At 38.2% G+C, this 120,561-nt stretch overlaps 8 protein-coding genes and 4 long non-coding RNA genes across 17 annotated transcripts; 5 read left to right on the top strand and 7 right to left on the bottom strand.

Annotated features, from left to right (window-relative positions):
* Positions 1-9,706: 9,706 nt before the first annotated feature.
* On the bottom strand, positions 9,707-11,967 carry LOC112197600 (glutathione S-transferase T3-like). 2 transcript variants are annotated; one of them, XM_040518102.1, is made up of 3 exons: positions 11,625-11,967; positions 10,496-11,544; positions 9,707-10,353 (listed from the first exon to the last, which is right to left on the bottom strand). In XM_040518102.1, exons 2-3 carry the CDS (start codon positions 10,784-10,786, stop codon positions 9,781-9,783), a joined length of 864 nt encoding a protein of 287 aa, XP_040374036.1. In that variant the 5' UTR covers positions 10,787-11,544; positions 11,625-11,967; the 3' UTR covers positions 9,707-9,780. The 2 variants fall into 2 exon arrangements, with proteins under 2 accessions (XP_040374036.1, XP_024194107.2); XM_024338339.2 differs by having other exon boundaries at positions 10,496-11,967.
* A 588-nt stretch (positions 11,968-12,555) lies between these two features.
* On the bottom strand, positions 12,556-13,539 carry LOC112197602. The gene is made up of 3 exons (XR_002935715.2): positions 13,400-13,539; positions 13,189-13,269; positions 12,556-12,748 (listed from the first exon to the last, which is right to left on the bottom strand). It is a non-coding gene; the product is annotated as an uncharacterized LOC112197602 (long non-coding RNA).
* A 3,655-nt stretch (positions 13,540-17,194) lies between these two features.
* Positions 17,195-36,432, bottom strand: LOC112197599 (putative disease resistance protein RGA4). 5 transcript variants are annotated; one of them, XM_040518428.1, is made up of 13 exons: positions 36,214-36,432; positions 31,886-31,954; positions 28,005-28,148; positions 24,958-27,143; positions 24,725-24,867; positions 22,694-24,594; positions 20,482-22,588; positions 20,307-20,394; positions 20,126-20,187; positions 19,448-19,573; positions 18,580-18,728; positions 18,360-18,421; positions 17,195-17,862 (listed from the first exon to the last, which is right to left on the bottom strand). In XM_040518428.1, the coding sequence occupies exons 6-8, from the start codon at positions 23,858-23,860 to the stop codon at positions 20,381-20,383; spliced, it is 3,288 nt and encodes a 1,095-aa protein (XP_040374362.1). In that variant the 5' UTR covers positions 23,861-24,594; positions 24,725-24,867; positions 24,958-27,143; positions 28,005-28,148; positions 31,886-31,954; positions 36,214-36,432; the 3' UTR covers positions 17,195-17,862; positions 18,360-18,421; positions 18,580-18,728; positions 19,448-19,573; positions 20,126-20,187; positions 20,307-20,380. The 5 variants fall into 5 exon arrangements, with proteins under 5 accessions (XP_040374362.1, XP_024194101.1, XP_040374364.1 ...); XM_024338333.2 differs by lacking the exon at positions 31,886-31,954; XM_040518430.1 differs by lacking the exon at positions 31,886-31,954 and having other exon boundaries at positions 18,360-18,417.
* Positions 36,433-41,718: 5,286 nt separating this feature from the next.
* LOC112197675 (RAN GTPase-activating protein 2) lies at positions 41,719-44,829 on the bottom strand. The gene is made up of 2 exons (XM_024338440.2): positions 44,580-44,829; positions 41,719-43,731 (listed from the first exon to the last, which is right to left on the bottom strand). The coding sequence occupies exons 1-2, from the start codon at positions 44,812-44,814 to the stop codon at positions 42,104-42,106; spliced, it is 1,863 nt and encodes a 620-aa protein (XP_024194208.1). The 5' UTR covers positions 44,815-44,829; the 3' UTR covers positions 41,719-42,103.
* Positions 44,830-46,800: 1,971 nt separating this feature from the next.
* On the bottom strand, positions 46,801-47,522 carry LOC112200983 (40S ribosomal protein S16). The gene has a single exon (XM_024341988.2). It carries the CDS (start codon positions 47,414-47,416, stop codon positions 46,979-46,981), a length of 438 nt encoding a protein of 145 aa, XP_024197756.1. The 5' UTR covers positions 47,417-47,522; the 3' UTR covers positions 46,801-46,978.
* Positions 47,523-56,984: 9,462 nt separating this feature from the next.
* LOC112199937 (2-hydroxyisoflavanone dehydratase) lies at positions 56,985-58,248 on the bottom strand. The gene has a single exon (XM_024340932.2). It carries the CDS (start codon positions 58,054-58,056, stop codon positions 57,073-57,075), a length of 984 nt encoding a protein of 327 aa, XP_024196700.1. The 5' UTR covers positions 58,057-58,248; the 3' UTR covers positions 56,985-57,072.
* Positions 58,249-69,070: 10,822 nt separating this feature from the next.
* LOC112198504 (2-hydroxyisoflavanone dehydratase) lies at positions 69,071-70,586 on the bottom strand. Its single transcript, XM_024339639.2, has one exon. It carries the CDS (start codon positions 70,488-70,490, stop codon positions 69,261-69,263), a length of 1,230 nt encoding a protein of 409 aa, XP_024195407.1. The 5' UTR covers positions 70,491-70,586; the 3' UTR covers positions 69,071-69,260.
* An 11,290-nt stretch (positions 70,587-81,876) lies between these two features.
* LOC112199329 (G-type lectin S-receptor-like serine/threonine-protein kinase At1g61500) lies at positions 81,877-85,725 on the top strand. The gene is made up of 7 exons (XM_024340360.2): positions 81,877-83,251; positions 83,364-83,471; positions 83,679-83,875; positions 83,975-84,185; positions 84,811-85,048; positions 85,114-85,264; positions 85,361-85,725. The coding sequence occupies exons 1-7, from the start codon at positions 81,877-81,879 to the stop codon at positions 85,661-85,663; spliced, it is 2,583 nt and encodes an 860-aa protein (XP_024196128.1). The 3' UTR covers positions 85,664-85,725.
* Positions 85,726-104,739: 19,014 nt separating this feature from the next.
* On the top strand, positions 104,740-105,474 carry LOC121053040. Its single transcript, XR_005810554.1, has 3 exons — positions 104,740-104,790; positions 104,978-105,080; positions 105,425-105,474. It is a non-coding gene; the product is annotated as an uncharacterized LOC121053040 (long non-coding RNA).
* A 174-nt stretch (positions 105,475-105,648) lies between these two features.
* Positions 105,649-107,565, top strand: LOC121052850. The gene has a single exon (XM_040518757.1). It carries the CDS (start codon positions 105,649-105,651, stop codon positions 107,563-107,565), a length of 1,917 nt encoding a protein of 638 aa, XP_040374691.1.
* Positions 107,566-109,104: 1,539 nt separating this feature from the next.
* LOC112200909 lies at positions 109,105-109,970 on the top strand. Its single transcript, XR_005810553.1, has 3 exons — positions 109,105-109,237; positions 109,327-109,580; positions 109,656-109,970. It is a non-coding gene; the product is annotated as an uncharacterized LOC112200909 (long non-coding RNA).
* Positions 109,971-109,980: 10 nt separating this feature from the next.
* On the top strand, positions 109,981-111,955 carry LOC112200908. The gene is made up of 5 exons (XR_005810552.1): positions 109,981-110,030; positions 110,120-110,206; positions 110,331-110,633; positions 110,754-110,891; positions 111,831-111,955. It is a non-coding gene; the product is annotated as an uncharacterized LOC112200908 (long non-coding RNA).
* Positions 111,956-120,561: the final 8,606 nt, after the last annotated feature.

Here is a 120,561-nt window from a genome sequence, read left to right as displayed (position 1 = left end):
GATTTTGGCATCTTTTCTAGTATTGCAGTAGGAACCCGTGCAACTTGTCGAATCGCATGATCTTCCATGTCATGATTGAAGTCTGATGTCCAGCTCTCACACTTGGATACTTCGTTTGCAAGATCATGCACAAGATCATGCATCTTGCATCGGGTGATGATAACACCATAGTCATCCTCATCCTCCGTAACATCTTGAAACAAGGAGTTCTCTAGTAGAGTCCCAAAATACTTATTGCCTATATCCTCCATTTCAATCTCTTGCTCGGTTTGGTGACCATGGGAAGGATGGAGAAAACCTTGAGCCATCCATAGTTGGATCAAGTTATATCTTTCAATTGAGGAACCTCTCTCGAGCATGGAGCAATATGCAAAACATTGTTTCAATGGTGATTCCAAATTGTCAAAACTCAACCCCAGAACCGACATGATCCTGCTATCCTCTTTGTCTGATGATACCTGCCATATTTTACTTTGCAGAATTAACAACCATTCATTGCTACCGTTCTTAGAACGCATCAAGCTTCCCAAAACCTACAGTTATTTGAGATTCAAATTTTAGCATAACTTCATCTATGCATATCAAATAGTTCATCTCACATTAAATAATCAATAAGGTGATCGAAGATACCGTACCTTTGCCGCCAATGGAAGACCAGCACACTTTTTGGTAATGTCCCTTCCGATTCCCTCTAGATCTGAAGGAATCGGAGCATTAGGATCTGCAAATGCTCTATCCTTTATTATGGACCAACATTCATAATCCGATAGAGTCTCTAGATCGCACCTAGGAAGTGTTTCCATGATTGATGCAACCTTGGCACTACGGGTGGTGACAATCACAGAGCTTCCTTTAGCAGAATTTAGTTGCAATAGACAACGCTTCAAATCATCCCAATTATTAGCATCCTCATTCCAAACGTCATCAAGTACAAGAAAATAACTTCTCTCTTTCAACTTCTGCTGGAGGCTTCCAATCAATGCTTCCAGACTTGAAAGATTCGCTCCAGTCACGTCGTCATATGATTCCAGCAACCGTGTCCAATTTCTACTATTCCGTCCAATTTGGACCGTTAAGTTTGACTTTTGAGGGCTAGAATGGTCATTTATAGACAAAAAAAAAAAAAAAGAATTTTTTTCTTCTTTTTTTCGTTTTTATTTTTTTTGCATGTTTTTTTCTTTTTTTTTCTTTCATTTTTTTTCTTTTTCTTCACTTATTATTATTATTATTATTATTATTTATTTTTTTAATAATTTTGTCTTCAACCTATACACCACAAGTTATAATAGGTTTATAAAAACAAAAAAAAACTCTAGGTGGTCAAAAAGCAGCTCGCTGGTCTACGATATTTGTGATATATCTCCGATAAAGCAACGAATTTTAGGATATATCCCCAATAAAGTGAAGAAATATCTATAAAATATGATTAAAAAAATAAATACATATATTTCTTCAGTTTATTGGGGATATATCCTAAAATTCTTCGCTTTATCGGAGATGTTCCACAAATATCGTAGACCAGCGAGCGAAGAATTTTAGGATATATGTAACGTCCCGAACCTAAATTCACCTGTTTACTAGTCATTTGGACGGTAAACGACAATTACTTTCACTTTTTACTCTGTTTCGATACTTTTAGTGGCCCTAAAAGATGACTTTTTGTTCGGGTCAAAATTTGAGAAAATGTTCTTCATGAAAGTTGTAGGGGACGTTAAACCGAGCGCGTGCATGTGTGGTACGTAAAAATCGGACTTCGTATGCGAGAGTTATGGCCAAAAATGTGAAGTTACTGTTCATGGTAATTTTTGGTTAAAAATAGAAAGTTACCCCGGGTAGGTTTCCATTTCCGGAAACCCACCCTTCCTCTTTCTCTCTCCTTCCCCCCGAGCTCTCTCTTCTCCGGTTCGGTGATTTTTCTCCTCCCATCGATTTCCGGCGATTCCGGCCACCAACCGGCGTGCCACCGGTCACCAGAGGAGCGCCTCCTCCCTCCGAGCACCCTAGCAACCTTGGTTTTCCACGATTTGGCCGGAAAACCACGGATCGAAGACAAAACCCCTCCGGCTGCAGTTTGAAGCTTTTGCCGATTTCCGGCGATTCCGGCCACCTCCGGTCCCCATCTCGCCGTCGAAGGTTCGGTTTTCATCACTGATCATTTCCCCTATGGCCTTGTATCACGATTTGTTGTGTAGATGCCGAATCGACGAATTGAATCCTAGGGTTCTTGAGGATTTCTGGGTTTTTGTTCATTAATTGTTTTCGACTGTTTCTAGTTGTTATTTGGAATTGTTGTAGTTATGAAGTTGAATCAGTGTGTTGAGAAGGTGCTACTGTCAAATTTTGGTGGCCATCGGAGATGGTGGCGGCGGCGCCGCCACTGTGGGCGGCGGTAGCGGCGGCTAGGGTAGTTTATAAATTTCAATTTTTAGCTAGTTAAATTCTATAATTATCATAGAGCTTATATGTAAAGTTTGGTGAATTTTGGAGGAGTTTAGAATTGTTTGTGAATTTTCGAAGTTTGGAGTTTTGGTGGTGGAATTATGGGAAATCCGGCCGTCGGATTTCCCTCGTTTTCATTATGGAATATGTAAATTGAGGAATTAGAATTGCGGAAGAGATTTGGGTTGAATTTAAGAAGTAATGGAGATAGGGATTTTCGGATTTCGTTTAAGTTCGTAATTATTTTATCGGATTGCCGTTTACGGAAATATAATTGTGTACAGGGCAATGTCGCGAGCTACGGTTAGATGAAAGAACTCGTTTGCGTGGTTGCCAATAGTACTGTGAGTGGACGTTTGTTTTAAATAAGTGATGCATGCATTTATTTTATTAAAGCATGTTCTATTTTATTAACGTATTTTCCGAGCATATAAAGTTAATTGCGAATTATCTCATGGATTTACTTTTAGATAATGATTCTCATGAAGTATTTAAGTTCTATACCGGTTGTGAGTTTTGGTTATGAAGTTGTTATGCTCGGATTCGAATTTATAAATGATGTTGATTTTCGATGTGATTTTCGAGATTTATACTGTTTATATTATCTTTATAATCGTCGATTTGAGATTTCTGAAAGATTTTCGAAATGGGATTTCGATGGAATAAATTCTTGTTTATTTATTCGATTTTTGGCATTGGGAATGCCTCATTGACAATCTACTTATTTCTTTAGCGTGTGGGACACGCTGTTAATTTATACGACTCTTTGAGTATTTCCGGGTACGGTTGGGAATCGTACCCGTGTTGTCTTTATACGTGGGACATGGGGAAGCTTTATTGATTTATCGGTTTTTAACCACCATACCCAGGGTCGTTATATATATATTATATTACTGGCTAGCCTATTAGTACTCCTCCCTACTTACTATGTGTTTGTAGGTGAGTAGAGGAGAGCATGGGATGCTCTAGAGTGTGGGACACTCCGACCCGAGCCAATAAGGCTCCCTTCTTTTGTATGGTGAAACTTCTTCCCCATATTTTATCGTTGCTTGACTAGCGGGGCTAGTCCGATTTTCACTGTAGCCAGCGGGGCTGGTCGTATTTTCTTGAGAAATGAGACTTCGGTTTTACGATATAGTTTTCGAATGTGGTGACTAGCGAGGCTAGTCGTTTTATCGTTTTGGAATTTTTGGATTTAAAGCTAAATGTATTTTTCTAATTGTTGCATGCATCGGTTATTAAAGAGAATAAATGTGGGAAAGTATGAAATCCTTTTTCCTTTAAATTGTTTATTTTTGTCCACTCACGCTAACGTTTTTCGTCTACTTTCTCCTGGGCCTTTCGGTTTCTAATGCCCAGTTTGCAGGCGTATTAGTGGAGGTCGGGCGTACATGACATTTGAGGCATAGTTGTCACTACTTCCGCAGTGTAGGATCACTTGATCCTTTACTCTTCTGTTATATCCCTGTGTATAGTAGTATTGCTCTGCTTAATCTTTGGGATTAGTATTTTTGAGTTTTGTGTTCTGTGAAAGTGGAGTTGTTGGTAATTGGGAGCAGGGTGGCTCCAGGAGTATAAGGTTGGTTTGCTTGTAGTGTTTTGTGTGTTTTACAGGTTTTGGGTAGTCCATTTTAGAGGTGACTCTGCCGAATTTTTGGTAGAGTTATCCCTAAGGTGGGCCCCACAGGGCCACCTCGGATTTCAGGGTGAAATTCGGGGCGGGTCCTGTCAATATATCCCCAATAAAGTGAAGAAATATCTGTATTTATTTTTTAATTATATTTTACAAATATTTCTTCACTTTATTGGGGATATATCCCATTATTCTTCACTTTATAAACCTATTATATTTTATAGATATATTTTACAAATATATCCTAAAATTTTTCGCTGGCTGGTTACAAATAAACCCTATAATAGGTTTATAAAAACAAAAAAAAAATACTCTAGGTGGTTAAAAAGTCGCTTGTTGGTCTACGATATTTGTGATATATCTCCGATAAAGCGAAAAATTTTAGGATATATTTGTAAAATAAATCTATAAAATATAATAGGTTTAAAATATATCCTATAATAGGTTTAAAATATAGGTTTAAATAATATAAAATAGGTTTAAACCCTATAATAGGTTTAAAATATAAAAAATTTCGCTTTATCAGAGATATATCACAATAAAGTGAAGAATTTTAGGATATATCCCCAATAAAGTGAAGAAATATATGTTTTTATTTTTTTAATCATATTTTATAGATATTTCTTCACTTTATTGGGGATATATCCTAAAATTCTTCACTTTATAAACCTATTATATTTTACAGATATATCCTAAAATTCTTTGTTTTATCGGAGATATATCACAAATATCGTAGACCAGCGAGCGGCTTTTTGACCACCTAGAGTTTTTTTTTTGTTTTTATAAACCTATTATAATTTGTGGTGTATAAGTTGAAGACAAAATAAAAATAATAATAATAATAAGCTAAGAAAAAGAAAAAAAAACAAGAAAATAAAAAAAAATGTAAAAAAAAAAAAACAGAAAAAAATGCAAAAAAAAACAAAAAAAAATTCTTTTTTTTTGGTTTTTATTTTTTTATTTTTTTTGTCTTGAAATGACCATTTTAGCCCTCAAAAGTCAGACTTAACGGTCCAAATTGGACGGAATAGTAGAAATTGGACACAGCTGATGAATTTGGAGAGTACAAGGGTGTTACTGATTAAATTGAAACTTGAGGGACTAACATGATGACGACCCCTAACCTCAGGGGGGTAAACTGAAATTAATCCTTCTTTTTTATTAGATAAGAGATTTATGTAATATGGTTAAGGAATGAATATGTAATTAATAGTTTGTTTGCAAATTATATGAGTGAGGTTATTTCAGAAACTTAAGTGAGATTTAGTGAGTAAATTTAGTATTTGAAAATTTGATAGGAGGTGTAAAAAGCAAGGAGGTCAAGTGAGTAAATTTGGAGGTTCTAATAGAAAAACTCTTCTATTTTTAATCGAACTTCTATTTTTATTAACATATTAATTGATCAAAATATCTAGTAAATAAAATTATTTAAATGAGTATTTTTGTCAAACTACTCTGGAATATAGGTTATGTGTTTTGCACATGTTAGTTTTTAACGGAACATTAACGGAAGTTAGTGATAGGTACCATTTGAAATGAAATCAAAAAGTTTAGGTATTGGTTGTGATCAAAATTGAAGCTCAGGTACCATTGATAAGATAGAGGATAAGTTCAGGTACCATCAATATTTTATATCCAGCAATTTTGGTGATTGCATAAACTAAATTTAGAGGTTACGTGTGTTTGATGGTTAAATAATTTAACTGTAAGTAATTGGAATGTACTATATTGCTTTGAAGTATTAAAATATTAGAGTCGATAACCGTCAGATATGTGGGTCACACAGTAAATAGTGACTAACTTTACGGCTTCCAAATACTCTAAAGCACGGTAGAATTTTCTTGAGTAATCTAGCCGATAGCATACGTAAGAGGGAGAAAGTTGCAAGCAGTAGGGAAAAGATGGTCGAATGCTTTGATTGAGGTGTCATATACTTGGTGTGGTCAAACAGTGACCCCATTACACGTATGTACCAGATTATGCATCTCCTTTCGATTGGTACACGCAAGCCAAATAAGTCAATTCTAAAGTTGGGTCATTTGCACCAATACTGCAGCTGGAACTTCCACTATATATTATCATCGAAACTGAAGATGTCTCAAGTTGATTAAGCTTTGCCCTCCCACTGGGAACTTCTTTAGATTTTCAGTACTGTTCGTACATTCTCAATAACTACGGGTTACAGAGCTTGCCAAAAGACTTGCGGAAGGCTGTGATTTTTGTCTTGAAAATTCGATCAATCAACTAGCCAACAGAAATCAACAACTCATCAATATCAGCCCCATATAACTGTATGCCACGCAAACCTTGAAAATGCTATCTTCTGGGACATTGTCATTCGAGAATAATGAGCAAAATCTCCCAACACTTGTTTCTCGCTTGATTTCAAGAGTTGAAGTAGGAATCCCTGAAACATGTTGAAGCTCAGTTGTATGCCGCCTCAAGCTCTCACGTTTAGACACTTCTGCAGAAAGGAGTATTCTAATACTGATCGATACACTATCAAAATAACCACTGCATGTATCTTCCATCCCTTGATTACTTTTGTCAAGCAATATTTCTGCCAATTAATCCAGGGAGTTGGATCCAGTTAGCCTTGTCTATTAACTTTTATGAATACCGAGTAATATGAAAGACATGGCGATTTCAAATTTTCAGTACTCAACTTCAAAACTGACATTTTGCTATCCTATGCTCCTGGCAATTCCGAGATCTCACTTTTTTACTTTTTCTGACCATTCACTTGCAGTGTTCTAGAAACCATGCATGCTTGACTAAATGGGCTTATCCAAGATGCAGATGGAGTTTGTTCTCAATATAGGGCAAAGGTACCAGCCTTTGAAAGAGCCAAACAAAACAGCAGCCACCTGAGATCGCTTTCGGTGCTCCAATTTCTTGATCTTTGGGACAATCTGAGTAAGAAAGAAGAGGAGTCAGAGTGGACATTAGGGGGAAAAAAAAAATAATAAAAAAATAAAGAAAAAGAAAACCATGTGATTCCCCAAACCGACTAGAACCAACTGATCGATCAAAAATTTTATGCAAACGAACATAGAAGAAAGCAGTAAGTCGACATAAAAGAAATAGGTCGCACATGAAAAACTTATTCAAGGATTTACCTTAGATGAATGAAAGGTATCATTATGTAAAGGTGAATCAATATTGTACCACAAAGTGCTACTTGGAAGCAGATGATTGCAGAGATTGGAAATACAGAGAATAGTTGAAAAACTGAAACTAATAAAAGGTAACTGATGTTACATTCTATTTTGCTAAGTTCAGTTACAAGATGCTTGATACTTGAAAGTTTATGAAACACTTGACTATGAAGAAAGAGAAGAAAAAGAAAAACCCATCAAAAGAGGGAAAATAGCAACTCCAACCATAGGCACCATTTGGGGGTGCTATTCTCATTTTAGCACCCCCTTGTTGCACTATTCATATAGGACTCAATTCTCATCTCCAACCATTAGACCTATATGGGGGTGTTATTTTCACTATTCTTGACTAAAATATAATATAAGTATAATTTTGATGAATATTATATTAAAAATATGTTAATTTAATGAAATAAGGTAAAAAAAATAATTTAACATTTTATCATAATATTTAAAAATTATTCTTATTATTTAATGAATTTAAAAAAAGATTTTTAATTTTTTTTTTGTCGGCATATACGACAAAAGTGTCGGCACATACGAGTAAGAATCTAACTATTTAGATCATAATTTTTAAAAATTATTCTTATTATTTAATGAATTTAAAAAAGGTTTTGAAATTATTTTTTTTTTGTCGGCATATACGACAAAAGTGTCGGCATATACGACAAAGAATCTAACTATTTAGAAGATATTTTGATGTTTTGTGTCGGCATATATGCCAAACATACGAATTTCGATGTGATATCAGCGCCACGTGTCAATCTCTAATTGGTTGTCCTAATTACGGTCGAGTCTTCGTCCGCCACGTGTCATACATTATCTAATCAAAATAAACTCAAACCGTCCATAAATATGGGGTCATTATCATCCTCATCTCTCACAAATTCACAAACACTTCTCATTTCCAAATCATACAAATCTTTCTTTCTTTTCCGTTTTGATTTTGTCAAACCATTTCTGCAATGAATCGTTTGACGAAATGGTTGCAGAAAGATCAAGAAGAGGCCGTCACGAGAAGCCGTCGACGAGCCTTGATGATGTCTGCTGCTGCCTTGTAAATCCAAACTCTGGAAGATGAGGATTCACAATGGGGTGGTTCTTCAGAAGGTCGTACCTATAAGGCCAGGGATCGAGAGTTGATGGATCTTCGACTCAAAGCTCAATACTTCACGGATCCGTGCAGGTATGAACCAAACATATTTCGCAGGCGATATAGAATGCAACCTTGGGTCTTTGACAAGATGATGCGCGATGTGGCCAACTACGACCCATATTTTGTTCAAACAAGAGATGCTTGTGGGAGACTCAGCTTATCCACTGAACAAAAGCTGACATGCGCCATGAGAATGCTCGCGTATGGCATCACAGCTGATTTCTGTGATGATTACCTAGATATTGCGAAGACCACTGCCATTGAGATTTTTGAGCACTTCACAAAGCAATCTGGAATGTGTACCATGAGACTTACCTCCGCTGACCAACACCGGCAGATTTGTGACGGCTGCTTGACAAAGCTGCAGAACGGGGATTCCCGGGGATGATCGGTAGCCTTGATTGTATGCATTGGCAGTGGAAAAATTGTCCCACCGGATGGGCAGGGCAGTATACTGGCTACAAGGGGAAACCCACAATCATCTTAGAAGCGGTGGCCTCCTACGATACTTGGATTTGGCATGCCTTCTTCGGACTTCCAGGTTCCCTGAATGATATTAACGTCCTTGGATGTTCACCTTTATTCAATGACGTATGCACCGGTGAAACCCCTGAAGTGAACTACCGGGTATATAATAGGCATTATCGTCAATGTTATTACCTAGTTGATGGCATATACCCTAAGTGGGGGTCATTTGTACAAGCAATCTGAAACCCGAGGTCGCCGCAGACACAACATTTCACAAGGATGCAGGAAGCATACAGAAAAGACGTGGAGAGAGCATTTGGTATTCTCCAAGCTTGTTGGGCAATCATAAGAGGACCAGCTCGTGGGTGGAGTAAGGAGAACCTTCAATACACCATGATGACGTGCATTATCTTGCACAATATGATTGTTGAAGATGAGCATGATGAAGATGCAGCGCAGCCATTTGATCCGGATGATATCCCAACCAGACCAAGGAAAGCAGAGATATATAAGAGACCAGTAATGGACACCGATGTTGATCGCAATCCGCAACAACTAAATCAATTCTTGCGTCGTTATAGGGAGGTTAGATGTCTAGTGATGAATAAAAACCTCCAAGACGATCTAGTCGATCACCTATGGACCATGAAGTTACAAGCTGATCAGAACCACCAGTGAGCTTTTTTTTTTTTTTTTGGTGCTTTCAATAAGTGGCCATGTTGTCATGATAAGTGGTCATGGCCTACTTTGGTTGTATTGTTGTGTGGTATGCTTTTACTTTGTGTTGTGTGCTTTTAATTTGTGTGGTGTGCTTTATTATGAAAATAAAAGTTCAATGCTTTTTTACGAAGATGATCTACTAAACAAAATAATTTTTATTATCATAAATTAAAACACAAACCATTCAAAGCAACTAACAATATTCATTACATCCAAGATGTCTCGCCAAGTGGATCATAAGTGGTCAAGGCTGTGTTGTCTCCTTCAGGGGGTGTAGGATCTTGAGATTGTTCCGGGATGCTTGAAGTTTCTGCCTCCTTATCAATTATTTGTTGTTGCTTCCTCTCCCAATAACTCCTCTTTCTTGGGGTGAAAATTGATGGATCCACCTGCATCGTGCGAGCATCCTCAGCGCGTTGCTCAATTAGTTGACCTTCCTCAAACTGTCTTTGCCTTTGTTGGTACTCGCGTTCGGTTTGTTTATAACATTTCTGCATTTGAACTCGTAGGCCATCCGCATCCTGCTTATTGCCTTTTTTCTTAGCTAGCTTCTGTGCTTTTTGTCCTTGAGGACGTGCCTTTCTTGATGACGGAAGCTCATCCTCGGTAGTGGTTGTTCCACCGTCATCCAAGTTGACATGATTAGGAACACTAAAGTGGGTGTTTTCCATTGATGGTGTTTTCCCAAACTTTTCCGTATTTTTCAAGTATTGCCAACAATGCTCAAACACAAAATCGCAACCTTCCGAGTCGTAGTACGTTGATTTAACATTCATGAGCTACATATAATATTAAGTAAATAAAATATTAACAAAAATATTTTCTAAGTATAAATCGATGAATAAACTATATATTGGACATTATTGAACTACATGATAAATAAATCAATAATCATTATTGAACATATTTCAATATAATTACCTCGTCCTCCATATTTTCGCCGCTTCTTCGTTGAAAGTGTTCGACCTTGTTAAGAGCTTGGCGCCACTTCATACATGCCGGACTTATTTTCTTCCAACGAGCGTGGCAACTAGAATGTGTTCTATCCATGCAACCGGCCGGTTTGTGAGCATTGTACTCCTCCGCCACACGACTCCACAATAAGTCCGACTTTTGATCTTTTCCAAAGCACCCATCACCCCCAACGGTGATCCAAGCTTGGCAAAGAATAACTTCTTCATTGTGCCTCCAAGAATCCCCTCTTGGAGCCATTTTTTCCAAGACAAAAAAAATAAAAGGAAGATATATTTAAGAACAAGAAGATGTACGTAACAATGAATGGAAAATTGTGAAGGAGATGGAGGATATTTGGTGTGAGGAAATAGAAAAGAATGGGTAGGTATTTATAGAATTTCCTATAATTCACTGTTCCAACGGGTATATTTTTCCCCCAATTTTCTGGTAATTTTTTTTATTTTTTTTAGAACAAAAAGGAAATAATAACTCTTCAATTAATAAGAGCCGTTCATCACTTTTTTCCAAATAATCGGAACCATTGGATCTTGAATAGATCCGTTACAGTAAAAAAAAAAAAAAAAAGAGGTAACATCGGACCATCCAAATTGATCAGGGCAACATCTGGACCGTGCATTTCATGACCGTTGGGGGTTCCAACGGTCACCAGGGGACAGCTGCGCAGGCGAGGGGCCCACGGCTGCAGACGGAAAGCTCCGAATTTTCTCTCTCCAGCGCGCGTTCCGCGCGTCCTGTCTCTTCCTTCTCCCTTTGGCGCGCGTTTCCTTCAATTTCTTCGTTCCGCGCGTTGGTTCGGCATGTGGGCTGAGACAGCAACTGGGCTGGCCCCCATGCACAGTAATAAGTTCTGGTCTTGGAAAAGTCTCATATTTGAGACTACAAATGAGTCCAAGTCCTATATTTATAGGACCAGACCCCCCAAAAACAAAAGGTTGGAGATCCAAAGTCTCAAAATGGCCCAAAAATAGGTTTGGCACCCCAAGGTTGGAGTTTCCCTAAAAGGAATCAAACAGAACATGAGACAACATAACATTCAATGAAACGAATACATGCATAAGATGGAGAACTGAAGCACCTGAACTTAGTTTGCACCAGGTCTAGTTAAGCTGTTCTTCCATTTGAGCAGGATAGAGAGGCCTGGTGAGAAATTACAAATGATGCCAAAACAATTATAAAGCCAGCCCCGGGAAAAATTTTAGTAAGTATGTTAAAATTTGTGGCTTTGATACCACTGTTGGAAGTTGGTGCGGAAGGTTTAGTAGTAGTGGGCTAGGACAATGTGTTTAGGAAAAGATGTTTAGGAGCTAGGTGAGCTAGGACTAGAAGTAGAGGAGGTGCTAAAGAGTTAGAAACAGAGGAGGTGTATGAACATAAAACAGAGGTGTTTTGATAATTGATGATTCATTCATAATTGCACAAAGCTTAGTACATATATATAGGCCAAGTCAACCGACTTGGCTCACTGACTTTCCTCATGTGGTTAATTAATAACCACACATTAGTGAGCAACACTAGAACTCTCTAGACATTTGATTACATGATCATTATGGATTAATCTAGACCAAGTACTTGAACAAGTTCTAGACTAATCTAGATAGTTAGAGAAAGATTTAGAGAACTCCAATGTGGATTAGTTGTTTTAACAAAGTAAATGGCATACGGAGCAGAGTTAGGTAGTTTTTCAGATCACTATAGGAGGATTCACGATTGTCTAAAATATGAAAATGATTTAGAGTCTAAAGTGTTCTGGCAGATATTTTACCTGCAATAATTGCCATTGAACATCTCTCCCTCAACCCAAAATAAGAAAAAAAATGTTCATCCTTATCAATGCCTTCTTTGTTTATACTAGAGGATTAACTTCCCCATCACAAAACTAGTACTTACAAAGGAAAAGAAATAATAGGGCATAAGACATGAGGATAAGTGGATAACCGATTAGTTAATTAACTAGAAGGAAGTGATAAAGGGAACAAGAACAAACACAAATTACACTCTACCTTTGGAAAATAAGAAGTCAGCCACTGTTGTCGGTTGTCCTCAGTGCATGTTTGTTTGCATAGCTGCCAATTTAGGTTGATACTTCTCATTCTCATAGCTGGTTCTTATGGAAAAAATTATTTAGGGAGGCAAGAGTGGACTGGACAACTCCATTAGAGAGAAGTGACTTGCTAAGAGAAAACCCTAAAAAAAAAACACCTGATACAAAGAAAGTATAAAAGGTTACAATGACACACAACTTATGAATATAAATTGAAAAAAAAAAGTAATCAAGAAATCATCATAGCAGGCTTGTATATAAATGCCAAGTTTATTAAGTGTCATAAACGAATGAAGAAAAAAATGTTGGGGAAACTTCTTTATCAAGTCACTGCACCACTGGTTTAAGATAACTCTAGATGCAGCTAAAACAAATCCTATCCTCGTAAAATTGTAGAAAGAAAAGTTACGTAAATTTAAATCAGTAAGGAATTATAATGCAAATGGCAATCGAGGAATTGACTATCAATCAAACAGGGTATTGATATATTTTTATTTTATATTTTTATTGCACTGCAGGTCTTCCTTAAAGCCTGAAGTATATTTCTCCACTATCATGATCACTTTATCTTCAACGAAACACAGCAAATAACCCATACATGGGAGAGGTGATTGAACTACTGTGACTGGATCTTCAACCACTCAGCTTCATCTGATCTTCCCATTAAGTATGATAGAACCTGCTAAGATATAATTTATGATATTAGGTAGGAAAAATTACGATTAGTTAGTGCAATGGAAATCTGGTTAAACTCTAGTGAAAGAAGAAATCTGAGAAGAGAAGAAAAGATGGTGGTTTGAAAAGCTTACCCCGCTTTAGGGATAAATCTCTGGCAATTGGGAATTGATTAACCTCGTAACTTGAATGAAATCAATTGATAATACATTTTCCTCTTGAAATGTGACCAGGCATTCTAGTTTAGTATGGCAAGCCACTACGTAGCTTCACCACACGTACTGAGTTAAGAAAGATGAAAAATGAGACATAATGTAAGTACAAGATTTTGTACATGTTATTTGTTGGCATTCCCATACAAAGCTAGTGAAGTATATCATGACAATTCATCACTGAAGAAGCTGGAAAAGGGCCTAATACTGATCTCAAATACGTTACAGGTAAATGCATCTCATGAGTCAGCATATGCATTGGGATTGCAATCTGTGTTGCAATCCTTGAGTCAGTCCTAGGTTTTAGGAAGTTTGTTTTTGGAAAGTATCTTTCTATTCTTAAATTTTATTATGCAAAGATTTTTTTCACCAGTTAAAATCGTCCCATTGAAGACCTAATTGATTTAGGTCTGTTTATTTTAATTGGCAATCTTTTGTTAAAAAGATCTTTCCTAATAGGAATCAATTAGGGTTAGACGCATTGATTGTACACGATTCTTTCTCCATATAATTATGAAAATATGGTCTAGGTTTAGAGAGCTTTTAATTTGCATATCATATCAATTTGCATGTGATTGATGCATATATTGTGGGTCTAAACTCTCCAATTCAAATAGTGTTTAAGGAAAGGAGTTTAGGAAATCTTATCTGCATTTAGAATTGTTTTGAATACATATCAGATAAAAGATTGTGATTGCATATTGTTTTGAAAAACCTTTCCATGTTTATCTCAATCGGTGTTTAATGTGATTGGATTGAGGGGGAGTCTTTATCTTCTATAAAAGGTTTTGAAACTGCATTATGAGATGGAGAGTTTTCTGATTGAGAATTTTAATTGTGCTGCATAGTCTGCACTAACTGTTTTACAAAACTCTCATTGTTTGTTTGATTGATTGATCATACTGCTTGTTCACTGCATTCATCACTTGCATATGTGATTGAGATCAGTGAGGCTTCAAGGCAAGATTGAATTTGAAGGCGTGTCCAGATTTCTTCATCTATACAGATTGCTTCATAGTTGTTTAGAATAGGTCTTTTACAGTTGTGAGCAAGTTAGCATTGTTGCTAGTCAATGTGGTTGTGTTGAATACCACTACTTGTGATCTGTAACGATTTGATTCATATTGGATTTGATTCTCGTGTTGGCTACGTTAAAAGCCACGCAGTGAAGTTTCCTCAGTGGAGAGGTTTACACTGCGTCAGCAATTCTTGTGTTCTTTTATTTGTGTTGTTGCTTGTTTGAATAACTGTCATTACTCAAACTCTATCAATTTTGTTCCATCCGGTAATTACACATAATAAGATGAAATTTGTAGGAAAATAAATAAATAAAAGAACTTGGTCAAAAAAATTACAGTCATGTTCTGGGATGTGAGAAATCTTGGGCCAGTCTCCTTGGTGCATCTTTCCTTGAGCAGGGGACATCCCTCAATGTAGAGCTTCTTTAATTTGGTGAGGCTTTTCATAGCATTCAGTGTAGGTAGATACTTGAGATTCTCTCAAAGCCAGATATGTAGTCTCAAGAGATGTAAGATTTCCCAAACATTCAGGAAGAGCCTCTAGTCCTATAAACTTTCCTATCCAGAGAGTTTTTTAAAAAGTAGAGTGCTGAATTTGCCGGGGCAGAGACTTTAGCTTAGGCCACCCCACCAACTCTAAGCGTTCAAGTTGTAAATCATGTGGTGGTGGGAGCCTTAGTTTGTCTGCACATGGTTTCCCCGTACATATAATTTTGTATAAATGTGGTTTTCTAATAGATTGCCATGCTTTCCTTATCATTTTTAACAATATGGATGATAGAAGCAAAATTAGAAGGGTGCTACATAAGATCAAAAGCATTTCTTGTTTCAGCCACAATAAAATATCACTGTGCTGCATTGTAGGTTCAATGCAAGGGATGTCTTGCATGTTAGAATGAATAAATTAACTTTGTTTTCTCATGACAGGGCTGTATCCTATCTAAAGACGTGTTTCTTGTTTTGCAGCTCAGGACAGAAGAGATATGTTGAAGGAAATTATGAGCAAGGGTACAAGTTCACTTGGCACAGCTGTGCCGAGCGAGAGAGAAATCAACCGCCTTGCTGCCAGATCAGATGACGAGTTCCGGATGTTTGAGAAAATGGATGCCGAGAGAAGGCAAAGGGAGAATTATAGATCTCGCCTAATGGAAGAGCATGAGGTTCCTGAGTGGGCATATTCAGCACCTGATAAGGTTACAGCTTCCAGCCTTCCAAATGATTTGATTATAGCAATGTCTCGGGAAAGCGGCCAAGAAAGGAGGTACGTTCTTATGCTGATGGCCTTAGTGATTTACAGTTTATGAAAGCTGTAGAAAGTGGAGAAGATGTATCGATGTTTTCCGGTAAAGGAAAGAGGAAAAATCTTTTTCCTTCTAAGAGCAGTGTTGTACCTTTGAATGAAAATGTCCCGGTGGGCAGTGGAAGTGAAGAGACATATGGTTTGACCGCACCTTCAAAGAGACAAGTCTGAAGGACCAAATATAGTGAAACACGATAGTCATGCAGGAGTTTTCAAAATTACTAGAAAGAAGAGATCAAATTCATCCTCCGACAGTAAAGGCCGAAATTCCAACGGAAGATGAATTGGACGAGATTGATTAAATTGACTCGTTAAATTCCTGAGCATCGCTGTAGCTGCTGACATTGTACATGGGTTTAGAGCAGTGAACCAACTTTCAGCTAACATGTCATGGCTTAGTAAACGGGTGTCCTGCCTAATGCCGACTTAAACTCTCTGCATTATGGTTCTTTTGTGTGCTCACTGGTCTGATCTTGGCCCTATCAACTGCAACATGAACTTGGTTCAAAATTATCAAAAGAACCTTTATATCTCATTTATGGTAGATGTACCGATTCATAGGAGATACCCTTTTTTTTTTTTTTTTTTTTCTGGTCTCAGTAGGAAATACTTTGCGAATAGAAAATTCTATTATGTTGATTGATTTGGTTTTGCAGTAGTCGTAGGAGATACTTTCAGTTTTCCAGCGGTGTCCGTGAACAATTACTTGAATGCTTTACCATGTTCTTAGAATCTGAAGTGTTGTATAAGAATTAATCTACTACTGCTAGCCATGGGAAAAAGCTCTCTACCACGAGTTCAAGCAGTTCTTTTACGAAGCTTGTTTGGAAGAAGCTTCGGAGAATAGAATGAGATCGTCAAATCGAATTTGCTGTAAAACCTTCAAATACATGCTAGTTTCATTTAAGGATCTAAAATTTTAATCTCTGTCTAACCTGATTGTTGTTCTACCCTTTTCTTTTACTGCATCCTTACCACCTGCAGCAACTGGTCTTCTAAGAAACCAACATTGCATCTGAGTGAAAGGCTAGAGCAATTCGGATATCAATTTTAAGCATATATTGGCTTCAAAGAACAAACCTTGCAGGTTGTTAGATACAATGTACAAAATTCAAAATGAGTGAGCAAGCAAACTTGATGATAATTAGAACCACATTCAGAAAGATTTCACTTTATCAGTTCTGATTTATTTCACTTGCCCTTATATATGGTTAACAGCAGAAACTGTTAAAAGAAAAGGCAATGTGAAATCAAATAGAGGGAAGATTAGTTATATACTTGTATCCCTTTATGACATGCTCGGAATTTCAGCAATTTGTATTCCTAGCCCAAGATCGTACCCATTTTATTAAGAGAAAAACTAGAATCATAAAGAACACCACAATCAACGAAGAGGCAAGGTTTTAACGTGGTTCACCCAATTTGTCCACGGCAATAGTCCACTAATGTCAAAATAAAATGTTCTTTGTTAAGTAATCTCGTACTTTCTCACAACCATTCTCAACAGAGAACCCCAATTACACCCAAAGCTCACAACCACTTGATCTCTCAATTCTCTCCATGAAACTTATCAACCAACAGACTAACGCTCAAAGAACATAAGAATATTTTAGACTACCACAACTGATGCCATTTTTACCTAGACAAAGATAATTGCTCGAATCTCAGAAATACGGCTTGATACTTAAAAAGTATAAGAAGTGCCGAGAAGCTCAAAGCTCACAATAAGCTCCACAACCATATTAGAGTAACTCATAAACAAGCCTACGGTACCAAATTCTCCAGGTCCTCCAGGACTTGTTTGTAGCCCATTTGTTAAGCTTTCATGGAGACACCAAGAGAGCACAAAAATGTGATATCTGACAGGAGGTTCTTCATATAGCTCGCAGATAATAGAAGGTTTGTTTCCTAGAAACCATGCATGCTTGACTAAATGGCTTATCCAAGATGCAGATGGAGTTTGTTCTCAATATAGGGCAAAGTTACCAGCCTTTGTGAGAGCCAAACAAACAGCAGCCACCTGAGATCAGAATTTGATGCTCCAATTCCCTAATCCTTGGGACAATCTGAGTAAGAGAGGATAGGAGTCAGAGTGGACATTAGAGAAAAAAAAAAAAACCATGTAATTCCCCAAACTGACTGAAACAAATTGATCAAAAATGTATCCAAATGCACATAGAAGAAAACATTAAATCAACATAAAAGAAATAGTTTGCAAAGGAAAAACTTATCCAGAGTTTGACCTCAGATAAATGAATGGTATCATTATGTAAAGGTGAATCATTATTGTACCACAAAGTGCTACTTGGAAGCAGATGATTTTAGAGATTGGAAATACAGAGAATAGTTGAAACTAATAAGAGGTAATTGATGTTACATTCTATTTTGCTAAGTTCAGTATACAAGATGCTTGATACTTAAAAGTTTATGAAACACTAGACAACTAAGAAAGAAGAAAAAGAAAAGTCCATCAAAAGAGGGAAAATAAAAAGAATAAAACATAACATGAGCAGCATAACATTCAATGAAACAAATACACGCATAAGATAGAGAACTGAAGTACCTGAACTTGGTTTGCACCATGTCAAGTGAAGCTGTTCTTCCATTTGAGCAGGATAGAGCTGCCTGGTGAGAAATTACAAATGATACCAAAACAATTATAAAGCCAGAACTGCAGTAAGTAAATAGCCTATAGAGCATAGTACAATGCATTTGAAAACTGGTGAATCAAATTAAAGAGGAACACCAGGAGGGAAGAAGAAGTAGGGGATTGAAAAGCTTACAATGATTTTAGGAACTGGTTAACTTAGAACATCAATGGAAGTAATCATGCACAACTGAAATTTCGAGCACTCAAGGCACATGTTTCCTGTGGAACTTGAACCCCATGAATATCTAGTTTAAGGAGGCCTCTCATAGCTTCAATGCAGACCTGATTTCAAAAAGACGATACGTCAGTGCTGAGGAAAAGAAAGAGAGAAGGATAACAAGTTTACTTCTTTTATTAATTGCTTCAAACAGCTTTTCCACAAAAGACCAATTACACACTTGCTACACTGAATAGTTGTGAAGGAAAGAATCTGTGGATAGTTTACAGTTGTGGAGGTGAAAGGGATCAAGAAAGTTTACAGTTGAATTTAAACAAAGATCTGAGCATCTAGGATATCAAAGTTAACTTTGGCATCCATCCAGATTATTGGAATACAAGTAATCTCACAATTGGGACCCCTCAGCATAACTTCACATAGATGGTGAAAACCAATAATTTCCAGATGCAGTAATATGGTGAGGTTCCTGCTAGATTCAGCGGTAAGTAATTCTTCACATCATTGTTGGAGGGATCACAATTGTCTGACAACCACAAATGAATCGACGAGGGTTTGAAATTGTCTGGCAGGTACCTTACTAACAAGAATTGCCATTGAACATCTCTACCTCAACCCAAAATAAGAACAATAATATTACATCCTTATCGATGTCTTTTTGGTTATACTAGAGGATGAACTTCCCCATCACAAAAACTAGTACTTACAAAGGGAAAGAAATAATGGGACACTAGAAATGATAAAAACCGATAAGTTAAATAACTAGCTGAAGGTGATACAAGGAAAAAGAACATGCACAAATTACTCATTTGAGAAAGATACTTACAATCTACCTTTGGAATGTAAGAAGCCAGCCACTCATGTCAGCTGTCCTCATCTTTTGTTTGCATAGCTTCCACTTTAGGTGGATACATCTCAATTTCTCATCCTTATAGCAGATGCTGATTAATACCTAAGACAAAGAAAGTATAACAGGTTACAATGACTATACAACTTATGAATAAACTGAAGCAAAGTAATTAAGCAATCATCCTAGTAGGGTTGCATCAATAAATTCCAAGTTCATTATGTGTCATAAACATCAGAAGAAAACAATGTTGTGGAAATTTCTTTATCAAGCAGTGCACCACTGGTTTCAGATAACTCTGTATGCAGCTAAAAGAAATCCAATCCATGAAAATTTGTAAAGGAAAGTTCCTTAATATTAAATCATCAGGGAATTAAAATGCAAACGGCAATCGTGGAATTGACTATTAATCAAACAGGGTATAGATATATTTTTATTTCATTGAAAGTCTTCCTTAAAGAATGGAACATGGCATCCAAACCAGCACAACATTTCATGTAAAAGATGTGAAATTCTAAGTTTATAACAGACTAAAATGATTTCTAATAGTATGTCTACCTCCATGAGAAAGCAAATATGATAAAATTAGATTGAAATGATTAAAGTATATTTTTCCAGTATCATTATCTTCAATGAAACACAGCAGACAAGCCGTACATGGGAGAGGTGATCATCAGCTATTCAGCATAATTTGATCTTGCCGTCAGGTACGATAGAGCCTGCCACCATATAATTTATGCCAAAAGGAAAAAGTAGGATTGGTTAATGCATTACTGGTTAAAGTGAAAAAAAAAAAAATGTGAAAAGAGAAGAAAAGACGGTGCTTTGAAAAGCTTACCCTGCTTTAGGTGGAAATTGATTAACCTTGTAACGTGTACAGACATTCTAGTTCAGTAAGGCAGGCATTGCGTATCACCAATTGCCAACTGAGTTAAGAAAGATGAAAAACGAGACATAATAAGAAAGAGATTTGTAGAAAAAAGGAAATAAAGAGAATGTGGTAAAAAAATTACAGTGAAGATCTGGGATGTGAGAAATCTTGGGCCATTCTGGGCCAGTCTCCTTGGTGCATCTTTCTTTGAGCAGGGGACATCCGGAAATGTAGAGGTACTTCAATTTGGTGAGGCTTTTCATAGCATTTTGTGTAGGCAGATACTTGAGATTCTCACAGAACCAGATTCTCAGAGACTCAAGAGATGTAAGATTTCCCAACCACTCAGGAAGAGCCTCTAGTCCCTTAAAATCACTTATCCAGAGTTGTTTTAAACAAGTCAAGTGCTGAATTTGTTGGGGCAGAGACTTGAGCTTAGGCCACCCAAACAAGCTTAAGATTTCAAGTTGTGAATTAGGAGGAAGCTGAAAATGAGGGAAGGTGTCCAGCTCCTCCCAGAACGCACCAATTCGGAGCGTCTTCAAACGAGTGAGGTGGTGAAATCCTACTGTGCGCACATATTTTAATTTCAACGACCGACCAAGAATAGATTCTATAGTACGGCAATGCTCCTCCGGTACAGACAAATACGCATCAACACCTTGAGAAATTTCCTCCTCCTCAAGGATAGATACTGACAAGGATAGTAGACTAGAACAATCAGTTATATACAGATCCTCAAGAGAGGTGCAGAATTGGAGCCCACTCGGTAGGCTTAATAAACTCCAACAACTATCAATCTTCAATTCTCGGAGAGATGTGATGCCCTGTGTGATTGGAATTGATGTTAGATTGTAACAATCCTTTATCTCCAATTCCTGAAGAGAGGTGCAGTAGTTGAGCCCACTTCCTAGGCTTGACAATTTGTCACAACTTTCAATATTCAATTTCCGGAGAGACGGCATGCCCTGTGTGATCCGAATCGACTCTAGGCTGGGACAACCATCTATCATCAACTGTTCGAGGCAAGGAAATACCTTCACGACCTCTCCTCCTTCAGCTGATATCCATGACGGAAATCTAGCACCCATGAAATGGTAAATGTTCAAGTTTTGCAAGTTACCATGAGGTTCCAAGGCATCTAGTACCTCCGTCTGGTTTTCATTAGGTACCTCATTGTCTGTCCATGCAAATGTTAACCGACTTAAGTGACTCTTGTGCACCAAGCCAGCCTTCTTTGCTTCTTCTCCATCCCTTACATGTTCTAGCCCAATAATAATCAAGTGGCCTCTCAATTGGTTCAACCCACCCAACTCCTTAATTGCAGGACCTCTCTCCTCACCCACATTAAAGAAGGGCAATCTTCGGAGATTAGTTAATCGCCCCAAAATCCCAGCCTCAAATTTCATTTCCTCACCAAAGTAAAAATGCCTCAAGTTGATCAAATTTTGAATCACCTTCGGACACTTTTTAAGATTCCAAGGTAATCTCAATGTTTGGAGGTTATAGAGCTTGCCAATAGACTCTGGGAGTGCTTTGATTTTTGCATCAGAAAGATCTAGATATCTCAAGTGCTTCAGCTTGCTAAGTGAATATGGCAACTCCTGATTCTCAGTCTCACAAAAACTTAAGACACGTAAAGCTCTAAATTTTGGAAAAATGGTATTAGAGACCTCCCCGATATTTGAAAAGAATGAGCGCAGTCTTGATATACTTGATTTTGGCATCTTTTCTAGTATTGCAGTAGGAACCCGTGCAACATGTCGAATCTCATGATCTTCCATCTCATGATTGAAGTCTGATGTCCAGCTCTCACACTTGGATACTTCGTTTGCAAGATCATGCACAAGATCATGCATCTTGCATCGGGTGATGATAACACCATAGTCATCTTCATCCTCTGTAGCATCTTGAAACAAGGAGTTCTCTAGTAGAGTCTCAAAATACTTATTGCCTATATCCTCCATTTCAATCTCTTGCTCGGTTTGGTGACCATGAGAAGGATGGAGAAAACCTTGAGCCATCCATAGTTGGATCAAGTTATCTCTTTCAATTGAGGAACCTCTCTCGAGCATGGAGCAATATGCAAAACATTGTTTCAATGGTGATTCCAAATTGTCAAAACTCAACCCCAGAACCGACATGATCCTGCTATCCTCTTTGTCTGATGATACCTGCCATATTTTACTTTGCAGAATTGACAACCATTCATTGCTACCGTTCTTAGAACGCATCAAGCTTCCCAAAACCTACAGTCGTTATTTGAGATTCAAATTTTAGCATAACATCATCTATACATATCAAATAGTTCATCTCACATTAAATAATCAATAAGGTGATCGAAGATACCGTACCTTTGCCGCCAATGGAAGACCAGCACACTTTTTGGCAATGTCCCTTCCGATTCCCTCTAGATCTGAAGGAATCGGAGCATTAGGATCTGCAAATGCTCTATCCTTTATTATGGACCAACATTCATCATCCGATAGAGTCTCTAGATCGCACCTAGGAAGTGTTTCCATGATTGATGCAACCTTGGCACTACGGGTGGTGACAATCACAGAGCTTCCTTTAGCAGAATTTAGTTGCAATAGACAACGCTTCAAATCATCCCAATTATTAGCATCCTCATTCCAAACGTCATCAAGTACAAGAAAATACCTTCTCTCTTTCAACTTCTGCTGGAGGCTTCCAATCAATGCTTCCAGACTTGAAAGATTTGCTCCAGTCATGTCGTCATATGATTCCAGCATTCGATGTAAAATTGAATTGACATCAAAAGTATTAGATACATACACCCATAATGTTGCATCAAAGTACCTTTTCATTTCACCTTCTTTCAGTTGCTTGGTAACTGAGCGAGCCAAAGTAGTTTTACCTAGGCCTCCCAATCCCACAATGGCCATCACCGAAAGAATATTTTCTTGATTGTTGGAGTTGGTCAAGGTTGCAATTATATCTGACACAACCTGATCCCTTCCAACAATGGTTGCATCTTTCAAGGTGAATTCATTCTTGTCAACGAATGAGGTTGTTTCCCGCTTATCTTTACTTGCTGCTGCACCTCCATTTGATCTCCTTGTCATGCCGAGTCCCACACTGGCTGCATGCTTGTAGAGATCATCCAAGGATGTGTTGATGTTGTTAATCTTGCGTGCCATCTTGAGACGAAATAAAACAGGATTGTTGCAAAAGAAGCCGAGTATCTTCTTATCCAGGCTGGTCTCCTTTATAACGATACGCTGAACTTCATATTCTATTTCATCCAGAATATCGTCTGCATTATAAGCTACGCTTATAAGCCTCTTCATCCAATCGGCCCTTGCCCGCAGTTTCCGATCTTCAGGTTCATGAGCAGCATCATGGATTATATTTCCAATCAGAGTTGAGGATTCTTTGAGCTTATTTATCTCTTCGCGGAACCCCCAGACGATATCGAGTCTCAATTGATCAGTAGCGAGTGAAATCACCTTACTCACTACTTCGCCGGCAGCGGATTCAAGGAGAGAGAGTACAAACATCTTTCCGGGGTTTTAAAATCACTCTCAATCTCAAGGGTTGATCACGCAGGCGTAGGGTGTCCCAAGTGTTGTTCTTGTAGAAGATATAGCTGGATTGTTGAGAATAGATGCTGCGTATGGTTGCCTTGGGATCGCTTTGCCTTCACTCCATGCCAGCTATAGCTTTATGAAAGAACAGTACACTATTCTATTGAGGATAGCTCTATAAAAAATTTAAGTGTCGTGTCTCGCTACCTATGTAGAATTGTTCACGTCTGTCTGTATAGAACATATTAGACTTGCAGCACAGGCAAAGAACCAAGTGAACCCACCCTTACAAGACTTGGGTAGCTTAGATACCTATTTCCAATTGTATTCCCAAGTTAACAACTGCTCTTCTTCATTAAGCAATGATCAACTTTTTGGCTAGGTAAGAAAGGGACCAAGTAGCAGTTATTCTTGACTTGGAGAATCAAATATGCTAGAGATGCAGAACACCAAGTTGTAAACTAACTTGACTCCAATCGAGGAATTGACTATCAATCAAACAGGGTATTGATATATTTTTATTTTATATTTTTATTGCACTGCAGGTCCTTCCTTAAAGCCTGAAGTATATTTCTCCACTATCATGATCACTTTATCTTCAATGAAACACAGTAAATAACCCATACATGGGAGAGGTGATTGAACTACTGTGACTGGATCTTCAACCACTCAGCTTCATCTGATCTTCCCATTAAGTATGATAGAACCTGCTAAGATATAATTTATGCCATTAAGTAGGAAAAATTACGATTAGTTAATGCAATGGAAATCTGGTTAAACTCTAGCGAAAGAAGAAATCTGAGAAGAGAAGAAAAGATGGTGGTTTGAAAAGCTTACCCCGCTTTAGGGATAAATCTCTGGCAATTGGGAATTGATTAACCTCGTAACTTGAATGAAATCAATTGATAATACATTTTCCTCTTGAAATGTGACCAGGCATTCTAGTTTAGTATGGCAGGCCATTACGTAGCTTCACCACACTGAGTTAAGAAAGATGAAAAATGAGACATAATAAGAAAGAAATTTGTAGGAAAATAAATAAATAAAAAGAACTTGGTCAAAAAAATTACAGTCATGTTCTGGGATGTGAGAAATCTTGGGCCAGTCTCCTTGGTGCATCTTTCCTTGAGCAGGGGACATCCCTCAATGTAGAGCTTCTTTAATTTGGTGAGACTTTTCATAGTATACAGTGTAGGTAGATACTTGAGATTCTCTCAAAGCCAGATATGTAGTCTCAAGAGATGTAAGATTTCCCAACCATTCAGGAAGAGCCTCTAGTCCTATAAACTTTCCTATCCAGAGAGTTTTAAAAAAAGTAGAGTGCTGAATTTGCTGGGGCAGAGACTTTAGCTTAGGCCACCCCACCAACTCTAAGCGTTCAAGTTGTAAATCATGTGGTGGTGGTGGAAGCTGAAAATCAGGCAAGGCATCCAGCTGCTCCCAGAACCAACCAATTTGCAGCATCTTCAAATGAGTGTACGTGGCGGTGAAATCCTGTGGGCATATATTTGAATTTCCCACAATGACATATCAACAACTGACGGAGATTAGGTGGAATAGATTCGAGACTACGCCAATCCTCCTCCTGTGTAGACAAATACTCAACAACACCTATAGAGACTTGCTTCGGCTGATTCGTTGAGTCTCTGGGTGGTCGCACACATATGATACTGACATGGATACTAGACTAGAGCAACCAGTTATATGCAGATGCCGAAGAGAGGTGCAGAATTGGATCCCACCGGGTAGGCTTAATAATCTCTGACAACGAATAATCCTCAACCTCTGGAGAGATGTGATGCCCTGTGTGATTGGAATTGATGTTAGATTATGACAATAGAGTAGCTGCAATTCCTAAAGAGAGGTGTAGTAGTTGAGCCCACTTCCTAGGCTTGCTAATCCCTCACATCCTTGAATCCTCAAAATGGTCAGCCTGATAAATCGAGAGCAATACAACGAGTTATTTTCAACTTCTCAAGACAATGGAGCGTGTCAGATACATCGAGAGCAATACAAGTCAACTCATCACAATTAACTATCTGCAAATATGTGAGACTCTTGTTATTGTTCAGCATCCCTTCTGGTAGACAAGTTAGTCCCTTTACATGATCTATATAGAGATTGGTGAGACTGGTAAGCTGAGTGCTTATATTTTCTATTGAGAAGTTGTTGTCCATTTCGTCTATCCACAACCTCTTGAGACGTGGAAAACGACTCGGAGCATTTCTCAATTTGGGACAGTACCTGAGTTCCAACTCTTCGAGGCAAGGAAATACCACTACTTCTCCTGATATCCTTGGTGCTTCCATCCATTCAATGAGCTCTTGGCACCCAAGGAAGTAATATGTTTTCAGTGCTGGAAACAAAGTTGTCCTAGTACCATAAAACTCAGCTCCCACACATTTCAGCTTTTTCATCCTCTTAATCTCACGAGATCTTAGAGTAGGTAGATGGCCGAGTGTTGGGACTCCTTCACGACTGCAACAATTGAGTAATCAAATCTGCTTCAAATTTTGGAGACTTGTTATCCATGACGGAAATCTCTCACCCATAAAATTTTCAATCTTCAAGCTTTGCAAGTTACCATGAGGTTCCAAGCCATCTAGTACATCCGTCTGATTTTCATTAGGTAGTAATGAACTATGACTACCTAATGAACCATATCATCAAGTACATCCGCCAAGCCACCGTCTGTCCACTTTAATGTTAGCTCACGTAAGTGATTCTTCTGCACTAAGCGAGCTTTCTTTGCTTCTTCATCCCTTACATGTTCTAGCCCATCAATAATTAAGTGGCCTCTCAATTGGTTCAACCCACCCAACTCCTTAATTGCAGGACCTCACTCCTTACCCACATTAAAGGAAGGCAGTGTTCGGAGATTAGTTAATCGCCCCAAAATCTCAGCCTCAAATTTCATCCCCTCACCAAAATGAAAATGCTTCAAGTTGATCAAATTTTGAATCTCCTTTGAACACTTTTCGAGATCCGGTAATTTCAATGTTTGGAGGTTATAGAGCTTGCCAATAGACTTTCGAGATCCGGTAACACTTTCTGATCCTGAAGAAGGATTCTTTAAGAATCCTCAAGCAAGACTGAATTGTCCCGATGCCGATGCAAGCAGAAAGCCATCTTTCCTTTTCTATGCAACAGAAAGACATTTCTCCGATTATGATAAAAGTGACACAGACCAACTGGTTCACTCTTATAACCAAGGTGAGAGATGAAGATTTGCAATTTCATAACTGAGGATCATTTCCTGCGTATTCACATGGTCCATGCATCATAAGCAACGGGACCATATAGTTCAGTTCATTTACTTGATATATAGATCATCATACTATGCAGGAAGATGCCAGCAAGCTAGTAGACATGAGTATTTAAGTCACTGTTCAATCCCTTTTATTTCTAGGATTCACAATTTCAAAATCATGATCATATGTTATAGCAATTGCAATAAGAATGCAGGATGGTGCCAGCTGATTAGGAGTTTCAGTGGAAATATGTTTAGAATGGGCTACTATCACGCTACACCCTACATAGGAATCATATGTCTCAGAGTCTCACTTAATTATGAAAAAGGTAATTAAAAAAGATTGCAAACCACTACAGCTCTGGTGTCATTTTGTGTCTCATTTAACCATAATGTTTTAGCAACTATATATCATCACCTTCCAACAAAGCAGGCTTCTTTCTTATCCTAATGCAGTCACCTAACACAAACAGTTTCTTTTCTTGCAGAAACACGATACCAACAGACACTTCCAATCTGTACCCATGCATAGTTCATTGACAAATCCATAAACACAATGAATATAATGAATGCTTTACAAACAGGGCCCATCTGTTAAATCGTAATAATTTCAACAGAAACATCAATGATAAATCCAGGGTTCACAAAACTTCAGCCTAAGATAGCAAAACCAAAGCATTGAGAGATAAGACATTAAGTACACTCATGTCCTAACCCATGACTACAGTATTAGTTACCAATAATCTTTAGCCAGTGAAAGACTGAACAGGGCAACATCACAATCCACCTAACTCTGATTCAAAAAATAAAACAATACCTATGACAAATTTAAAAACAAAGCACCAAAAGAGTTTCATGGAAAATAACCTGAACGGAATTAGAAACCTCTATGTTATCAATATCTACTTCCAGTTCCCGAAACCAGACAGAGCCAGGTCCTCGAACAGCTCACAGCCCAACCCACCTTCCCCTACCACCAACACTCACACATTCTTTAACGTCTTCTCTGAGCTGCAAAATTTTCAACAATAAACTTACAAACTAAGCCTGAAACAAAAATCAATAAATATATCAGAAGGTCATGATGATAAGGGACAGGGCAAGAAGGGTTCACTCTGGGACCACAAAAATCACGATATTTATTTTGCTAACCAATTTAATTTCCATGCTTAGATAGAAAGTCCAGAATGATAAGTAATAACTAAATGACTGGTCATTTAGTTTTTAGTATAATTATATATGATATAACTAAATGAATTATGGTCAATAGTCTATAACCATTTTATCAAAAGTAAAATGTAACCAAAGTATCCTAAATTCAAAACCCAGAAATCAACATCAAATCAACACCAATGTCCAAAATTTTGACTTTTGAGTATTCAAGACAACAAGGCTATGAATAACAACCACACTCGACCAAACAAAAACAAAACCAGAGCTACAACCTGGGTTAAAAATGAAGGATAAGCAGGAGGATCAGAACTTGAAAGTGCAACTCACTGAATGTTCTTGAAAAATATTAGGCATGGGACAAGGGTGTGGGTAAGTCAAATCATATAGGATATGATAATAAAATTTACAATAGCATAAGAATGTTCTTGACATTTTTTATACACGAGACAGCAAGATGTCATGATCTACATGGTCATAGGCCTTCTCAAAACAAATTTTGAAAACCAATCCTTCCTAACTCTTTATCTAACTTCCACCACAACCTCATTTGCAATTAAAACCACATCTAAAATCGGCCTCCCTTTATAAATGCCCCCTGAGTTTCCCAACCTTGAATCACCCAACTATTCCACCATTCTTTAAAACAGTTTTTGGAGCAGTTACGCTCCACAAATGCTTTCAAACTTAAAAGCAGTCGGACCCTTTCTTAACTGGTTTGAGTCCAACTAAATAGGATAGTGATCTGTAGTAACCCTTGAGAGCTATTTGCCTGACATGGGGAAATTCTTCCTCCCATTTTACTTGTACAGAATCTACTTTGAATAATCCTAATAGGCGAAATAATCCTAATGTGGCATTAGCAAAGGACCATCAAGTTAAATAACACCAAAACAGAAGTAAAAATAAAAGACCCTGATGGTAGAATGAAAGTTCAAGCCAAAGATGAAAGGCAACCACTTTTTAAATCATTGCTTTTCATATTGATAACATACAGACTGACCACACGACGAACTCTAAGGAAACTATTATAACCATGTGAGCATATGGCAGCTGCAGTGAGCATCAAGATAGATGAGGCCAAAGTAGATAAACTACTAGATGCACTAGGTAGATGGTATATAAGTAATTACATTAAATTTTGGACAAATAAAAACACATCTGGAAGCTGTAGTTCTGATTAGCATCATCCATATCTGTTGTCCTCTTGAGAAGACTGCAAATTACCAACCATCTAAACATACACAGAATAAATTATCTGTGTTAGGCAGGACTTTAGAGTCTTTTTATTTTTTATTTTTTCTTTCTTTTTTTCCCATAACAATGTAGCAACTAACATTGCCTTCCAAAGAAGCATAGTGCTTCTTCATCTTAACACAGTCCCCTCACCCAACAGTTTATTTACTACATCTATATGATAACAAATGAAACTCATTCATTCTCTACTAACAGTTCATTGACCAAATCATATAGTGTACACAATGACTTCATAAACAGGGACCATCTGTTAAAGCTCCTAATAATCTCAACACAAACATGAATGAGTTCAGGATCGTGATGAGAAAGTTGGGTTCAGAGCATTTCAGCCTAAAATAACAAAACCAAATCATTGAGAGATAGGAATCTAGTACACCATTTATGTCCTCAGCAAGGCTTATAGAATTAGTTATATCTATCCAATCTTGATACCGGGTTGGATGAGATACCAAAACAGGAACTCACTTCCCAAGCCAACACTCACTACAGAAAATTCACCACCTAGAGTGTTTTCCAAAGGACACAGGAGTGTAAAGTCACCACTCAATGGAAAATTCCACAGAGATACAGAGTATGAGAGAAAGAACTCACAAAAGCTATTTTCTTATTCATCAACTCTGATATCTCTGGTACAGACAAGGACTCTTAAATAGTACTCTTAGAACAACCCTCCAAGGATAGGTTACTACTCTTCTCAAGGTTATTAATTAAGGACACGGACATAACAATAAGACTTATTGGAAAACGAAAGGATTCCAAAATACACTAGAAGAAATCATAACTCAACTAATTCTCACATAACCCAACCAGTCTGAACTACCACTCTCAAGAAAAACTCTAAATTGAGCTCTCTAAAAAGTTCTAGAATGGCACTTGAGTAATTAATGTGAGCAGTCGGAATTTCTCTGGTAGTGCAGCCATTACATATTCAAACACTCCTGTGTCAGATCTCAAATCTTCAGCCAGTGAAAGACTCTGAACTGGATAATAAAAGTCAAACTTCACCCAACTCTAATTCAAACAATGAAAAACCCATGACATATTTGAAAACAAAGCAGCAAAAAGTTCAAGTAGCATAACATGAAGAGGAATTGGCTATTGAGATTAGAAACCTCGATGTGATCAATTTCTATGACTTCAAGTTCCCAAAAACAACACAGCTCTGTGAGAAGCTCACAACCCAATCCACCTGTGCCTACCACCAACACTCTCACATACATGCGACTCTTTTGTAAGTGACTTTTCTAACAACAACAACAGAAGATAACTCCCTTACCTCCTCATCATCCGATAAGATTTATTTTGCTAATCAATTTAATTTTGAAGCTTAGATAGAATATAATTATACAAGTAAATGATTTTATGGTCAATAGTCACATAAGCATTTCATCAAAAGTAAAATGTAAGCCAAAGTATCCTAAATTCAAAGCCCAGACATCAACCAAAGTCATTTCCATTTACAGACATAATTCCCACCCTCGCCAATGTATTGAACATTCAAGATAACAAGTTTATGAATACACCCACTAGCCAATCCAATCAACAAAACCCTAAACATAGCTAAAAAAAACTGACCCACAAAATAACAGATACAACGAGGGTCAAAACAGAAGCACTCTTAACTTTTGTGCCTGAGCAAAAATAAAGCTGGAGGATCATAACCTAAAACTGCAAATCACTGAATGTTCTTGAAAAATAATGGGGAAGCATCAGATGAGGGTGTGGGTGAGTTAAATTATTTGGGAAATAAGATTTACCATTGAGTAAGAATGTTCTTGACATTTTTTATGTGGGAGACAACAAGACAAAAGTGAAAAAAATTGAAATTTTTCATATCATAACTTGTAAGAATAAGTATCAAGTTTGAAGAACAAACAAAAGAAAAACTCATGACATTCTCGGAAAAGGAACAAACATTCCTACTCAGTTACTCATATCAATTTCATAGGATTCAAAGATGACAAAATCGATAACATGGAAACCAATGCTCTAAACTTCCTAACCCAACAATCATTAGGAGTGACAGGACCCGCCCCGACTTTCACCCTGAAATCCGAGGTGGCCCTGTGGGGCCCACGTTAGGGATAACTCTACCAAAAATTTGGCAGAGTCACCTCTAAAATGGACTACCCAAAAACCTGTAAAACACACTAAACACTTCAAGCAAACCAACCTTATACTCCTGGAGCCACCCTGCTCCCAATTACCAACAACTCCACTTTCACAAAACACAAACTCAAAATACTAATCCCAAGGTTATGCAGAGCAATACTACTATACACAGGGATATAAAAGAAGAGTAAAGGATCAAGCGATCCTACACTGCGGAAGTAGTGACAACTATGCCTCAAATGTCATGTACGCCCGACCTCCACTAATTTGCCTGCAAACTGGGCATTAGAAACCGAAAGGCCCAGGGGAAAGTAGACGAAAAACGTTAGCGTGAGTGGACAAAAATAAACAATTTAAAGGAAAAAGGATTTCATACATTCCCACATTTATTCTCTTTAATAATCGATGCATGCAACAATTAGAAAAAATACATTTAGCTTTAAATCCAAGAATTCCAAAACGATAAATTGACTAGCCTCGCTAGTCACCACATTCGAAAACTATATCATAAAACCGAAGTCTCATTTCTCAAGAAAATACGACCAGCCCCGCTGGCTACAGTGAAAATCGGACTAGCCCCGCTAGTCAAGCAACGATAAAATATGGGGAAGAAGTTTCACCATACAAAAGAAGGGAGCCTTATTGGCTCGGGTCGGAGTGTCCCACACTCTAGAGCATCCCATGCTCTCCTCTACTCGCCTACGAACACATAGTAAGTAGGGAGGAGTACTAATAGGCTAGCCAGTAATATAATATGTATATATAACGACCCTGGGTATGGTGGTTAAAAAACCGATAACTCAATAAAGCTTCCCCATGTCCCACGTATAAAGAAAACACGGGTACGATTCCCAACCGTACTCGGAAATACTCAAAGAGTCGTATAAATTAACAGCGTGTCCCACACGCTAAAGAAATAAGTAGATTGTCAATGAGGCATTCCCAATGCCAAAAAATCGAATAAATAAACAAGAATTTATTCCATCGAAATCCCATTTCGAAAATCTTTCAGAAATCTCAAATCGACGATTATAAAGATAATATAAACAGTATAAATCTCGAAAATCACATCGAAAATCAATTCGTCGAAAATCAACATCATTTATAATTTCGAATCCGAGCATAACATCTTCATAACCAAAACTCACAACCGGTAACAAAACATAAATACTTCATGAGAATCATTATTTAAAAGTAAATCCATGAGATAATTCGCAATTATCTTTATATGCTCGGAAAATACGTTAATAAAATAGAACAAGCTTTAATAAATAAATGCATGCATCACTTATTTAAAACAAACGTCCACTCACAGTACTATTGGGCAACCACGCAGACGAGTTCCTTCATCTAACCGTAGCTCGCGACATTGCCCTGTACACAATTATATTTCCATAAACGGTAATCCGATATAATAATTACGAACTTAAACGAAATCCGAAAATCCCTATCTCCAATACTTCTCAAATTCAACCCAAATCTCTTCCACAATTCTAATTCCTCAATTTACATATTCCAAAAAGAAAACGAGGGAAATCCGACGGCCGGATTTCCCATAATTCCACCACAAAACTCCAAACTTCGAAAATTCACAAACAATTCCAAACTCCTCCAAAATTCACCAAACTTCACATATAAGCTCTATGATAATTATAGAATTTAACTAGCTAAAAATTGAAATTTATAAACTACCCTAGCCGCCGCTACCGCCGCCCACAGTGGCGGCGCCGCCGCCACCATCTCCGATGGCCACCAAAATTTGACAGTAGCACCTTCTCAACACACTGATTCAACTTCTCAACTACAACATTCCCAAATAACAATTAAAAACGGCCGAAATCGATCAATGAACAAAAACCCAGAAATCCTCAAGAACCCTAGAATTTCAATTCGTCGATTCGGCATCTACACAACAAATCGTGATACAAGGCCATAGGGGAAATGAACAGTGATGAAAACCGAACCTTCGACGGCGAGATGGGGACCGGAGGTGACCGGAATCGCCGGAAATCGGCAAAAACTTCAAACTGCAGCCGGGGAGAATTTGGTTTCGATCCGAGCTTTTCCGGCCAAATCGTTGTGAAATACCTCCACAGACGTGACAAGGGGAAGAAACCGAGCTTGGGGGTGGCCGGATCGTGTCCTGGGTCGGCCGGAGGAGGAAGAAACGGGAGGGGGAAGAAATCGGCCGAGAGGGGAGAAAGAGTCGGGGAGAGAGAAAGAGAGAACTTACCCGGTTGGGTAGGTTTCTGAAAATAGAAATCTACCAACAGTAAATTTCCATATATACATATAACTTACCATGAACAGTAATTTCTACATTTTCGCTTATAACTTTCGCATACGAGCTCCGATTTTTACGTACCACATATGCACGCGCTCGGTTTAACGTCCTCTACAACTTCCATGAAGAACATTTTCTCAAATTTTGACCCGAATAAAAAGTCAACTTTTAGGGCCACTAAAAGTATCGAAACAGAATAAAAAGTGAAAGTAATTGTCGTTTACCGTCCAAATGACTAGTAAACAGGTGAATTTAGGTTCGGGACGTTACAATGAGGCAGGAAACTCTAGCACATATCTATGTAAGTACCATGAGGGGATTCGAACTACAGACACATGGGAGCAAACAATGGGCCTGACCATTCCTACTAACCTCTCGTTGGTGAAAGGCTGAAAGCAATGCTGGAAAGTGATTAATAGCCATAGAATGAAAGAAAGCAAAAATCCTCACAAGTTGCATGGAAGAATGGATCACATAACAGGTTGAAACATCACTTCCTTCTCAGATGTCCCCTAGACATGCAACAACAATATGGTATTTCTTTGAGCAAAGCTTATTAACCAAAAACTAACATATACCGTTCTCCAGTACAGAACCTACGCTAAACATAAAGTCCAAAACATGTAAAGAATCATCCAACCTATCGCTTTGTGAAAGACAATGAATCAATCTCCAAAAGGTTCTCTGCCCTGATTTTACCTTGTTGCTTAGCATCACTACGAACCAATTCATTCCCTCTGCAACATCACCTTGAGATGGCTTGATCACACAATCCATTAGTGATACAATTATGGCTGCCGGAACTTGTTTCCTAACATATACTCTTCATATCATTCCACAAACTTTTTGCTTCTTCTACTCTTCCATCTGACCAAGCTTTCAATAAGCGGGCATAAAAGTAAGCTGATGGCTGTAAACCATGAGTCTGAAACTCTCTGAATAAGTTCATACTCTCAGCTATCTTAGCTTTCTAGTCAACAGAAACCTTGGATTAGAGTATCGTATGTTATCACATCACGAACACTATACTTCTCGGGCATTTCTTCAAAGTTCAGACAATTTTATATGCCCTCATCAGTCCTTCCATGAAACCATAGCCCTTAAATCATTCTGTTGTAACTGACTGGTTTTTTCACAACCTTTATCACACATCTCCTTGTTCAAGATCCTGGCCTGTTCAAATCACCACTCTTTCCAAACGCATGAATCATGGTTTTGTTAACAACCTTTATCACACGTCTCCTTGTTCAAGATCCTGGCTTGTTCAAATCACCACTCTTTCCAAACCCATGAATCATGGTATTGTAATTTGTTAGCGTACTCATTTGGATATTATCCCTTTTCAATGATCTCAAACCATAGCTTCCTAGCCCCTCGAAGCCAACCCATCATACAAAAACCATGGATCATGGCTATATACATGACAATATCTGGAGCATAGCCTCTAAACTTAAGATCATTTGAAATTCGGAAACCCTCAAACACCTTCCCTCTCTTGCACAACCAATTGATTACCTCCTGAAATGAGGAACTTCATCAGAGACACAGTTTTTGATTTGGACACTTTCATATATTCTTTCTCCTTACAGTCCCCAGAGATCAATGTATCGAAAGCAGCATTCCAGGGAGTATTCCATCTTCCAAAACCAGCCGACGAAGTCCATACCCTTTTGAAAACCTCATTATCATCACAAAACGCTTAAATCCAATATCCCCAGAGTCTCAACATCAACATCAGCTACAGCACCACATTCTATCCACCCAGCCTAAGACACCCTGACAGAGCCACATAACAAGTAACAGGCACACTCCAGCCCCTTTCGAACCTATAAAACACATCAAGAAAAGCTTTTGCAGCATTGCAGGCCTTAGCCTCCACAAGAGGAAATGGGTTCAGGCTAAACCCCAGATGAAGCGAGAAGAGCACATTGTTTTGGTGCTTCAAAACCTCTCAGAAATTAAGAAAAGGGTACTCAGGGTCTTCTTCAAACCACCTGGGCTTTGTTCTAAGAATCTTACAAATTTGTTGAGCGACTTGTGTAAATTTAGAATCTTTGGTTTCTGTTGTAACGTATCTGAGTGGGGTTTTGGCGGAAGAGTCTTAAGAATGAAGATGAAGCTCTGGCCATGAACTATGGGTCTTTCTAGCTATAATTGCAAGTTGTGTATTGAGAATGGAAATTAAGGTCGATATTATTGAACAAATGGTGAAAAGAAGAAAAGGTTGATTAAAAAGCATGAGATTTTACTTACAGTGGTATGGGCTTTCAACTTTGGCCGTCAACAAGAACGAGTTCGAGCTCTACCTTCTCTACTACTCCGACAGTTGGAGACAACAATAACATTTTTGAGCTATTTTAGTTTAGTTTCAACTTCAACCAGAAGAACAGGCCTCTGCAGTTTTGCCACTACAAAGTGACACCAAATTCAAGTTGAAGAAGATTCTGAGGTTGTATGATTCCCCGCCTCCGCCTCCGCTTCCCATTTTCTCTATATGAACTTTTTTATTTTTCTATTTTGAAATTTTCTATTTTCTATCTTTTTAGATTTTTTTCTTTTCTTTTTTTGACAAAAAATAATATACAAATCACAATTATACAACGATCCAACGGTTGGATCCTCACGGATCACCTACAGGATCATCTTGATCGATTTATACGATGATCCAACGGTCGGATCCTGACAGATCGCCCTTAGGTTCATCCTCTCAAAATTATATGAAGATCCAACGGTTGGATCGTCCCGGATCGCCCTTAGGATCATTCTCACAAAATTATATGACGATCCAACTGTCGGATCCTCACGGATTGCCCTTAGAATCATTCTCTCAAAATTATTCGAAGATCCAACAGTTGGATAGTCTCGGATCGCCCTTAAAATCATTCTCACAAAATTATATGACGATCCAACGGTCGGATCCTCACGGATCGCCTTTTGAATAATCTTTTCATAATTATACTAAGATCAAACGGTCGGATCCTAACAGATTGCCCTTAGGATCATCCTCTCAAAATTATACAAAGATCCAATAGTTGGATCATCCCCGATCGCCTTTAGAATCATCCTCACAAAATTATACGACGATCCAAAGGTCGAATCCTTACGGATCTCCTTTTGAATCGTCTTTTCACAATTATACAAATATCTAGGGCTGGGCGTCCGGACCCGAAAGACCGAGGACCCGACCCGAACCGAGGAAAAAAGCCCGATTCGGTTCGGTTTTAGAATAGAAATTTTCTGTTCGGTCTAAAGCCCGACCCGAATTCATGTAATCGGTTCGGTCTCGGGTTCCATATTTTCAGGGCCCGAAAGCCCGAACCGACCCGAATTCATGTATTTGCTTATTGTTTTAGATATATGACTTCTTACATAAGTTTTCCTTTCTCTTTTCTTTGCAGGATGACTTGTAAAAGGTCCAATGTACAACCTGGAAAGGTTCCCTTGTAGTTTCCATTAGGATAGTTATATTCTAGTGATACTTTACAATTTATATATTACAACACAGTGACACACCTTATATTAGGTTGCCAGAAAAAGACCCATCCAGGGGCCCCGTGGCTGCGGGTGGCCTTTGATTTGTAGCTAAATGAAATCTTTATCTTGATCACATGTAACATATACAATGATGTGGTGTTGGGCATTAGAAAAGGAAAAAAAAATGTTTCGTTTTTGTTTTTCGGTGGAAATAAACGTTTGGGCCCGAAAAAGCCCGAAAACCGAACCGGCCCGAATGGGTTCGGTTTCTGTCGGTTTTCAGTTTACAAAAAGACCGAACCTGCCCGAACCGATAGTTTCGAGTTCGGTCTCGGTCTCACTAATTTTCGGGTCGGGCCTGCCCTACAAATATCCAACTATCAGATCCTCATGAGGAATAAGAAAAATTATAAAAAATGCCCCATTTGAAAGAAAAAAAAAAATGGGGAACCCGCATGGGTAATGGGAAACCCCACCCCCGCGGGGGAAATAAGTGCCCTCACCCCCGCCCCCGCTTGACAAATGAGGGGAAAACCTGCGGGTACCACCCCCCACCCCCGTTTGCCCATTCCTAGACTTGTACAGACAACTTCAATGGGAAGATCTCCTGCCCTTGGACAATTAAAATGCTCTGGGTTGCTCTTCAACTTGAATTTACTACAAGAAAATTTTGCAGTTGATTTCTTCGCAACCCTTGGTCATGTCTAAGTGTTGATCACATGATCCTGATCATGCCTTGTATTTTGACCAATAACTAAAAAATCTAATAAATGGCCAAAATTTTCGTTTTTTTGAAGTGTCATATTTATGTTGGGTACAAATTAAATATCGTGAGATATTACCGATATTTCTGGAAATTTTGCGATATTTCACAAAAGTTAGTAATATGTTCGAGATTTTTGAAAATATTTTGGAAATACTAGCAATGGTACCCGTGCTTTGCCGCGGGATTTGTTGTTTGGTAATAATTTACAATAATGAAAGATTTGATGATACAATATGACATGATATTGTACACTCACTTTTTCCAAATGATATTGCTGAGAACATACTTTGCATTCCATTGAGTAGAAGGCTAACTGAAGATTGTATGTATTGGAAGCCTGAGAAAAAAGGTTTTTTTCAGTGTTAAAACGGCATATTGGATTGCTCGTGACCAAGTACTCAGTTCGACCCTTGCTTCTACCTCACATGGGGACTCTTTCAAGCCTTTATGGAAGCAAATCTGGAAAGCAAAGGTTCCAGGAAAAGTTCAAATCAATGCATGGAGAGCTCGTAACAACTTGTTGCCAACTACTTCCTTACTACGCAAGGGATACAAGGGGGACACCAATTGCCTTCTTTGTCCTGCAAGGTATGAAGATAGCACACATATTTTCTGTAACTGCCCTACTGCACACGCAATTCTGGAAGCACCTCCCTTCAATTTTCGGCAATCCATTGCACATAACATGGATTTCAAGACCTAGATGTTGGACAAGGCCTTAACTCTGCAACAGGCAGTTTTTGATAAGCTTCTCATGGGAATCTGGGGAATATGGAAGAACCGTAATACAATGTTTTGGCAGGGAACATCTCAACCACATACGACGATCATGTTTGCTGCTTTATCATGGCATGATGACTTCTGTAAGGGAGCTTCTATTCATACCTCTAATATTGGTATTTGGACCTCTATCTTTTTTCAAGCTATAGTTGACTTTAGCAATTTATGTTAAATTATCAATAAAGACATAAAAAGGAGAAGAAAAAAAAAGAGTCTTTTTTTATAAAAAAAAAAAACCTCACTCCACCCCTTCCATGATGCCAGTGAGATTTAAACCTGTGACCTCCATGATGTCGGTTATTCTCATAGCTAATTGGCAAAAAAAGAAAAGAAAAAAAGGTCTCTTCTTACTTCTATAAACAATAAGAGATGAGCAAGGCAACTTTAAGGCTACTTTCACTTGTCCAGATTGGGCTGGAGATAAAACTGATAGATGTTCTACATCTGGGTACTTTGCTTTTGTTGGAGGAAACTTTGTCACTTGGCGTAGCAAAAAGCAGAAAGTCGTTGCCAGATCAAGTGCAGAAGCTGAACTTCAAGGTATGGCACATGGAGTCTATGAAATGTTATGGATCCGTAATGTCCTGAAAGACTTGGGTTACAAGCTTAAAAGGCCTATGGATTTGCATTGTGATAATACCGCTGCCATTAAGATTGCACATAATCCAATTCAGTATGATAGAACAAAGCATGTGGAGACTGGCAGTCATTTTATTAAAGAAAATCTTGACAGTAAGGTTATTCGCTTTCCATTTGTAAACTTAGAGGAGCATTTAGCTGATGTTCTCACTAAAGGAGTGTCTAGGAAGATATTCGACAGCTTGATTGACAAGTTGCTCATGATAGACATCTATGCACCAACTTGAGGGGGAGTGTAGAATCACTGTAAATCCGTATGTAATTAGGATTCTTATTTAATTAGGATATCTTGTAATTATAGAAAATCCTGCAATTATGGAAAGATTGTTTTCTATTAGAGTTAGACTACATCTTTGTACTTGTATATATACTCCCATTGTGAGATAAATATAATGATTGAATTAACCTTGAATTGAAATATTCTTGTCTACTGTTACATGTATGCATCTCCTTTCAATTGGTTCAAGGCTTCAAGCAAAGCCAAATCAGACGTCATTTCTGGAGAATAGTCGGTTGCACCAGTACTGCAGCTGGAACTTTCACTACATTTCCTTATCATCAAAACTGAAGATGTCTCAAGTTGAGTTATCTTCACACTTCCATTGTGAACTTCTTTAGATATTTAGTAGTACTGTACATACATTCTCAATATCTGCGGCTTATAGAGCTTCCAAAAAGACTTTGGGAGAGCTGTGATTTATGTCTTGAAATTTCGACCGATCAACTTGCCAATAGAAATAGACAGCTCCTCAATCTCTGTCCCATATAAATGTAAGCCATGCAAAGCTCCCAGTATCTGTTCTCGCCTTCTCGGAAGCTCAAATTTTTCGGAAAGGAGTTTTCTAACACACGATCAGAATAACCACTGCCTGTATCTTCCATCTCTTGATCACTTTTATGAAGCAACCCTTCTCTCGTCTATTTCAATATCTTGTATGAACACCGAGCAATATGAATTATGGAAAACAATGTCCAAAAAAAGGTGATTTCAAAACTGACATTTTATTTCCTCTGCTCCTGGCAATTCCGAAATCTCATTTTTTGTCTATTTCTTTTCTTTGTTACAGCGTTTAACTGTTAAGTGAAGCCCAAAGTTTTACCGATCATGCTAGCCTGAATGCCTGATAGAGTGATAGAGACACTCCATAAAAAGTAAAAGACTGATAAGAGAAGACGGACGGAAAGGCGCAAGCTCAAAAGTGCCATTGCTATAAGGAACCGAAATGTGAGGAAGCCATGAACGCACCGTCTATAGAAGTAACCTCACAAGAACCAGACACTGATGACATCTAAGCAGTCAGTGAAGTATGTATGCTCGGAAGCTAATTAGAATTAATTGCAGCTAATGTTTGAGAGGGCCGAGGATGGTAGAGACTATTCACTTATAGGCTTCAGTTTTTCATATAACACAACCATTATGTGCATTCCTATGATAGAAAGAGTTAGTGATTAGAGCATTGTATCCATCATAATCTTGAGTGTTCTACATCTAGTAGAAATGTATGGTGGAACAAAATGTCCCCTGTTCTGTACCTCTAGTAGCCTAGCTTATCCTTCACTCTACTTTATCTTGGTAATAAAAGAAAGACATCCAAATCCAAGCCAGAAAGATTATTCACAAAAGATAAGGATATCATTCACAAAACATATGATATATCAAGAAAGGGACAAACTTGTAACCACGTTTCGGCATACCATTGACGAAAAATATAGTCAACTTCAACAAAGAACAAAGCCACAAAGTGTTGACAGAGAATAGTCACAAGAATTAGAAGCAGTCTAAATGCCATTATGTCTTTTAATGGTGTAACAACATGTAGTATATCTCTTGTAACAAGGCACTTTTCGGAGGCATTCCAGTCCAAGAAACCCGTCATCCATTTTAACCATGTTTTCTAGTTGCTCCAAGTCCAAAATTGCAGCTTCCAATGTATCACAGCTCATTGAGTCTAAAACTGTGCATCAGTTTTCATACTCCGTAAGTGTAAAACTCCATGACCTCTATGAATCGCTCTACCTCAGTCGTAGCATATAATTAACCAAAATAGCCAGGGTTATCAAATCAGGATGAACATAAACTAACAATAGGGGAACCAGAATTGTTGAATCAGGTCACATAATTTGCGCTTTAACATGCACTCACATGTCAGAAAATAATTTCCGAAGAAAAACCTCAAATAGCAACTTCAGATATCACATCTAGTACCACATCTATTACAAGAATAGCAAAGGAGTTCACTTAACTGCTAAACCAAACACCACAAACCAAACAACAAAAGACCCAAGTAGGCCTGCATTTACTAAACACCTGTGACTGCTTTCATACTGCTCCGCAAAATAGCTGAGCGATTCAACGGAATAGTTCCTAAAAGCTGCAACTAAACCTTCCAGTCGTAGATGTTCAAGAGGGTACTAATGCTGTGGAACCTAATTGGAAAAAGGAAAAAAGAACTAGAAGAACACCTAAGACACAGACTACCTCTATTACTCTTGGTTAACTTCGAGATTCTTCAGCTTTGATCCTAACCCGTCATCATTAACTTCATCATCTCCAGATTCTTCATCGTCTTCAGCATCATCATCCTCTCCTTCAGGGTCATTCTCATCCAAAGGGCCAAGCAGGTGAGGAGATTTCTTGAATAAACCCATTACCTCGTGTATGCCTTCATCAGATATGAAATTTCCATTGATGTTCAGCAACTTAAAATCAGGATTCCGAACCACAGCCTGCGCCAACACTCGGGCTCCAGCTCTTCTTATTTTGTTGGTGTTCAAGTCAACTTCCCTTAACTGGGAAAGACCATCTAACACCTGGCTGATCTGAATAGTGCCTTCATCCTTGAGTTCATTCTCACCCAAATTCAGCTTGGTGAGAAGTGTCTTTGCTGCTATACAAGCTGCTAGAGCAGAAGCAGCTTTAGCTGTTATGTCATTGCCAGCAATGTCAAAGACTTCAAGTGAAGGAGCTGATTCCTTGAGAACATTGGCCAGTGCAACTGCACCCTCATCTTCAAGGTTCAGGTAACTGAGGTAAATCTCTTTCAAATTTTCATGCTTGGAAAGAGCTCTACTCAATGCAATTCCACCTTCTACGCCAAACATGTTGTCCCGCAAGTCCAGCTTCTTTAAATGGGTACAAGTCCCCAGTGCCTCACATAACGCAACTCCTCCCTCAGATTCTACCCTGGTAGAGGAACAACGGAAATCCTCCAGAAGGGGAGAATGCTTCACAACCTCAGAAATAGCAAATGCCCCCTCATTTCCTGTCATGTTGTTATGAAAATGAAGGATTCTAAGCTTCTCTGTAGAAGGAATCAACTCGTGAACTGCTTGAGCAGCTTCTTCTGAAATGCCATCATTCATCAAATAGAGTTCCTCCAAGCAACTTTGTGATTTCAGGAGTGCTCCAAATGCCCTAACACCCTTCTCGCCCAAGGCATTGTTTGAGAGATCCAAAAATCTCAATGCACTACCTTCCAAGGCAGCTGCAAATATACTGATGACTTCAAGAGCTTCTGCCTCAGGTCTACCTGCTATAAAATCTGATAAGTCAACTTCTTTCAACTGATTCTTGAGGGAAACCAGAATGGGCTCAGCAACACGGGCGGCTCCTAAACCAAAGCTTCTATTGCTGAAGCATATTTTAGTGTAGGCATTCCCCGGCTCCCTCAATGGCCTTAAAAGTTCCTCTGCTTCCTCAGCTTCAATAAATGCCCGTGTGCCTTTAGATATATCAAACAAAGTTTCTTTAGGTGTAGTGTCAGATGCCACTTTACTCTCCTTGCTACTTGATCCCTTTTTCAGAACTTCCAACAGCAGCTTACTACATTCCCGAGCATACAACTGCACAGCAGAACCTCCATCGCCATCTGGTTCCTTTTCATACTTCTGGTCTGCAGCAACAAAAGCCACATCCTCAATTTGTTTTGCATTTTCCTCAGCCTCCTCCTTACTCAGAGTGCCATACTTTTCAGTGAAAATGGATTTAGTGCTAAGATTGTTTATCATCCGCTCCACAAGCACTTGCCTAGTATTTTGGCTAGGAGGCCATAGTTTAAGTGAAAATGGCCGGCGTTTCGCATTCAGAGATGTGGTGTCCATTGCAACAAGACCTACAAATGGAGGCCACAGTTATGTAAATGAAGCCTGTGTAAACTTAAATTATTTTTTTTGGAACAGTACTTGTAACAGGGATACAATCAAATTTCAAAATGAAATGATAGCAATGGTGAATTTGCTAGGCAAATCTTTCGGCCATATTATCAGAAACATTATCATTCATCAAAACATAATTCTTGGCAACAGAAAAAGATATCGCTACATGCAGGATGACACTAAATGACCAAATTCAAAATATACAAAAAAGCACTTGGGAAGTGCAAGAGCATGACAATGTCAAATTTCTTTTCCTCTTCATACAAGCACAAAATTCATCTGCATACAAGAGTAAAATTAAAAGACCTTACTACTATGAAGCAAGTTTCTTCGCTTTACCCGGTATCTTTTATTTCTTTTCAGCTCATATTTCACACTTCCAATACAGCAAACAAGAGTGATTTTCATGCATCTTAGATCCAGTGCTAAAATACAACTAAAGAATAACCATCACTCAGATCCAGTATTTACTCTATAGCATAGTTCCTCTCCTCATCTTGAACTCGCAATGCATAATTAGGTTCTATTACTTGTATCAGTTGTATGAAAACATAAGCTTCTCAAATAAACCAACAGCAACAACCCAATGCATCTAAAAATTGGGTAATCTGAAATGGGATCTATACAATCATAGGATTCAAAACCACCACAAGCCTTCAAACTTGAATCAGAACTTTACTGAAGTACAAAAAACCAAATGAATCTAAACCCAGAAAGTAAAAGAGGAAAAGTAGAAAATACAAACACGCAATTAGGGAGAAACCCTAAAATTGGAAAAAGTTGGGAGAGGAGGAGATGTGGGTACCTTTGTTTTCGCTCGCAGCTGTTACAGAGAATAATGAAGCAGAGGAAGGAAGAGAATGTAGAGGGGGGGGAAAAGAGGGGGAGGGAAAAATCAAAGTGTGAAAGCGAAGAAGGGGAGTGCTGCGTTTAGGTCTGTTGAGATTTAAAGGCCGCCACTTTAGGGCATCCCCAACCGTACGCCATACGGCTATACTATCCAAGCGTATGGGAATATTTCCCCCAAATATTTTGAACATTTTTCCTTTTTTTATTATTAAAAAAATAATAATAATAAATTGCAGAGTTCAAACACGCAGAAGTTTTTGTTTGTTTGTTTTTGTGTGTGTGTGTGTGTTCTAAGAACTTACATTTTGAGGGTTTAGAACCATTGATGTAAGAAAATACATAGTAAACAATAGTGATTATTACGTTGACAAGTTTGACTACGTATTTCTGTGGTTTTTTGTACCGACTTGTTACTGGTTTGGATTTTCTTGCTTTTGTAACAGTTTGAATTTGGCAATTAACAGAGAGCATCCTTGTAGTGAACCCATTTGGGTGGACAATTTGATTGAACGGCCTAATTATGACTTAGCAAATGGTACAATAGATTGGTACTCAAATCGAGTCGAGCTTCTAAATTTTGGCCCAAGATTTGCAGTCAGCCACATGGTCTACAAGAGAGTGACATGTACCTAAAACCGTTCTTCAGCTTTAAATTTTGTACAGAAAACATCCCAGTTAGAGATGAGTACTCTACCTATCAAGACAAAACTACTTGCATCGCTGAAGAGTTCAGCTTCTTTATTTTACTCCAGTTTCGACACAAGGGCGTTTATGCATTTTACGTTGCATTCAATTCTAATTCAAATGGCAGTTGTTTTATTGTGAACTTGAACACCGGACATTGAAGAAAAATTATGTTTATGTATCAAACATACTTGATGTATCACTACAATAACATACTGTACAACTTCTACATTAACATACCATATAACTTTTTAAAGATGTAACCTGATACACAATGGACTGCAATGGCTGATCTGCCTGCTACAAAACAGATGTACGAGGAAGAAGGCTAGGACCCAGTGTAGGTCGCTCAAGTGTTTTCAGAGTGGATGGAAATAGGAGGTGGGCAGTATAAAAAAGGATATAACTATAATACTCGGCTAAAAACCGCAAGGTAATGAGCAGTGCTTTATAACAATAAGAAGCCAACTATTTCAATGGTTCAGCGAGGAAATTAGAACCAAAATGCAGTCTGTACAAATAATGAAATAATTCACAATTAGAACTGCCATGGCTGTCCAATGTGTATCAAGTAACATAATTAAAATTGCTTTTGTCAGCAACATGAGAACATGAAAATCCAAAGCTTCTAGGTCATTTTGTCATCCCCAGAATAAGTGAATCTAACATATACAGGCAACTTTGGGATTGATCATTTAAATCAGAAAAACTTTTAAAAGAGCATTAAAAATGCTGTCTGAAAATAAACATTTGGCTAATGAAATATGCACAAAACACCTGCTATAAGAAACCCTCCAACTTCTGAAGTTGTGATAACAAAATGAATTCAGTGCTGCAATAACTCCAGGATCAAATGAAAGGCCAACTCAATTGACCTAACCTATAGATTATAGATTGACATCTACTCGAAACATCCTCTCAATCGAAGTGTGAACTAGGAGAACAAACTCAAGTAGGGATTGTTTCGTGGTTTTCAAACTTGGGAAAAGGTATGAGATTCATTTCCCATGAGCTGACGCAAATGATGATCAGAATCAAACACTAACTACTTAAAAATTAATGCACTTTAATCAATCATAGCAATCAGGACAAGCAGAGGTTTCATTTCCCATATTTGGTTCCAATTCTTAAAATGGTGATCACAAGTGTCTCATCCTAGCAAATGAAAACAGGGTAATGGGATCTGTTACAGAGCTAAGACCACCCGAATCCATAGTTGAAACGGAGTACTATAGAGAATAACCAAACAAGGCTCACCATATCTCATGGAAGTACAAGGCAACAAGCTGATGCCTTGAGACTAAAAACTTGGCTAGGTAGAAATGGCAACAAACCAGAATAGACACCACCAAACTGAATGACAAGGTAAAAGATATGCAAAGAATCAAAGGCCACAAACAACTACCATTTCACAAAGTAGCATCACATATAAATAGGCATAAACAAAATTGAACGACAACCTAATGGATATGCAGAGAATCAAAGGCCGCAAACAACATCAATTTTTCAAAGTAGCATCACATATAATTAAGCATAAATATCCGAAACAAGGTTCACCAAACACTTAGAATCCATATCAAAACATAATAATAATCCATAACAAAGCTCCCTAAAGCTCCGAATCAAAAACCGAAATGACGAAACAGCAGAAACATAAATTGGATTGGAGGCTCAACGGTAAGACTTCTGGAACCTAGCTCTGGCACCACGACCACCAAACTTCTTGGGCTCGCAGCGCCTTGGATCGGCGACGAGGAGAGTACGGTCGTACCTGACGAGAATGTCCTTGATTTCCTTCTTGCTCTGCTCATCCACAAACTTCTGGTAATAAGCGACCAAGGCCTTGGCGATGCTCTGACGGATGGCGTAGATCTGAGAAGTGTGGCCTCCTCCCTTGACGCGGATCCTCATGTCGACGCCGGCGAAACGGTGTCGTCCGAGCAGAAGGATGGGCTCGTAGGCCTTGAAGCGGAGGATCTCCGGCTCCACGAGCTCGATTGGGCAGCCGTTGATCTTGATCAAGCCGCGGCCTTCCTTGCAGTAGGTGACCGCCACCGCCGTCTTCTTGCGCCCGAAGCACTGGACCGATTTGATCGGGGGAGCCGCCATGGTTGTTGCTCTCTCTCTCTCTCTCTCTTAGGGTTTTGGGAGCGGCGAGTGTGTGTGTGCGGTTTTGGGTGGCGAGGGAAAGAGAGCGAAGAAATAATATAAGAGAGAGAGAGAGAGAGAGAGGGGAGGATTTAGGGTTTTGACTCAACGGGCTGTGATTGGGTTATGTTATTCTGTTTAGTCGGCCCATATTATACAGGCCTATTTCTATGAATTTTGCTTTTTTACTTTCTTTCTTCGGTCTGAATAGTAGGCCTGACAATTCAGCCCATAATCCGTTAACCGCCCGCTAAAAATCCATTTATTTCTGCCCGATAACTTAACATGTTAATGGGCTGCCAACCCGTTAGTTAACTGGCGGAAACAGGTTGCCCGACGGAACTCATCGAACCCGGTAAGGAGAGGAAAAAAAAAAAAGTTTTAGAATTGTGAGCCCAATATATATTAACTTTTGATAGTTCGATTTAATGAAAATCAACAATGAAAAAGAGTTTTAATGAGTAATGGGTTGGAAGAGGGTTTAAAAAAAATAAAAAATAAAAACTTTTTTTTTTAGAAGGGTTTTAATAGATAATGGGTGTGAAAAAGAGTTTAAAAAAATGCAAAAAAATAAAAATAAATAAATTCATTTTTATGTTAACGGGTCTTAACGGGTTTCAATGGCCAATTTATTGTTAACAGGTATTAACGGGTTTGAGTGGGTAATTGATTAGAAAAGAATTTTAAATTTTAAAAAAAAAAAAAAACCTTAGCGGTCTTAACGGGTTCCAACGGGTAACCCGCGAACCCATTGGGCTCAACCCGTTATAACCCGTTAAGATAACGGGTTGAGCCCGTTAAGACCGTCAACCCGTTAAGTCCGCCTGTAACCGCACTGTTGCCAGGCCTACTGAATAGAACCATGTCATGCCCGTATTTTTATTAGGGTCTGTGACCACTAGCACCAAAATGGGTTAATTTTAGCCCATTTACACCACCAACAGAATTCTATTCCCACTAACCCAACTACAGATTCAAAAGGCGATTCTACCCTCAAAAATTAAAAAACTACAAATGGCACACCAGCTGTATCTCTCTCTCTCTCTCTCTCTCTCTCTCTCTCTCTCTCTCTCTCTCTCTCTCTCTCTCTCTCTCTCTCTCTCTCACTATATATATATATATATATATATATATATGCACATCAAAAACGTGAACCTAAACCCACCTGACTGTCGGTGCCTTCTTCTGCAGGCGGACGACAAGGAGCAACGGAGGACTGCCGGAGAAGACCAAAGATAGGCACGCGACGGTAGAGATCAAGACGTCGTCACCTGGATCTAAATCCATCGTCGCGTATCACGGTCAAATCTTTTGCGCCGGTTTGAATTTGTATCAGTCACCGGAGGCGTCATCGCTGTCGTGGATGCGGAGCTTGCCGGTGAGTTTGGGGAAGGGGTTGGTCGGATCTGACGGCAATCCCAAATGGCAGACTCGATATGAGGCCACCGTCACCGGAGTTTTCCACAGGTGGACCAATTACGACATTCAATTTTGGTTTTCGATTCTGACGGTTTCAATTGGTTCATGACCTCCGTGTAAACATAACAGTACTTGTATAGCTTTGAAACATGCATGACCTCCGTGTAAACTCCTTGTATAGCTAGCGATTTCATGATGACCGTGTTTGTGTGAAAATGGGTAGCTTGGATCTCATCGCTGAAGGTGGGGTAGCCGGAGGAGGAGGAACCGGTTGAACTCTTTTTTTTTTTTTTTGGTAAAATGAGGCAGAAGGTCCGGAAGGAAAGAAAAACGAAAAAAGAAAAAAAAGAAGTTTTATCGGAGGCAATTAAGGACTATTGGGGGGCAATAGACATTTTGAATTGATATAATCTCCTCTTTTTTTTCTTTAATCAAAGTTATATTTGTGTAATTTTAGAAAAATTAGTTCTCATTTCGGTAATAGAAACGTCTATTTGGGGGCAATAGACGTCTGTTGGGGAGCAATAGACATCTTAAAATTGATATAATTTCTTCATTTTTTTCTTAAATCAAAGTTTTATTTGTCTAATTTAAGAAAATTAGTTCATATTCCGGCCACCGAAAGTTCTATTGGGGGCAATAGATGTCTATTAGGGGGCAATAGATATCTATTGAGTGCAAAAAAAAAACTTTCCGGTGAGATTTTCAGCAAATTCCGGTGGGCGGTAGCTGGTGACCGGATTCAGGCGAAAGTTGCCCGGATTCCGGCGACCGGTGACGGGACTCCGGCGAAGTCTCCCATGGTTTCTCTCTCTTCCATTCTCTCTCTCTCTCTCTCTCTCTCTCTCTCTACGTAACAAAGGGGTAAGGGTAAAATGGTATTAAAAAAAAATAAAAAACAAAAAAAAAATCTTAATGGGGTATTAGGGAAGACCTCCTTAGAGTGTTTTGGGTAAGAGAGAATTAAAAAAACTTAATGGGGTAAGTGGGAAAAAAATCTCTAAAAATGGGGTAAATAGACAAAAACCATTTTTATTATTTAGATAAAATTAATGGTAAACTCTCTCGTTACTCAAGATGTCATTGTTTACGATTGTTTATCCTTCTCTTCAAAAAAAATGATTCACTGAAAAAAAAAAACTTAGAGCTTACTCTTTCTCGAATTTAGTTTCAAGAGAGGTTTTGGGATAAGCTATCAATTTATTCCCAGACAATTTTTGCTAGACCGATGATAAGTCTACAAAATAACCTGAGACCAAAAGGAAAAAACCCAGAGAATAACCGAAATAACTTTGGAACAATGAAGAAAAAGTTGCACTTGTTTGAAACAGCAATCCACTAATTCAAGATATGGGTGTCATCCTTCTGGTACTATGAAACTTAATATAGGTGTAGCCTTTATTCCCAGATTCACTTTTGGAAGAGTTGGAGACTTGGAGGATGGTTCCGACTCCCAAGCGCGACTGTACGTGTTGCTGGCATTGCTTAGAGAAAGGTACGTGTTGCTTGATCTCTGCAGATTGAACTTCTGGCAATCAAGGACGGTCTCGTGCTTTTCTGTAAGAAAATTGTGGACTTATCACTATTTATAACTTTTTTTTTTTTTGAGAAGATCACTATCTATAACTCAAGTAAATAACTTTTGATTTAACTCATGACAAATAATAGGAAATATAAGATAATACTTGACCTAGTTACCCGATGAGTAAGTATGTCTCTCTTGGAGGATGGTTCCGACTCCCAAACGCGACTGTACGTGTTGCTGGCATTGCTTAGAGAAAGGTACGTGTTGCTTGATCTCTGCAGATTGAACTTCTGGCAATCAAGAACGGTCTCGAGCTTTTCTGTAAGAAAATTGTGGACTTATCACTATCTATAACTTTCTTTCTTTTTTTTAGAAGATCACTATCTATAACTCAAGTAAATAACTTTTGATTTAACTCATGACAAATAATAGGAAATATAAGATAAGACTTGACCTAGTTACCTGATGAGTAAGTATGTCTCTCTTGGGTTAGAAATCCATTTTGATAAGCTTATATATCTAATTATGTGATATGATATATACAGAATCTATGTATCTATGGATAAATTACAAGCAAGTCTTGGACTCTTTTATGGGTAAGGCTCATCCTGCGCTAATATATATAGGCATAGATTTGGTCCATGCTCTCTCTGTAACAAAACATTAACTCCTGCCCCATTAAAAGAAGCTTGAAACCAGAGAAGGGGAGAATATCATTTCCTTCCTAATTTGCTTGCTTTTGCTGCATCAATGGCTGTTATGGACTTGTCAGGTAAACCTTGATTCTCAGACTTATTTTATACATCCATGTATGTTCATCTATAGTATGTGTTTACAATATTGTGGAAATGGTCATGGTTACTTGTTATTGTTCTTCAGTTTGACATCCTCCCGCTATAAGCATATCTAATCAGTTATCATTCATAACAACTGCCTCCTTGCACTAAATGCTACTAATGCATCAAATGATGATTTGTCTCGTCAGATTGAGTTATGATCTAAATATTAAAATGGAATGGTTCTCTCATGCTTTGAAATTTGTTCTAGATACCAACCGGTACAATTGTAATCATATATGATCATCAATAAAAACAAAAGTTATTTCCACTCAAAAAACAACTTATTAAAAAAAGTCGACTTTTTCTCTCTGCTAGCTAGGGTTTCTTTCTAGTGGGGAAACTGATCAAGCTCATAATTGTGATGGCGGCGAAGGAGGCTATCATGCATCTAGTTGGGGGCGAGGATGCAACCCAAGATCATTTTTTCTATGTATGTGGCCAGTTGCTTTCTCATAACAGGTGTTGCTTCCGTCGTTTTCGACAGCGATTTCCGGCATCTGGGGTTTGAAAGAGCAATTTCTGATCTGGGGAAAGAGGAAGGAAGGATCTTTGTCTTCTAGTTCAAGGAATGGGAGACGAAAGATCATGTCTCTTAAATGGCGGACCTTGATTCTTTAACAATTTGATGCTTCTCTTGGTGGATTATGACGAAATCCATGATCTGGCTTTAGGGCCTATTAGTATTTGGCAAATTTCTGACTTAAGTAGTATTTTGTTGAATTTATCTGCATTTATTTTACTCAAGTAATGAGCTATTTCAGTATTATAGCGTTCTTTGCAGATGAGTTACAACATGACTGATGAAATTTGTATGAAGCTTCTTGAGAAGCCTTAAGTTACAGATTCTATATTTATAAGAATCCTTAAGATTGGATCATACATTTGTTTACTTGCATTGCAGATTTTATTCTGAGTAAACTGGGTTTTCATGTACAGAGAATAGCTCTTGTGTTCTGTGAATTGTTGCATTATAATTGCAGGGTGCTGATGCTTCGTTAAGTGTTTGATTTCCTGCAGTTTAATGTGAATATATCCATGATCTGGCAGAGATATCGCTGAATTATATTGAGATTTGGGTGGTGGTGAAAGGGTTGCGCATGACCATGCACAATTACTGTGGCGTAACCTTACTTGGGAACGCCTTGGGGCTATTTGTGCAGTATGATCAGGCTGCATTGCAAAGGAAGGATCCCGTGCAACGGATCTATGTTGTGCACGACGTACACAGCCGTATATGGGCTCAATGTACGTACTGTTTTTCAACTGAGGTGGTAGTGGAGTTGGAGCTGAGATACAAGAAATGTCATGGCATTTGTTAGGGCTGTGGTTTCTTCGGTCATGGGCTAGGTAGCTACGATAAGGTAATAACGGAGGTGATGGCGTCCGGGGGAACTGTGTCAACGTTTGAGGCAGTGGTGGTGGCGGCTGATGCATCCGGAGATAGGTCGCCCGATCAATTTGAGGTGCTGCAAACAGTTGGTCGGGGTCTGGAGCTTCGAACGGACGGAGATATGGTGGTAGTGTAGGCACTTGTTTGCGGATTGGCGTTTAGGTTAAAGGATGCGGCCGCTCCGAGTTTCTCGACGGGAAACCCTAATTTAAATTTAGGGTTCTCTGCTAGGTCAGGTGGCAGTGGGCCTGGGTCTGGGGTGGAATTGATTTTGGGCCCGGGAGAGAACTAGGCTGTTAGACCTTGGGTCTTTTGAAGGTCAGGTGGCAGGTGAGTTTGTTGGGCTGGTGGAAACTGGGCTTGGTGGGCCTGCATCTAAGGTTTTAGCCTCTCATGGTGTTGCACATAGGCTTGATGTTGCAAACTACCCAAGTGTTTTGGGGGTGCACAAATGATGCCATGGTGAGTGGAGCATGGAGAAGCGGTTAAAGCCTAGCTTGGCGGTGATACTCAGTGAATTTCATCTTGGTGAACTTGTGGAGGTCCCGGTTACTGTTGGGAAGACTCCGAAGAAGATGGGTCACCCTAGGGGTCATTGGAACAAGCCTAAGTCTCATCATGGAGAGTTGGAAAGCTAGAGGACCAACTGATGTCGAGGTTGTTGGATGCTGAAGAGTTTGAGACAAGTACTAGCTCCAACCCTAAAGGGAAGGAAAAGGTACTTATTTAGGGTTTTAGAAGGACAACACATTCTGAACTCGAGTCTTTGAAGTAGGGGTAATTTCTATAAGTTTCTCTAAGACGTTTCTAGTTGATATTTGTACCACAATTGCGTGCTTAGTAGATTGAACTAGATGAATATTTTTCCTTAGAGGGAGAGATTAGTCTTGCTTAGTTTAGGTTTGCTGTTCAGCGAGCGTTCTTTTAGATTTTAATGAATCTAGTTGTGGCTTAGATAAGTTATTTGGTTTGTCCCGGAATTTTTTATGTAAGTTCTGTTACACTCTTACCTGTTTTCATGGCTTGATTATTAATAAAATCAACCATATTAAAAAAAAAAACTTATTAAAAAAAAAATTGAAGTACTGAGAAAAAACTCTTGTAGTACTACCTAGTTTGGACAACCTCATTCCACCTATTTGACATTGCCCAATATGCCCTTTAAATCTGTCTTTTTTAAAATAAAATAAAAATGTACGTTATTAGAGAATTTCATTCACACATCGCTCACTCTTTAGTATAAACTCCTGATTTTTTTCTCGTATTTTCCCTCTATTACCTTCTTATTTTCACACAACACTCTTTCAATTTTTATTTTACTTGTGTGGTAAATGAGATTAGTGCAATTCTAATGATTTTAATAAACTCTATTAAGTTTGGTTCAAAAAAAAGAAAAAAAATAAACTCTATTGAGTTCTATTTATAAAGTTATTTCCTTGATTAAAAACAAAAGATTAGTGCACTTCTATAAGTTAAGTTTCGTAAAGACGTAAACAAATCATTGAGGGAGACGATCTCATAACTATTCTTCAATTAAGTTTAGTGCAATCAAAATAATTCATGTGATGCATGATTTCCTTATTATTGTTTTTTTAGTGCTTAATAGAGTTAAATATATATTTGCTGCCTAAATTGGTTCAATGATAACAAAGTAAAACATAGTTTTGACTATCGAAGTCAATTATTGACTACTAAGAGCATCTCCAACAGACTAGCTAAATTCAATTTTTAGCTATATATAAATATTTTTAAAGCAAAAATCAACTTCAACAGACTAGCTATACCCAAGTTAAATTTAGCTTTAGTTAAAATGGCTAGCTATATTTAGGTAGAGAATCTTGCATAGCTAAAGCAAAAGTTATATTTCTCTCTCCTCTTTTGTCCACATGTCAGTTTATGATTCGATAAAATTTAGTATATTATTTACAAATAGCTACTACTGCTGGAGCAACATTGTTAAATCAATAGCTATATTTCACATCTTTAGCTAAATTTAACTAAAAAGTAATTCCTACGTTGGAGATGCTCTAAAGTCATACTCTTTTTTTTTTTTTTTTGAAAAGAGTAAAGTCATACTCTAATTGTACTCAGTTGTGCACAATTACAATTGGTTTGTGTTCAAAGGTGGACAAAAATTAGCATTCTAACTGCTTTGTTATTTTTCACCTTTAAATCTAAATCAAACGGCAGCTAAGCACGACTGGCTAGAGAACCAATTGACGGCCGTGACAGCTTATACAGGATCAACATTAGGTGGTAGACTTGAAGCCTTGGCATCTTTTAGTACATTATTGAGAGAGAGGGAGAGAGAGAACCAATCATGGATCCCAACCTCCCATCCAATTATATGCTAATATATCCTTCTTTAAAAATAATTGTCACATTTTTTGTTTAATAAATTATTCACTTCTAAAACATTATAATTTTTTTTTATTACATTAGTAACTGATAATACACAATTATTAGTACTCACGACATATCACTTACAAATGTGAGTATATATAATACCACTAGATCAAATGATATTAAGCAAAATAGCATAAAACAAGTTTAATTTGTATTATTTTAACTTTTATTTCTAAATCAAATGGTATCAGACAAAACAACGTAAAACAATTTTTATTTCTACATTTTTTTTAAAAAAATTTTTGTTTAGTATAAAAATTGTGATATGTCTTACACAGTATCATATACTAATGTATTCTTTTAGTTAACGATGACAAGTGGTTTAGTGGATGCACTGGTCCCCCCAAATGAAATTTCAAAATGTGAAATCCACGAAACCCTAAATAAACAACTTATATACAACAACTAGTCTGTTGATCTCACCACATAAACCCTAAAGGCCTCCGGTTGCAATTTCATTCTCGTCCGGCGACGCCTAGAGGTTGGGGTTGGTCTCTGGCCACACCGCTATGATGGGTTTGATGTCGGATGGGAGGTCTACTGCCCATGGGTTTGTCGGAGGGAGTTTTTGCTCTGGTTTTGTCAAAAAATTCGGCTGGGATGGTTGAAGGGATGATCATGCTTTACAAGTCTGGTCGCCGATCCTCACTGCTGGGTCCTCGAATCAACGGTGCCCTGGAATCCGATCGATGGGGTGCGGTAGCGGGGCTGGATCTGGGATGAGTTTTCTGTGCTGGAGGTATGTCTCGGCAGCGATGGCATGAGACGTCTTGGAGGCAAGGCGAAGCGTGGTGACTGGTCAGGCGATGTGGGTCAGCGACGGAGCTTGGCCGGAAGGGTGAGGTACGACGGGATGGTGGGAGGATAAGGTGGACTGGCCTAAACCAGAATGATGGGCCTGGAGCAAGCTTCCTTGGTGGACTACCCCTGTTGGGCCACGAACTGTTGGTCTAGGGTTTTGCTCTAGTCCATTGCTATTTGGGCTAGGGGCCTCAACCCTATGTTTTTAGCTTTAGTCTAATTACAATAATGTTTCTTGTAATCTAGGTTCCTAGATATCAAGCGCCTCTGGCGTAGTACCAATGGAGGATCCTTGCTACCTTTACGTACTTGATGTCTAATGAGTAGGTCTATTTCTATGCATCATTGTGGGTACTACCACTATCTTCTTGTCTACCTATGTCCTTAAATGGCAGCGGAAGGATATGTAACGGCCTATCCTGGCTTGTGATGAATGATATTATTTCCCCTCGGGCCGATTCAAAAAAAAAAAAAAAACAACAGTTGGCTCCACCCTAGTGTTTTTTTTTTTGTCCAATCCACCCTGGTTTTCATATATATATATATATATATATATATATATATATATCAAAGCTGGCGGGTTCTAAGTTCTGCTGTGTTTCAGGTAGCAACGGCGGCTCGGGGCTTGCCGGACTGAGGCCGGAGGCATCCCAGACCGTTCTGGGCAGTGATCGAGGTTGCAGGTTTCTGGGCAGCGACCACTGCAACTGCAAGTTTCTAGGTAGCGCTGCAACCTCACGCTGGCGACTCCACCCAACTGCAGACTGGTCCATCCAGCAAGCGGCGCCGCTCCGTCGCAGCCTGAGCAAAGCTGCAGCGTCGACGTCCGCACTTTAACGAAAGTGCAAACGCCCTCTTTGGAACGCCTCCGTATATCAAAGTTAGGCTGAGCTATATATATCTAGTTGTGGCTTTATGACAATGGAGCCCCCTTAACAAATTAATTAACATCATCGACCGACCTCTTGTTCATTGTTCTATATTTTTACAGATGCATGTCCTGATTGGCAAGGAGTAGACTTTATTATGAGTGTTGGATAGAAAGGGATAAACCCTAAACTCGAAAACGATTGTCTTGGCTCAAATTTGAAGAACCAATTAATGAGTCCAGCTTCAGAAAGGGAAAAACAGAAGAAGCAATAACGAACGTACAGAGTCTAATATCCATAATAATTTATTCAAGTGAAAGAAATAATTATACTCCATCCAACAGCTACACACATGATCACAAGATCTGCTACACGAGAAAAGAAGCTAATCTGTTGATCATTTTCTTAACATTCTGAGTCTCGGCCTCGCTCAATATATGAAAAGCGTGTTCCTCTCCTTCCACTTCAAACAACTCAACTTCTCCTTTAAACCCACTTCCCTTCACCAAATCATAATACCAAACTCCTCGATCCCTCAGCTCATCCTTGCTAGAAACACACACAAGCAGCTTAGAACACCCAAGCCCAGCCAGACTTGGAGCGCCCGGACCCGCCGGGTTCACCATCGGACTGTCAATCCCTCCCGGAGTCGACGGATTCAGAAAGCCCCAAACCATGCAAGGCACATAGTTCTTGAACTCCTCACCTTTCGGCTCCGACCCCAGTGGCTTGGAACTCAAAAAATAAGTGTGGGACATAAATGCCCCAACTAGTTTCACACTCGAGCTCTCAGTCCCTGCCTTCATTGCTATGTTATGTACAATGTTACCACCTGCACTGTCACCACCAATGTAAACTTTACCGAAATCACCGTAGTTGAGTAACCATGGCTCTTTGTTAGCAGCACCCACATCTTCATTTTCGGTATGCGAAGCAACCCATTGAAGAGCATCCCAGCAGTCTTGGTAACAAATGGGAATTGGGACTTCCGGGGCGAGTCTGTACTCGACTGAAACAGCAACGACTTGGGCTTTCGAGACCAGGCGGTTGAGGAAGCGGTGGTGATCAGACGAGAAGGCAGATTCAAAACAAAAGCCACCGCCGTGGAAGTAGACCAAAACCGGAAGCTTTTGGTTTTGGACATTTTGGTCTAGGGTTTGAGGGAGAAAAAGGCGAGCAGAGATTTTGGGGTTGTCTGAGATGATAATGTCTTTGGAGGAAACACCGGTTTCAGGGTCACGAGCAGATGGAGGCACATAAGGAGAGCCCATGAGGCGTTCGACTGTGCCATCTTTGTAGACTCTGATGAAAGGAAGGAACTCGGAGGCTATTTCTTTGGGGGTGGAAGCCATTGCAGAAGTAGTCAAGTGTGTGCATAGAGGTGTAGGGAGATCGATGGCTTTGATATATATATATATATATATATATATATATATATATATATATATATAGTGGTGGCTAGTATATATAAATATTATAAAACAAAGGATGGTTGAGATGTCATGGAGGAGGAGCCATGTTTGACAGTAATGCAAGGGTAGCAACGGCAAGTTGTCAACCATGCCGAGAGTAGCCGCCTGACCTCTTCTGTTTCCAAGTAAGTAATTTGTCAACCAAAGCTGGCACTGGGCCCTCAACCTAATTTCATGGTGGTTCTCATTATTTGAAGATTGTATTAGACCAAAAATTGCGTTTCAGCTGATATTGCATTAATGTGCTTTGTTTGTTAGTTTTCTCAAACAGAAATGACGTCTATGTTTTTGAAATTAAGAAATTCTCGCCAAAGGAACCCACAATATGCCAAAAAATCTCTAAATAGCATTAACACACCATCACTCATTTTTTCTCATCAATAATTTAATACCACACTTCAGCAAGAGTTCGGAAGATATTTTCACAAAAGAGAACCTATAGTAAATGCTACCAACCTATCACACATCAAAATAGTATTAACACACTTTCACACGTTTCTTCTCATCAGATACAGAAGATCAAAAGGAAAGATAGGTTACATTGCTTGGAAAGTTGACCCGTCTAAAGCCTATGGGCACCACTAAATATTTTACTTCTTCACTCTAACAAGAGTTTGTAAGAAATTCTAACAAAGGAAACCACAATCAATTCATGCAAACCTCTGAATAGCATTAAAACACTATCACACGTTTCTTCAATAATAATTTACTTCTTTACTTCAACAAGAGTTTGTAAGACGTCTCACGAAAGGAAATCCACAGTAAATACTAGCAAACCTTTAACTAGCATTAATTAACACACTATCACACTCACACGTTGCTTCTCATCAATAGTTCACTTCTTTTGTAATGACCGAGCCCAAAATTTAAACCAAAACATTTTTGCGAGTTGAATTTAAAATTTAAATACGAATGAAAGTAGGAAGAAAATTTGCTGTAATTAAAAAGGTAAAAAACATGTTCACAGCAAAACTAATTTAGCAATTAGATCCCAAAAGGATTCCAAGTGCTACTTACAAACAAAAATGCTTTTCTTTTACAAGAGCCGACCAAAATGAGAAAATACTACTCTCCACTACCCATAACCCGAACTCTTCTGAAACTGAAACTAAAAGAACATGCAAACACAAAGAACGAGGAATGAGCAAAAAGCACGCTCAGTAAATGATTCAAGTACTAAGCCAATAACATTATTCCCGAACATCACAACCACATGATTCAAAATCATAGCATCTTCACCTTCAACAAGAGTTCACCAATTGTAGCATACTATTTCTTTAGCTAACTTGAAAGAAATTAAAACCCTAAGGGCCACCTAGCTCCCTCCTTGCGACGCCATCAAGCTTTGATCTGCAACCTCCATTCTCCGGCGATGCTACAGGTCAGGGTAACATCTAGGTATGGAATTGTCGTGAGATTGTAAATTTTGAAACATAAAGAGCCCTCATAGACATTGTTTAAGCTCTCAAACCTAGCAAGGCGGCATCATCTTTCTTTCTAAAACCCTAGCAGAAAAAGACCTTATCAACGCTCACTAAGCGGTTAGGTTATAAAGATAACGTATGCTTCCTACAAGGAAGGTTTTCGCAAGGGTCGCACTACTATGGAACAACGACACTCTTGCAGCTCTCAAGTCTCACTCTCCTAACCACATCGATGTAATTGTTGGCAAACCAGAAGACAATAGCAAATGGAGGTTTACCAGAATTTATGACATTGCAGCAAGGGGTGGAAGGCATCGAACTTCGTCACTCATCAGAATCCTAGGAGCTGACAACTGCTATTTATCGTGACTTATAGCGGGACATTTCAACGAGGTTATGTCCAATAATGATAAGTCTGGAGGACCTAGGCGTGCTGCGTCAATGGTCACGTTTAGAAGAACCATGGCCGATTGTGGCCTCATTGATATGGGGTTTGTAGGCAGTCGCTTTACCTAGAGTAACAAGTTTACCCAAGAACGTCTTGATAGGGGCTTTTAGACTACACAATGGAGAGCTATGTTTCCTTATTGCAGTCATCACGCTAATTCCCACTGAATCAGATCACTGCTCTCTACTAATTGTAGTGAGTTCAGAAAATTTGCAATACAAGAAGGTTAAGAAACAGTTTCGATTTAAAGAGTATGTACTGGCATGAAAACTCTAATTATATATGGGCAGATTATAAAAAGAGCATGGGCTGCGCCTTCTACAGGAAATGCGCTTCATCAGTTGGCTTCAAAGATCAAAAACACAGGGAACAATCTCATGCAGTGTCATTCATTTGAGTTTGATCGACAATCAAAAGGCTGAATTACGTGTCATTCAAGAAAAACTAAATGGCATCATGAAATTACCCTTCTTCCCAAACAATATGAAGAACAAAGATTACTACATGTCAAACATAGTCAAATCTTGACTCAGCAGGAAAAGTGCTAGGGACAAAGATCAAGAGCTATTTGGCTTAAGGATGGTGATCGAAACTTTGCATTTTTTCATAGAAGGGCTAGTAACAGAAGAAACAGGAATCTAATCCGAGGTCTAAATGCAAGGCCAATGGCAATCGAAACCAGGTGAAATTCAGAGGTTGCTGATGACATACTTCATTGGGGGCTTTTCAACTAAAGTTACAAATCTTGAGGCACTTACACTACTTGAAGCCACATCAATGAAAGTCCTTGTATCATAAACTTCATCTATCTCTTCTCTTTTTGTTCTACTTTGTCTTTGGCTTTCTTTTCTCTATATATAGGCTCTTTCCATAAGTTAGAGCCAATGTCTCTCAAAATGAAAAGAGAAAAGAACTTCTCGACAAGAAACAAAACGAATAGGAAAGGAAAGAAAAGCAGTAAGTGTTAGCGTGAGTCATGGTGTAACATTAGGAATGGAATATATTGTAATTAGAGCGTAGTTAGTACTTACCTTTTCTATGTATAGAGACGTAAGTTAATTGTATTCATGTAATCCCCTTTATATACCTCCACTGTGAGATGAATAATATATCATAAATTCATTCTCTCAACCTTGTTCTATTTGACATGGTATCATAGTGGGTCTCTCTCCAATTGCGTCTCCAATTGTCATGGGCCCGAATTTGGGTTTCTTATATTGCCATCGAAAAATTCCGATTGGATTATTATCAAGTGTCCGATGTGGGCCTTGGATTGTTATATTGGCCAAGTCTCCAATATGAGACTTGTGTCCCAATTTTCAATGTAGGAATTGGATTGTTAATTAATTTCACTTGCAGACCTAGAGTTAGGTTGCACGTGAGGGGGCGTGTTGGAGAAGAAAAATCTCACATTGGAAAAGTGACAAATAAAATATAATTTATAAGTGGGTGGCTCTTACCCAATTGAACCAAGACCTTTTGTGATTAAAACCCAACACCTATCGGGTGGTTAAGTTGAGACAGTATCGATACAATGGTGGGCCACCGGCCACACTTGTCGCTGTTTAACAGTAAGGCCATAAGTATGTTTTCAAAGAATACTTGGTGCACATTGGGCTAGTCTGATCCCCGGTTACTAAGTACATACAAATCAAATGCTATTGTTAAAGATATTTTGATGAGCATCTCCGGCAATATTATCTGAAATTGTAGTATTTTGTTTAAAAATCTTCATCAAAGTTATTTTAGCCAACTATTTTTGAAAATTTGACAAAAAGGAAACTGTTGGGGTTGATATTTGAGAAAGACATATATCTTTGATAAAATTTATGTTTTAAGGGATCCATCAGAGCAGCAGTTACAATATAAGATTTTTTTTTTTTTTTGTATTTAATTTCTTAATGCAATAAACCACAACATAAGTTGCATAAGTCTCCCCTTTGTAAGTGGGAGGTTGTGAGTTCGACTCACAAAAATGACTAGTTGTTGATGTGATCAAAAAAAAAAAACCACATCATACTAAGGAACTTTTAACTTTGGGACTCCAAAGGTATCCTCCGAGACAACAATCTTTGGAGACACAAGTTTGTGTTTTATGTGAGACTGCAGTTGAAACAACTCTTCATATTTGTCGGGACTGCTGACATATACAAGATAAACGTTGATGGCTCATTTGACTTTGTTTCACGCAAGGGCAGTGTAGGTTTTGTGGTACGAGATCCTACTGGGAAGATGATAATGGGTGGGGGCAGGCCGCTTCAGGGACTGATTTCACCTGAGCATGCTAAGGCGGGGGCGTGCAAAATGGCTGTGCACTTTGCTGTGGAGCAGGCGTTACTGCCGGTAATAATTGAAACTGATTCTCAACTAGTGCAACGTCAACTGGCTATGTCATCCAACACAAATACATCTTTGCTGTTGGGACGTCTTTATGATGATATGAGTTCCATCTTAGAAAGCTATCCCAATTTGAGGATTACTCATGCTAGGCTATATGTCAATAAGGTTGCACATCTTATGGCACAACATGCTAGGTCTTCTACTTCAAGTTAGGAAAGTAATCAATTCGTATCTTCTATAATTGGAATGTTGTAATCTATTTATACTTGTAATCTCGTGTATATTCTGTACTCCTTGATTGTAGCTGACTTGTAGGAACAGTTGCCTTGTAGAGTAGGTCTCTCCTTGTATAACTATTCAATCGTGAATGAATGAAAGATTATTCCAGCCAAACTATCCTCTTTTCATGGTATCAGAGCAGGACTAAAATCATGTCTCTCTCTCTCTCTCTCTCTCGCAGCTGTGCTCTATCCTCTCATACAGTAGCGCCCTTCTTCAATCTCTAGAAGACAACCACTCAACGTGGCAGACGAACAAAAACTCTCTAATCCCTACTTCCTCCACCATTCAGATCATCCAGGTTTGGTTTTAATTTCCAAACCACTGAATGGAGATAATTATCCAACTTGGTTGCGAGCAATGACTATCGCTCTAAATGCCAAGAATAAGTTAGGCTTTGTCAATGGCACTATCAAGCCTCCTTCGGCAGAAACTCATCCAGATGATTATGATACATGGTCTCGATGCAATGACATGGTCCACTCATGGATTATTAATTCCATTGCTCCAGAGATCTCAGACAGTGTGATTTACTACACCACTGCACGTGAAGTTTGGGAAGACCTTCGTGAGCGTTTTTCTCAAAGTAATGCGCCTCGAATCTTTGAAATTCAACGAGAAATCGCCTATCATCGACAAGAACAACTTTCAGTTTCTGCTTACTACACCAAGTTGAAGACTTTATGGGATGAATTATCCTCCTACACAGATGCGTCTTCTTGTACCTGTGGAGCACAACATGACCGACAAAAGCTTATGCAATTTCTAATGGGTTTGAATGAGTCCTACAGTGCTGCCCGAGGACAGATCCTTCTCATGAATCTTCTTCCTTAAGCTAGACAAGCTTATGGATCTATTTGCCAAGTTGAAAAACAAAGGCATCTCAATGCGGCATATGCCACAGACTCAAGCACAAGTGCTGCCATGGCTGTCAGGAACAACTGATCAAATCAGTCTGCTCGACCAACACATCGCTCCTCTACCAATGATGGACGACATATTGATCCAGACCAGCGTCGTTTGGGCTCTTCCAAAGGCCGACCTAAATGCTCTTACTGTGGGGACATGGGACACTTTGTTGAAACTTGCTACAAATTAATTGGATATATCCACCTGGTCACCCAAAAGAGAGAACAAATCGTTCTAAGACTGATGGGAACCGAGGAAGAAATTCAGCAGCCAATCATGTCTCTGAGGGATTAACTAAAGATGACGTCAAGTCTGTGATATCAGGTGTTTCAGAGGCGCAACTTCGACAACTCTTGTCCATCCTCAGTGTCAAAGATGGAGGTGAAAATTCCCAAGCACATGCAGCAGTGGCTAAGCCAAAAACCCCACCAGGTTTGTCTAAAATTTCCTCTTGTCACTGGATCATTGATAGCGGCGCGATGGACCATATCTCTTCATCCTCAAAATTATTTTTACATGGGGGTAAAAGTTGTTCATTGCCTCCAGTATTGTTACCTAGTGGGGAGAAAGCCCATATTGCGGCCAAAGGATCATTGCCTCTAAATTCTACATATTATTTGCATGATGTGCTATGTGTGCCTACATTCAAAGTCGATTTAATGTCCGTTAGTCGACTAACAAGAGGCTTGAGCTGTTCAGTGACATTTTTCCCTTATTGGTGTGTTTTGCAAGATCTGGTTACGAAGAGGATGATTAGTTTGGGTAGGCAGCGTAATGGCCTATATTACTTGGTAGCACTAGCGACGAAGAAAACCTTGACCAACCGTCATTCTACCTCAAACAACCAGCCCGCTTGTAACCTCACCACCTCATCTACCAATCTCTGGCATAGTCGCTTAGGACATGTTTCTCCTTCTTGTTTAAGTTTCATTGCTAAGAACTTTTTGAATTTTTCTGTTAGTTCTAATAATGCTTGCCCTATATGTCCTTTGGCTAAGCAAAGTCGTTTACGTTTTGGGACTAGTTCAATTTCATCTAATAAACCGTTTGATCTTATTCATTGTGATATTTGGGGTCGTTATAAACACCCTTCCCTTTCTGGTGCCCATTATTTTCTCACCATCGTTGATGATTACACGCGCTTTACTTGGATGTTTTTGATGAGACACAAAGATGAAACGCAATCACTTTTGAAACATTTTTTTACTTTTGTGTCTACTCAATTCTCATCTTGCATTAGAACTTTTCGAAGTGATAATGGAGGAGAATTTCTTTCACTCCAATCTTTCTTCAAAGATCATGGTGTAATTTTTCAACATTCCTGTGTTTACACGCCTCAACAGAATGGGGTTGTGGAACGCAAACATTGTCACGTTTTACAAGTTGCACGTGCCTTGAAATTTCATGCTCAACTCCCTACTCAATTTTGGGGTGAATGTGTACTCTCTACAGTTCATATCATTAATTGTCTCCCAACTCCTCTTCTCTCTTTTCAAACTTCTTTTGAACGTCTTTATAATTAACCTCCTTCTTTTTCTCATCTTCGCACCATCGGTTGCTTAGCTTATGCTACTAATCCTCGTATCACACATAAATTCTCTCCTCGCGCCATTAAATGTGTTTTTATTGGTTATCCTGTTGGCCAAAAGGCTTATAAATTGTTTGATCTATCTACCCGCAGAATTTTCACCAGTAGAGATGTCGTTTTTCATGAAACATCCTTTCCATATGCTTCTATCAAGTCCAATACCAATTCTTCTTCTTTGGGCCCAAATTCTAGCCCTATTCCTTTCCCGCTCACTGACCCATCTCCCTTAGATGACCCTACCCATCAGTCTGACCACATATCTCCCATTGACCCCGAAATTGACCCTCATCTTCCTCCTTCTTCGACCGACACAGTCCCACCACCGTCACCAATTGAGATCCCATCCTCTGACACCACCGCCAGCCCACCCAGATCACCCGCATCGCCGGTGCCACCCACATCGCAGGTGCCAACCCCCGCGTCGCCTGGCCCCTTCCCAGACCAGCCTCTACCCGAGCCTGAACCACCCTCACCCGCGCCTCTTCGTCGCTCCAGCCGTATCACGGCGTCGCCGGTGAAATTCTGAGACTATGTCTACTCCCAGGTCACGCTGCCTTCCTTCGACCCGTCATCTTCTTTGTTTCCCGGTCCAACTAAAGGAACTCGTTATCCCTTCTCCAACTATGTCTCCTACCACCGCTATAAGCCCACCCACCGGTCTTTCATTGCACAAATCAGTCAAGCAATCGAGTCCAGTTCTTATTCCGAAGCGGTTGTTCATCCTGAGTGGCAGGAGGCGATGAGAGCTAAATTGCAGGCTTTCCAAGAAAATGGTACATGGACCTTCACTTCTCTCCCGGCCGGTAAGAAACCAATTGATTGTCGTTGGGTTTATAAAATCAAACACCGGTCTGATGGTACCATTGAGCGGTACAAAGCCCGATTAGTGGCCAAAGGAATCACGCAAATGGAGGGGGTTGATTATTAGGAAACTTTCTCTCCCACTGCCAAAATTATTTCTGTCCGATGTTTACTTGCCTTGGCAGCAGCCCGGGGATGGTCACTTCACCAACTGGATGTCAATAACGCTTTCTTACATGGCGACCTCCATGAGGAAATCTATATGTCTCCTCCACCAGGGCTTCAAAAACAGGGGGAGGAAAGATTGGTCTGCCGACTTCACAAGTCATTATATGGTCTGAAGCAGGCATCTTGTTAGTGGTTCGCAAAGTTCTCAGAGGCTATTCGATCTGCTGGTTACATACAATCCAGGGCTGACTACTCTTTATTCACCAAGAGACAAGGCAAGTCTTTTACTGCCCTCTTGATATATGTTGATGATATTTTGATTACGGGAAATGATTATGCAAGTATTGATGCACTCAAGCAATTTCTTCATCGTAATTTCCGTATTAAAGACCTTGGAGACTTAAAATATTTCCTTGGCATTGAGGTTTCTGCTTCAAAAAATGGAATTTTTATTTCTCAATGAAAATATGCATTAGAGATTATTAAGGATGCAGGGTTGATGGGCGCTGCCCCTGTTGACACACCTATGGAATGAGGATTGAAGTTATCTGACATGAGTGACTTGCTCAAAGATCCGGCTCGTTACAGAAGATTGGTTGGCAGATTAATATACCTTACTGTTTCAAGACCGGATATCACTTATTCAGTCCATGTATTAAGCAGATTCATGCATCAACCTCGAAAACTTCATATGGAGGCAGCTTTACGTGTTGTGCGTTACCTCAAAGGTGCACATGGTCAAGGTTTATTTTTCTCTTCACAGAGTGATCTCAGATTGCGTGCTTATTGTGATTCAGATTGGGCAGGGTGCCCCATTACTAGAAGATCAACCACAGGTTATTGTGTTTTTCTTGGTTCTTCGTTGGTTTCATGGAGATCAAAAAGACAGAAAACAATCTCGCTTTCTTCAGCTGAAGCGGAGTATCGTGCAATGACAGGTGCCTGCTGTGAATTAACGTGGCTTCGATACCTACTCAGAGACTTAGGAATATTACATCAAGAACCCGCCTTGCTATTTTGTGATAACAAGGCAGCGATGCACATTGCAGCGAATCCAGTTTTTCATGAGCGAACTCGTCATATTGAAATGGACTGCTACATCAGGGATAAAATCCAAGATGGTTCTGTTGTTACCAAGTTTGTCATTTCTGCTCATCAATTGGCGGATGTCCTCACTAAGGCCTTGGGAAAGGAAATATTCCTTCCTATGATTCACAAGTTGGGAGTTCGAGATATCCACTCTCCAACTTGAGGGGGAGTGTTAGGAAAGTAATCAATTCGTATCTTCTATAATTGGAATGTTGTAATCTATTTATACTTGTAATCTCTTGTATATTCTGTACTTGTAGGAACAGTTGCCTTGTAGAGTAGGTCTCTCCTTGTATAACTATTCAATCGTGAATGAATGAAAGATTATTCCAGCCAAACTATCCTCTTTTCATTTCAGAATGTTTTTATCTTTCTACTCCTCCTTTCCTTACAGCTGCCATTGCAGCTGAAGCTTTCTTGATGTAAGTTTTCTCCTTTCAATGAAGTTTGACCTCTTCTGCCTCAAAAAAGAAGAAGGAACTTTTAACTAGCTTTTTTTCCTGAAGTTTTAATTTCTTATTTTTCCTTGCTATCATTTGTATCATTCCTGCTTTTTTCCCCCCCTTCTTTTGGTAATCGGCAGAGAAAATAAACAAAATTTAATGTAAACACTGCACATCTTGGTGAAGGTGTTTTTCATTACTATACTAATACAAATTGCAGACAAAAACAGTATGTTTCAAGAAGAGTTTTTTGTATTCAATCATGATTCATTTATTCTGGTGTTGCATTTTAGTTTAACTTTAGCTCTGAAAATTCTGCCTCGATTATTTCCACATAAAGTTCACTTCTCCGTTACTTCAATTTCATTATTAGATTGTGGCCGGAAGAGCTGTAAGAAGGCTGATTTGCAGAGAAGAAATAGCAAGTCAACTGTAGTGGCCCTAAAGAACATTCGTCAGTTGTACTTACTACCCATATCGTTGGGAGAATGACTAAAGTATGTCAAATTTTCTCATAGATATTATAATTTATGTAATATTTACCACTTCGAGGAGTGATGTTATCACTTTCGACAACTCATGTAAAATCATCATTAAGATGAGTGAGGTATATATATTATGTTCTTGTTTGAGTGAGTAAGTCCTAAAAGTTGTAATAGAACGTATGTCATATGTTGACATACTGTAGAATTTTGCATATAATGTGTATTAATTATTTGTGATTCCATAAACCTTGTGATAGTGAAGTGGTAGCACTCATATGCTCTGGATAATTTTTTCAGCAAATTGTTGTCAATGTACTGTATGTATATATAATTCTCAATAATTCGTTTAATATTCTTTGCTGACATGAAGAAATATTGTTATGTGCTTCATTCTTTCATCATGGGACTATGGGAGTTGTTCAATAGTTCTCTGTGTTTAAATTCAAAGATCTGATTGATGTCTTGTAAAACTCTGCTGTCTAATTATCCCCTTTTAACAAATACTGGTAAAACTCAAACACAACTTCAAGCCTTGAGGACCTGAATAGAGATGATAATTACAAACCACTTGTCAGTTAATTCCCTTGACTCAGTAGTAGATGTGCTTTCACTTAGTAGTTGAAATATACATGAGTTACGTTGGTTCCAACACACACACACACACTACATTGGTCCCAATCTTGTTCAAAAGGAAAACATCAATCTGCACCCTCCAGGAACTCTAAAAAATTGCAAGCAGCTTCAATTCTTAGTCATTTTAGTACTGTTCATGTAAACCATATCCACAAAGAACGGAATATGGTGCAGATCTATAACTTTCATTTCGCTCCCCAATATTGGTCACACTAGAATTATGCGTTAGCGGCTTATTCTTCATCTACTGGCTTCCACTTTCATCAAATATATGTATCAAACAAGAATTCAATAAAGTTTTAGTTTCAATAATTCAATATCATAGACTCATAGTAGTACATTACAAGTATACAACCACATGCAAAGGATTGGGTTTTGGATAAACCCCTGCAAGGGATGAAACCCACTGCAAATTAACCAATCACAAGTTGAGTTCTCAGCAGCCATAAAACTCGACGAGAACAGAGAAGATGCATTTCACTTGAGGAGGAAATCAGCCAACTTTTTTGTCAATTCCTTAGCATTCCGAGTCTCAAATTTCAAAATATGAAATGCATGATCCTCTCCTTCCACTTCAACCAACTCTGCTTCACCTTCAAACCCACTTCTTTTCACTGCCTCATAGTAACCCACACCTCTATGCCTCAGCTCATCGTTCTCAGAAACACTAACAAGCACCCTTGAACACCCAAGTCCAGCCAAGCTTGGTGCTTCTGGAGCAACAGGATTGATCATTGGATTATCAATCCCACCAGGGGCTGAAGGGTACGCCATGTCCCAAACCAAACAAGCCAAATCCTTCTCAGGCTCTTCACAAGGGTCTCCCTCAATTGGCTTGGAGCCCCAAAAAAAAGGGTGTGTAAGAAAGACACCCAACAAGTTTATACCATTAGGCAATCCTTCTTTCCCAACTCTCATTGCCACATTATGAGCAATGTTGGCTCCTGCACTATCACCACCCAGAAATAACCGATTCGGGTCGCCGTGACTGATCAACCAGGGCTCTTCATTGATGCCATTATCAGCAAAATGCAAGGCAACCCAATTCAGTGCAGCCCAGCTATCGTCATATGCAATGGGGAGAGAGTGCTCAGGAGCCATTCTGTACTCGACTGACACAGCAACAACTTTGGCTTGGGACACCAAGCTGTTGAGAAACCTGTGGTGATCAAAAGAGAAGGCAGATTCGACGCAGAAAGCCCCACCATGGTAGTAAACCAAAATGGGTATTTTCTTGTGAGGCTCATTGAGTTTTGGGAGGAAGAGTCTGGCAGAAATCAAAGGATTTTGTGAAATTGTGATGTCATTTGATGACACTCCTGAATCTGGGTCATCAAGTGTTGGGGGTACATATGGGGAGCCCATGAGTCGTTCAACAGAGCCGTCTTTGTAGATTCTGAGAAATGGGAGAAGCTCTGTGTCTATCTCCTTGGGAACGGAATCGATAGTCTCACTGCGACTGCATTGGTGATGAGTTTGGAGAAGAAATTTGTTTCTGGGGTTTGAAGAGATGGGGTCACATATGGTGAGCCCATGACTCTGCGATCTTTGAAGACTGTGATAAGAGGAAGGAACTCTGAGGCGGTTTCTTTGGTAGTGGAAGCCATTAGAGAAGACAGAGAGAAGTTTTTCAAGTATAGGATAATGGATTGGTGCACGAATGGTCTTTGTTGATATGCCTAGAAAGGAAGAAGCGTTTGACATCATTTTTTGCCCTTTTCTCGATCTGATTTTTCAAGGAAGAGAGGAGTCATTCTCGACACTGGGTAACCAAGTCTCAAAATTTTAGCCAGGCTACTTGGTACCTATTACAAATATGGCAGGGTGACACGGTTTTGTGGAACTCTTAGAAAGAGACATTTGCTGAACGCAATACCACCCTATCTATTGAGTGAAATTAGGAGGGAGTAAACTAATAAGCTACTTACCAAAGATTGAAACATCTGCTATATATATATATATATATATATATATATATATATATATATATATAAAAGTAAAATGACAATTGAAATTTGTCTACTCATTTCATTCATAACCCCTTTATATAGAGATAAGATTACAACGGAAATATCAATTACATTGATGATACTAAATGCTGATTGAGCTGTGATTTGTAATTGCTTGATTCCCTCTTCGTCTGTTTCTTTGACGAAGACACATAATGTGTTTTTCCTTCAACACTCCCCCTTGTGCCAAGTCAAAGATGAAATGGTGCATGAGTTGTTGCCTCACTAAAATCCTTGTCAAGTAACAATAAAAACCCTGTGGGACAAAAATAAAACTTGGTCGAAGGAAAAGAGCACAACGCACATTCTACATTTGAGAATGACATGTGTGTGTTAGACTCCCCCTGACGTCTACACCTCCCCCTGATCATTACATTAATCAAGTAAGCTTGGAAAGTCTTCGCATTCCTATGCTTTTCACATGTTTCTCAAATGTGGCCTTAGGCAGTGATTTGGTGAACAAATCTGCCACATTCTCCTCAGACCTTACTTGATTCACTTGAATCTTGAGGAGGGTCTGTTGTTGCTGATTGTAGGAAAACTTTGGCGATATGTGTTTTGTGTTATCACCCTTAATACAACCTAGCTTCATCTATTCGATGCAAGCTGCATTGTGTTCATAAATGCAAGTAGGCTCTTTAGTGGTAAAACTCAAACCACTAATCCCTCGAATATGTGCAATGATAGTTCTTAACCGTACACACTCACGAACCGCCTCATGTACAACAATGATCTCTGAGTGGTTCGAGGAGGTAGCCACAAGGGTTTGCTTGGTTGATCTCCAAGATATCGTCGTGTTCCCATTGGTAAATACATAACCAGTTTGGGAACGACCTTTATGTGGGTCAGAGAGATACCCAGTATCAACAAAACCAACCAAAACGTCATTTGGTGTTTCAGTGTAGTGAGTGGCACTTTCGCCATCAACATTTCCTTTAGGGATTGCAATTCCATCTACGGTCCCTCTTGTCTCTCTGTAGGGAAAGAACAGTCTCAAGTCAATGGTTCCTTTTAGGTATCGGAAAATGTTCTTGATACCATTCCAGTGACGCTGCGTTGGCGCTGAGCTAAATCTAGCTAACAAGTTCATTGAGAGTGCAATGTCTGGTCGAGTACATGCCTAAGTACAATAATGCGCCTATTGCACTTAGATAGGGAATTTCAGCTCCCAACACCTCTTCGTCATCTTCCTTTGGACGAAAATGGATCTTTCCTTGCATCCAAGCTTCGACCGATCATGGGAGTGCTAGTAGGATGCGCTTTGTCCATGTTATATCGCCTGACTTTTGGACATACGCAGACTGGTGGATTAGTATTCCACAAACTCGGTGTTCTAGTTCAAGGCCTAGATAGAATCGAGTTTTCCTAAGATCCTTCATCTCAAATTCGGATTTCAAGTAGCTCGCGGTTTCTCTTATTTCATCAAGAGTGCCTGTTATGTTCATATCATCGACATATACTGCTACAATTGCAAATCCGGAACTTGTTTTCTTTATGAATACGCAGGGGCATAATTCATCGTTCTTATATCTCTTCCCAATCAAGTAGTCACTTAGACGAGTATACCACATCGGCCTGGATTGTTTTAATCCGTAAAGTGAGCGTTTAGAGTCACTTGGCTTGGGTAATGTAAGGCCATCAGGCACTTTCTTATATATCTCTGAATCTAGATCCCCATAGAGATATGCAGTAACCACATCCATGAGCTGCATTTCCAGTCCTTCAGAAATTACCAAACTAACTAAGTAGCGGAATGTTATAACGTCTATTACGGGAGAGTATGTCTCCTCGTAGTTAATTCCAGGGTGTTGTGAGAAACCTTGCGCCACAAGGCGAGCCTTGTACCTCAGGACTTCATTCTTCTCATTACGCTTTCTGACAAAGACTCATTTCTGTCCTACAGGCTTTACACTTGGTGGGGTTAGCACTACCTGACCAAATACCTGTTTGTTTGTCAGAGAATCTAATTCTACCTGGATTGATTCTTTCCATTTAGGCCAATCTGCTCTTTGTTGACATTTTTCAACAGAGCGTGGTTCGATATCATCGTGCTCTATGATTCCTTGAGCAACAGTATATATCATCAATGTGTATGGAAGATCTTTCTATCAACTCATACGTACTCTCGTAATCCTTTGAGATTTCTTTGTTCTCTGGAATCATTTCAAACATCGAAGCGTCCTCCAGTATTGATTCATGGACATAACTATAATCAGAGACAATCTCATGAGAGGGATTCTATACATTGATGATTGGTTTGTGCCTTACCCACCCTCTTCTTCCTTGGGTGAATGTCAATCGAACCAAGTGACCTCCCCCTCTTCCTTGGGGAGCCACGACCTTAACCACACCTCCATTAATTACGGTTGCAGTGCCTCTATCTGTGGCACCGTGCCCCTTGTTGGGGACTTCTAACCTTGCAGGCACATTTGCAGCTGGTATATGTGATCTCGTCACTTTTACGATATCAGTAAACGCATCAGGCATCGAATCTGCTACGTTCTGAAGATTGATTATTCTTTTCACTTCACTTTCACTTTGTGAAGTGCGGGGATCAAAATGAGACAGAGTGGGGACAAACCACGACAATTCCTGTCGTTCCCTTGGAAAATCCTTTTTCCTATCTCCCCCTAACGACGGGAAGACTGTCTCATCAAAGTGACAATCCGCAAATCTAGCGGTAGAGAGATCGCCTGTCAAGGGTTCCAAATAATGGATAATTGTTGGGGATTCGTATCCAACATAAATACTTAATCGTCTCTGAGGACCCATTTTGATGCGTTGTGGGGGCGTAATAGGCACATATACTGCTCAACCAAATATGCGTAAGTGTGAAATGTCAGGCTCATATCCAGTTACCAACTGGTATGCAGAAAATGGTTGGATAGCTGTGGGTCTTAAACGAATAAGTAAAGCTGCGTGCAATATTGCATAACCCCATGCAGATATAGGCAGGTTGGTGCGGATAACCAATGCCTTAGCCACCATCTATAGCCTTTTGATGGTGGCTTCTGCGAGACCATTTTGTGTATGCACATGGGGTACAGGATGCTCTACATCGATCCAAATAGATATGCAATAATCATCAAATGCTATTGATGTAAACTCTCCAGCATTATCAAGCCTTATAGACTTGATAGGGTGATCAGGGTGGTGAGCCCTCAAACATATAATCTCTGCTAGGAGTATTGCAGCATTTCTTGTGGACAATAAAACGACATGTGACCAAATTGTCGAAGCATCCACCAGAACCATAAAGTACTTGAATGGTCCGCATTCTGGATGGATAGGTCCACAGACATCTCTTTGTATCCTTTGTAAGAATGGAATGTTTTGTTTTGTATCTTTAGCATAGGAAGGTCTCAATCCTGTTTTTGCTAAAGAGTAGGCTTTGCAAAACGAGTGATGTACCTTTGAAATAGTCAATGAGGCATAATGGGAGGGAGGTAGTGCTTCTGGTACTTTAGAAAAGCAATGACTGCATTTGAGCAATCCTAGAACCGACACCTTGCAGTGTGGCGGATTTTTCTCCCATTTTTCACTCAAAAGAAGGGATGTCCGTGTGAGTTCTTGAAAAATACGGATCATCATGTCACGACCTCGGTGCCATAGGCGGTCATGCAAAAGCCTGTATGAGTCAGTGTCTGACAGTATAAGATTCAATGATCCAAATCGTAGTGAGGTACAGTCCACTAAATTGATTCATAAGTTTCTCTAAGATGTGTTTCCTTCCACAGTCATTAGATGTAATATCAAGGTATTCAGTTCCATTCTCACGGTGTGTTTTTACATGATAACCGTTGGAACAAATTGCTTTGAAACATTAACAAGGTTCGATTAGCTCTTGGTGCATATAGAGCGTCTGTGACTTGAAATGTTGCGCCATTAGGCAGCAAAAATTTGGCAGTTCCTTGCCATTTTATTAGTTGTGATAATCCAATCATCGTAGTCACAGAGGAATTATAGGCTATTAGTTCAATGAATAATTACCTATTTCTTAATATTGTGTGGGTAGTCCCACTATCATCTAAGCACTCAAGTTCTCCTCCATTCATTCCTATAAATAAATGGGAAGTATTTAGAAAATATAACTCATATTCTTTAGAGTATTTCTATTTGCGTAGAATGATATTCTTTTCATTCTAATAATTTTTCTCTAGATGTATTGCTTTACATCTTTATAGTGCTATGTCGAACCATGTAAATATGTGTATAGTAAATAAATTTGAATAAATTCAGTGCTTCAGAATAAAATTTGAAATTTATTAATAAGCCAACGATAAGCAAATCAAGGTCTTTGTTTAGAAATCTGATTCATCAAACCATTCTTTAAGACCAAATAATAGTCTAATTAAAAATGAGGCATTATGCCTTCACAACTATCTTTGGAAAATAAAAACAGATCAGTCAAGATTGAGAGCATCCATTGACTTAGCAAGTTCCTTTTTGCCATTGAAGTCTACAATTGTAAGGTTGACGTCTAGGTCATGACCTTCTTTTTCCATATAGTGAGCCTCTTGTTCTTTAGACTCTCTATACCTCTTGTAATTGGCTGCTACTCTATTGTTTGCTTGGCAGTTCTTGTACCAATGCCCAATGAATCCACACCTATAACATGGTTCATTGTCAACTCTTTCCTTTTTCATCTTGTTTCCACTATCCCCATGTCCCTTTCCACATGGTGCATTGTTGCCACGTGGGTAGGGATCAGCACGTCTAAACCCCCTTGCATTGGAGTTATTTCCACCTTTCATTTTTCCATAATTAGCCTCGGGAATTTTCTTTGTCCCAGTTGGCCTGGCATTGTTATTCAAGAGAATCTCATTTTGTCTCTCAGCCACTTGCAGTAGGCTTATCAACTTATTGAAGGTTGTGATTCTTTTGTTGTCATAATTCAACTGATACTGGTTCGCTAGTATAAAAGCTGAATTAGGAAAGGTGGTAAGAGTCTTGTAGATCATATCATCTTCTGTGATTTCCCTTCCATAGAAATTGAGACGTGCCTTTAAGCGCAACATGTCCTTGTTGAAGTCATTGACCTTTTTATAGTCAAGCAAGCGGATTCCATTCCACTGAACAGCCAGTCCTGGGAGCAAAGTATCGTGAATGTTCCCAAAACGTCCTTTAAGGGCATCCCACAGTGCTTTGGGTGTCTTCAACTGAAGATACTCCCAGCGTAGGCTAGGATCAATATGTCGCCTCAGAAAAATTAAGGCATATGCTTTCACCTTATTAGATAGTTCATCATCTTTGGGATCAGTAATGGTGGCAGTGTAGTCTTTTGCCACAAAGGCAGTTTCCATATCGAAACCCAACGATGGTGCTCAAGTTCTGAGTCCAAGATGTCAAACTCAGGTCGAGTTAGATCAGCCATCTACATAAAACAAGAGAGAAGATATAAATTACGCAGTCATAAAGACATCCACATAAATTATTTTTCAAACATATGAATTAGATTTCAAGACCAAGATTCGTAATGGTCACATTTTTTCGATACTATGTGAAAATATTTTATCGCAGTAAGTGTGTGTATAATGCGCATGAATTTTCATTATCATGGCAAAATGGAATTTTATATGTTGTATTACAAAAATAACTATAACACATTTAATAATAAATAAAACATAGCATATATAAAAATAAACTACATGACATGCTCAAATTGCACAAACAAAATATATGCTACATATAATAATAGCAATAATATATCATGCGTAAAATAAAATATAAACAATAGCATAATATAAAGGCATGCTTAGGAATAATTATATAAGAGTAAATAAAATTCACAAAACATGCTCACAATTGAATAATAAAAACATAAGCAATAAAATATAAAGCGTGCTTAAACATAATTATAAATCATGCTTAAATATAATGATATAAAGCATAAATAATAAGGCATGCTTAAAACAATCAAAATTATCTAATTAAACATGCTTAATAACAAAATAAAATAAAAGCATAAACAATAGGGTTTTTGTCCATTTACACCATTTTTAGAGATTTTTTCCCACTTACCCCACTAAGTTTTTTTAATTCCCTCTTACCCAAAACACTCTAAGGAGGTATTCCCTAATACCCCATTAAGATTTTTTTTTTGTTTTTATTATTTTTTTAATACCATTTTACCCTCACATTTGTTACTTAGAGAGAGAGAGAGAGAGAGAGAGAGAGAGAATGGAAGAGAGAGAAACCATAGGGGACTTCGCCGGAGTCCGGTCACCGGCCGTCGGATTCCGGCCAACTTCGTCGGAATCCGGTGAGCTGTCGCCGGAATCCGGCCAATTTTCGCTGGAATCCGGTCACCGCCCGGCGGAATCCGATCACCGGCTACCACCCACCGGAAAGTTTTTTTGTCCCCAATAGACGTCTATTGCCCCCTAATAGACGTCTATTGCCCCCCAATAGACGACTATCAGCCATGTATTGCCCCCCAATAGACGACTATCAGCCATGTATTGCCCCTCAATAGACGACTATTAGTCATGTATTGGCCCCCAATAGACGTCTATTGCCCCCCAATAAAGGGGCAATAGACGTCTATCAACCATGTATTGCCCCCCAATAGACGTCTATTGCCCCCCAATAGAACTTTCGATCACTGGAATGAGAACTAATCTCAGTAAAATTAGACAAATAAAACTTTGATCAAGGAAAAAAACGAAGAGATTACATTAATTCAAAACATTTATTACCCCCCAATAGACATTTTTTTTTCCTTTCTTTCTAAGCCTTCTGCCTCTATTTTACCAAAAAAAAAAAAAAAAAAAAAGACATTGAGAGTAAGTTTGTTACCAGAACAGTCACTTTTTTTTTTTATCACCACTTCACCAGAACAATCATTTTCTTATCTTTTTTGCTTTTGACGAAGCAATTTCTGCAATTGCCTTGTTCAAATTGGATTTCAAGTATTGAGACCTTGATGTTCAACATGGAGCCACCTGGAGAAATTCTCTGTCGACCTCGTCAAGCTGTCCCTCCGGTGTCGGCATCGAAAGCTCTCTCCCTTGCCCGATCCCTGAGACATCGTCTAGCTCCTTGGATGACTCCGACTCGTGATTGAACGACGCGGCGACGTTCAACACGCCGTGGAATCTTCCAGAAGGCCGGAATCTGCAGTGTCGTGAACGACCGGATCTTCGATTGCAGGTCAAGAAAGTTGCTGACAATCAATCGGACGGTGCCGACGAGATGGCTGTGGATCTCAATCATGATCCTGGTCGTCTCTCTGGCGAGGAATTCGGAGGAGACGGTGGTTCCAAGAGAGAGAGAAGAAGAAGTCGGCGCCGGCAGCGAGAGAGAGAGAGAGAGAGAGAGAGAGAGAGAGAGAGAGAGAGAGAGAGAGAGAGAGAGAGAGAGAGAGAGAGAGAGAGAGAGAGAGAGAGAGAAGTTGAAAACGGGGCCGATTCTCGACGAGTTGACTCGGCTGGAGCTGGAAGGCCTGAATCTTTACGAGAACAACTTGAGGGGTGCTTGCCGGCGCGGATTGCAGACTCGTCGAAGCTGTACGAGCTCGATGAGAGAAAGAGAGAGAGAGAGAGAGAGAGAGAGAGAGAGAGAGAAAGAGAGAGAGAGAGAGAGAGAGAGAGAGAGAGAGAGAGGAGACAGATCGATCTGCCGGATGGGATGAGAGAGATAGACAATGGGTAATTTCTTAATTAGATTAAGGGCAAAATGGTCATTTGGTGTTAAATTGGGTAGATGAGAATAAAAATTTGTTGGTGGGGTAAGTGGGATAACTTTGGTTTATTTTTGTGCTCTGGGTCAAAGATCCTAAACAATAAAGTATAAAGCATGCTTTGTTAAAATCATAAAATAAAATAAAGAAATCATACTTGATTTCGAGAAAATAAAACAATCCTAGCGCACGCGTGCGTAGCGATGTTTTTGAGTTTGAGAAAACTGGGCCGCTTCCTCTTCTTTTCAGCAATGGGTCACGGGGCCTTTTTTTTCTCTTGGCCACAGGGCATGTTTCCCTTTTTTTTTTTTTTTTTTTTTTTTTTTTTTTTTTTTTTTTTTTTTTTTCTGGGCCGAGGGCCTTTTCTTTGGACCTTCTGTTTTTTTTTTTCTCTTTTTTTTTTTTTACAATTGTTTTTTTTTCTTGGGCCGGGTACCTACTCTTTTTTTTCTTTGTTTTTTCTTCTTCCTTCGTGTCCTCTTCTTCTTTCTATTCTCTGTTCTTTCTCCTCCTATTGTGCAGGTGGGTGGTTGGATATCGATCAGGCTTTGTCAGACCGTGGATGAGTGCTGCAGCGAGGTTGGGTGGGCTGCGCGGACGCTAGGTGGGTGGCGCAGATGTGGGATGTGCTGCGCAGGCGCGGGGGCCTTGCATGCAGGTGTAGTAGCGCTTGAGGCCGGGCTGAGGTCGGCTGGCTGGTGAGGAGGGTTGATGCGGGGCTGCTGGGATCTGCAAGGTTGAGCGAGCGCGCAGGCTGTTGCAGGCGGGGCTGGGCTGCTGGGCTGCGACTGCAAACGCCGGACTTGCAAGGTGGAGGCACTGCTGTGATGTGTAGGCAGGGGCGGAGGCGCTGCTGCAGTTTGCTGGGTTGGGCTAGAGGCCCCACAAAGCTTGAAGGGAATCTAAGTGAGGAGTAATCCTTTGAAAGGGAATCCAAAAGAGAAGAAATTCCCTTAAGAAGAATCTAAGTGAGGAGAAATCAGCATTTGTAATACTTTTGTAAAATCGTAGATTCGTAGACAAGGTTTCAAATTTCTCCAAAACAGCCAAAACTTCCTTAATTTTGAAGTACCGAAACGAAATTCATATGCTATATCATTTCTGTCAGGAGTTTCTCGAAATTTTCAGTACATTTCCACGAAATTCTTAATTTTTGAAATATCTACACACACAAAATATATTAAAAAATTCACACCGAAATTTTGTCCGAAATTTCTCTGAAATTTGTATGTTACCACCAATAAATTTTCTACTTCATACTTTCATAGAGAAAATATGAAATTTTGATTTTTTTTTTGTTGCAATCCAATTTGTATGCAACAAAAAACCTTTTTGTATTTATCTTCTACAAAGTTGAATGCTCTAACCACAACATGATTCCATTTTTGCTTCGTCTCAAATTTCGTATGTTTTATACAATAAAATATCATATTGGATAATTCCACAATATCTGATATGTGGATTGCATGTGGGAAGAGATCAACACACATACAATACCCCATGTGATAAAGTACCAAAATCATCTTTAAAATTTATGTATTCCATATCGTAGTAGCTTTTATAATCCCCTAAGGACTCTGTTCTGTTGTAATTTTCTAATTATTAGTGAAAAAAGACCGGTCCTGCAAAGTGAAAATATATAAATCTTATAAAATCTTGCACTTATCCAAAGAATTGCGTTGAAACTTACACTCCCTTGTTTTTAGTCACCATTTCACTCTAAAGTGCATGTCGATCAATGAATTTGGCACATACAGTTTCATTGAGCGTCTGGCAAAATTACCAAATTAAAGCACAAATATCACTAGAGGAATTCGCTTTTGTTAAAATGTCCGAGAGAGGGTACCACGTGAGATGTCGAGAAAGTGAATAGCATGCGTGTAAATTAAGACGAAATATTCCACGAGTTGCTTCAAAGTATCTTCGGCTTTTTTCATGAAGCTATTACCGGATTCGCAAACGCGTAGAAAGACTTTTGACATTGGAGTCCCTGCTCCCTAGTAAACCAGTCGGAGTTTCTTGAGTTCACAAGGAGTTTCTCGAGTTCACAAGTCGGAGTTTGACAGACTTGACGTTGTTGATTTCAAGTCGAGGTGGAAAGACTAGGCGTCGTTGATTTCACTCTTGGAATCTTGGATAGTGAATGCACTTGCTGCTTCAGTGCGTTGTCGATGAACTCTGCCCCACAAATGGACTGAATTGGAGAAGAACGTGTTATTTTTTGATTACTTAGACAAAAACCATGCTGTAGTGTAGTCCCACATAACAAAAAAAGTATTCTCTAGTGTTGATGCTTTTTAATTTAACTCCATACTAGTGGTTGGCTCAAGCGGAATATTGTGACGCTTGTATGGGCCCGACAAAGTTATGGTAACTTGTTGATTGTTCTTACAATGGTCGATGATGGGACGGTGCAATTTCTGGATCTTTCTGGCCTTGAACCCTAAATTTTAGGGCTAGGTCGAGCCTAATTAAAGTTAACAAAATTTAGAGCCGGGTAGAGTAGAGCCGGAGCTTAAATATGCTAATTCTTATCCGCTCGAAAAGCTCTAGCCACTAGGGCTGAAAGGGCCGGCCCTCCAAAAAGGGCCAAATATGGCTGAAAATGGCTTTATTTTGTTTAATAAAAAGAAATATATTTTTTTTCTTCTTAAAATGTGGCTCGATAATTATATAGTTAATACAAGACTCATTAATTTTGTTGATCATATTTAATACACACACACACATACATACCTATATATTGGAATTAACTTATAACATTTACAAATATTAGTTAAGGTTGTAATATTCAATTAACTATGTCTCGAAATCTCCCAAAATAAATTGTTGTTTAACAATGAAAATAAAAATTAAAGAAAATAAAGCGTAGGAAATCAATTACAAAGAAAGAGATAAGTTGTATGTTATAGAAAAAACAGAAACATAATTTAAAAAATAGAAAATTATTAGGGTCTAATTGGGCGGGCTTAAAGGGCCGGACCAAGATTGGCCTTGATGGGCTCAAACGAGCCGGGTCGGGCTTCATTTACATGGCCCATACTCTACCCTATTTGAGAAAGGGTCGGGCTTCAGCCCCATGGGCCGGGCGGGCTTAGGGCCAAATGATGACCCTTATCCAGAACTCAAGACGTACTCTGTTCTTTGAGGGATGACTTTGGAAGCATTTGTCACCTTTTTTTATTTTTATTTTTTTATGAGAAGATCAGAAACATGTGATGCAAACCCCATGTCATTTGTCACCTTTGTCCCCAAGTTAGGCACGGAAATTCACAAGCTTCAAAATGTATCTATTTGATATTGACGGAAGTTTGAAAGCAATTGAACTTGAGCACTATAAGAGGAGCATTAACTTAATGTCCATTATTCATTATTGTTTGACATGCAACCTATTGGGATGCCAATGGATATTAGAACCAGAAGCTTTTGTGCTTTACATGGCTCCATGTTCTTCTTCCTTTTGATTTTCATTTTCAGCTTCCTTCCATCACGTTATCACTGTGCTGAAGTTGATGGAATAACTCTTTCCCAACCGTTAGCGCAGGGACAAACCCTAGTTTCCCCAGGCCACATTTTTGAGTTAGGCTTCTTCAGTCCTAATAATTATGCTAACAAGTATGTGGGGATATGGCACAAGGATATATCTCCGCGAAAAGTTGTATGGGTGGCCAACAGAGAAAATTCTCTTGCAGCTACAGACAACTTGGCGAGCTTGACTGTTAGCAGCAATGGGAATCTGATGCTTGTTGATGGGAAACAGAAGTCTATTTGGTCTACCAATGTTCCTTCTTCGGTGTCATCATTGAATACAAGTTCAGTTGCTGCAGTTCTTTTAGACAATGGAAACTTTGTTCTCAATGATCATATGGGAGCTGAGTTATGGCAGAGCTTTGATCACCCTGGTGACACAGTCCTGCCAAACATGGTGTTGCGTTACAATAAGTCTGGAAAGGGGAACTTCTTGATTTCTTGGAAAGCAGAAAATGATCCATCACCAGGGAGATTCTTGCTTGGATTGGCGCCACAGACACCGTCACAAGTCTTCATTTGGATCAATAATGGATCAAATGATTCACATTCAATTCCTTACTGGAGAAGTGGACCATGGGATAAGTCGAGCTTCATTGGTGTACCAGAAATGGATCGTCGATATATAAATGGATTTAGTGTAGATGATAACTTAAAGCAGGGCACACGAGATTTTTCTTATAGTTTATACGACAAACCTGTGGCATACATATACATATCTCCAGAAGGAATAGTGAGGCTTAGATTTTCGAAGAATGATGGGAAGTGGTATGTTTATTGGCAGACACCTAAGAATCCATGTGACATTTATGGAGCTTGTGGACCATTTGGAATTTGCAAAGCTTCTGCATCTCCAATCTGTAAGTGTTTAAAAGGCTTTGTACCAAAGTCAAGTGCGGAATGGAGCAAAGGAAACTGGACAGGAGGGTGTGTGCGGCAGACCAAATTGTTTTGTGAGAGACAAAGAAATAAGTCAGTCTCATCAAGAGGAAAACAAGTTGATGATGATGGGTTTTGGAAGATGGTGAAGTTGAAAATACCAGATTCTCATGAGTTCATTACTGCTTTCAATGCTGAAGAAACGTCCAACGATTGCAAATTACGGTGTCTAAACAATTGTTCTTGCCTTGCTTATGCATTTGTTAATAATATAGGGTGTTTGGTGTGGTCCAAAGATCTTATTGATATACAGCAGTTTTCATCTTCTGTCGGAGTGGATCTTTATATTCGCCTAGCACGCTCCGAACTAGGTAGCTGATAGTAGTGCTTGCACAACTCTTACAACAGTATCTTTTCTTAGTTTTCTGTTTCATGCTTGTGTTTGTATTGTAAGTTCATTTTTTCTATTTTCTTTTTTTTCAGGTGAAGGAAAGCCAATAAAGTTAATCGCCAGCCTTACAGCTATTGGTTTTGTGAGTATCTTGGCAGCGATAGTATTCAGTTTTTACAGGAGACGAGCTAGCCAGAAGAGTAAGAGACAAATGAATTCATGCATTAGCACATTATCACTCCCCTGCTTTCTTTTCAAAAAAAAAAATGAAATCAGTATAACTGTATAACTTTCATTAATAACTTCACAGCATGTTTTTGTTTTGTTTATTAATTGGCATCGGAATGTTGCCTTGTTGTTTCGCTCCAACTCAGTGTTTGATGTTATAATGTTATATATGCAAACAGGACAGATCAAACTAACAACACAGAACTTTGAATCTACTGGTATGATTAAGAGTTCAAGAGATGGTCTCCGAGAGTATATAGGAAAGCATAATCCCTCAGAGCTGAAGATATATGATTTTGATAGCATACTAATTGCTACAAATAATTTCAGTCTTGCAAACAAACTTGGGCAAGGAGGATTTGGCCCAGTTTATAAGGTACTTTCTTTCTCAAGGATACTATATATCTAACATTTTGACAAGTACAAGAAACAAACCTGACTTCAGTTAATAAATAGTGGAGCTCGTGATTTTTAGGGTATGCTACAAGATGGGAAGGAAGTAGCAGTGAAGAGACTATCCAGTAGCTCAGGACAAGGCATTGAAGAGTTCAAGAACGAGATGCTGTTGATCTCCAATCTTCAACATAAAAATCTAGTTAGGATAATGGGTTGCTGCATTAAAGAGGACGAGAAGTTACTGATTTACGAGTTCATGCCAAACAAAAGCTTGGATACTTTTCTATTTGGTTAGTTTTAATAGTATTTTATGCATGTTCAGCTGCAGTGCAAAACTCATCTTCACCTATTCTTATTTCAATATTATCTTTCATCTCTTTGCTGTTTGTAAATGTCGAACTTTGGGTAACCATGAAAATTTCTTTGAAAAAGTAGGATATCACTAACAAGAAAAAGATTAGGTAAGTCTGAAAAATTGAACCTTAGCATAATTTGGTTTTTGGAATCACAACTGCATACTCACATAAAGCTATGAATGGAGTCACATGAAATATATTACCAAGAGACAAACTCCATCAGTCACTACTTTCTAGGTCTATATACGTACTATCAGATATTATATATTGAATGTGGCTGTCAAAAATAATGCGGATAACTATTAGATATTGAATGTATCTGGACAATATAATCTCGGCTGTGTGTTCAGTTCAGAAATCTATGATGCATTCACTACTACTTTTCATACAACTGTGTATGCATTTCCTAACAATTAAAAGAAGGCTAGAAATCTGGTTTTAACAAAGTTTTGAAATGGTAGCAGTCTTATGATATTTCACTGTAACATACATGGGAGTCGTGATTTATAAAAAAAGCATTACTGATTACACTAACTAGGTGTGTTGATTATTTGATCAGATACGAGGAAGAGAGCAGTGCTTGATTGGGTGACACGCTTTAATATTATTCAGGGTGTTGCTAGAGGGCTTCTTTATCTCCATCATGATTCGTATGTGAAGGTAATACATAGAGATCTGAAAGTCAGCAACATTCTCTTGGATGAGAAAATGAATCCAAAAATTTCAGATTTTGGATTGGCACGAATAATTGAAGGAACACAAAGTCTAGAAAATACTCAAAAAGTTGTGGGAACACGGTAAGAATCATTTTCTCTAATCTCAACAGTTGAATTAGTTACATACTAATTAGTTTGCGATGCAGTGGCTATATGTCTCCGGAGTATGCCATTGGGGGAATGTTTTCTGAAAAATCCGATGTCTACAGCTTTGGGGTTGTGGTCTTGGAGATTATTAGCAGCAAGAAGAATACCAGCTTCTATTTATATGACCAACAGCTAGGCTTTCTAGCCTATGTAAGTTCGCACTCTTAATTTCTAATGTAAAATGTGAAGTCATGAGTGCGCTATGTCTTTCATATAACTTAAACCATATATGTGAACCTTTTTCAGGCATGGAACTTATGGAATGAAGGCAGAGGGTTGGAATTGGTAGATGAAATATTGGGCAATTCATATTCCTCATTGGAAGTATTTAAATGCGTGCATATCGGGCTTTTGTGTGTACAAGACAATGCTGTGGATAGGCCAACCATAGCGGATATAGCTTTGATGTTAACTAGCGAGAAAGATGGTCCACAACCTAAGATGCCTGTATTCACTATCCAAAACTCAGCTTATCATCCTCAACCACACTTTGAGAATACAAATTCCTCCAAAAATGAAGCTAGCATTACAATGATTGAAGGACGATAATTGATAGCAAGTTACCCCACAGTGCAATGCCTTTAGGTCATTCTCAAGGGGTTCTTATACATATTGGGGGTTTTTTCTTTTTGGTGTAGAAAACAACCTATTTCTCTTGGGTAGGTAGTACATGAAGGTTTTTCGATAAAGAAGATGCACCTTCGATCATTCATGTTTTTACACTTAGTATTGACAATTATATATACAAAAATTATGTCTCCAAAACGTGATACCTTTTTGTCGAAGAAATTTCATCCTCTGAAATTAGTTCCTCTAAATTGTTCACAACAAAACTTGATATATATTGTTGAGTCACCACGGATGGCTAGGCTTTTGGAGTATCACTGCAACATTGCACCATTGCACCAGTTGTCCATACCCACAATTATTTGCTTGTGTTTTTACTGCCGTATGAGATTAAAACTCAAGTAAATATGTGATGTTAATTGTGGATGCCAATCATTATAGATTAGAAACTGAGTCAATTACCCGTCAATGGCGGCTTGTTGGGTCTCCGGTAGGGGTCCTATACTCACTAAAAGTATACAACTTGTCCAAAAGCCAAAGCATTTTGCTTTCACTTTTCTTGACTCCTTTTAGGTATTGAAGAAACTCTAAATTTGAGAACTTTGCAAAGTTTCAATCTTTTACATCTAGTTCTGCTTCTACACCTATTGGGTTTTCCAGCTATTTTTCATGATGATGATGGTGATGGGTGTTATCATTTTTTCATGTAGAGATTGATTGGTTTTAGTTCCAACAAAGATTGATTGGTTTTAGTTGAAGGGTTGGGGAAGAAAAGTCATGGGAGATATTTACTAAGAACGTCCTGCATGCTCCGAGTTTTCCACACATGTGAGGTGCACGTGACAGTTTATTAAAGTTTAAATGTACATGGGAAAGGCTTGGCCTGTTCCCAGTGTCTAATTAGTTTGCCGAGTGGGTCCCAGTGAGGTGGCAAAATGTAAGACACTCAATTTGTCGGCTTAGAGCAACTCCAACAATAGGGTTCAAAACCATATTTTGTTGAATTATAGGACTTTTCATCTTCAACAATGTTTTGTAGGGGGAGTTGATCCTAAAATTATAGAACTTGGGTTCATCCCAAGTCTTATATTTGAGACTTTTCCAAGACTAGGACTCGGATACTGTTCATGGGGCCCAGCAAATGGGTTATTTGTTTTTACTCAAATTGGTCCTATTTAATCTGACGGCTCAGATTTGAGGAAAAAAAATGTGATCAATGACTCTTATTAAATCAACGGTTATTATTTCTATTTTGTTCCAAAAAAAATTAAAAAATTACCAGAAAATTGAGGGAAAAAAAATATACCCGTTGGAATAGTAAATTGTTGGAAATTCTATAAATACCAACCTATTCTTTTTTATTTCCTCACACCAATATCTCCATCTCCTTCACAATTTTTCATTCATTCACCCATCTCCTTCACACCAAATATCCTCCATTCATTTAACAAAAAATTAATTAAATGAAAAGAATAATTTTTAAATATTATGATAAAATTAAAATTAATTTTTTTTTATCTTATTTAACTAGATTAACATACTTTTAATATAATATTCATCAACATTATACTCATATTATATTTTAATCAAGACACTACTCCATATAGCACCTCATTGTTGGAGATGAGAATTAAGTCATATATGAATAGTGCAATAAGGGCCGGGGTGCTAAAATGAGAATAGCACCCCCTAATAGAACCTATTGTTGGAATTGCCCTTATAGGATCACCAATCCATCACCTCTTCCTCTCTAATGTTCTACAAACAAATCCAGAAACAGAAGGAAATGAATCCAGTGAGGTGCTCCACCTGCTCACTGCGTTAGTTCTCCTCTTCAATGGAATCAGAGGTGACTGGAGCAGCGACCACTCGAAGCCCTCTGGCATCATAATCCCCGACGTGATGTCTTTGGAGGAGACACCGGTTTGAGGGTCATTAAGAGATGGGAGGACGTACGGAAAATAGAAGAAGTGTTCGACTGTGCTATCTTTGTAATGCTTGATGAGATTGGGGACCTCTGAAGCTATCTCTCTTTGGTGGTGGAAGCCACTGGAGGAAAAAGATAAGAGGGATGGATGAGAAATGGTTAATGGATTGGTGTAGTAGAGGTGGCTGGCTATCAAATACCACTGGTTAATGAATTGGTGTAGACTTGTAGTAGGAGTGGCTATCAATGGAGGAGGGTTTGGTCATGAATTCTAGCGTACAAGAGAGACTGATCGGAGCAGCGTGTTTGAAATTAAGACTGGCGTGCATTAACGATGGGATCACTCCTCTCCCCTGAGACCCGCATTCTGGATCGATCGATCCCGATCGTGGTGCGTTGGCGAACTGGATCGCTGTGTTTGGTGATCTGATATTGAAGTTATGCTTACCCAAGATATCTTCTGGTGCTATTGAAGAACATTTATTTCTTCCTTGTGATTAGATTACGTTCGTCCTCAACGCAGAAGTTTGATGACTCCCAAATCAGTCTTCTGACTTTCTCACGTCTCTTTTTATATGTTTCTTTTTAATTCAAATTTAAAGGCATCATTATCTTCCTCTCTTTCATATATTGGTCATTAAATTCTTTCTAATTATTGTTATTTGTCATACACAAATTCAGTTAATTGGTTCTTTCAGTAAAACTTTCTTTAATTGGTCAATGACTTATTAATTTACTAAATGTTATAAAGTAGAGAGAATATGGAGAGAGAATAGTAAGGAGGAAGTAGAAGTATTCTCATTCAGTCTCATTAGCCTCTTTTATATAGAGGTATGATTTACATCAAAGTACATAACTAATGAGTATTTACGTGGACAGCCATATAAATAATAATATTTACAACACTCCCCCTTGGATGTCCACTAATGAATGATGATATTAGACGCGCTTATTGTTGCCTCGTTAAAAACCTTGCCAGGTAACAAAAACCCAGTGGGACAAAAATAACCCTGGTCGAAGGACAAAAAGAGCACAACGCGCATATGTCCTAGGTAGCATGCTTTTGGATGCTCCTCCTGATGAGAATCTCCCCCTGATTGTTGCAAGCCTTAATTATGTGTGCGATAAGCTACATGTACCATGTATAGTGGTTTGATGTGTCTATCACTGAAGTGAGACCACGTGTGCTTTGCATATAGGGGCTCATCACAAATTTTCATACCTGAAAAGGTTAAGCAATACCAACAAAGCTAGACGATTTTCAATAAGTCTTACCTCATATAATAAGGTTAGAAACAATCTCATATGCTCAAATTCATTCACTAAGTAATAGCTAAACAATATAAAGAAATTGACACATTTAACTTTGTATAGCTTAAAACATTGAAAATCATTATGGCATGCCTAGCCATACACATCAATATCTTTGTGTATTGATATGTCTCATATAAGCTCTTCAAGAGCTCTAAATAATTCATAACTTTGCGAAAGTTAGAATATGTTGCAACATTATAATCATAATTCGAATTTGATAGTAGTCTCGTCATAGTACTCATTAAGGCAATTTAGATCTCGTTGACTAGAACGAAATGAGTACATATGAGCTAGCTTTAGACTCTTTGATTCCATTAGTGAGCTTCAGGCTCTTTCAACTTTTCATGGACTTGCATTTGAATCATTCATGTATTTGAATCCCTTGAGGATTTGATAAGAAATACACTTATTATGACACTTTGCTTTTGAGATTTTGCTTTTAGCAATGTGTCTTCACAATATATGATGACAAAGTGCCATAAATCTCTCGTCAATATAACAGCTATATGTAACACTGTACTTATAGAAAATTGTCATTCATATAAGGGAAGATATTCATAATCTCATGTCTCTATAAATAGACATTGTGTCATAGTGATTTATCTTCACTTTTGATAAATAACCTTTTGTACGATGTAGGGTTAAAGGTCCAAGTATTTCATCATGTTTCAAATATTCAATTTCATTGGAATTGCCTCTTTCCAATTTGGCCAATAATATACTTTGTCGACATTCATGGTGAAACGTGGTATAACATTCATACAGCCCTTAAAGATTTTTGATAGCTACCAAATGTAAATTATCATCGATGATTAACAATCATAGATCCCACACATTCTTACACTAGGCCAAAAAAGTGAACAGACAACGGACCAAATTCGTTGTGTGATTTGGACAATTTCCGTTGTGTATCGGAGCGTTGTGTGATTAAAAATCACACAACGGTGGAAACCAGTTGTGTGAATCACAAACAGTCAACACTTATTTTGTTAAAACCGTTGTGCCTTCTCTCGGCAGATGGCAGCCACAGTTGCCGCGCAGTCATGCTGCACATGTCATTGGCATCATTCACACAACGAAAGTTGTTTCCGAGCCGTTGTATGAAAGAAAATCAGACAACTGCATTTTATTTTATCTGTTGTATGAATTATCCTCACACTTCACTTTTGGAAATTTTATTGTTGTGTGTTAGTTTTAGATAACGTATTCTAGTTATTACAGTTGTGTGATTGTAAATCAGACAACGTATGTTTGTTAGAACCGTTGTATGTTATATAAAGATTCATTGTGTGAACATCCAAATTGTTACTTCAGACAACATTATTAACATAAGAAATTATGTTGTGTGATAATCATCTTTTCTGGATTTTGTGCATTGTTAATAATGCTCCATTTTACCTAATGAACAGTGACTAATTGTGTGAAGTTTACTATACTAGAAAAGCTACCCGCGCTTTGCTGCGGCGAATTTGCTGTAGAATTTGTTCTTATCAACAAATTAGACTGATGAAATACAAAAAGGAAATTATTATATATTACTGAAATTGTGAAACAGTTTTTACATACTTTACATTTTAGTTCAAGTGCATTGAATTGGAACTGGTACAATCTTGCTAGCTATACAAAAATGTTATATATAAGTTAATCAAACAAAAGCTGCTGCTTCAGGTTGTTCGATATAGTAAGTGCTCCAATTGTTGAAAAGGTGATTGTTTGGGTTGCAGCTGCGGAAGATGTTGGAGTTGGTTAGCAAAAGTTGTTACTGGAGTCTGTTGAAAAAAAGTCGTTGCTCCAGTTGGAGCTGTACAACATACTCTCCAACTAATTGGTTGATTGCACTTGTACAAAAAGAATAGTTGCTGTAGTTGCAGCTACACTGCTTCCAAAGAATTGTTCTGCTTGTTTTCCGATCAGCATAACTGTTGCTTGATTATCAGCATCCTCAATGGTCATGTGGACTCTGTAACTGCATGTAAAGCAGAAAAGTTATTTATTATTTTTTTTAATATTTATTTTGTTATGATTGTTTTGAGAATAAGTTAGAGTGGAAAAGAAAAACTAACTGCAATGTATAGTATAATAGATTTTTAATATCATTCATTGTTACAAAATTAAGAAATACTAATAGTATAACAGTAAGGTATAACTTATAAGATATTTAGTTGAAAACCACAAAAGGGAATACTGCATAGAAATTAAGTCACAAAGCTTAATAGAAGCAATGAACTCACCAAGAACAAAAGTTTCTTGAAATCATTGTAAATAAAACTCATAAAGAGTGTCATCAATATCATAAGCATGAACAGAACTGAAAAAGTTCAGCAAGAATGTCACATGTCATTTCAATTTTGAAAACCTATCCCTGAAAATGATCAGATTTTTAATCACTTAAACCCTTCAAATCAGAGGTGTATTGTTTACCTCATGCCTTCAAAGAATACAAACTCATTATTCAATCTCAGCTCACACAAAAGAGCGAAACTTTTTTGGTTAATATAACACAATCACAAAGTCTTAGCAAAACCAATGAACAGCCAAAATGTAAATCCAAATCACATCCAATAATTCAACAGAGAGATACAGTGTTCAGATTTTTAGTAAAATTAGTGTAACTCCTTAAATTTCATAACTAAAAACAAAATTTAAAACTAATTAAGTTGGCTACCTTCTTGTGGTATTAATTTCTTGAGGAACAGCTTTAGTTGATTCAGATATGAAATGTTTACATACAGGAAAAAATACAGAGGAAAAAACAGAAGGAATCAGAAAATATAGCAATGAATTCTGGTGAATTAACATAATCTAATTATATTTGAATTTATATACAAAACATAGCAAGGAACTCATGAGTTGATTGCTGCAAAGTTCAATGAACTTCAAAATTAAAAAAATAGTGGGAGATGATAAAAGAGTTTAATTATTTTACCAGGGATGAGGTGTTTGTATGCCATGGTGTACACAAATGAGTTCACCGCTATTTTCCTTTACTTTTAGTTGTCGGAAACAGCTTGCCCATCCTTTATACCACCAACCATTATGTGTTGGAAATTTGCAGATTGAAGCGTTTCAATAGACAATCTCTTCCTGTGATATGTATATATTTTGTTAGAATATAGTCAAATGTAGAATCTGTGTTGAACTAAATTTATAATAGAAGCGGCCACCAAACAAAAAAAACCTTCATAGTCAAATTCATCAAATTTCATACATAAAATAGATTTCAGCTGAAAAAGAGGAGCACAGTTTATGCCAAATGAAGAAAGTAAAGAAGCAGTGAGTGAATTACTTACTGATAGAAAACACAAACAATACCCAGATTCAAATGGATACAAAGCAAGAATTAGAAGAATTACCTGATCTAAGTATTTTGTTTGCCACTATAATGGAACTTGAATTCAGAATACTTTCTCATGTTTTGTTAACATGTATGAATACATGTATAGAACTCAAATCAATTATTGTAATTGTTCCCACTAAGGTCACTTAAACATTAAATGGAAATCGAGAATCTAAACAACAGAAACATACCATCTTGATTTACTTGATTGACAAACCCCAATGGAAAAGCAGTAGGGAAATTTTGTTCTCCAATAGAATCCTTTTTTTTTTCTAATTTTCTTTACCAAAATAAACTGAAAAGATACTTAAGAATCAGAAACCCATTATTACAACCAAGTATTTGAGAATGACAGAACATACCCAATTCAACTAAAACTAATCAGTTTCAAACAAAATCGAAGACAAAAAATTTGCAACATTTATAAGATCAATAATGTAAAGTAGGGATACGTGTATTTACCAATATAGTATATCATTTCCAGTTCAGAATGATGATAGTGATTTACGATCCAGAGAAGCTTCTCCAATCTGAAAGCAGATGACAGAGAATGTCAGCAAACAATCAAATTTAATCAGTAACATATGAAATGTAAGAATGAAGGTACACTATTCCTGGCAAGTGAAACAGGGGTAACTGAATGCTGACATGATTTACTTTCTTCACTTTACCTTTCTTTTTTTTTGGTTATTGGTATTGACCTTTTTCTGCTTTAAGGAATCTGAGATTAGGATGCTAACATAAGAATGTTAAACTCCAGAACCTATTTATTTTGAAACATTGTAGGAAAACCTACAGCTATACAGAACCAGATTTGTCTATTTCTTATAAATGAGAAAACAGAACAGAGAAGGAAATAAAGTTTATGATTTTATTGTAGCCTTCTTTTAATTATAGTATGCACTTTTACAATGAATAAATTCCTTTGGTTTTTGATTTACCATTGATAGTTAAATTAATAAAAATTTATAAATAAGTTGGATTGATACAAAGTTTGGTATATAATTATCTATTATGCAGCAGAAATGTGTTATAAATAGTTTGTTGACTAATCTGAGTCGTAAAACTTCTTCCAGAAGAGGCTCTAGCATTTTGAGAAGTAATTTCTAAGCATCATGACAGATAACACATGTGTATGCATACGAAGAATCTATTACACTCAATTCACCTACAAACAGAATGCCATGATCATAATTCATTAACAGAAAGCACTCAATGCAACATGAATAATTGATTAATTGAATAGAATGGAAATAGCAGAGCATTAACAGAGCTAGCACAAAAATCTGGGTTATGAAATTATAACTATATTTCAGGGACTAGGATTCCAACATTAAGTCATCAACACATTGCACTCAAAAATTAATTACTATTTCTGCTTCAAGAACATGGTACGTGATACATAATGTCACTATCTTATTCCTCTTTCAATTTCAATATAAACCAAACACACAACAAGCTAAAAAGAAAAAAGCAAGTTAACCACCAGTCCACCACTAGATGCAGTGCCGCAAACACTAAATTGATGCATTCACCCAGTTAAATATCCAAAATGATACTAAATCAATAAACCCAATCTAGAAAAGAAAAAAGAAAAAACATTTGGCACCGAAGAAGAAGGACAACAACCAAATATCGAATCAAACATTAGACCTGAAAAACTAATGCAACAGTCAAATACATATACCGAGTTACAAAAGGAATTGGATACAATCTCTTTGAAGTTTAACAATAATCATTCCCTAATCTTTGAGACCTTATATGGCTAATACATATCTCCAAAAGGCCAACACAAATCCAATAAAAAAAAAACTACCTCAGAAAGAAAGAAGCCGATTCTTTGGAAAATTGGAAGTAGTTTGGACACTTCTGGAGGAAGAACAACATGCCTGTAGTGCAAACATTTTAGTTTAAGAACCAATTAGTGAAGACGAAGAACCAATTCAAAGTTTTAAACAGGTACGAAGAAGTGAAGGACTGAAGAACAAATTCTTCTCTTCAAATTTCAACCCAATTCAAAATAGATTCAGTACCCAACTACCCACTAACTAAAATACCAATTCAAACTTAAAAGTTGGAACTTACGTTCAGAGAGTTAGAGATTGAAGGCGGCGCGGAGTAGAGGGTGTCTGAGGCATAGAACCTACAAAATCAAAACAAACTAATCATGAGCACCCCAAAACAAACCAATCACCCAAAAAAATTCAGATGAAGGTGTATTTGCCTGAAGGACTTTGGGACCGAGAAGATGAGATGACTTGCGAAGAGTGGCCGGGTTGGGTAACGACTTGGCTCCGACGGATTTGAGATCCATGTTGAGGAGCTCCGATTTCATTGACTTCACCACCATGTGGGTTTCATCGGCGAATGCCCAGTGGATCAGGATCATCGCTTAGAGTTTCTCGAAGTCGCCTCCGAAGCACCATCCTCGGCTTCTTAGGGTTTCGATTGTGGCGTCGGAGAGAGTCCAGAGCTTTCCTTCCTTCAATAGCTTGTTTGGATTATAAATCTCAAGTCGAGACAACTCCCAACCCCCAATCTAAGCAGATGCAGAGAGGATGAGACAACCCCCAACCCCTAATTTTTGAGAAACCCAATGACAAACCTAATAACAAACCCAGAACCCTTTGTACCAGAACACAGAATCTTTCAATTTCTGTAAACAAACCTTTGTCGGCCGCTTTAGGGTTTGAGAGAGAGGATGGGGATGGTGAGAAGAGATTTGGGGATTTGAGAGGAAAGAGGAGAAGATATGGGGATTTGAGTCGGTATATCGAGGAAGAAATGCGGAGGAGGAGTGAGAGGGGTCCAGAGGTTTTGGGTCGGTATATCGGGGAAGAAAGGCGGAGAAGGAGTGAGAAAAGGTCGAGAGGTTCGAGAGGTTTTGTTTTCTATTTTTCCCTTTCGCACAAGATATGGCTAGGTCTAGGGTACGCATTAAACTTTATTGAATTCTCAAGTTGATCCCACAACAGAATCGTAGAACACTGTCGTAGGAGTGCACGACAAAAAATCAAAATGTGGAAACATGGAGGGAAACAAGGCGCCTACAGCAATTTGGCTCAAAATGTTGCCGCCTAGTCCTAAGTTCACACAACAGAAAAGCTTAAATCTGTTGTACAATTTCTACAGCTTGCAGTAAGTGTATCTAGTAGAAGACATTCAAGCAAGCTTCCTCAAAATTTGGTGCTCAGTTTTTCAATCATACAACGGAAATAGTGAAACCGTTGTATCTAGCTAGTAGCCCAAATATATCTTCCTTGATCAGACAACACAAAAACAGAAACTGTTGTATGACATTTTGCAAGCTACACTCATACAACATATATAACTATTCTGTTGTCCTTTGGAGCACCAATTTAGAGCCAAATTTGAGTTAGGCTAAGAGGGAAATCTGCCGCTATTTTTTTTTCATTCACACAACGAACTATTCTTATAACTGTTGTGCAATGATCTACTAGCTAAAAAGTTCAGAATTTTAACCACCTTATACAACGCAAGTTTTGTAAACGTGTTGTGTGATTCACTTTTCTTCATCACACAACACATTTTTTTTTTTCATTGTGCAAAAAGTGTTGTATGTTGAGGTTATTGGCCTAGTGTTATATGCATGCATTAGCTATAATAAGCTTATTGATATTGGGTACCCATGCCACTTCTGGGGCATACATTGTTGCTTCTAGGACAATCATGTCTCATAGATGAATTATGTAGCGAATGTGGATCTTTTTACTTATAATCTCATATAGAGCATTATAGGGCTTGTATAATCTTCCCTGTTTTGGGAGTTTAAAACTTTAGACCTGGTGGATACAATCCACACAAATTCACGCCATTATTCAAATGACAGTAGTCTTTCCTCCCCCTAACGGCGGGAAGACTGTCTTATTATGACCATGCGCAAAAGATGCGTTCAAATATCTATCACTTTCTTTGGAGTGATGGTGTTCATTGGCTGGTGGCGAACCCAAACCAAGTTTTAGGTCAAAAACGTTTTGTCCATTAGCATCAACCATATTGATTTATTATTGTATCACTAAGACATCATTTCATAATGGTGTACTTACACCCTTTATATGTGTAGCCATATTAGGAGTTGTGATATTGTTTAATGACATTCTCTTCAGGAGAACCATGTCAATTGGATACACTTGCATCCCACAAATCAAATGGAGTCTACATTGTTTGTATTAATACGGTCAGTCTCAAGGACTTTAACCTAAGCAGATGCCTTTGCATTTAGCATATAATTTTGTCACTTTCTTTTATCAATTCACTAGTTTTGATATTTCTTAAAGTCAAAATGAGACGGTGGATAAATATCTCACACCAATTCATATCGTTCTTCAGGAATAATATTTCTCCCCCTCATTGCAGGAGGATTGTCTCATTTAAGTGACAACTTGCAAATATGTAAATAAACAATTTGCTTGTGAGTAAAATTAGCAATCATCAAACTTGTAAGTGATTCCATGCAACATGGTAGACAAAAGATGACATAACCGGTCATGCCAAAATAGTGTATTTGGTTCAAGAAACTTCAGGTTCATGACATCATATGCCTTAATTTACTGCAGAAAATTTGACACAGTATATATCCGATGGCATAAAGTCTTCTCCAACCATATAGTATGCAATTAATGCAACAATATTTCAAATTCGGTAACATGATAGTAGCTCATTTGGAGCCATAGATCAAGATCTACAACTCTTGATATGTTTGTTACCTTAGCTTCAGTAAACATTAATTGTGAAATACTGATAATTGGAATGGACCAACGTCATTTTGAACTACTGGCCAAAATGATATACTCGAAAATTTCGAGTTAAAGACTACAATCCATAAGAACAAGTAACTTTATCATGTGGAGAACCTCAAATTCTGTGTCACATATAAATGTGTAGTCATAAAGAGGAGGGACTTCAGGCCCTTATATAATTGGAGATCCAAGAAACTTGAGGTTTCAATTTTTTTCAATTTATAACAACCTCTTAAGGAACATCAGGTTCCTAGATAATCGGATTAAGAAACATTTAGTTTCAATGGGAACTCAAAAGGATACAATAAATCTATGGAGTAGCACAATAGTGCTTTCAAGTTGCTTATTGTAAGCAAAAGACATCAGGGATGTGTGATGATCTCAATGTTCTTACTAGTCAATGCAATTTAATTTGACCAGTGCCCTTTCGAAAGTGGCTTGATAACCATCCACCATATACTGTACCATAGGCGACACACACTGTCACGCCCCTGATTTTTAACACAAATAAAAATTGATATATATAACCCCATAATTATATATGCGTGAAACGTTCAGCCATCAATACAAAATAAAACTTAAATGCTCCACATAGTTTTGCTACATCGGAAGTCATAACAATGACAAGGCCAACAAAAATTTGCTTCCTACCTGAAATGCTGCCAGCATGCCACCTCAGCTTCAGCCACGATTACCCTGACCTGCAAGATTAACCCCTACACGATTCCATTGAATAGTGCACCGGGTTGCCACACAACAAACCCGGTAAGCTTATGAAGCTCGTATAAGTAAACTCAAAACCACAAAGCAAAACACATTTCTTAAGTCACCTCAACCTAAACACGATAAACACATAGCTCACACCTACAGCCATTGATTCCATAATTTTCCATATCGTGCCTACATAAGTCAATTGGTGACTAAACTACATGCCTAGATTCCCAACCTAGCGTCTCATTACACAAATTTTCCCGTCAAACAAAACCTCCTTAGATAATGTTTGAAAATCCCTCAACGCACAACAGTGAGTCACAAGGATCACACTCATTTCCTTCCCACTGGAAACCTTGTCATCAACATGACATCAAGGTGAAACAATGAATCACCTTCCTATCCTCACACAGAGCACAATTGTCACCACTATGGTCTTCAAAATAAATCAAACAATCAATCAATCAAATCAAGACGAAAACAAGGCAATCACAATTCAAAACAAGCAAAACAAGTCATGGTAACCCCTGCATATAATTTAGTTCAGGAGGTCACACTAAGTCAAGCAATTCAAACCATAGTAATCCCACATTCTGACATCTATAGGTAGCCCCAACCATCACAGCAGTCCTCTCGATCTTTGTTAACTTAATAACAATTTAACTTCGCTACCGAGTTGTCATCACACTGATCATCACATAGATCTCATCGATCATCACACGGATAGCCATCATCCTACTAATCATCACCTAGATTTCAAGGATCATCACATAGATTCACACAGATATCGCTGGTCATCGCACAGATAGCGATCATCACATAGATTTCGCTGGTCATCACATAGATAGCGACCATCCAACTGATCGTCACACAGATATCGCCAGTCATCCTACTGATCATCACACAGATAGCGATTATCTAACTAATCATCACACAGATATCGCCAGTCATCACACAGATAGCGATCCTCCCACATATTCATCACACAGATATCGCCGGTCATCCTACTGATAGTGATCATCACACAGATTCATTGCTAATCATCACACAGATAGCAATCATCACACAGATATCGCCAGTCATCACAAAGATAGCGATCATCTAACTAATCATCACACAGATATAGCCGGTCATCACACAGATAGCGATCCTCCCACATATTCATCACACAGATATCGTCGGTCATCACACAGATAGCGATCATCACACAGATTCATTGCTAGTCATCACACAGATAGCAATCATCACACAATTATTCCTACACAAGCTATACAGATATTTCTACACACAAGCTTTACATGACAATCATCACAAAGATTCATCATATTGATGTCATCGGTTCATCACACAGATACTCCTATACAAGTCTTACACGACAATCATCACAAAGATTCACCACGAAGCCACTAATACATGAGTACATATGTATATATATATACCCCATAATATATATATACACACATAGTCATCCACTCAGAAATACCACTAATACCATCTAAAGTCACAGTTAATCCCATAACTCCAAGACAATATGGTAACTAGTCTCATAACACATATCGCGAGATTTACTCACCTCAAAATTCCTGCTGCGTCTTCAATACAGAACAAGGTAGCCACACCACAAAACAATCGTCCAAAGATACCTCGTCAAGTACCTGGTCACATTATGGTTTCAACTTAGCAACAATCCACAAATGATTTAAGTCCGAAACCCCTGTTTTGAACTAAAATCCCCAAAGTGGCGCCAATCGAGGCAAAACCACATCCGAGACCTCCCAAAGTCTCCGGAATACGCCCACGATCGATGTGACCAAACCACAGGTCGATCGGACGCTCGAATCCTCACGGATAAAATAAATCGATCGGTATGAAACTGCAAAAATCATAACAATTCCATACGAACTCCAAAATTTGCATATTATATATCGAAACGCTCGTATCAACGAGTAGAACATATATAATACCAGAAACAGTCCCATACATGGCCGGAACACCGCCGGAACGCCACCACAGAAGGTGGTGCACCGCCGCCGGCCAAAAACTCATTATTTCACAAAACTCCCAACATCAAAAAGCTTCATCTAAGCATGCTTGTGAATTCTCATAACTAGCTCGAAGTCAGAAAACAAGCCTAAGGGATCGAAAACTACCTCACAAGCCGTGAACAGTAATCCAATCCGAGTTGATCGAAGTTTCACGTGAATCGATCCAAACAACCACCAAGGATCGATCGGCGAGGCTATTCTGAGCTCAACCAAGGAATCGTTGAAGCCATGAAGTCGCCGGAGTTGTGTTTTCCGGCCGGGTCCGAAAACACCAACCTGCACCGCCTTCTACCGCCGCTACCACCGAGAATTGGTGCTAGAGAACACCACAAGGACCACCAGACGGCGGAGACGATCCTGTATGGAAAGTTTCGTCGCCGGAGATGGCCGGAGCTCGCCGGAAACGTCCGGTCGGATCGACCGGGTCCGGGTCGGGTCAGTCGAAAAACTTCGACTCTGAAGGTAGCAGCCGAGAGAAAAGAGAGAGAGAAAGAAATTGGTTTCCGGAAAAGGAAACAAATGAAAATAGTAAGTTTCTCCTTCGGGAAACTTCTATTTATACTAAAATGGAAATTCTTTCCAATGGCCATAACTTTCTCATACGAACTCTGATTCTCGCGTTCCACATGTCCACGAACTCGTATCGACGCGCTCTACAACTTTCGTGAAGGAAGTTTTCGGAGAATCCCAACATATCAAAAGTCAACCTTGAATCCCCCCTAAAGTCATACTTTTCGAATAATTAATTCGTCCGAACCACTTCCGCTCCGTCCACGAGCCACGAAACCGTCCAACAACCATAAATTAGATTCCGGAAAATCCTCGGAAAATAAATACGAATTTCCGGGGCATCACACACACCCAATTTACAATTTCCTCACATATATGGATGTTAGGACAGTATTTATATTGACTCCTGATTTTTCTCTTGCCATGATCCACTTCTGGTGGCATTTCATGGTATAGCCATGTCAATCGGCTTTCTTACTATACAATGAGATCTATGAGACGGGGAGATTATACATCTCTAGTAATATTGGAGGCACAGAATGCAAAGGGACAATAATGTGTGCTCTTCTGGAGCCATCAATCAGATATGTAAGATTTGAGATGTTGTTATATTAGTCTCATAAGCATAAGCCTTAATAATGTTTTATGGACACCATGGATAAAATTGCATTGCTTGAAAGTCACTCAAAACATAAGTTTGAAGATGACACAAAACAAATTTGTAAGAATTGAACGGTGGATCTCATAGGATATACACGAAGCTCCTGGTCCATGTTCTACAGTTAAAACATGATGTTGAATTATTACATTATTGTTTGATGTAGATTAACATCAAATGCATTTTGAACTTCTGGCCAAAATGATATATTCAAAATGTCAAGTTTAAGCTTCATGACCATAACTTATAAGTGAGAAACTTCAGGTGCTCATCTAGTCAGTATGATCATTGAGGAACTTCAAGTCCACATGTAATTAAGGATCAAGGATCTACAGGTTCTGATCTCTTTTAATTACAAAAATTTACAATCACAAATTTTGGGTATACTCATACTCATTCGTCATAAACCAACGGTTAAATATCTGCTAATTTTTAAATTTGGTGTCAAAATAATCCCCTCAAAGCTTCAGGTTTGAGGTTGACCCAGATTAAAACTTTATGATAAATTGTCTATATATTCACTCGAGACTTATGGCTCGAGTTTGCACAATTAGAACTTCAGGTTTTAAGGTGGAATGCTTTAAGCAGGCATAAGAAAAATGTATCAGTCGACATATGAAAATTTACTCGAAACTTCTAGTTCGAGTTGACATAAAGTCAAATAAACTATGAATGAATTATATGTGTAATCGAAGCTTCAGGCTCGAATTTTTTTCTATGAACTGCAAGTTCTAAGATTTTGTAATTTGAACTTCGGGTTCAAATAAATTTGGTGCTCGAAACTTCAGGCTCGAGGTGACTAAAGTGAATCTTCAAGTTCACTTTTAAGTAATTTATATTTTGTACTCAAAGCTTCAGGTTTGAGCTTTACTCTTAGAACTTCAGGTTCTGCTATGAAATTTTGAACTTCTGGTTCAAAAATATTACATTCAAAATTCATATGTTCAAGGTATAGGACTGCTAGTCTGTATGAGTAACAAAAAAAAAATTTAAAGATAAGTACTGTTACGAAAGTACATAACAAAATAGGAAAATTGTAGGGAAGAAAAATAAATAGATAAACCATGCAATAAAATTAACTGTGGAAACTTCTGGTTCCATTCACTACTAAAAAAAACTTCAATTGCTTCGCCTTTTTACTTCGGCAACAGTTGCCGTCGCAATTGACACCCTATTGCTACGGAAAATGTTCCGTCGCGATTAAGGCTTATCATTTGCGACGGAAAATATGTGCCGTAGTAAATTTGTAGTCAATTGCGACGCCTTTTCCTCTTGCCGTCACAAAACTTATTTATATATGTACTTAAAAAAAAAAAAAAAAACATGACGGAAAGAAAGCCGTGGCAACATATAAACGTCACCGTATTACTCTTGGCGGTAACCCAAATAATTTTCCCTCTGTTTTTTCTTTTGTTTTTTTTTGGCCAAATATCCTACTAACAAAACACTCAGCCCTAATTCTTTTTTCCCTCTTTTTCCCAAGGTCTCAAACATGACCGCGCTCTTTCTCACTCTTGCCCAACACATCACCCTTTTTCTGAGCTCCGGAACCTCACCGTCCCAGTCGTTCTAAACATTCTGATAACTGAATCTTCTTCTCACCATCAGCTTACATGTGACTCTTTCATTTTCAGCTTTTGGTATAATTTCGCTCTTGGTTGTATTCATGTTCTGATTTTGGCTCTGTATGGGATGTGATTGGGAAGAAGATCTAGTCTGTTGATCTAGCTTTAAGAGGTAGCTGGTTGGGTTGTGGATCTTGGTTTTTGATTGTGTATGCTTTGCAGCTCCTCGAACGAGAACCTACCGAGGTATTTGGGCAATGGTGTGCAGGCCCTCTTCTCCTATAAAGTAATCATCAAGGTAGTTTTACTTGATTTCGTCATTTTATTTTGCTGTTAATTGTAGATTTTATTGGATTTAGGTTAGGGTTTATGGCTCGATTTGGTTTTGTTGATTGCTTAGTTAACAATAGATACTTGGTTGATTGTTAGCTTAGAGTTGTTTCTATATATTCTTGGGTTTTGTTCGAGTCAAATGATTGGAGCAGGACTTGCTGAAATTGAATTAATTTCCAGAATAAGTAAAACTTGAGCTGGTGTGATGGGACGGCAGTTGAGGGTAGGCATTACAAGTCTATACGAGAGTCTCAATTTGATATAATTATAATTAGATGGGTACAATTCTCATCTCGCAATTTGACTGAGCTTATTATTAAGCTTTATGCTAGCCTAATGGGTTGAGAGGTTGTTCTATTGGTTTGATGGGATTGCGGGTGTCACAGGGCAGTCTCACTACCCCTTTAGGAACTACCAAGAGATAGGCATCCTTGACTAGTCTTATGCCTGAAGTAGTCTTATGTTGCAAACTATTTTGCACTATTCTCCAAATTTCTCTAGTTTCATTGACTAGCTTGGAATTGGTAATTGCATCATTGGGTCACAGGCTACAAAATGGTTTGATTTTTCAACTGTGATTTTATAGTTTTGGGACAAGTGTGGCTTGCTTACTTTTGCATGAATTTGATCATTGAACATAAAACTTACCGTATATGATATGCTTTATTATTTATAACTTGAGCTTAGTCAATATGACCCTTGCTATTGGGATGTTTTGGTCAAATGCTACCAATTGATTGGAGCAGAGCTTTTATATTGCCTTCAGATTAGGCATTATATGGGGATTGTGTTTGGTTGTTCGAAACCTTGTTCTCGTATTCTTGTTTGTGCTTTTTTAGGGGGATGGTTCATGAGATTCCCTTTTTAGTTGATATTCATGGATCAAGCAAGCAATCTAAATGTGTTCTTGTATGTGTGCTTAGAACATGCATTATTTGTTCAGATATAGAATTGAACAACAGTTTAATGTAAAAGACCAAATATATATTTAGTTTGTTCAGCTTATCTCTTCAAAATTGCATACTTGATGCTAAATTGTGATTATAAGTTCAATACTCACCAAAACTATAGGAATTGTTCAAAAGAAAGGTCTTAAAATCTAAATGTTACTCTAGGGAGTTAGTCAATACTGCATTACCTAGGTTGAACCTTTGAATTAGAATAAAAAGAAGAAAGTATTATTGTATATAGCTATTCTATTCCTTTTCAGATACGTAATTGAGATTTTTCTTTCTTATCCTCTTATCAATCCTAATGCCTCCATCCAAAATTGTAATCTATGTACATCAAAAATTTGCTTCAGTTCCACTAATCATTATAGTTTAGTTTGGGCCATAAATCTTTACGATGTAATGGTGTTGAATGAATTGATCTTTGTGGACAGTAATATATTATTTTTCTGCTGCAGTTTAAAAAAAAAAAAAACTTGGTAAGGGTGATAGCTTTTATGAGATGTCAGGTCTGCTCCTATAGAGAAACACTCTATACGTAGGTCAAAATCAGGGCAAGAATTGCACTTGATTTGGATCTTGCCCGTAATGTCTTTATTGCAATAATTGTAGTGATAAACCCTTTTTCCTTCACTCTTCCCCTGACCTGGGTCCAAAAGAGTATAGAGAATCAGAAACAAAACTTAAAGAAAACAACAAGACAATTTCTTCAGAATTCTCATCTCAGAATTCTTCAGAATCATGTATAGATTTCATTGCATTCACAACTTCATTTATACATTCAATCCAAGATGCATTTTTGTTATTATGACATTCTGTTCATATATTTGTTATTATTCAATGGTCTTTTGTTGTACTTGACATTCAGTTCTTGTGGTTCAATGTTGATAGACACGCAGCAACAGGGTCTCTAGTTTTAAATCGGTTTCTTTTTCCTTTACTAGGAATCGCTTCCCATCTCTGACTTCAAGACCTGGACGCTTTCAAGTTTCCTATTCGGTAGGTTATATCATTGTAATACTACCGTGACTCTTCTTCTTTTTATGGTTGCCTCAACAATGTCATAGATAAATTTTTACATTCTTGGATTTTAATCAATAGGTCCAGTTTAATTGTTTGGGTAGTAGCTTTTTGTTCATTGTGCTTCTGTAATGACAAGCAACACTCATTTTATTTTCTGCTGCAGTTTAAAACATCCATTAGTTAAAAAGGCTGCTCATCTTCAAGTCAGCAGTGCAAAATTTGCAATTAATTTTGGCAACCCAAAGTCAAGAGCTTGATATTACCAGGTTAGTACTTCATCCCCATTTTTATATTTCTTCTGTTTTCATTTATTATGGAAGAAGTACTAAGTTTATCTGTGGCAATGTAATATGGCTATGCTATTTTTTTTTATTGATGTACATTAGTCTTTTAGAGTTGACACTTGTTTATCTTAAATAAAAAGACATTACTTAATTTACGTAAAATATAACTTGCACAAGACATGCATACATATTCTGATGTAGCTTAATGAAACCAAGACAAACTTCTAAATAATGGAACAATTCATTAACACAAATATGTATAATAAATAAACCTTTAGCCTTTGACATACATAAACTTGACTCAATGTTTTGTTTGATTGATCTAGAAAACTTGCATCTCACTATGGATAAGAGTTGGATAAACTTAGGCAACAGATGGTCAAAGAGGGTTATTGATGGTTATGAAGACTTTCTGAAGTTTGCATACACCAATAAGAATGAAAGTGAACTAATAAGCTGTCCATGTAGAAAATGTTCCAATCGGCCCATCTATTTGCCCAAAGAAACTGTGCGAAAACATCTCAAAGATAATGGGTTCTTGAGAAAGTATATGAATTGGATTTACCATGGAGAATCTCCAATTGCTACTAACCATGCCAACTCTGAAATAGAAACCGAAGTTGATTTAAATGTCCAAGATGATATGTTTGAAATGCTGCATGAAGCTATGGGCATTCCAAATATGGGTGAAACTGATGATCCTCCATCAGATGCTCCCCAAGTTGGCCCAAATCAAACTACTTCTCATTTTTTAAAGCTGTTGGAAGGTGCACAACTTCCACTATATCCGGGCTGTAAACGCTTTACTGCGTTATCATTCATTGTTCGAATGATGCATAATAAAGTGTTACATGGATGGTCAGATAAATCATTCACCGGGTTACTCAAGAACTTGGCTAGTGCTTTCCCAGAGGGTGTGTTACTTCCCAAGTCCTACTATGAGGCTAGAAAGATAACAAAAGATTTAGGTTTCACCTATCAAACTTGGGATGCATGTAGGAACAACTGCATGTTGTTCCGAAATGATGACATAAACCTTGATGAATGTAAAGTATGCAAGAAGTCTAGATGGGAAGACAAAAAAGACTCTACAGCTGATGTTGGAACTAGCAAATCTAAAAAAAAAGCAGTAAAACAAGTTAGATACTTTCCTCTGAAGCCACGGTTGAAAAGGCTGTTTATGTCATCAAAAACAGCAAAACTGATGAGATGGCATGCAGAAGAGAGAGAAAATGATGGTGTTTTTAGGCATCCTGCCGACTCTATGGCTTGGAAAGACTTTGATACTAAGAATTCTGACTTTTCTAATGAGATTCGAAATGTGAGGCTTGGGTTAGCATCTGATGGGTTCAACCCATTTAGGACAATGAATATAGTTCATAGCACTTGGCCGGTGATTGTGTTTCCCTATAACTTACCTCCTTCATTGTGCATGAAGCAGCCATTTCTATTTTTGTCACTGCTTATTGATGGTCCTAAAGGACCAGGTGACAAGATTGATGTTTACTTGCAACCATTGATAGAAGAGTTGCTAGAATTATGGGAGAGAGGTGTAGAAACATGGGATGCATCAAGCAATGAAATGTTTACATTGCATGCTTCCTTATTGTGGACTATTAATGATTTCCCGGCCTATGCAAATCTGTCCGGGTGGAGTACAAAAGGTCAGTATGCTTGTCCATGTTGCAACTCAGAAATTGACTCTTGTTGGTTGAGTAATGGTAAGAAGCATTCTTATGGGGGTCATCGTCGGTGGCTGCCCAATGGCCATAGGTTCCGAAAGGATGGAAAGAATTTTAATGCTAAACTTGAATTTAGAGCAAAGCCTAACCCATTGTCTGGAGTTGATTTGTTGAGACAAATAGAATCTGAAGGTATTGTCACTGAATACAAAAGGGAGGATCTCCTAACAAGGAAAAGAAAACTAGCAGCTGTAGAAGTAGATGCTCATGGAAAAAAAAAACGAAAACCACATAATTGGAAGAAAAAAAGTATCTTCTTTGAGTTGCCTTATTGGAAGCACAATTTGATACGTCACAATCTTGATGTGATGCATATAGAGAAGAATGTTTGTGACAATGTATTGTGGACCATATTAGGAGATGCAAAAAGTAAGGACAACTTGAATTCTAGACGGGATCTGCAAGAAATGAACATTAAAAATCATTTGCATTTGAAGATTGATGAATCTGGTAAACCCAAGGCACCTGATGCAGAGTTTGAGATGAAAAACAATGGCAAAGACTTATTTCTAAATGTAATTCATGAATATAGAGCACCAGATGGGCATGCCTCTAACATTTCGCGACGTGTGCGTTTGCAAGATAGGACCATGGGAGGTTTAAAGAGCCATGATTGTCACATTCTTGTTCAAGAGTTGATCCCATTAGCTATAAGAAAATCCTTGCCCAAAAATGTGGTTGAAGTATTGATTGATTTGGGCAATTTTTTTAAGCAATTGTGCTAAAAAACAAACTGTTCAGCAGACTTGGAAAAAGCACAAGAGGGAATTGTGTTAACAATTTGTAAGCTGGAAAAAATATTTCCACCCTCGTTCTTTGATGTAATGGAGCATTTACCTATCCATTTGGCGGAGGAAGCACTTATTGGTGGTGCTGTTCAGTTTCGATGGATGTACCCAATTGAAAGGTATCTCTTTACCTTGAAAGAATATGTGCGTAACCGAGCTCATCCAGAAGCTTCAATTGCCGAAGGTTACTTGATGGCAGAGTGTATGCATTGCTATTCTCTTTATCTAAATGATGTGGAAACCAAGTCAAATCGACCAAAGAGGAACAAGGATGGTGATGGGGAGAAACATGGGATTAAATTCAAGCTTACCAACATTGAATGGGTACAGGCTCATAGATGGATCTTGTTCCATACGGATGTTGTCACACCTTACTTAAGGTATGTGGTCTCACTAACTTGTCAACAAATTATAATTACATTATATCCCTTTGCTTACAAACATTGTTTCCTTATCCTTACATCTGATTCTAACTTGCTAGTTTCTGACTTAAATAGAAAACATATTGCTGTCCTTAGAAGCCAGAACCCTCGTGCTGATGATCATCAAATTCAACGTATCCATTTTGACAGCTTCCATACATGGCTTTTCGATCATGTATGTTGAAAGTGTTCTTAAATACTTATGAGTTCAGACTTGCATTAGTATTTTCACTTATTAATTAGTTTTGGTGGTGAACAGGTCAAAAACTTGGAAAACACAAGTACTGCAGCTGTGCCTTTAGAAATCAGTGTATTAGCAAAAGGACCTAGTGATCAAGCAGTGAAGTTTAATTCATATAAAGTGAATGGATACAACTTTCGTGTTAAAAAACTTGATGATCAAAAGGAAACACAGAATAGTGGTGTAACTTTGAAGGCAGGTACCATGAGTGTTGCTAGTCGGAATGACAAGCATCCTCGTGTTGATCATTTGGCTTACTATGGACAATTGATTGATATTGTCAAAATCAGTTACTTAGAAGATTTAAAATTTGACTTGTTTAAGTGTGATTGGATTGACACTGCATTAGGGACAAAACATGACTGTTTTGAGTACACTTTGGTCAACTTTAAGCATTTGTTGTACAAACATGATCGAGTGGGTAATGAACCTTTCATTTTGGCATCCCAAGCACATCAAGTTTATTATGTTCCTGATCCATTGGAGAAAGATTGGTTAACTGTTGTCATATCCCCTGCAATAGAGTTATCTGATGCTGATGGTTGCCCTGAAGCTGACCCATATATGTTGCTGGAAGTTGATGAAAATTAGCAGCTTTGAATGATTCAGAATGATCGAATGAGATCATTTATGTTTTCTTTTCTTTTGTGTATTTGAATGGAAAATAATGTCACTATTGCTGTAATATAATATCCACTAATTAATATTAACAGGGTCTGTTTATGCATTTTTTGTGCATTATCAGAATGATAGGTGCTACTTTATGTTCATATTTATGTTTATGGTTTGTTTCATGTCTAAGTACAGGTCATTAAGATGAAGAGAACAAGACAAGGAGGCCGACCTCGTACCATGTCTTAACTCTTGGAAGAAACTTCATCACGTTCTGGAAGCACAGGTCGCAGCGCAAACGAATCAGCACAGCTACCTCCTCCAGCACCAGCAGGTATACCCATTTATACTTATTAAATTAAGGAAAAAATTATTGTCCTGCCTCCTCATAATATTATATATGTTAATGTCATATCTGAATAGTGGAAGAGCAAATCAATACGCCAACAAGTAAAGTCACACGAGGACAGAGCAAAGGCATTCCAGAGTGGAATACAGGTGTCAAAGTACATGTTCAATTTAATGGAATCAATTTCCAGCCGGTGGGAGAAAGGGCAGGTCAGCTTAAGTCACAATTGGGTCAGATAGTACGAAATGGCCATAGAGTTCCACTAAATATTCTTGATTGGAAGAAAGTCGGTAATGATGTGAAGGAAGAAATTTGGGAAGAGGTTAAGGTACATGAAAATCAATACTACTATTTGTTACATGTGTGAATTTCTTGTATGGCACTAATGTTATCTTAATTGTAGAAAAACTTGGTGGAAGTCCCTGAAGGCTATAAATCAGTTTGCTTGGAAAATTGTAATTTGCTTTGGAAGGACCATAAGAGCAAAACAAAATCGTTTCACTATGTGCCCAATAAGGACGATCCTGAACTTAGTTCTAAAAATCCTCCGCATATTGTTGCAGAGCAATGGTCTGAGCTTGTTGCATATTGGAGTAGTGAGGATGCAAAGGTAAAATACACAACTAAGTACATATGTATGGGGAGCTTCACAAGTTATTTTAACACCTTGAATTTGAAAATGTTGCAGGTGATAGCAGAAAGAAATTCAATAAACCGAGAGCTGCGTGGCCCATGTCACAAGACAGGTAGAAAGCATTTTGCCCAAGTGCGATATGAGGTACTAATTTCAGATGTTTGGATCATTGTTTCTTTAATCCCATAAATTGCTTTCTATAATTGAAACATGACCAAAATTTTATTCAACAGATGGAAAAAGCTGGAGAACCAGTTGATAAGTTTAGTGTCTGGAAGAGAACACGTGACTTAAATGATCACCTTGTGCAAGAGTTCATTGTAAACCACAGTTTTTGATGCTTACACACACACACCTATATATGTGTATATCAAATTCATTTGTGATTATTATTAATTTTAGTTAGTTTGTTCAGTTACTGTTATTTAAATGTGCGTAATGCAGAAATCATATGAGGAGAAACTTAGAAAGGAGTCGGAGGAGGATCAGAACTTGACTAGTGTTAAAGATCGAATTTTCCACTATTTGATGGGAGATGATGGTCATGGGTATTGTCGTACTTTTGGAGCTGGTGTGCCTCGTAATCTAGTATATCCAAAGGAATCAAATATATCTCAAAGCACAGATGATCTCGTACAAAAAATCACTGAACAAGTGCGTCAAGAGTTTCAACTGCAGCTTCAGCAACTACATGCTTGAATTGATTTTCTGCAGAATAAGGACAGTAGCACAGAGACTCCTAGACAGGTTGAGTACAAACTTAATATGCAGATATATGGTTTATAAATTAGACTTTTGTCAATTGTATTACTACTTGCACTAACTTAAATTAATAATGTGTATATATATGTATTATATATTTCTTAGGTTGCTGATGCAACTAGCGGGCATGAAATTTTGAGGGAGTCTATAGGAGATGCAATAACTCCGAATGCAAATAGTGACCAGCCATTGTTGGAGCAGAATTCTCTAGTAACATCCCCTTCACAAAATGGATCTGAAAGGGTAATTCTCTTATAAATTTAGGCAATTGCAACAATCTTCTTATATTAATTTTTTATATTGCTCTTACATATTGTATTTCTAGTTGATGCTTGACATTATCATAAACATGAGTTATAATTCGCTTGCTTGCAAATGGTTGTTGTTTCAGGCTAGTTATTGAGGTCTATACTTATGATTTTTTGTGTCCTTTCACCTGGAAATTGGTTATGTTTGTGTTGCAAATGTTTGATTATGTATTTGTTTGTAACTTTGAGCTCTGTAGCTTGTTGTGGTTTTCACCGAAGGATATTGATGAACTTGTTTTTGCTGTATGGTTGTTGAGTATGATTAGATCTGTGATTTTTTTTTTTTTAAGATTGTTAGTTCGTTCAAGTTGATTTACTACTGGGTCAGCTTGATTTTGCCTTTTTGAAATTTACAGTTTGAGTAAAGAAAAAGTATTTTCAGATGAGGCTATGAAAGTTATAAAGCCATATGTGAATGATGTAGGAAGATATGTTCTAAGCTGTGTTTTTGAAACTGTTTTGTGGTTTGGTTTTTAAAATTTAGATGGACTTTTTGGATTATGCTTCATTATCTGGTTTGTGGATTTGATTAGTTTCATGTGACTATTTTCGTTGAAGCCATATTAATAGGTGTTGCTTTTCTTTTCCTTTCATGAAAGGCTTTTCATTGTTTTGGTTATGATAGATTATTGTTAACAGCCCCTAGTTGTGTTATACTACTTGCTAAAGATGATATTGAATTGAGATGATCTTTGAATATATGAGGGTTGGTTGTTTTGACTATTTGTTACTATTGATTGAGGTTCATTAATGTCTTAATGTTTTTAATTGGTTTTGTTTGTACAGAAACCATCATGAAAGAGTGTGCAATTTGTTGTCTATCTTGCCTATTGGACATTAAGCTAACATTGGTTTTTATATGTTGATATTACAGGTTCTCATGGCAAAAAGAGCAAAGCAAATGAAAGCAAGTGCAAAGCTCACAAAATGACAAAGTAAAATGATGCACTTGTAATTGTTGTTTTATTTTAAGAGTGCTTATTATAATGTTCAATACTTACAAATGACATTATTTTCACTTTAGTGTTTGTATTTGAATATGGTACAACGAGTCAAAGGATATGTTTAAGTATATTATTCATGAATTAATGTTAATTTCTTATTTGATTTAATAGATCCAAATATTTAATATCTTAACTATTATTATTATTATTATTATTCATTTGTTTAATTTTGTGGAAATGGGCTAAATAATAATAAATAAATAAAATTGGCATTTGCGATGGCGATTTCAACGTCGCAATTGGTATGAAAATATATAATTTTATCTATTTATTAAAAAAAATTAATAAAAAAATATAAATGTATTTGCGACGGCAAACTAACCGTAGCAACAAATTTGGCGGTAAGGTTTTGGCGGTTATTTTGAAAATGTATACATTGCGACGGCATCATAGCCGTCACAAATACCTCCACATGGACTACCCTGATGAGGACTTTGCGACGGAAGCTTGTGTAGCAAATCGCCGTCGCAAAATAATAACTGAAGCGACGGCAACAGTTTTCCGTCGCAAATACTTTTTGCAACGGAAATTTACCGTCGCAAATGGATCTTGTGACGCCACCTATTGCAACGCTAACATTTCCGTCGCAAATGCTCAATTTGCCGTCGCGAAAAGTATTTGCTACGGCAAAATGCTTATTTGCCGTCGCAAACTGCCGTCGCAATTGAAGTTTTTTTTAGTAGTGATTAATGAAGAAATTACATAGAACTTCTAGTCTGCTTAACTTCACAAAATGATCATCTTTTTTCTCTCCTCTAATCACACAAGTACATAATTTTATCTTGTGGAGAACGTACATAGCTTCTAGCTTTAACCAAGTGTTCAAAATTGAACTTCAAATTCACATTGTCGTATGGAGGAGGGAACCCCAATACTAAAATAATTTGAGGAACTTCCAACCCTCTTATAATTATTGGGGATTATAAATATGTGAGTTCATATACCCAATTATATAACTCTAAGGATCTTCTGGCCCTCGTAATTGTATAAATTTATGAGACTTCATATCGCAATTTTGCCACTACACAATCTTTGAGGAACTTCAGGCCCTCGTGTAATCATATAAAGAAAATATTTTGATCGCATTGAATTTACAATGGTCATTGAAATCCGTCTATGAGCAATAAAATCATATCATACGTCCTTACCTTTTGAGCATACTTATGCACATAATCGTAGGGTTGTATGATAGGAGCATAAAATGCGATAAATATAATTGAAACCTTTATACTTTTCTTAGCTATTTCCTTTAAAAAGTCAGTTTTAACTTCTTTTTCTTTTTAGGTAGTTCGTGGAGTGATTCAAGAGAAATAAGAGCTGAAAGGGAGCAAGGAAGCCATGGATCATGAAGTACTGATGCAGAGGACTGAGTTTGATCAACCATTTAGCCAGAAATTACAAGGGAAATCCACGGAAATCGTTGTGCAAAACTAGGCCTGGGATCGGGTCGGTCCGTGAGCAAAAAGTGTGGAACCGAGAAGGAAACATAACTCTCATAATCGGTTCGGTTTTGGTAACAAATTTCTGGAACCGTTTTCGAACCGAACCGACTCTAAACGGTTCGGTTCTTGCCTATTTTCGGTTCCTTAAGAACTTGTTCTTCCTGCCTGGAACCGTTTCTACATGACACAAATAAGTGACTGCATAAAAACTTTCATAGTGCAAAGACATTAGAAATATAAATTTGTTCACTTTTGCAAGTGAACCTTAAGTTACAGCCATTTCAAACATCAAAGTTCAAACTTAACAAATTGCAAAGTTACAATTAACCAACAAATCCAATTATCCAAACATCCAAAGTAGTGAAAGTACTGAAGGTTTGCAAGCCTAGATGAAAAATAGAAAAGACATTAAGCGAATAAGTTAAATTCATGATTTGAATCTTGAAGTTGGAATGCAGCAAGGTAGCAGGCAGATCTCCAAGACAACAAGCAGATCTCCAACTTCAATATTTCCACAAGCCTGAAATCAAGACGCTCAATATTAATCAAGACGCAAGCAATAATGCAAAATCATTATGAATAACCATCGTTTCTTGCATTCAATATTCATTATGAATAACCCTCCTAGCAAACAACCTAAGTTTCCTACATTCAATATGAACACACTTTTCAATTCTTTCACAACACACTAGTAAGTAGTAACTGAACGTCTGAACCTGCATTCATCCTTTTCTTTTTTCAAAATAGAAACCATCCATTCATACACAAAACACAAACCTGCATTCAATCATTCATACTTTTTTTTTCAAAACAGAAACCTGGATTCTTGCACAAAACAGAAACCTGCATTCATACTATTTTTTTTTGCAAAATAGAAACCATGCATTCATACAGAAAACGGAAACATTCATTCAATCATTCATACTTTCTTTTCAAAAAAGAAACCTGTATTCATGCACAAAACAGAAACCTTAAACCTGCATTCATACTTTTGGCAGTAACTCAGTATTTCACAGAAATCTACATCCAATCATTCATAGTTTCATAGACACACACATTTCACAGAAATCTACAGTCAATCATTCATAGCTTCATAGCAAATGAAATATGCATTCTTCGGCATATATAGCACAAACTCATAATTGCAAGACACCTTTAAATGATATAGCAACTAGCACAAACTCATAATTGCACAACATGAATATACACTTACATTCTTTGAAGTTTACTTTTTGGCTGCTTTTGCTGCATCAGAGTTCTTGTGCAGTCTTGGTGCCTTTGGGACCTTTGGGGGCTTTGGGGCCTTTGCTGCCTTCGCTGCCTTCTCTGCATCACGTTTCTCTCTTTTTTCTCTTTCTTCTTTCTCTTGTTCTGCATTTATACACAAAAGAGGCAGTAACTTAGTATTCAGTAAGCATAAAAGAGGCAGTAAACATCATAGTTTAACATTTATATATATATATATATATATTTTACCTTTCTCAATAGATTCAAGCCACACCATTTCCTCAGGGGTAGGAGTGTATTCAAGGCCTTGAATGCTATCAGACTTTAGCCAATTTTGGAGGCAAATTAAGGCCTCCACAGATCTAGGAGTTAATGAACTCCGATGTGGATCAATCACTCTCTTGCCAGTGCTGAAGCATGATTCGGATGCCACGGTGGAGACTTGAATTGCTAAAACATCCTTAGCAACTAATTGCAGATTGGGATACTTGCTTCCATTAAGTTTCCACCAAGTCAATATCTCGAAATCAGTCCCTTTAGGAGGCTTTTCAATGGGGTCAAGTAGATATCTATCTACTTCATGGCCTACAACAATTGCATCACCTTCTTCTAACTCCCTATCCCAATCCTCAAGAAGTTCAGCCATCTTCCCACTAACATTTTTGGAACGATAGCTGCTACTACTGCTGCTGCTGCTGCCAGTAACTTATTCCGCCACTCTGCTGCCTTTTTGGCTACTTTGAGTACCAAATGTAGAAGCATACAAATCTGTTAATCTGGTCACCAAGTCCTTCACTTCTCCGGATTTTTTCTTCACTGTTTCATCATCGAACAACAACATTTTTGGCAAACTCTTTGGAAGTTTAATAGCTTATACCTTGGATCCAAGACTAGAGCAACCAGCAGCAGCTGGTTACAGTCATCTAAGGATCCAAAGTACTTCTTGTACTTGCTCCTCATTTTCATTGCCATCTGAAACAGAACCTTTTCAGACTCACTTCCATCTGATGAATATGGCTGCATACACAAGTCCTCAATTTCAGATTCAATTGTGACCATGTGATGGAAGGCTTTGGGTGCAGTAGGGTGGTTTGTTGCACTCACCCTCACTGTTACATCGAAGAAAACCTTCAAAAACCTCACAAAAACACCAGCCTTGTCCCAATCTGCTTCATTAGGTGGCCCTATCCTTTTCGTTGAGTTTCGCTGCCTTGCTTCAACAAAAATCTCTTCATCCTCCTCATATTCTTCCTCATTCTCATCGAAGTAACATCTCCACTTCGAATCCTCCTCCTCAGCCATCCTATCAAACCCCCGTTTCAGCTGCAATGCAGTATCCAACATGATGTAGGTGGAATTCCACCTTGTTGGAACATCTAAAACACAAACTTTATTGCTGTCCAAATTTTCATTCTCGACACAAACCTTAAAAGCATCAAGCCTAGATGGTGAGCTTCTAACATAGCGAACTGCGTTCCTAATGCTAGCAATAGACTTGTCCAAAATATGCAAACCCGACTTAACGATCAGGTTCACAATGTGAGCCAAGCACCTCACATGTAGAAACTGCCCTCCCAATACTTGTTGCTGATCAAGATTGCACAATTTCTTCCTAATGTAATCAATCGCCACCTTGTTGGCTGAGGCATTATCTACGCTAATGGTTAAAACCCTCTTGATTCCCCACTGCAACAAAGAACACTCAAGAATCTTACCTATGGTATTTCCCTGATGGTTTGGAATTAGACAGAAGTTAAGCACCCTCTTGTGCATTCTCCATCCATTATCTATGAAATGAGCTGTAATAACCATGTAGTTTATGTTTTGAACCGATGTCCAAGTATCGGTCGTCAAACACACACAATGGTTGTTTAGCTCATTCTTCAGCTCTGCCTTCTTTGCATCATACATCCCCAAAAAGGTTTTCACTATGGTTTTCCTACAGGGAATGGTGAAGTTAGGCACTGCTACCTTACAGAACCTTCTAAATCCCAGTCTTTCAATGGCACTAAATGGGAGTTCATCAATTACAATCATTTCAGTTGCAGCTATGACACAGTTATCTTGACTCCATTTTAAAACAACATCATCAGACCCATCGAAGTTCAGATGAGTCTGACCCTTACTTAAATCTGTTCTACCTGGGTATCCAGTGCAAACTTGCTCAATGTGTTTTCTAAGGCTGCTAGTACCATTGTTAGTAGAATGACAAGCAAGATGAGTAGGGCAATACTTACACTGTGCCCTCTTCGTATTCCCGACAACAGTTTCCTTTCCATCAATAGTCTCGATGATAGGATGATCTTCCTTGGTGAAATGCTGCCAGACCTGGGACCTCTCTCTTGTCACAATAGCTCTACTTTTCCTCTTCCTCTTCATTGCAGCAGACTTTGTCTTCTTCGATTTAGGAATAGGCACTTCCTTCGCATTCTTCTGAGACCCGCCTGATTCTTCACTTCCAGTTCCACTTCCACTTCCATTTACAGGGACCATTATTGAATCCATGTCGGTCTGCATACAAATTAAACCAAACCACAAATAAGCTCAAAGCCTCCATACAAATTAAACCATACCACAAATAAGCTCAAAGCCTCCATACAAATTAAACCATACCGCAATTTCAGTTAAGAGGAGCTCACGGGAATAAATCAAGGGCTGTGTCGCTGGACGCTGGAGATTTGTCAGTCGGAAATGGGAAGAAATCACTGGAACAGCACAGATCGATTACAGATCCTGTGATAATTAAAGAGGAATTAATGATAATCATCCTGTGATAATTGAAAAAGTGAAATTGCAGATCGATTGCAGATCCATGAGAGATGGAGTGTACAACGAGCTTACCAGTTTCTGGGTTCAAGACTTTGAGAGAAGCGAGACCCTCATCTGGGTTTTGATCAATGAAATTGGGGCTTCATGTTTCGATTGAGATGTTGGGTTTCGACTTTCGACTGAGATGTTAGGCTTTTACCTTCGATTTTCGACTGAGATGTTAGGTTTTGAACTTTTGATCAATGAAATTGGGGCTTCATGTTTCGACTGAGATGAAATTGGGGCTTCATGTTTGAAGCAGCAGGTTTGAGAGAGAGAGAGACTGAGATGTTAGGTTTCGATCGAAAGGATATGGATATGAGATGGAGAATTACTGATCGCATATCCTTAAGTTGGTTCTGATCACATGAGAAGAGGTGTATGTTACTGGAATAAGCTCGGCCCTATTATCCACTTGTACTATGACATCTGTATTTCGGTTCCAAGTGAGTTTTAAATAGAAGCACCGGAACCGAACCGAGAAGGGATCACCAAGAACCGAACTGAAAAACATGTAAACGCATATGTTGTAAAACCGAACCGAACCGGGTTTTTCGGTGCGGTTCGGTGCGGATCTGCCGGTTTTCCGGTTCACTGTCCCAGGCCTATGCAAAACAGTTGCTGCAAAGCAGAAACTGCAGTTTCAGAATCAGCTTTCTGGGAACCGTATTGAGGAGCAATTCTTGCACCCTTCCAGATGTACCTTTGCAGAAAGGGCCAGCGATCCTTGAAGAAATCATGTTATACTTCAATTACAGCCAAAGAACTTGTCAGAAGTGTCAACGAGGCAGTAGGAAGTCAAAGTCGAAGTATGCTTCCTGATAAGGCAGAAACTGTCAGCTTTTCACGAAGCTTTTTGGGAGATCTTTTCCGGCGATTTTCTTGGAGTTTTTCCAGAATTTTGTTCATTAATATAGAAGATATGATGTCATAGAACACGTGGGAGTCAAGAACCATCCAGAAACTTGTCAAGACGAAGTCGTTCCTTGTCCAAGAAGGAATCTTCAGAGTCAGAAATTGAATCCTAGTCAAAACAGGACGGTTTTGCAGAATTCTTCTTTGGACGGATTTCCAGGGCATTTTTGGGAGGTTATTGCTGCTGCAAATATGAAGGAGAGTCCTAGAATGATCCCTCAAGATTTTGGGAAGATTGTTAAGGCTTGAAAATCATTTAATTATGCACCAAGTAGAGTAATCCTCAAGCAACTAGGAGAGGCTTTCAAAGCAGAATTGGAAAAGGAAACTTGGGCTGTGTATTCTATATATATAGAGGCTCTAAACACGTTGAAAAGCACCATCCTACAGCGCCATCTTCTGCTCCCAAACCCTAGCACATAAAGTCTCAAAAATTCCCAAGTCTTCAAGAAGGAAAACCGTGCAATTCACCATCCACTTCCATCAAGCTCCTGCCGTGCCCTATCTTGAAGGAGTGCCTGCATCTAAGGCTGCCTAAAAGTGAATTCGTGGCTCTCATACTCTCCCTTTTACGGTTTTTATTATCTTGTAATCTGATACTCATGTTTTTATTTGTTAAATTTAAGACGATGTGTGGCTAGTTACCTTTGTTAGGGGCGAGGTTTGAAGCCCCAATTATGTAGAACATATGTTTGTTTAAATTTAGTTTCTTGATCTGTGGTGTGGATTGGTTGTTTATCTCTGATTGATTGAAAACTTTTGCATGTGTTTGTTTTATGGTGGCCAACATAGGATTTATGCATGTAATTGGAGCTAGGTTTAGAAAATAATTCACCTAATCGTCTTGTTTTCTAATCCACAAGTATGCAAGGCTTTGAACAAAAGTTGATGTTTTAAACAACTAGAAGAGCATGCTAGGTAGGTGTTCCACACTAGACTGCAACTCTATAATCAATCGTTTCCATGAGATCTTAATGCTTCAAATATGTTGACATTATATGTGTTGTTGATAGGATAGCGTTCTATAACTTGATTGCATGTTTGATAGGCTTAGCTATTGTGCGTTCACGTAGACTAAGTAATTAGGGAAACATTAATAAGGGACATGATCTGCTCCGACTTGTTTCTTGGTTGATTTCTGTTCACACCTTAGTAATTGAAACTAGGTTAACTTAACATTGTTCGAAAGTAATTGGTGGTGGATTTCCGAGTCTCTAACGTCTTCTCCATATTGTTTTTCAACTTAAAATTGAAATTGCTTTCTTATTTTCCTTTTGTTTTCGTAGGAATATAAAAACCCCAAATCTGTTTCAACTTAGGATTGCAACGCACCCTTCTATGCCCATCTTGTCTTGCCATCTTTTTCCCTCTTTGACGTTTTTCTTTTTCTTAGTTTTGTTATTTGTTTTGTGCTTTAGTTAGTTTAGTTTTGTTTTATTTTGTGTGAATTATAAAGTTACCCTCAATCCCCGGCTTGAACGATCCCTGCTTACTCTATATTACTAACGACTACATCTTGCAGGGTTAAGTTGAGCGTCTATTTTGGGCGTATCAATTTTTGGCGCAGTTGCCGGGGATTGAAAAATACTTATTTTTTACATTGTTTGTTTTTATTTTTGTTTATATTTTGATTTTTAGGATTTATACATTCTTTTTGTATATATTACTAACTTCAATTTCTATTTTGTTTTTTAATGTGGCATCAATCTCACGAGGTGTGTTCCATATGCTCCATGGTTGGTCATTCAATGGAGACATGTCCAAGCTTCCAATATCAAGGATACTATGATCAAAATACCATGCTTGGAGGATTTCATGACAACCAAGGGCATTGGAATAATTATTATTCACCTCGATTCAATCAGGCATGGGATAATCCTCCTTACTCTTCGTGGAATGACGATCCAAACGTGCAACAAGGATCTTTCAATGAGTTCGAAGATTCTCCATATTCATACCATGACTATTGGCCACAAGCCCCACCTCCTCAAAACTCAGGTATGTCTAATAATTATGATGAGATTATTAAGGAACTAAATGCTGCTACTCAAGCTGTGATTCAGGGACAACAAGTTTTGAATGCTTCTATACTGCAAGCTCGTGAGGGTGATGATGCTTGGGCAGAAACTCAAAGGCGTTGGGAGACCTTTATATCTCAGGAGCACCTTTCTAAACCGGTGGCAACTTTAGGGGAGCTCCCGAAAACTCC

Source organism: Rosa chinensis, chromosome 4 (assembly GCF_002994745.2).
Source record: "Rosa chinensis cultivar Old Blush chromosome 4, RchiOBHm-V2, whole genome shotgun sequence".
NCBI lineage: Eukaryota > Viridiplantae > Streptophyta > Magnoliopsida > Rosales > Rosaceae > Rosa > Rosa chinensis.
Note: the sequence above shows the minus strand (reverse complement) of the source record. Positions and strands in the feature narration are given on the sequence as shown.

What these genes read in the sequence shown, in the direction of transcription:
- LOC112197600 (XM_024338339.2), bottom strand. Translation starts at nt 10,786, where the DNA reads ATGGCTCCAAGAGGGGATTCTTGGAGGCACAATGAAGAAGTTATTCTT. An exon ending in GCGAAAATATGGAGGACGAG is followed by an intron (nt 10,354 to 10,495) that starts GTAATTATATTG and finishes TATTATATGTAG; the next exon opens with CTCATGAATGTTAAATCAAC.
- LOC121052850 (XM_040518757.1), top strand. Translation starts at nt 105,649, where the DNA reads ATGAATTGGATTTACCATGGAGAATCTCCAATTGCTACTAACCATGCC.
- LOC112198504 (XM_024339639.2), bottom strand. Translation starts at nt 70,490, where the DNA reads ATGATGTCAAACGCTTCTTCCTTTCTAGGCATATCAACAAAGACCATT.
- LOC112200983 (XM_024341988.2), bottom strand. Translation starts at nt 47,416, where the DNA reads ATGGCGGCTCCCCCGATCAAATCGGTCCAGTGCTTCGGGCGCAAGAAG.
- LOC112197675 (XM_024338440.2), bottom strand. Translation starts at nt 44,814, where the DNA reads ATGTTCAAAATATTTGGGGGAAATATTCCCATACGCTTGGATAGTATA. An exon ending in AGCTGCGAGCGAAAACAAAG is followed by an intron (nt 43,732 to 44,579) that starts GTACCCACATCT and finishes CTCCATTTGTAG; the next exon opens with GTCTTGTTGCAATGGACACC.
- LOC112199329 (XM_024340360.2), top strand. Translation starts at nt 81,877, where the DNA reads ATGGATATTAGAACCAGAAGCTTTTGTGCTTTACATGGCTCCATGTTC. An exon ending in GAGACGAGCTAGCCAGAAGA is followed by an intron (nt 83,472 to 83,678) that starts GTAAGAGACAAA and finishes ATATGCAAACAG; the next exon opens with GACAGATCAAACTAACAACA. An exon ending in AGCTAGGCTTTCTAGCCTAT is followed by an intron (nt 85,265 to 85,360) that starts GTAAGTTCGCAC and finishes AACCTTTTTCAG; the next exon opens with GCATGGAACTTATGGAATGA.
- LOC112199937 (XM_024340932.2), bottom strand. Translation starts at nt 58,056, where the DNA reads ATGGCTTCCACCCCCAAAGAAATAGCCTCCGAGTTCCTTCCTTTCATC.
- LOC112197599 (XM_040518428.1), bottom strand. Translation starts at nt 23,860, where the DNA reads ATGTTTGTACTCTCTCTCCTTGAATCCGCTGCCGGCGAAGTAGTGAGT. An exon ending in GTCTTCCATTGGCGGCAAAG is followed by an intron (nt 22,589 to 22,693) that starts GTACGGTATCTT and finishes TAACGACTGTAG; the next exon opens with GTTTTGGGAAGCTTGATGCG.